Source organism: Haliotis asinina, chromosome 8 (assembly GCF_037392515.1).
Source record: "Haliotis asinina isolate JCU_RB_2024 chromosome 8, JCU_Hal_asi_v2, whole genome shotgun sequence".
NCBI classification, from domain to species: domain Eukaryota; kingdom Metazoa; phylum Mollusca; class Gastropoda; order Lepetellida; family Haliotidae; genus Haliotis; species Haliotis asinina.
The window spans coordinates 6,023,336-6,167,514 of NC_090287.1; the positions used below are offsets into that span (position 1 = coordinate 6,023,336).

Here is a 144,179-nt window from a genome sequence, read left to right on the forward strand (position 1 = left end):
ACCAGGACGCCATAGTAGGAAGTCAAGTAACAATGGCGTTCGTCCATTTAACAATTTCATCATGTTTGGTTGGCGTTTGTACCAGCCACTGTATTAATAGTTCGAAAAGCCAAGGTGACGTTCATCCCTGATGGGTCGCACTAATTAGAGGACGGCATCGTATGTTTATTTATCACACCAGATGGGTTCAAATCAAATATTTTAATGTCGTTTATTGAGTCGTTGGTGTTTGTGTGGATTTCGAATTAAAATGGTAGATCGACGCAGGCACCTATGTTTGTCGAACTTGATGGTTCGCGGGTCTGTCGACTAGTTTGATTTTGTGTCATCAATCAAACCCGGGACGCCGGTCACATCATCAGTCGGCTGGGCGGCGCCGGATGATCATTCTAAGGACGCAAACATCCAGCTGAAATGTTCCTGCCTCTTTAAATAAAATAAACAAACCACCAATCAGGTAAATCTTGGCTTTGTTCAGCGTTGTTCGAGTCACGCGAAGAAAATTTATGGATGTCAACTTCTTGGGTTCCACACGATAAGGAAATTAAAATCGATAAATTTTCATTTTTAACAATCATTTCTTTCATAAAGCAATATAGGAGTGGTATAAACGTATGTGAATGTCCTCGTTGTTGTTTCCACGATAAAATAACATATTCGTTGTTTGAAGAACGCGACCGACTGGTCTTCTCTGGTAATAACCGGCTGCGCAGGGAAGGACTGTAACTGGTCAGAACAGCTGACGGCCAAATGTTGACCTCGCCCTCGTGTCGAGTGTTTTTCATGTTGCATATTTACGAAGGTATTCCGAGACTATTACAAGGGTCTTATATCGCGTTTACAGGGGTGTTATGTAACAGTTTATACTGCCCCCTACCGGACTCAGTGCACGTGCAAGGTGTAGCCTGGCCACATGACGCCGATGAAAGGTTCAGATATCTTGACGTGATATCAGTGGATCGCTGTGTAGAAGTGTAATCAGACGACTGGGTTGCGTCTTCAAAGCTGTGTGATTCCAACACGCGCGATAGTGTGGGGCTTATCAGATACAGTTGTGTCAAATTGTGGGTGTAGGATTAATACTGGCCACATGTCTCCCCGCTTTGTCATCGGATGTTAAAGGTTACACGACTTCATATATACTCGCATGTGTCCTTGAATATATGCTACCTATCAAAAGTTTAGACTGACTGGTGTAAATGTAGTCCCTTACTCAAGTCCAACTGTTCTGTACTAGACGTTTTGATAGGCGTTTAGAAGTTGGTAGGGTAATACAAGACACTTATTGTGAATATGTAACTTCTTTATTACATATATTACACATGTTTGATAAAACTTCACACCAAAACGCAGCTGTTCACATGCATGATATTTGCACGTGCTTTGTAGCAGTTTGATGCATAATCCTCATGCAATTAACGTGCATAACGTTTGCTGGCGGTTTGCCTAACATTTTGTATGACACGCACACGCACACGCACACGCACACGCACACATACATATTGAGAGCATAAAGTGGTATTGAATGTGATATTTTAATTAGGTTTTCTCAAATTCCGGATGGGACTCAACACTATATATGCTCACAAACATAAGTTGTTTTTTTATTTCACCACTTTCTCAATTACATTTTATATTCCTATACGCTGATAACGCAAACTCGGGTTTTGATTTCTTTTAAATATATACAAAATGGCCACCAAGTTGAAAGTAAGATGGGAATTAAAACACGGTGTCACCAATATATCATTGTAGTTGTTCGGGTTCGAATCCCATTATTGTATTTCGAAATCGTCTATGATACGTGAAGATATAATTAATAATTTAATTATGTGCCGGTACATATACAATGTTTAAAGACCGTCTCTGTTGCAGGATTATGTCCAGATATTGAGTGGCTATAGTAGTATGGAACCAATAGATGTTCCTATATTTCTTTTGGGTGCTGTATGTATGTGATTATTGAGTGAGTGAACGGAGTTTAATGAAGCAGCTAAGGTCAAGGACGACGTGTTCGTTAAACGTCCAGTGTCACTATGCTTTCTTCAGTAAATATATTTCCACTTAGTCAATAAGTGGGGGAAAATGCACAGTGCGATACAGTCAAAAATATGTTACTTAACAGTGTCCTTCTAAATACAGCCGTAGGCGATTTAAAGTTAAACTCGATATTTTCCTGTTATGTCATGATTTGAGACATCCCCTCCACACCCCCAACCCCCCAACCCCCCAACCCCCACCGCTCCCTCTCCCCTCCCCACCTAAATATCACGTCACGATGGAAAATACTTATATGTTCCGCGTTCTATTTTTTCCAGTGTGGTGAAAAATACCGTATCGCTCACAGCAAAACTTGTCACACCTCAAACCTGACGCCATAAACAGAGAGGTAGTCGTATTATGAACTGTTGTGTATGAATCATACGGTCTCGCCCTGCGGTAAGGGCACCGCCTAACACTAATGAGCCAATCAAATCGTCTGGGAGTGATGACACGTGCGGTCACAGAATGGCCAGACTTAACAGACTCGCCCAGACTGGACAACTGTAATTACATCGGCGGGTCACGTGATGAATTCACGTGCTGCACGTGCATGGCGATCTCGGAATGTTGATTACATGCATGACTACAACTGAATATTGCACGTGTGTGGTCAGTTCGCAATCGCCAGCATGGGGGGAAAATTCCCTGATGGTCAGAATGCGTGTAATTAGAAAGACATTAGGGAATATTTTTATGAAGGTGTAAAGATTTTATTTGCATGGGTTACTTTAAAGATCAGTGATTCACACGAGGCGTGCAAAGCTGTCATTCAAGTACAGGAGCCACAGCAGATAATATGCCTCACTGTAGCCGCATCTGATCTCCATATTCTAGTGCCAACAGAGGGAACCATTTCCTCTATAGTAGTGATACTATAAATCATCATAAACAAGAAGAAGAAAGTTAGTTGAACTACAGCCCAAAGAATTCCTGCCCTTGAAAATAAATAGATTCATGTCAGTTCCTCTAGTCGGAGTGATGATGTGTTATTTTGTGTACACATCGGTTTCTTCTCATCAACAGCTTATTGTGATTGTTACATATATTATTTACATATAAGATGGCAATGCGTCGTTTTGGCAAAGCCATCTTAACTGAAATGGCTTTGACTACAACAAAGTCCGATAACCCTGGGTGCCAGGCATGTGATCCATTACACTTGGACACCGAACAGATTGTAACGAAAAGGGTATTCTTGTAATTAATGTACAGGAAACACAATGATTAATCGGTGTAAGAGTTAAAACTGAACTCTTTCTACCTGTCAGTTGACCTTGACCTGACCTGAACCACGGTTGTCTTTAAACCGGGGATCTGTGGGTCAGGGGTCATCACACGGGGTGGGCGAGATCTATTTGAATTAATTACATGTCGGAATGTTCAACAGGCTGTGTACCTGGCTGTTGGATCGACCCACCTGTCCACTTACTATATGTTCCATATTACCTGCTTATGTACGCATTCGTTGTACAAAACTGGTTGTCATGAGATGCCTACATTCACTGACGTCAGTTTATCTAAATATCCATACACTTACACATACCTATGGGCCATTTATCATGCTACACACCAACTTCCATATATACCCGTCCATTATATACCCCGTGAATGCATGTATATCCGTTCATTATGTATTACAGGAATGAACGTCTATAGATTATATGCAACAGGAAAGTATGTCCATCCACTTTCATCCACTATTTGCCCGTTTGGTGTACTGTGCCTGGACAGAAGGTCGTTGATTTGCTTACACACGCATGCATTCACCTCTTACCTGAGTCAGGCTTGCTGACATGTCATCCTACGTCAAGTGCAAATGTCTTTGGTGATACTTTCTATCACAGGATTATCTGGTCGAAATTCGATTATATAGAGACCGCTGTCATATATAGACAAACAACGAACTCCATCACCCACTCACTATTTCTGCAGGTCTATCTAACCAGGTACCTGTTGTACCTAAGAATGATCGGTAAACATTCGTGTCAACATAGAATGACTAAAGACTGAACTTGCCTCAGGAAGAAAGAGCGTTGTATATGGGAGTTGTGACACCTACCATCTGTGCTCTGTGATCATATGCTTGCTCATTATGGCTTATACCTGACAATAGTCAGCGTGCTTCTTCAAAGGGTTGTTTGCCGGCTTGCGTTGTTGGTTAGCCACTCCAGGTTTGACAGCTCAACAGGTGGACCAATCTCCAGCCATAACACTGGAAGAATAATTGCTGGATAATCACATGAGACTCGGTGAAATTCTTATGTCAATTTGTCAGTGATAAATACCCCACCTAGCTATCCATTCCATTCACACGTTGTCAGGTTTCTATGGTGGCATACAAAGCCCTCGTCAACCTTCTGTCAGTTTCGGCTCACCTCAGTGAGGGTTCAAGTCCCCGTTACGAGATTTTGGACTTTGACATCGATTTATAAAAGCAGAGCAATTAGTCCGGTTGGATTCGAAGCAAGTTGGCCAGAACAAGAGTCTGCGAGGAATGAATACCCGATTGTTTCGTCAAACACCTGGAAGCGTCACTCAAGAATATTACGTAGTGATTTCAAAATTTATTTGTAGTTAAGAACGTGTCGAAGTAATTACTGTGGGTTCATTATTAATTACACATGAAATCCAATTAGACACATGTTCGAAGATGGATGTAATAGCCTGTTTGGAGGTTGCTAAATCAGCCTCCTGTAAGCTAGCCTGTTTAGAGGTTGCTAAATCAGCCTCCTGTAGGCCATGTTCATGCTATCTGGGGATTCCTGCTTGGAGATGCCAGGTCGGAGTATGTATATATATGTGTGTGTGTGTGTGTGTGTGTGTGTGTGTGTGTGTGTGTGTGTGTGTGTGTGTGTGTGTGTGTGTGTGTGTGTGTGTGTGTGTGTGTGTGTGTGTGTGTGTGTGTGTGTGTGTGTGTGTGTGTGTGACGTACGTCATACATACTTGTCGCGAGAGATTCTGGAAGAGAATAGACCTCTGGTACCTTGGTACACCGTTTGTTGTAGCGTACCCTAGAGAGGGAATAGGTCTCGTGTACTAGTTGTTTTCGGGGAAAATTTCAGGTAGCTGGAACGTGTTGCATCACCCGATAACGTGGATTGTAGCCACTGCTGACGGCACTGCAGAAGCTGGCTGTCCACTGGTCCCGGCGCAGCTGCCGTCTCAATGCCCCAGGTGAAGTTGTCTCTCCTGCAACCAGTGTCGGAGTTACTTGTCCTAAACTCCCCATAAACCGAGACGCATGTCCTAAAGTTCTAACGTTCCAACAGAGGAGCATACCCTCAAGTTCTTAAATGGATGCATATCCTAAAGACCTATACTAGTGTAGTCTGTCTCACACTCCCAGAACCACATATTTTTGCCCTTCTACCAAGCCCTCTCTGCAATACTAAAGTCCTACCTGAAGCAAGTCTAGATTTCCCCAGGTTCAGGTCTGAATCTCTGGCCTCCCCGGGTCTCCTTTGCAATTTATATATTAAGAAACTAAGCATTAGTATACTAACAGTTTTGCATGTCCTAACGCCCTTTACAATGGTGCATGTCCAAATACCTAACAGATATGAGTGATCTAAACTCCTTAAACCCCTAACAGAGATGCGCGTCCTAAAGACCATCACAGTGGTGAATGTCCTAAAGTCTCCAACAGTGGTGCATGTGCCAAACTGCCTAACAAAGTTACACATCGTAAAGTCGCTAACAGTTGTGCATCTTCTAAAATGTCTTACGGCGTTGCATATCGTAAATTCCCTAACAATTGTGCATGTCTTAAGTCCCCAACAATGGTGAATGTCCTAAATCCCCAAAAGAGATGCTTGTCCTAAAGACCCTAACAGTGGTCATAACATGTCCTAACGGTGGTGAATGTTGTCAAGTCCCTACCGAAGCTAGCCAAACATCCATGCTGAATTTAACTGTCTCAGAATCTTAGATGCACATTTATAGATGGTTGGTCTTTAAAGCATGTGACCGGACAAATCACACATCTGTATCGTTCACAAATGTCGTTCCATCTCTCCCTTCGTTCATTTATCAGTTACCCATCTGCCTATCCGTATATCTGTCATGCGTTTTTTCCTGTTCAGTATAAAGTCGCTATACCAGATGGAGCATATACCAACAGCATCGCACGTATCGCCCAGATGTGTTGAGAAGGATGCACATGGATACAAGTGGGTGTTGTACGCGTGACCGGAATTGTCTTAATCTACAGTCAGGTCAAGCTGACCTTCACGAAACTGACCGGGATATCTTTCTGATGATGCTTCGGTCTTGACGTCAGCAGACTTGGATCAGTATCAGGATGCATTTTGATGCTGTGGCGTGGCGTTTGAAATAGCCGTATATGATTTTCATCACTTTCATTTCAAGTTAGCGTACCGTTCCAGGGTCGGAACAGTTTTTTTTAGAAAGGTGGGGTGCACACTCTTGAGAAAATGGGGGGCACGCTTCATTTTCACCCATTTTCATGGGTCACTTCATATTATACATTTCCAGGACAAAAGGGGAGATGCTCATCCGCCTATGCGTTCAACGTCACTACAACAGTTTATCCATAAACGTTCTGTTTTACAGGGCAGATAATCCTGAGATAAAACCAGTATTAGCACATCAGTGGATGACATGCAGAGCTAACGATAACGCTAGATAATCTCGATAGATCTCCGGTATGAAGGCACGGTGTTCGAAGCGTGCTTGACGGCACGAGCATCGTAACTAAGTACAGAAAGTTTACGTTCACTGATCGAAGTACGACGAACACATGGTTGCATGAGTAGGCTGCGCGGACGCTCAGTAGACGGATCTGCCTTTGGGATCTCCCGTGGTCTTGTCATACACGTCTACCTGGAGAGCGCTTTGGTACGTGTTCAATTCTAAGCCAAGCCGTTCCAAAAGACCACACAACCTCGGTTTTTGTTAAATGCAGTGACGGTTCGTACATGCAGATAATGTATGGTGAACAAGAAGTAAGCCTAAATTGAGTACCCTACAACACTAACGCGAATATCGCTGTGGATTGGTCTGTAAATGAGCAACAGGTCTTTTAGTTGTGTGTATCTGCGCCCTCAACTAACTCCATACTATTGTCTGTGTGAAGTGTATGCGTGCGGTATGAAAGGCAGGGATACTAGCTGCTGACATTTAGAGACACCTTCGTCAGAGGAAGTTGTAGTTATACCTACGCAATATAGCATCTGTATCATGTTTGTGTGTGCGTACGTGCGTTCATGTGTGCTTGTGCGTGTATGCTTGGGCGTACGTGCGTGTGCGTGCGTGTGCGTGCGTGTGCGTGTGAAACATGAGGTTTGGACATTTAAACCTCAGTTTCACATGACTTTGCTGCCATCAAGTGTGTATTATGATCATACGTTTATGGGTTCGAATCCCGTATTCTCCCTGATAATGTTTCTAGGTTTGTCAGCACCAAAATAGACTTCCGATGTCACTCTAATCCCGCCGTGCACTGCACTCGCACCTTGAGATTAAAATAAGGCTATCAAAATCGGAATTAATCAAACACACTGTCACCTGTGGGACAGCTTGTTTGTTGTTTAACACCATAGTCAGCAATATTCCAGCTATGCATTGGCAATCTGTAAATAATCTAGTCTAGATCAGAGAACCCATTGGTCAACAGCATAAGCATCGATGTACGCGACTGGGACACGATGGCATGCGTACGTCAGCGAGCCTGGGACCTGCTGAAGCTCAATTCTAACCTGGGCTTTCAACGACAAAGTAGCTTTGAACTCGGAACTGGGGAATCTCTAGGATCCGTGATCATGTCAAACATCAACACCTCTGGTTTAAACCTGCACTGTTACGGGTAGTATACGAATTCTGAATCTCTTATGATGCTGCGAAACATGCATAATTTATAGGACCCTATTCCATCACTTATTTGATGGGCCGGAAGATGAGGTGATGAAGAGTGATGACATTTTTTAAAGATATGCAACTTCTTTATTCAGTGAAAGTCCGCGTTTCAAGATGCCGACTATGTCGATTCTAATGTCGCTGTCAGGCAAGTGATAACCGAGACGTCCCGTAAAGACATTAGAATCTTTGTCGAAAGTTCCCTTTCACATAATGCAGGAGTTGAAATTCCATAAATTATCATCATTCTTCTCTTCCATCAGCTGTGTGCGTTCGTGTGTCCAGCATTTAAAATTAAAACAATCGATATTCCGTGTTTGCTTAACAAACTGCCATACCGATACGTTGCTTAAGTCGATCACTGTCATCTCATGTGAAACTCTGCACAATGAACGTGACGCACTCAGTGCGTGTGCTCATTACAGGCATATATTACTGTCTCATTGCATCATGCCCAGGGTTTCAACGACACAACATCAGACATGTGGACGTCGTGGTGGCTGAACGGGTTAGGCGGCTGGCTGACTGTGTGTCAGGTGCCTGACTCTGAGGGTGCGGGTTCGAATCCCGTAAGAGACTCAACCAAAATGTTCTAGAATTTGTACTTTACTCAAATTTGTGATCCCAAATATGACATAGGTTATATGTCACATTTCCAGAATGCTCATATCGTATTTCAGTCGTTCCTTTCTTGGCCTAACGTAACGTGGCTTACTGATTTGGTGGTTTACGTTGTCACAGAACCGTTCATTCAGGTTATTGTACCTCAGAGTGAGTGAGTTTAGTTTTACGCAATATTTCAGCCATAAGGCGGCTTTCTGTAAATAATCGAGTCTGGACCAGACAACCCAGTGATCAACAGCATAAGCATCGATCTGCGCAATTGGGAACCGATGACATGTGTCAACCAAGTCAGCGACCCGGACCACCAGATCCCGTTAGTCGCCTTTTACGACAAGCAGAATTGTTTTTTTTTTTGGACATGCGTGGGTTGCTGAAGGCATATTCCATCCAGGATCTCCACAAGTTGTACCTTAAACATGTAAACTATTAAGGGTATAGTGAACTTCTTTCGTAGATCAGAGCACAGAACCTTTCAGTCATCCCTCGTATCTGGTATACGAATGTGTATGTGTCATTCTTGGGGTCAGTTCGAAATTTAATGCCATTGGGTTAGGAACGCAATGCCATGCGTTGTAGTTTTTTTTACAGTATTAACAGCTCGGACAATGTTATAGACTGGTGTATCTTGTAAACAGGACGTACGCAACTATGCCACGAAAACACTTTTCCTAAAATGCTCTGAAACCCGGATGCCGCAAATTGTTGGCTCCCAAAGTTGTGTGTCAGGATACACTAATCGAGTTTTCAAATGTGAGATCCGTCCTGGTCATGATCTATGATTTGTTAACATTCTCATGTTTGCAGAATCGACAAAGAGATAAGTATCTAAGACCCAGATCACTTCCAGCCCAATTACCCAGCATCCGTGAAGATCGTGGTTAGAAGTAAACTTCAACAAAACATGCCTGCATGCCCAGAGTCGACTAACGGAATCTGGAAGTCAGGCTCGCTGACTTGGTTGTTGCGTGTCATACTAAACAACAACAACGACGACGACGACGATGACGACGACGAACGTAGAATACACCAGCGTGACTTCATAGAACAGAAATATTGTTCAAAGTATTTTTAACCACAAATGTAAACAACACACACTATAAGAAATTAACGTCTGTGATACATTTCGTACAGTGGGATCGTCATTTCATATCGATATACCGATGGAGGAGCAGTAGTTATAATTAATTGCAGATCAAGTTGCTTTGATTTAGATACATATATGGAAATGTGTCATTTGAAACGAGTATAAGGGATCAAGTATATGACAAACTATGTTGAACACCGAAAGCATCGTGAACTGTGTTCGCAGTGGTATTTTTAAAATCAGTTCTCAAGAGAACTGTCACTATAATTCTCGTACATTGTAATGTACACGCTTTATTGACAAGGGAGATAAGTCAGATGTAACCAGACCTCCACGTACCTGGTCAGGTGGTTATTTGCAAGCTTGCTGCTTGACACTCGTAATTGGAGCTAGAGGGGGACAACACGATTTGTTAGACGAGGGTGTAATTTCCCCGGTCAGTCCTGGCACTTCAGCCTGTGTCTTGATTTACTGTACCCACACAAACGCTCGACAAACTTGTTGAGATGAAATCTTTCCGTATTCACAATAAATTAAGATGTTCATCATGTGTTTAGAATGACGTAGTGGAGGTGTGGAGGTAGTCATGGTAGTAGTAGCAGCAGTAGTAGTAGTAGCAGTAGTAGTGATAGTTTAACTCTTCACTTGAACAGTATTCCAGCTGTATGTTTTATTTCTGGCCGTTAGAAGAAGTAAACGTTCTAGCAGGCAGTGTTGCTGAATATCGGTCGTAGTCTTATGTCTGATACAATATATAATATCTAAATACTACAAAAATGTTTATGTTCTGTCATTCTTGCATTATAACGGTAAACAAGCAGTTCGTTGATAGTTGATGAAAAAACCCCATTAAGGTGTCATTTTGTTCAAACCCTTGTTTTCAGGTTTGAAAAGTAGTGCATAAACAATTCTTATTAATGCATTTACTTCATTTTTGTGATTTGGCACTGCATGAAGAGGTTCCATCGAAACACGCAAATTTACCTGCTTTGATTGCACCTAATGCTAAAAACGAACTGGTGTGTTTTTACAGCCGGGTTCGTATTACCAGTCGAGTATATTTCCGAGACAACTGCGAAATAGCAAGAAAACTGCCACTGCCTGAAAGTATTGGCGTGGTAAACAGCGGGAAATCTCCTCATAGGGAAGGGATTCCTTGGAATGACGTCATTGTGTTGATAAAATGAGTTGGCGTTTTTTTTATTTTTAACACACGCTGTGATTGGTCTACATTTTCCTAGGAATGCCGTGGGATTTCCCTTAGAATATTCGGTGATTTTTCTCCAAATCTGTTGCAGTCTCCAAAACATGTGTATGGTTGTAAAACACAACATACAACTTGGGATACACCAGGTCTTGCGACTAACACCCAAAGTTAGTGCAAAGTTTATGGGTCAAACAAGGTGCGCGTTGCCGTTAATATCAGCCAATCACAATTCACCTTCCAAATCGCTCTTGGCCATTGAATGCAGATTACGCCTTTCCTAATAGGGACATGTCGAATTGAGTCAGCGGAGTTCTACTTTTCGAGGACGAGAGATCGTACTAAGTGTCAACAGTACGTAAATACGCACCTATTACCGCTGTGGATGGGGGAATTGTAGTTTACGGATTTCAACTGGCAGTGAAGCGAAACAGTAGACTGTCGTCTGTTCGGCGGAAGCTGGATGGGATAGTTTGCACTGTGGCCGATCATAAACCTGTGTTGCTTGCCTTATCTGCCTACCTCGAATCTGGAGGTGTTGTGCCCTATCGGTTTGTTGTCATAATTCGACGACTGGTGTCACGTCTGATATTGTCTCTGACAAACACCACTTGTGTGATTTCATTTGGATTCGTTAATCATCAACGAACTACACGAGCGCAAATATTGCCTCGTTTTAGCGCGGCTTTGTGGAACCCTGTGCTCTTGTTCGGACGGATGGTAGATCTACAACCATGGGTGTTCAGCGATTTGTATTCAACCCGCGCTAAAGTTTGAAATCTTTCAAGAACTCAAGATTTATTTGTGTTTCAATATTGGATTGTAGCTAGAAACAATGGCATTTATCGCAGACGCGGGGAGAGTGGACGGATCATGGGAACTCACTATCACCGTGACGGATTTGCAAGTTGAGAAAACGCTCCGTGTTAAAGGAGATCTGCACATCGGAGGGTTGATGCTAGAGCTCGTCGAGGCGCTAGGTAGGTTTTCAGTCTCGTCTAACCCTGTTTCTCTTCCTTTGCCATCGGTAGTCGCTACTCAATAACATGTGTCATATCGACAAATTTCTTACAGATTTCGCGCGTCAGTAGTTTCATTCTGTAAACAAAGAAATACTTTGTTCTGTCATTGCACGTGATGCAATGTTACGACCATTTAACAACAGAAATATTCAAAGTCAAGTTTTGTTCATGTGTACAGTTGAACTAACTAAACTTATATTTGGATAATAATATAATATAATATAATATAATATAATATAATATAATATAATATAATATAATATAATATATCTGTTGGAAGTACAAGACATGTTACAGGTATAGATACAGCAGCCATGTTGATTGACATGTGTACAGTATGAAATGAATGCCACCAGCTCTTCATTAATTGTATATCTGAAATCAACATCTGAGCCTGTGTGGTCAATCAAGCAGAAAACTCCAAAACACCTGATTTCCCTAGTGAAACAGGAGTCGTTTCCAGCTTGCTAATTGACAAGGAAATGACCATTAAATAAACAGTAATAGATCATTTAGGTATGATCAGGTTGCAAATTGCAGTTGACAATAGCCCATTTGTATTTGTAACACCACTGTAATTGGTGTTGTGTCATTCATTGTCCAGTTGTACTATTAGAAGAAGGTTAATTAAGCTTGTTGGAATGTCTGTTATTGTCAATACTGGTGATGAATACATCAGTGGAAGTTGACCCATATTCATGTGTGTTTACCTGCTCATTTATTGATTTCCTTATTATTTCACCTGTTGACCTGGTTTTATTGCTCTTTAGTTGCAAAAGTGTTATTGTGGATAGTGCTGTTTATATAAACCATAAACATCATCTATCTTCTGGGCACATTTATTTGTAGCTATTGAACAGCTTTTGTTCCATTGATAATACAGACTAAGAACACTCATCCTGCCAGAGTGATGTCAGTGTCAGACTTGTCAAATAGACATGCATATTAAATGTCCTTATGAATAATGATTTTGTTTCATGTATGTTTTATTTTCTCTGCACCAATCCTGTACCTTGCATGAACTCCTGGATAATGTGGAGAAATTATTGTCAAAAGAGATTCCAGATGTCCAGCTGTTGAAATTTGTTTTATGTCAGCACAATAAAACATATTATTTTTTATTATTGGGCATATCTTGTAAATATTGTGACAAAATGCATTCTTGACTTGATTCTTGGTCCATCCATCACAAGACCTGTACTTATCTAAAAACTACAGTTATCACTTTATCTGAGAAGCCATGATTTTATGTAAACATTAATTGAGCTGGGAATATCATCCACACAAATGTCACTTGTAATTAGTTATCAGGGTGCCCAGCATTGGCTCAATCTATCACCGTTTATCTAAGCAGGATATAACAGGGTGAAGGAGTGAAATCTTCAAACTGTAACATCGACATTCTTCACATTCCAATGAAAGCCACTTTATAACTGTGACATAATTGTTAGGATGGTATACATTATCTTCTCTCGTAGAAACTGACAGTTGAGATCATGTGACACACCCTTGGGGATTAACACCTGAAATGTACATTGGACACACAAGTCTCTTGTGTCTGCCTAAATGCCTACATTTCATTGCCTCATTATAACATGGGATGGGGCTACATTGTTAATTTTAGCATTTAGGCCTTATGAGTTGTTGCAGTCAGACAGGTAAAGTCACAGCAACCTTTGAAAGATATAGTGCATGAAAGAAACAATCAGGAAAACATATCTTTAAACCTCCTAGCTTTCATGTTTGAAATATGTCACACATTATAAATGTCTCCTTGAAAGTTGTCAGTTCCGATCTAAATTCTTCAGCCGTAGTAGCTGGCAGTGGGAATTTCCTTCCATGATACTTTTTTCTATTTTCTTCTTTTTACTTATGTCTAGTATGTTTTAAACATAAAGTGAATTAAACACAAATTACATTTTTTGTGTTTACTTCCTCGAGTGTGCATATCAAATACGGTGCTAATGATCCAAATAAAAATGTAATTGAAGTAGCAGCAAGTCAGTCCTAGATTGTAGGATATATGATTAGTCATTGACTGCAAATGAAAAGCATTAGAGTGCGAGGACATTATAAGTGTTTTCCTGAAAAGCATTCATGTTTCTTGAAATAACAAGCTGGGCCTAACACTGGTATTGAGGTCTCCAGCACAGTGGGAACCTATTCGGTCTGAATGTGCTGTAGCGAGGATGAAGCCAAATGTCAGATGTATTTGTGGCCAACATTCCTCAAAGGAGTGTATCAGTGCTGTGACATTTTAATCCATAGTGCTTGGACATGTATACAAGCATTTTCGTTGAGAAGGCATTGCACACATTGAAATTTGGGATGTGATCCCACAGACAAAACACAGTGCCCTGAATTCAAGAAAGGGAAGATATCCAGTGTTCAGAATTAAGCATGAAAGTCAAAGGGCCCCTGTCATAACCCTAATGCCCATGTTTGGAATTGACTTTGAGTGAAATACCAGAGGAGAAACCCTCAGGATCCCCAGTATCCTATCATTTTGAACACTATGCCATGGAGAAATGTATACTATATACATCCTGTGGAGTACATATGGGTGTAAATAATATGTCCCATAATACATTTATAAAGACATGTATACTTGTGGAGCTAGGCACTCCTGTTATATATTTTCTCATAAAAGGAAAGTGTTGAGGATATTGTTTTACTTGGATTCACTGATTTGAAGGACAGAATCTTTCTGTAAATGTAAATTTTTGTAATTTTTGTTTCAAAAACAACAGCATCAGCAACTTTGTGAATGGGTGCATTGTCATGGCAAAAGAGGTGCTGAAATGGTGTTGTGAAACTGTGATTCCTAAGGCGAAAGCTCTGAAGAATTGTCAGCTAAAAGTAACAAAGTCTGCTTTACTGGGTTGTGTCATGCAGTGAACTACTACTGGGATAATTAAGGTGTAAACACAACGTGTCTGATCGTGTCAAAATTATGTTCCAGCTCTATGATGTTACAGAGACAGAATCATGCTTTCCTGCTATTTCATTTCATAAGTTTTTTGAGATGTAAATATCCCTCTTTCATGACCAATATGGGAGTTCATTAACGTTGAAGGTTACGTTTTAAATGTAAGGTTACTTATTGAGGTTAGGCCCACAAACCCCCATTAGACATAATACAGGTTTGTGTCAGCAGGCCTCAAATACAAATTTGTGTCAACAGGTTTCTTATACGATCTTCTATTGGGAGTTCATGATGCATGTCAGCAAAAGTGTTCAGCTCCAGATAACCCATGGTTCTGTTTGGGTTGTTTAATGCAAGTATGTGAGACTTGCAGCAGACTCCTAACTCGTGTGATGTAATTTGATCATAGTAAAGTCTTCATAAGTGGAGTGTTGAAAGCATATACCACAGAAGTATACAAATATGCGATTGGAACCTCTTGACTTTTGACACTGACTGCTTGAGAACAGGTAGACATTTGTATGTCTAGGTCACTTGCCTTGTATGTAGAAGTTGCTTTTGGATACATTAATTACTGTAGTTCCCCTAGATATTTGATTCATGATGCACAAGACATGCAACTTAATCAGCTTTATGCACACCCCTTGAAGTTATACCAGCTGCTAGTATTCCCCTTAACATTACACTAGAGTCAGTGCTGTACATAAAGGTATACACAGGAGTCTATGAGGAGTTGTCATTGCCATAAGAGATTTTAAGTCAGCATTTTAATTTCTGACAGTAACCTGGCATAATTTGGTTTGTAAATATTGATTTTAGGAAACTTTGGACCATGTTTATAGCTTGTTCAGTGATTCTGACAGCAGACCATAGTTTAAGCAGTAATGATTTCTGACAGAGACTGTACCAAACGGAAATGAAGGCAAAATGAAGGAGGTGTTGTTTGCCAGAGGATCAGAGAATATCCATGCCATCCTGTCTTGATGACCATAATGAAACCTCTTCCTTTGGATCATAATGAACATGCCTGCATATCTCCTACCCCCTGCTGGCCATTTGATGGACATTTCCAGTTTACCTTACCACAGTCGGCCCAGGAATGGGGGAATTACATTTGTGTGTTTTTCTTTGATGTATGGGACTTGCCTCCTCAGGTCTTCTTGGCAGAGGAATGTGTGTAGGTGAGGCTGCATTTGCCAAATACCTAACGGGCAGTTTGTGGATGACCACTGCTGATGTTGCTGACCATTACGCTTAGGATTTGGGCTGTTATGTCAATCATTTGATTCAATGTGTTGATTTTACCGCAGTTTGTTATTGTCAGGTCACACTGTTGTATTGTTCTAGCGCCAGTACCTCTTACTTTGTCAGGCAGATGTGCTGCTATTTCAGATGAAGCCTTATTAGGCTCTTAGTGTTGCAGATAACCTTTCATCTTAATTTGGCTAGCGGATGGATAGGTTGTAAGATTAGGTTACAACGAGATGCCATTACATCATTATCAGAAGATGTTTAGGGTTCCATTTTACATTTGTCTTGAGTCAAAAGTTGAAAGAGCTGTTATTGTTTATTCAAATCTCATGGCTAGCAGCTTTCCATGGATCTGTGGATTTTATTTCAAACAGATCAATTATGTGAATTGTCTGACACCCCCCATTTGAAACACAATGTTAAGTTTTCAGCTGACAACTGATTTCCCTGTTGCCATCCCTGAAATCTAGGTATGTAACATGAATCCAACTACAGCTTGTAATGAGATCTGTACTAACTGGATTTAGCTCCTGGCATTATGTTTGGTATGTTTATAAACTCTTGAACTTCAAATATGCATTAGCTGTTTTATTCTTCAAAGTATCAAGCTATGTTATTGAGTGTTGATGATGTTATCTTGCTTTTGAAGAGTGATATTCATTTTGTTTGGTTTTTGTAATAGAAATTTCACTTTGCTCAAAGACAAGGTTTATCCTGGGCAACCTTAGTGGGAGATAGATGACAGTTCTTGAGAAACATAACATTTTGTTCAGGCTTCAGCGAAATGCTTGCAGGTTTTGTGTTTCCAAAGCCTGTTATCTGCATTAGATTGTCTTCAGAATATTTTCGTGTATGCAGTATTTTCGTGTGGACGATGAGGGAGCTATTTTGGTCTTTATGAGCAAAGAACGATGTGACTAAGATTGGCGGCAGAGACGTAGGTGCATGCATAGCAGCTGTTTCTGACTCACGAACTGCGTGTGCATGAAACCAGTCCCGATTAGTGATCATATCTCCGTCTCCTGTGTGCAGGAACTACCTGAGGTGTGTAGCACAGTTTACCCATGATGCACTAAGTTTTGGCTCCGTCCCAGCATACATCTTTAGATTGTCCCACTCATCTCCATCCTTGTAATCATCTTCATCAGGATGCTGGCTAAACGCAACAAACAGGAGATGCATTGTATTTGTGTAAATATAAAGACATGAGTTATCTGTCGTCCCAAAGTTCAAGTTACCAAAGTTTCCTCTGGTATGGAATATTTTCACCAGACACAGTTGATATCGGAATGACATTAAGCTAATGGAACCACAGATCCACATGTTAGCTACCAGCTTGTGTTGCTATTTAACTTAGTGCCGCGTTCAAAATTAACTTGGGTCCTGGAATGCTTGATGTTTTTCGGTATGGTAATTCCCTAAAATCAATTATTTATGGCATGAGGGGTATGTCAGTACCTGCCTTTCATGCTTCAGTATAACCATAATCCCCACATGGTCTATTCTGATTCCATACCTCCAAGTCCATTTAAAATTCCTTACTTACAATTTAACATAATATTAAGATAAGAACATAATTTGTTAAAAGCAATGCAGGATTTAAATGACATATTTGTTTCTGGACTGTTTTTGTAGATTCAGTTGTGTACACTATTGTGGGACGACCTAGCCAACATTTGTTGTGAAGTATAGCCTTTATTGTGCCATATCACACTACACTCGAAATCTCTCTAATGGTGTTTAAATACATTAATGAGAAGGGGTACAATGTCCTGTTTCTTGTTTTCCTCTCCTTATCTGATCACGACAAATCAAAGAGGTCGTCTAACAAGCAGCTTTACTCCCCACATAAACTCTTTCGTAGGTGAACTGAAGAAGTCGGTGCAAGTAATTGAATTGTATGCATGGTCACAATAAGAGTGGAAGAAAAAAGGGTGAACATTTATCTTGAACGGTATTTGATTGTCAAGGCTGAACGAAGTGAGCGAGTGTTTCATGGTGCGTGATATAGTGGGAACAGGTTGCTATTGTTTAGGGCAGCCAGTCAGGGCAAGGTGAGTTTAAAGTGTACAAAAGATGTAGACTTCATGTATGTAGGCTGTGTACCTCAACTTAAATGACCCTTTACAGGACCGTACTCATTTACTTAGATATGATGTTGGTATTGCAAACAAGGATCAGAGTTTGTTAGGTTTTATTGAGTCATTAAGTCGACAAAGTGACTTGTATTAATGCCGCTTTAATTATATGCATGTTTGGAAGATGTATCATGATTTTGTTCCAATTGGTATTTAGGAATGCAAGGCTGAATGGTTAAAAGGGGTAAATATGCATATGTAGTACAGTACAAATTTGTGTCTTGTATGTGTGCTTAATGCTCAATATTAGTATAGTATTATTTTCGGGACTCAAGAAAAGTATGTGTCTATAAAAGAACTTGTTGAAAGGTGTTGGTTGTATAAAAGCACTTGGATTATGTCAAGGCTTATTCAGAATCAGGGATCGAAATTATTAGTGCCATTGCACCGATGGCACGACTAAAATTGAAATGGCATGGTTAAATTCCCACCAGCATGCCCTTATGGCACATTGTATTTGTTTGCCAATGTGCATTAAAGTATGTTTTCACCGTTATTATCTTTCATGACTTAATGTGAGTAATGATAACGTGGACAGGTCAGACAGATAATCATCAATTTTGTCTTTTCAATGTCTGAGGTCAGTAAATAAACAAAAATACATACCTAGCATTGTTTTATTACTAATGGTTTATTGGTGAATATTTTAATACAATATCAACTTTAACATTCACTTCAAGATGTGTAATGTTTTGAGGTTCAGCTTAACAGACCATGAATTTATGGCACACAAGAATTTGAAATGGCACACTTAAATTATCATGACAGTGCCCATGAGGCACACTTGAAAAAAAATATATTTCGATCCCTGAGAATATTCCTGTCACAAGGTATTTCCCTGTGAAATGGGAGACTACATTAGCCACAGATCTCATTGTTCTGTGTGTGGTGGATTATCTATATTTGTTTAATTGTCCTCATGTTGAATAACAGTCAAAACAGTACTATTGTTAGACAGTTGACGGAAGAGCTTACTTTCAGAAACATTTGTTGGTTTAAGTGAACATGTTTTAGACTGAGATTTAACTCGTTGGTTTTGAATCTTTGTCCTCTATGTGATTGTGATGTGAATGTTATACAATCTAATGAACACTTTATTTATGTTGGTTCTTAAATGCTTGTAAATGTTTCTTCCTTCAGTACTGAGGGAAATGAATCACAGTTTTAAGTAAGTCGTCATAATGATATTTGGAAATTTCCAACATTCCTTTTGGTGAAGTCATGCAGGTTTACACTCTCCAGAACATTCAGTTAACAGTGTAGGCCCTGTTTGGAGTAGTTTTCAGGAAGGCAGTGTTTCTGCCAAGTGAAGATATGGGTAACTAAGTATGTGGGGAAGATCTCATGTCCGTTATGACGAGAACCGACTGGAATGTTGAGTGATCTGTTGGACAGATGTTACACAACCAATACTATTGTTGAACGCTAACACTGTTATACGTTCAGCATCGATCATGTTACTCAGTCTCATGTATGCCAGTATTTATTTTCACATTACAGCAGTAGACTTGTGTGAGCTTAGATCATGCTACTTTTGTGTGTTTCACCCCATATATGCGAGTGACTCTTCAACTGTTACATTTGGGGTAAAAATATAAATTTCACTAATCTATCTGATCTTGGCCCCATTTTGAAATTTCAAAATGCAAATCAGTCTATTTTTTCTTCGTCTAGGATATTCAGTTCAAAATGATGATCCAATAGAAACAATTATTTTTAAAAGTTATTTTTTTGTAATATGGCAATCTCTCAGAAATATATATCAGTGGATGCAGATTAGGCATTATCTTAGACGTCCTATGGAACAAACATGAACCAGCCATTACTTTATCCTCCCTGTGTAGTGAACATAGACTGGCCATTATCTTGTCTTCCAGAATCGGTGGCTGAACACAAGGTAGTATCTCCAGCATTGCATCAACACCACTAACAGCAACAGCTGCGGAGCTTCTGCCATGTTTTCTCCATTTATTCATATGGGACATATTTGCTATCCGTACGAAAAATATTGCTCAGTATGAACAGATAAAGTAGATTTCATGCAACGGTGCCACTGAAATGAAAGAAAAGATCTAGAGTCTTATGTGGGCAAATGAAGTGGTCAATTATGGAAATTGTTTAATAGTTATCCTGTTTTTCCAAAAGATAGATTCCATAAAGAATTCAGATTCCAGCCTTCTACAAGTCACTGTCCTTTTATCTGAGAACCATTTGCTCCAAGCAATTGATTTATGATGGTCTCGTGTAATGGTTCAGTCTTTTAAATGGCCATTTGACTTTCATAGCCTATTAGGAGAGATGTATTAGAGAGGAGACTCCATGGATGGGATGAGTGCTGTTCAGCTGCCAACTACAACAGTATATGGACAGCTTTGGATATATTCACCATCCACCAGCTTCAGTTTGAATCCAGGGGGTCATAAGATGGCTAGATAGCCCATCAGCCCATATCGGTTCATCAGCAGTGTATCTTGCGGCATTATGGGATTAACATACAATTGTAGGACTTAATACCACATTTGTTCACTGATCCTGCATTGGCAAAGACTGAGACTTGTGATCAATAAATTGTTGTCAATTCTTCGACTGTCTTTGGTTTGACTGGTGGTGACAATTACAGATATTTAAAGTAGAAGAGATTGTTATTGCACCTGCTTGTAGGGCAGTGGACATGTCATTATAAAGAATTTTGTCTGTCAGCACTGACCCTGAAGGATCACCTTGGAACAGAGAATGGTGATTCATTGATCACAAAAGTGAAAAATAATTTCTGTTCTGGTAATTTAATTTCTTTATGAACTAGTCACTGGGGGGTCACGTCTCCTCTATTGATGGGTATTGAGCAAGTGTAAAACTTTAGAGTATGGGCCATGATCAACACAGTGACTGACCAGTAAGTCGGCATTAGCATTAGACGTAGCATGTTTTGGTCAGTAAAACTGACATACTGTCTGTCACATAGATAATCTTGAGTAATGTTTATGTATGTCAATAGACTAATGCTCAGTCTCTGAATAGATATAATTTTGATAGTAACAAACAAACCTATTATATATTGAAAAAGAACCCCAGGGATACCAAAGAACCTAAACTTGCTTCATTTAGAGCTTTAGCATTAGCAGGGAAGGCCAGGCTGTAGTGAAAATAATATGGTTCAGGGATTGTGAGACTGACTACTATGTCAAAAACATTGAGTGTTTTGAAATCAGTTAAACTATTGAACTTTTTAATTTGAAAACCATCATTCTATTAAAGTCAGTGTCATATTGTATGAGTTCAAGAAATCAGTGGGACCTGATTGTCTGCCAGCCAAGCCTGTTGTTGATGGGGAATTTGAGCTTGTACTAACACCACAAAGGTGGAAGGCATGTCTACCAGTATGGTGGCCACTCTGGTCTGAAATCCTGTAGGAGTGGAATCAGGTGTCAAGGTGGCATCCCTACAATGAAGTTTATATGGAGTTAGTTCTTGACTTTATCAGTTTGTCTTTTGATGTCAAGAACTTTTTCAGTTTGTCCTATAATGAGGACACTGATTAGTGTAGTATAGCGTAGCCCTTAAACTCTGTATTTGGATAGAGGAGTCTTGGAACCAAACAGCCCACAGTCAGCTAAATAAATATCTTATATTTATGATATGACTGACTTACCACCTCATGCTTGACCTATGACCTTGAGGATGGGTCATCTTGACATCAATGAAAAATGGTAGTTTTGAATTATCCCAGATAAGTGAGATTATTAAATTTCATCGTCCCACTTGTTGCATCATGCGGACGCCTCTGGAGTGCCATATATGCTTTGTGAGGCTATCGATTCCTCATTTGTTGCTTCAGCTGCTTGGACTTTATTTCCGAGACATTTTTGTTCCCTGAGTAGTTGGGGAAGTTAGGATGGAAACTTGTAGACTGTTACCCTTTCAGTGATTCGGAAAGAGCCAGTGTGTAATGTTGGCATGTCTGGCTCTTTGAAACAAATTAATTACCACCTGATTTTTTAGGATGATTGCATAGCTGCTTGAGGAAATGATGCAGGGCTTTGGACTTAATCATGGAAAAAAACAGGAATCTTTAACTTGGCATGAAATTAGGTTTGATGAAGTCAATCTGAGTCAGCACAGCATTTGAATCATGTTGTACAATTCTGAACTGGATACTTGTAAATGAGAGAGAAATGTTGTTCATTAATTCCAGTACTGACTATCATTGAACTCAGATGATATTTCAAGTAAGGATTTAGCTGGTCTGGATGCAGGAGATTTCTTTCCAGAAGGGAGTGGTGGGGTAGGCTTGTGGTTAAAGCGTTGGCTTGTTACCAGATGCAGTATATGGGTACTGTATGTGAAGCCAATTTCTGGTGTCCACGGCTGTAATATTGTTAAAAATGGCGTGTAGCCAAACCTCACTCACTTGTTCCTGAAGAGGAGATCGAAAGACATGATACCAACAGTGTTCTTACCTCCAAATAAAAGTGACCAAATGAAAACCCTTTCCATAATCACGAAAAGTCTATGTTGAAACAAATCATTTGGTTTAAGCAGAAATTTGTTTTTGTCATTAAATGATATATCTGCTATCACCATACACATACATAACATAGTCTAGACTGGAGACTCAGTACCATCCAGCATGTCAAACAGACACTTAGCGAAGGCTTTTATCTCGCATTCTTGATCATGTTTTTATTCTCTTTTCTAACATAGGGGACTTTATTTGAATATTAACTGTCAATAACTGCAAGGTCCCTCCCCTACTGAAGACTCACAGCTGGTGTAATCAGACAAGGAATGTCAGGGAACAGGGTGTTGTGAAAGGGATGTTCTGGCACAGCCAGGCACTTAAACTTGTTCATTGTTCTAGCCCATTCTTTGATCTGAATCCTATTTCAGCTTCACATTAATTTGGCCCTGGAGTGGGTGGGGTCAAAACATGGGTGGTGGACACCAATAGTTGTGTTATTTGCTTGGCACTTGTTCAGTTTATTTCATTACAGTTAGTTGGCAATTAGCCCCATTCAAGTTGTGCTGCCCCTGCTTTAGTAGGGCTTAAAGGTGGAGATAGTAAGGGGGTAATAGTGTGGATTATTTGAATTGGACTAAAAATGTTTGGGGTGATATAGCAGACCAACCTGTAGTTTGGTGGTTTGACATGGGCACCTGTGTCATCTGACTCTAATTCGCAAATAAATGGATTTTGCTCATTTGTACATCACTGTTTTTCAGATTTCAAGATCTTTTAGATATGTTTGTAAGAGACTAAATGTTCCATCATGTATAAACTTGACACATTGTTATTTACAGTTACCATTGAATTTGATAGTCCTGCTGAAAATTGAACTGAAACCAGTACGGATAGCACATGTATTAATAGGCAAGTCCAGTTAGCCATATTTCTGGAAACAGCAATTGAAAAAACAATTTAAAAGTTTGTTACATTATAAAAGATAACAGAGACCATTTATTAGTCTACAGAGTTGACTTACATGTCTGGAAATGGGTTAGAAAGGGAATGGTGCTGCTATGGAAACAGTAAGCCTGAGTCCAGTAATGGAAGGTGGAAGGTATTGACTGTTGCCTGAATCTGAAACTCTTGACTAGAGCTACTATCGATAATCGTGATACTTTATCGAGTGACAGATATATTGATATATATTTTTTTTAATCATGATACTTATGGTTGACCTAAAAATTGTTAATTGTCACTAGAATTTGACGGTTATGTCAATATTTGCGCTGTTACTTGATATCAAAATATATGTCTCTAAAGAAAATAACTGAAGATAGCATATTGTCATATGTATCGAATCGTATTGCGTTGTTCCAAGATAATGTGAGATGTATTGTATCGTGAATTTTCTGCATTGTCACACCACTGCTCTTGAGTAACAACACCTTTGGAAGACTGTCTCTGTAGTTAATGCTCAGTCCCTGAGGATGAAGAGCACTATTTCATGTATTGTACTAAATATGCAGATGTAAGGAGGGGAGGATGCAGTTCACAGCTGTTGGACCACACCGGGTGGGTGTGCAGACAACAATAGGGGTTGGACAGTGGGCAGGGAGCTCTATTACAGAGGGTCCAGTGACACAAGATTGGCACAGTAGCTCTTGGTGTAACTGTGTGTTATCTGTGATTATATACTTAGATGTGAGTGAGCTTTAGGCAGCTTTTAGCCTTTTGGGCTTTCACATTAAGAAATGCTAGTTTATCAGACCAAGATAAGATCAAACATTGTTGAAGTAAGATGCTAATTGTAACAGTTATTGGAACTAGACCAAGCAGAGATTTATCGCCTGTGGCTTTAGACCAGTGGGTAAAGTCAAAGCCTACATTGATGACCGTGTTGTGTTTTGAGTTGAGAATACTAAGAATGTGAATTTAGAGTAGCATGGTTTATCCAAAATGAATACATTTGAGCTGTAGACTTAGGTCTCACACACAGACAAGTGTTAAGTGTTTCGTTATGTAAATATGACAACTAGCCAACCTTGACGAGTCTGAAATGGTAACCTATTTCCACTTTTTCCATGTGTATAATCTAACAACAATACAGGCTCACACAATTGAGGTCAGATTGACCTTTTGACCTTGCATTCATTGAAGCATAGCAGTCTTGGTGGATGTAACATTTTATTTTAGGTTAAACCTTGAGTTTAAGGTGTCTAGCCATTTTTTGCTATCCAGTGGCCATTATTTGACCTTCACCTTCAGTTTGTAAATGAAACCAATTATCCGAATTGTGTGCCCCAGGAGGATGAGAAGATAAGCTCCCTTTGAACAATATTTGATGGGTCAGCTGAAGGGCTTAGGCTGGTCAGTGGTCTAATCCACTTAGAAATGTAAATACGCTCCTAAAAATTTAACCAGGGAGTGATCTTAAAGAAGCTTGACTGAGAAGCTTCAGTTTGCTTGTATTTGAAACATTCCACAGATGGTGCTTTGTTGTCTTGATAACCCCTGAAACAGATATGGTGGTCTTGTACCATTAGCTTAGTGTTGTGAATAGTATTACAGGATTGATAACTTGGTTGAAAAGAGACAAACAGACATGAACTTTTGTAAAATGGGATTCTGAACATAACTCAGGAAGGTCCTGTCACGTTCAATATGCCCACGTCATTCTCATATTTAAGCTTCAGATCCTGAAAATAGATATTTTTAGATAGATATTTATTTATTGCGTATCATTCCATCAAGAAACAGTAGCAATATTCTATAAACTACAAATATGAACGTTACAGTAGTTACAGACATATAGAAATACATGTACATGAATGGTGTACATTACAACAGTTTATCATATGCAGCATAGTCAAATGGAAGCAAAATGAGGCAATATACAGGATTCATTTGAAATTGTAAATGTCATGACATATTTTAGAAATAGTTTCAGGATTTCTGTTTGAAAAGATTGTTAAAAATTGTTCTTTTCTTGAAAGTGTAGCAAAGTTTTGATTATGAAAAAGCAATGTTTGTAGAAGTGACTCCCTCTCTTTCCTATACTTAGAACAGGATATTATATAATGTTGTTCATCTTCTACAACATTGCATGTTTCACATGGACGATCTTCTAGTGGGATTGGAGGTTTTGTATATCTTCCAGTTTCAATTGAGTTTATGATTACTTAAACGTAGTTTTGAAAAGTATGACCTGTGTTCTTTGTTTTTACTATGAGAGAGTGAGAAAGTAATGGGGTCATTTTGAGGCTCAAAGCTAAAGAGATCTGAATCAAAAGACATCCTTAACATTACAGTTGTAAAGGCAACCCCTCTCTTTCAAAATTCCCCCATCAGTTATTTAGTAGATGTGTAGAAGTTTGTTTCACTGGAGAGAACAAAGGTTCCAGACAAGTACTAGCAAGAAAGTGAATATATGTCAATCTACATCAGTAACAGGCTACCAAAAGTATTCATTTGGTTAAATAACCTGTATAAACTAGTGTCACATGAGCCATATTTATTGGTTATCACCCCCTGCTGTGCCGATGTAAGGCGTGTCACATGACCTGCGCCATCTGTTAGCACCAATGAACAGTAGACTAGAGGAAAGAAAATGCAGCATCAATCACCCTGCTGATATTGATTATTGATGTGAAGGGTATTTGGACCTCTAAAAGGCCCTTTACACCCACTTGCAGCTTGAACTGGTGACACAACTGCCTATTTCATGCCCACTGACTGTACACGCCAAGCTTCTTTCATCATAGTAAAGCCTACAATTGACCTAGACTTCTGATTGATTGAGAGGACTGACAGGCATTTGCCAAATGTTTAATCATGCCAAAACTATTTCATACTTGGTATGTGTTATGTTTTCTGGATGTTTAATAGTTTTTTTGAAATTTAAATGTGTTCTCAGAAGTTAACATCAAATAATGCAAACTCAGCCATTTTGGTTTTTGATTCACAGGCTGATCACTAGTGTCATCATTTGGTCAAACATGTTGTACATTCATGGTCAGCCATCAAAGAAATACCTGGAGTGTTGAAGATCAGTCTGATGAGTAATTGACATGTACAGTGACACATGTCACTTTTTGTATCTCATTGCATTTGAACCCCACTTTACTCCAAAGCCCAGGTATTTTTGATTTACTCATGGTCTTAGAACTAGTAAGTTCAGCAAATAGAAGTCCATGTAATAAACTTAATATCTCCTGCAGCTGATGTCAAGTGACAAGGTCACTCAAGTAGATTCAAGTGTTTACTGACACAGACTGTTGGTGTGTCAGTTTATGAGTTCTGCATTCACATTCATGGCATATGAAATGGGGTTTATCGTGAGAATTTTGTACAGCTATGTTCAGACATATATTTATTCAGTTAATTAGCTTAGCAGTCATACAGTGTTCTGTGATGGACAAGATTTTCCTGTTGCTTTCTTTCTCAACAATAATTATAATGTTACAATGGTGATTCTGTCGATTCACTTTTATAATGCTTCTGTAATGTGATGCTTGTTTGTAATTATTGGTAAAATAGTAATATTGTAATTGTGCTATTGTCATCATTGTTCAAATACTTTGTTCTCCTGAAAAATGTAGGGCACTAAGCAGTCAGTGAAATAACATCACTAATACAGGACAAATGCCTGTTTTTGTAAGGGCATGACATGGTAAGGGCTTAAAGTTGTAAACATTATTCACCATTATCACGTCATTCATGGAAATAAATTTCAGAAAAGTGACTCTCGCTGGAACCAAAAGTTAATCATTTTGAACATGATCTTTTTGGGGCCCTATTGGAATCCTGAATCCTGCTCTGCTAACACATCATCCCAAAGAGAAGTGAATTAAGCGAGTTAAGTTCTACAACTTTGGACACAATGATATTAATAATGCAGTATTCTTTATACAAAGTGTCAGTATTTCTGGGTTATACAGATCACTCGCATCCTATCGTTGGTCAAAGAGGTGGCTTAATGGCATTGGTGGTCAGGTTCAGTGACTTGGTTCATGTCAGGTTGTCATATCCAACACCATGGGTCAGTGCTCTCAATATCAATCACTGGATTGTTTGGTCACTACAAGACTATTCGCAGGTACATATATTGTAGGTGTTATATTGCTGTGTTCAGCATAAAACAATAACATGTACACACACTCAAAGTATGGACAATGACAGAAGTCGTGTTTTCTGTTGTATGAGGTGACACATGCTGCTGGGAATAGGAGGCAGTTTGAGGTTATAGTTAAATCTGGCAGCACCAGCTGCACTTTACAATGACCAGTGGCCAGGGAAGTCATTTGTACCACCTCTTCCTGTTTGGGAGTTGGGCTTATCAAGTCTGCAGGAAACAGGCAAGGTGGATCTCTGTGTTGGAGGATGTGCACTGTAGATTATCACAGTCATAGCTATGGGAGACAGCGTAGTGTGCTTGTTTATGACATACCCAGTGTAAAATAATGATAAAACTATGCATAAATAATTGTGAGAGGTATATTTTTTTTTATTTATGTCTCTTGCAGTAAACGACAAGTATTCAATTTTTCCATGCATACATCATGTGGCTCAGATCATCTAAAGTAAATGTTTAGGAGATTGGTTATCATTGCAGCAGTGAAAGCTAATGTTCTTAGGTTGTACATGATGACAAGAAGAAACTTCAAAACAGCAGTGCTACAGAACAGAACTTTATCATGAAATTATCCAAGATAGGAGATATAGGAAACAGCCAAGGGAAGCTGAAAATGTTTTAACTTTGACATCGCAGGTTTAACATTGTTATTTTTGTGAGTGCCTGAGAGAACTCTTCTAAAGTACAAGTTCTTTAGTTCTGTTGAATAAACTAGTGACCCTTACTTTATTTGTTGACAGTGTCTTAACATCATATCAAATCCTTGAAGGAAAATAAGTTGTTTTGAAAATCAACATGATGTTTTTAGCAAAAAATATTATTCTTGAAACCGCCCATATTCCCCACCTTCCTAGAGAGAACAGAGGTAGCCATTGTGGCTGTTGCAGCCTACAATTTGAAGTGGAAATCCACATGTAATGTTCACATCAGGAGATAGCATGACTGGGAATTTCTGCCTCATAAATGTCCAATTATGAGCTTCTCAGGACGTCTTGGATCATCATAATGCAGTGTGCTTCCGTGCAAGTCATCATTCATCCGTCTCAGTGGAGCTCACCTTCCTTGACAGTGAACCTTTCCTTACTGCAAACTGTTATGAACTCGATTACCATTCTTCATTTCATACAAGGATTTGGAAATTGTAGAATTTGAAGAAACCCTGATTACAGTCCCGGTATACTAATCTCATATCACTTGTGGATTTGTTGACATGGTGGCGATGATTAGCAAAAATAATAACAGTCTTGACAAGGAAGCAATGAACTAACACTAGAGGAGGTTTTTTGGAGGAAAATAATTTGTGACTTTCAAGAACACATCCATGATCTCTTGGAAGTTGTGTGAGGCTGTTTTCAAGTGTTCTTTTAAAGATTTCTATTTCAAACTGATTGTTGTACTGATTGTGTAAAGACAGATTTAAATTATGGCAATATATTAGATGTATCATGTGTTTTACACATCATTATTCAAAGTTATTTTGTGGGATTATATGGTCCAGCTTGTTGACAGCAAGACATTGTTGCCCTATGATGTGGATCATTGCTTGTGATAGATACTGATGACTTGTTTACAGGTGGCTGTCATGTGACAGGGGTATTGTTTGTTTTGGGTATTAGGCAACAGACAGATACAGTTAAGGAAACTGTTTAGTGCTGTGTGCTGTGTGCTGTGTGCTGTGTGCTGTGTGCTCACCCTTTCCTGTACACACACCTGTTGTTCATACTGATGTTCAGCCAACTATTCATAAATTTCTTTAACTACTTTGCTTACAAGATTCATGGAATCTGGTTTTGAAGATAATAAAGACTGTTTGTTCTCTGACTTAAAGTGGAGTATGGCCAGCATGACGACGTAAGAACTGTTTTTAGCAATACGACACCTGATGTTCAGATTAGTTCTACTGCTGACATAAAAGTAAACTGATATTTAATTGTGCAAACTCTTATCTGCATTGTTAGCCATCATCACATCCCAGAACTTCTACATCACAAGTTGAGATGAAATTGGTGGCACTGAATGTAAAGTGGTACTTTCTAAATAACTAATGAGTTTTATCAGTAGTTATCAACCTGAAGAGCCTGCTGTACTGTGCCTATTCCTCCTAAGATGAAATAAAAGGGTCATTTGGCTGTCTGGACTTTGGACACAAAGTTTGGACTCTCCAACTTGCTGTCAGTATCACACACTAATGAGGAATTATGGGGAGAAATTAAGATACAGGGAACACACTCTCATTTGACCCTGTTAATTAGTTCAAGATCAGAGAGAGGTTGTTCAGTTCATATCGTCAATACTTTATGAGATCTAAAGATATTCAGTATTATGTAATCAGTATTCTAAGTGAAGAATCCTCTTTCCTGGGTGACAGCACCATAATATATGTATCTGTCCCTGCGTGCACTTGTTGTTGATGGATGATCGCCAGAGATAGACCTGTTCAGTTATGATTGATTGAAGTATCTCTATATCAATAATAAAATATTTAGGTACTGATCAGCTAAGATCATTTATTTTAGTGAAATAGCTTGTAATGATTAACTGAAAGTGCATTAAACAAGGCTTATAGAGTAACTGTTTTCTTGGGGAATACTTGTCGGAATGTGTAATGTATGACTGAACAAGCTTTGATGTGAAACACTTTTATGTAAGAATGCGCTATTAGCTGATAGCAGAATTACCTCTTAACTTGTTCTGCATGATAAATGCAATGATGGTTTTTGTTGAGTAGTTTAAACATTTGCAATATCAGATTGTTGTAACACACAGGAGGAGTTTTAGATCTGTTGTGAGATAAGGCATGGATAGATTGCTACACCCAGTGATTGTGTGAGTAGCTATGAGGGTACTGTTGTGTTTAATGGGTTAGATTCTCTTAGATATTACACTTCAGTATTCAAGCTTGTGGTTTGTAAATAACAGTTGTGATTAGACAGTGATTGACATATTGAGTATCTCTTAATGCATAGGTTCTACAATTGACTAACGCTTAGTCCCTGAAAATATCATTTTTATTTTAACAAATAAAATCATTTCAATTGAAAAGAAGCCTGAGGTAGACCAGAGATTCAGAACCTGAGAAAATCTCGTCTTGCTTCTTTTAGGGCTTAGGGTTACGGAATGTGCTAGGCAGTAGAGAAAATAATGTGATTCAGCGACTGTAAAACAAACTAGTTCTGCAACTAAAGCTGATTGAATTATTGTATCAGATTAGTAACATGTAATATTTTCTTTGTTGATTAATGAAAAAATGAAAAAGAATCACAAAGAGCCATGATTTATCTGCAAGATGTTGGTTTTGAGAAATATCCAAATGCTGTGTAATGTATGTGTATAACATAACATATGACTGTATACGATATTGGTGTAGATGTTGGTGGCAGATGCTGCCAGAGATAACCAGTGCAATCACAGGCCTGGTTGTGACAGAGTGTAAGATGGGTAGCTGTGTGCAGGATGCTGCCATGTTGTGTAAGGGACCTGATGTCGGGAACATTCCACGGCTGATGAACAACATCTGTGACAGATGGACTCGAAAGTCACGGTAACCCAAGTCAAGCAGTACTGACATTCTCAGCCATCAGGAGCAACTCCAATATGTTGCTGATTCTTTTACACCATGGGTAAGGTTAGGATCATTTTAGGTCATACTGAATGTGGTTAATACTATTTTGTATAGGAACAGCGTGAAAAGAAACGTCATGGACAATGTAAATGATTTTCAGTGATTTGTAACATGGTTTGTTTGTTCTCATTTCTTTTTGTTTATTTTTCAGTTTGCATTGTCTGCCCTTTAGTCCCTGGGCCATATTATTTTCCCTTTTGCATGGATTCCTTTTCAGTTTAAATGTAATAGGTTGTTTCTATATTTACATGTTTCTGATGATTGCTCCTCATTTCTTGAAAAATCTCAAAGGTTACTCAAATAAGTCTTCCCCCAGATGGGAAAGAAACAAGGCCTAACCTCTGATTTGAGCAAACATTGATAGTTGTTCATATCAAAAAGTAGACTTAGGTTACTAAAGGCCTATGTTCTTTATTGGGGAAATATGGTATGTGCTTTTACTGTGAAGCTATGGTGTAATGCTTGGCATGGTCCTGACTCCTAGATCACCTTCATAGTGCAGTCCAGCACAAATCTCTCACAGGAATGTGCAGAATGTCCAACTTGAGAATAGGCAGACAATTTAATGCAGCACATCTGGTTTTATTCACTCTTCCAAAAACAATACAAGTATCGAGTTTGGGATTTTTTGGGTCATATGGTTGTTGCTGTCAGCTGGCGCGGGGTTTACAGCACTGTAAAAATGTTTGTTCCTCATATTTATGGCATCCATTTCATGATTCAGGATATAGGCTCTTGGCTGATGATGCAGGGCACCCAACTGTGGTGAGATGTGTAACTGGGAGAGACAAAACTGTGCACCCTTAGGTATTATTTCCCTGGTACAGATCTAGGTTACAATTGCATCCCATGCTTGTAAGAAACAGCAAGGCTTTTGAGTTGCGAGACTCACTGATTTGGTTGAAACATGTTATCTCATCTCATGTATTGGATCGATGATGATAATGTTTATGTCTAAACTGTCTGGTCCCAATTATTTACAGAATACCATCATATAGATGAATACTGTTGATTGATGTTAAGTCAGAGAAAACATTTGTGTAATTTAAGTTACTGCATAGTGATCTAGAGGTGTCTGTGTTTAACATGACAATATTTGGTGCTCCATTCTGTGATGAAATTGTGAAATTCTGAAGCAGCGAAATTTACTTTGAAACAGATATAACAGTAGAGACTAAGGTTGACATGGGTCACTAAGCTTCTTTCACAAGATTACTGAATGTTTTTCAACATATCACAGCCTCGTTTGGTTCTGTTGGTCCTTGAGTTCTTTTACAGTAGAATTTTAGTCAGAGGACTCTTGGAGTTAAATGTTTGAATTAGCATTACTACCAGGTCCCTTGTGTTTCACCATTATATCTAACAACAAGCAGTGTACTTCTGTTTCTGGGTTATGACTTCATGGAGTCAAGGTCATACATCCAATGGAGTTGTCACAAGGAACATTTTCTTGGAACATGGGTTGATGGTCAGCTTGCTTGATTGCCTGGCATTACAAAATTAAAGGCAGCACCCACCACTCCATACAGTATATACTACACACACACACACTCTAGAAGATACAATGGGCTTGAGATGCAGTGCTGTCTCAGGGAACTTGAACAGAGCTTACTTCTTTGAAGGGCTCTGAGCTGGACAGCCGGCTTGTTATTGATCCTGGATATCTCTTCTGATGAATTATGATCTTATGTTAGATAGTGCTGCTATGTTTATTGAGAACCTTTTGGCGAAAATGTTACTGGACTGGTTCCTATTGCTGCTCACGATCAACTGTTGCTGGTCCTAGTAATTGTTGATGAAGGTTGTCCTGTCTGCTGGGTGATCGATACAGATCGACCGCATATGATTTGATTACTTATATAATCTTGTTACAGTCCCAAGTGGGAAGTCATGTCATTGATTTTGTCCAAAGTTTGTAATCTTATTGTAAATTTGTCTTTCAGTATTTTCTCTGGGAAATTAAGTTATTGTGTGGAATATTTTCATATGGAAATGAAACTATGGGCCAAAATGTAGCTTAGTTTTACATTTTTGTGTAATGCAGTGGAAAAATGACTGTTGATTTAATTTACGAAGTTATGTTTGATACATGGAGCAGATGCTGCTTTGTTAGTTCAGTAAGTAAGATTCAATTAAAATCAACAAAGCATGTTACTTTAGCCTTAAGTCTGAAACCTAGGTCTAGTAAGATGAATTCTGTCAAGGTTTGTTAACCTTTGCTTTGGCTGATGCATGTCCAGGATGTAGATCTTTGTTCATGCTAGTGACCACCGGTATTTAATCCAAGTAATATTTACAGATTGCAGTGATAAAATAGGAGCATATTTGTGTATGCATATCGCCGCCATATAGCTGGAATATTGCTGAGTGAGGCATAAAACTAAAGTCACTCAGTCAGTATATGCATAAAATAACATTCAGTCATTCACTTTCTGTTATGGGTTTGTTTAAGGATAAAGATTTGGGGGTAATAAACCTTTCACAGAAAACAAGAATTGTTTCTATTTTATAGAATATGAATATTGATGGACTGTCATTCTGGAAGTCATGTAAACTGAGCCAGTTAAACTTTGCAGTGATATTTCTATTACCAGTTAACATTTCTTGAAATATTTTAGAAACCATCTGACATTCTTGTTATGTAGCACCCCTTAATCCCTTGTTCCGAGGGAGCAACTGAAAATGAATCTTGTCAAGACATTGAACTCGATAATGACCACAAATGACCTGCAGTTGGTTGGCAGCCATTGATCTATAAGCTAATCAGTGGATCGAACCCGACCGGAATTGCTAATGTCTTTTGATTTAGCATTATTGGCTTAAGTAGCGTCTTACAAATGTCAGTTTATGTGGCCAGGCGTCTCAGTTTGGCAAATTGACGATTATACATGAAGCAAACTGAATTGATTGGTTTTAGTGACTGTGGAGTAAAGTGCTTATTTCCGTGTTGGCATTAGTGTGCTGAAGCTGTTGGTTAGGTAAGGACCAGGTACTTTCGGTACTCCAAGACCATTTGTTAGTCGTCAATTTGTTCCTCAGTTCAGTCTTGTGTCATAATGTGATCATAGTGAGACTCTTGTAATTCTGTGTTAATGTATGTGGCATTTAACAGCTGACCTCGACAATTTCAGAAGATTAATAGTTGCAGAACTTGATTTTGGCCTTTATTCTGGTTCTGGAAGAATTGAAGTTTAAAGAACATTAATCTTAAACTATGATTCATTTTTTTAAAGTTTGTTTGGCTATACGTTAGGTTTGCTGTGATAACATTTAGATATAAACATCATAAGGTGTATTCACCTGAAAAGTAACACCATAATTGTCATCCCCTTGTCAAGAGGAAATGCTTATTTTCAGAATCCTTTATCCTTTGTTGTTGTCATAATGGAGAGCATTAAACTCTGAAAATTAAGATTGCTGTAAGTATTTTATTAGAATGTTTATTCAAATCATATGCCTCATCAAATGAGAAACAAAATGGCCTATTTTATGATGATTTGGACATCTACGCCCAGCTGTATGTCTGATGGACTTCTGCAAATGTTACGCTGCCGTCTGCCTGCTTGTGATTAGAACTGAAACATTAGATGTGTGTTATGTCTGCTTCTGCTTCAACTGGGATTACATGTGCTGCTTCCCTTGTCAGAAAATGGGGAAGTAGAAGTCAGTGTTGGCCAAACTCAGGAACTACATAAAATTAAAAAAGGCTCCAAACAATCAGCTTTGTAGTGAGAAAGTATCTTATGAGATGATTATTTGAACATGTTATTACATATGGCACCAGTTTGTGTGTTGAACACATTAGAACTGAAGGTTTTTTAATGGAGTTTTCTTTGTCATTTGTATAGATTACTTTGAAAATCTTGAATATTGCTGACTTGAACATCATGAAGTTCATCCTTTCTAGTGTTAATGAAGTCAGATTTAGCAGTAGTTCTGTTTGAGTACTCCCTCTGTATTGACAGACGTCAGGGATGGTTACAAGTGTAGCCCAATCAAACTTGCCTGGTCAGGGCAACCTTGTCAGACTCTTGGCAGGCCTACAACTGTACCAGAAAAGATTGAACAAATATACATGTGTACTATCCTCAGAGGATTCAGGGATGGAGTTGGGTAACTTTGGTCCCAGTTTGAGACATTTAGACATTTGTTAATGTTTGGGAACCTTTTGGTCTGCATGTAAACTGGAATGACATTTGATTAGCCGGCATTTGGACATGATGTGGTGTAACATATTTTTCTTACCACATGTTGACAAAGATAACTTTTTACACCAGAATTTTGCTTGATAAACATTAGTTATATATTGCTGTTTGATATACACAAACAGATAAGTAATATATATTACACATTAAATCAATATTTGTTTATAACATGTAGAAAGATATGAAATTTCATGTGAAAAGTATTTTAGAGCATTCCGTAACCCCAAAATAGTTTTGTCTGTATATCCAGATGTTACATTAACCTTTATGAATATACAGGCAGCCTTTGCCATGAACTGTTGAATCTACTAACCCAAAACTGACGTATGGCCTCATTTTATGCATAAATGTGTGGTTTATTGTTATATAATCTTGCAGGAGAGATCTGAATCTTTCTGGACTCCCGCTTTGGACTTTTAACTGAAGTCGCAAACTGTTCTGTCAACCCCAAATGTGTGTATTTATGGTAATAAGGTGGACATCACATTGGAGGCTGAGATGCTATGTATTGCCTTACTGCACAAACATGGGAGTTGGATTAGTGAGAATTACAGTGTCATTAAGATTGATGATGTTGTTGGCATAGGCAGACATTGTTGAGGATAAAGGATGAGACATAAGGGACGATGGTGAAACAGAATACTGTGAATACAGATGATGTTATTACAGAGCCCAGTCACTGGGACCCATGTGGTTTGGATGTCAGGGACGATGTCCTCCAGCTAATCCTCACATGGGCTTAACACACTGTGGAGTTATAGTAGATGTGTTGTTAGGTGTTACTCATCTGCAACTGCTTCTTTATCACTCTTACATTGAATACACACATATAGTCATTGTATTTATGTTATCTGGGACACAGTGTTTTACTTTATCGACACTGATCATGTTTGCACATCTGCTGGTTAAACTTGTGCTGGTCATTCTGTGGTGGCCTACATGTTAAAGTGGGTTCAGGTCCAGGTATATTAAAATAAGCAGTTCTTATCCATCAGTTTGATGCCAGAGGACAATGTTTTTTAGTTTTATGAGAACAGTTGATCATAGTTCATCACTTGCTCATCACTGATGTAAGTAGTACTTCTTGGTATTTCCTTGAAATATTCAGACAGTATTACTATTACGTCAAACAAACCAAAGCACGAGGACTGAGTTCCTCATAGTGACATCTGTTTAAGTGCCATGATTACACTTACATCATTTTCGTACTTACGATTATCATGTAGCTGGGGCTAGTAAGTGCATTTCTAAGTTATTACTTGTAAATGGGCTACTAACTGTTTCTGCTGTATTTGTGCCATTGTCTGACATGCCATTACTTGCATTCTGCATCAGGCATTGATGACTGTCCATACAAGGGCCAGTTGTTGGCAGAGTGTTCAATGTTGACCAAAGGGTCAGTAATGTCCTTGTGATGCCATGTACACAGATGGCCACAGCTGTCTAAGCCTGTTGACCTTTTGTCAAAGTGTGTCAGATCTAGCTTTGATCCAGGGAGGGCAAATAACTGGACATCATGACATTTGACTGGACATGCTGTAGGGATAGCACTGGGGCCAGAGGCTGGAGGTATGGTTTGGAGGATGGTATCAGAGGTGATGATACAGACTGTGGGTTGTGATGGCAACTGATGGCAGTTGATGGTATCTTCACTGAAATGTTATGAAGGGAAGTCAGGTGGTATTTCAGAACAAAAGGTGAAATAAGAAGGAAAATGACAGTGGTCCTGTTGTCTCCAGTTCTTCCAGTTCTTAATCGCAGTGCTATGAAGCAGAATCTAAGGATGTCAGTACAAGTCACTCCTCCTCAGAAGTCCTAGATTTCAATATACCCGCTGTCTGCCTTACACGATATCGCTACTGTATATAGCCCTTGCTGATAGTGCCTTGGAAGTTTAAGAACATCCAAGGGCAAAGTGGGAAGCTTATTGGTATTTTCGATGGTTACTCAGTTCAAGAATTCACTCAGTGAGTGAGTTTAGTAAATGATACAGTTTGGACCAGACAATCTAGTGATCTGCATCATGAGGTTTGATCTATGGAATTCGGATATTATTTCATGTCAACCAATTCAGTGAGCCTTACCACCCAATCCCATAGATTGCTGAAGATCAGTTCTTACCCGGAACTTCACGGGTCAAGAATTCATTTCGCATAAAGTAATGTCAAAAAGATAATGTTATTTTTGCATTCATGTTCTGTTTGCTCTTTGCAAAAATCATTGCTTGCTGAAGACAAAATTCAAATATCTTCATGAAATTCTGAGCACTTCTCAGTGATAGATACTGAGTATGTTGAAAATGGTATAATCATGTGTGATTGCATGTTATGCCAAGGTGCGAGTCTCTAGCTCACATCCATTGCATACTGGAATAAGACATCTCTCACTAGCTTATAAAACATATATATGTTCTGTTTTCTGTGTTTCATCCTGCTTGTGTGACAGAGTAATTAAGAACCAGACTGGCTGTTGGGACAGGTGACGGCCTTGAGGTAGAGACAGGTGTCATACCTTTTGAGGGCTCTCAGGGCAGCCCTGTATCTGCTCTGCTCTTCTCAGAGGAGGCCATGTTGGGATACGTGCTTACAGGTTTCCTTCTAGTGCCCATGGTCATGTCGAGTACACAACAAGAATTCTGTATCTGTGGGGATGCATTGAGGAAGTGTTTAAGGGAGCATTCAATTTTGCCTTACTTACTTGACCGTCCGAATTTGTTCTTCATACATTTTTAATTTGAATTAAGACAATAAACTTAGCATCTAGTTTAGTATGGTATATGATTTGTCTCAAAATACAAAATATATTCACGATGGTTTGTAAATATGTGAAAATGCAGACTAGTTTTTGGTTTATTGTATCATGCCACACATCCTCTGATATTTATATTCATTATTCAGTCAATAGACATCAACTGGCAGCCGTGTTGGTATACATGCATACATGCATACATGCATATAGTTATGTTTGCTCATAACAAGAGGTTCTGTAGGCTTGTCCAACTAGTTTAGGCAGGAAACAAGAGCAAAATTTCAAGTAGTAATACACAAGTGTGACCCAAACTCTCTGTAGATGAGTTGACTACAGCTGCAGAAGCTGCTAAACTCATTATGTTTAGGTCAAGTTTAAACTGACTTTTAATTGTTAACTGCAAGCAAGGGATTGGTCAGCATTTGAACTTGAGAGCATTCTGAATCATTTGAATTATTGTGTTGTTAGACAAAAAAAGGTTCAAATGAAATTTGTAAAATTCAAATGTTTTTTGTAGTTCCTGTGATCTCAAGAGCAAGTGAATATTTTCCTACGGCAAATACTTTTCGGAATGTCTGTAGATGATTGAACTTTTGTGGCAGTTGAACCACTAAATAAAATCTCTTATCAAATGCCAGTTATCATAATTTGATAACGTTCATTCTGAAACTACCAGTTTTTACATAAAAAATGCTATGAGTAGTAATTGAAACAAGACACATCGCAGCAGTCTGTCCTATTATCACCAACACTTTGGCATTTACATATGAGCTAGAAAAACCATTTGAGTCTGCTTATTCTCAGTGTGTTAGGCAATTTGTCATGATGTCCTACCAACATGTGCAAGTGCTTCAGACCTTGATTAGACTCTAGAACCATTTCAATTAAACTACTTTCCATGTAACTACATCTGTTACACTCCAGCACATGATGGAAGACTTCTACTGTTTGATGAAATTGATATAGTAAGATTAACTTTTATCAAACTCAGGCAGAATGTGATCAGTTTTGGCTACAGTGGAGCCCAAATAGGTTTAGAATTTCATGGAACCGTGCAGATTTTGGTATGTAGGTTATTAGGACGTTCTTATTATTAGGTCCATTGAGGTCAGAATTAGGTCCTTGTTGAGAACAGTTGAGTCAAATTTGTGTTAGAATCATGCAGGTTTTGCAAAGTAGGTTAGGAGGACATGCATACACTTATAATTTGTCGATTGAGGTCTGTTTGGCAAACTATGAAGGTGTTGATAGTTGTCAGGAAAACAAAGTGATCTGTGAAGGAAATTAAGGAAATGGGATTGAGATGATTTATGCTGAAGCAAACGCTGTAAATATGATAACAAGTATGAATTTATAAGGCACCAGTTTTGTCCTCTGCAATATTGTTTCTATACAACTCTTCAACCCTTTGACGGAATTTATGCAGGATTATCTTTTATGTACTTTCAGCAAGTGGTTAATGTGTCTGTCACTTTATCACTGGTTAGTTCTCTAACAATGATGTGAAGTTGGCAAGAACAGCATATTGGCTGTTCCAGGAAATGATCTTAGTGCTGTGATCATTGTAGGTCAGTATGGGAGTTAAAAAATCTTATTAGATAAAAAATGATTTTATGTAAATGTCCCTGTCTGGATAAAGTTCAGTTATTCTTGGGGCATTGTTGTGATCATACAGACTAAACTTATGTCAAACTCAGCACACTTGATTGTTTTCCCTTCCACAGTTGGGATTGCCCATGATAACCTGAGACAGTTAAGGTAACACTAATCCTGCATAACATCGCCTCTTAGGAACCGTTGTGTCATATGAAATTAGACCCAGCATCATAAAACCTCAACACAAAAGACCAAATCTGTGTGGAGTGCTAAGAAACTACGTCAGATGAAACAGATATATTGATAGTGCTAGACAACAAGCGTAGACTTTACACCCTATTCTGGTATAGCGTGGACCCACAGTTAACCTAGTTCCACATACTTGAGGTTTGTTTGTATGTTACACAACTGGGCATGTTTTCTGACTCAAGACCACCCATATGAGGGACACACGATGAGGTTAAGGTACATGATGAGACTATAGAAAGTGGTTGGGATGGGCATTCCTGCTGTAACTCTGACCTTGTCGGTATTCACGTTCAGGATGAAACTAGTCACAAAAAGTTGGTCATTGACATGTTTCTGATTTTCAATATTAAAGTTGTTCAGAGTTGAGAGGGTTTGATGTGAATGTAGGTTAAATAATGTCTGTGCAGCATGCTGATCTGGTGTAGAAGTTGAACCATATTACATGCTAGTGACATGGCATAAATCTGCATGTTTTATCTAGCTCACAGTGTCCCACATAGTGATCAAGTAACCCAATTTTTCGCATCATTATCAGCTTGTCAGAAGTCTGGATTTTGATTGTAATTCTTTTTCTTATGTTTCAGAGCATTACATTTGGTTGCATATCTCACCCTAGACTTACACGGGTCACCTTAGACTTACATAAGGTTATCATTATTAGGTGAATCATAATGTCAAGACTATATAGTAAATAAGAACTAGTTGTCCTTATAAACGACTGGATCTTTTCAAACTGCCCCTTATCTAGAATAACTATTTGAATGATAGATTTGATTTACATCCTTGGACTAATCATTTCATGTAGCCTTGGAGCAACACTAATCTCACCTTTGGGCACCATATAATATTGGAATTAGGAACTATTGGTGTTCTTGCATGGCTTCACCTTTAGTTGAGTCCAACGTGGCCTCACGGTGAGTGGTTTATCTGCCATAACTAGATCTGTGGAGAAAGTTTGTATACTGTCCAGATTTGACATGCTTATGGATGTACAGACCAGTCGATGTTTCTGGCACTGTTGACATATTCCAGGGTTTGAGAAACATACCTATGGTGAAATCCTAAAATATGTAAATTACTTTGGTTAACCCCTTGAGGGCCTGGTGCTGACAAACCTTGAAACATACACAATCCAAACCTGATGTAAACCCATAACAATACGGGGCTAGCATGTATAAGGGCTGTCAACTTTGCAGGTAAAATCAGTGAAAGTTGAAAAGACTAGTAAAAAACCCAAAGATGAATAAACTGACAGATGAAATGGTGGACAGTTGAAAATAACATTGTATCATGACTTTTGAGTAACAGCTTGACTCCTATATATGAGTGTAGGTATATATCACTGCTTGTAAGGTAATGTTGCATTAACCTGGTTGGGATAATGGGGTTCTCTGGAGATGCTCCATCCTGACATTCCAGGTGAGTGTATCCAAGTGGGCTGTCGTCGTTAACAAGGTTGGCAAAGGTGAACATGCCTCGTTAGGCCATCCTTGCTTCAGTTAATTATCTTTCTTATGAGATTTGTGAAACTAGGCCATGGACATGGTGGAAGATGATGTCACCGAGTGGCATTTCATACCAGGGACTTACATTTTTTCACAAACTTATCTTGTAAGAGAGTTGCTTACTACTGAAGGTAAAAGTGGCAGTCCACAAGGAAATGTCACTTAGTCCTTCCTTAAGTGTACTGGTGTCAGACTTTAGTTACTTCCAGCCCTGCATACCTCAGTGAGGAAAGTTGTCAGCACCTGTACTTTTGACTTATATGGACAGTTCATTCCTTAAGCAGGTTACAGAGGTAGTCATTACTACTGTGTTTTGTTTTTTCAGCCAAAAGCCTTAAAAAGTCATTTCTTGCATTCTGGTGTTGCAGTATGCTTGTAAGTATGTTTGTGTGTTTGTAATGAGTGGGTGAGTGAGTAAGTGAGTTTTGTTTTACGCTACACTCAGCAATATTCCAGCTATATGACGGTGGTCTGTAAATAATTGAAACTGGACCAGACAATCCTGTGATCAACAGCTTGAGCATCAACGATGGACCGGTGCAATTGGGAACCAATGACATATGTCAACCAAGTCAGCAAGCCTGACCACCTGATCCCGTTAGTTGCCTCTTACGACAAGCAGAGTTGCCTTTTATGGCAAGCATGGGTTGCTAAAGATCCATTATACCCCAGACCTTCAAGGGTCTGTTTGTAATGAGCTGAGAGATGAAACAAACTGTTTTTCAAACCTGGCCTTTATCTTTATATCCAAGTCAATAGCCTTGAATGGACTACAACTGTAATGAACTAAAATCAGTGTTCATCAAAATTGAGACGTCATTATAATTGCTCTCTGTGTAATAAAGAATTTGTTTGTTCATAGACTGTTATCCTTCCTCACTGCTCCAACATCTAAATTCCTCTCAAAGAAGTACAGTATAATATACAGTATACAGTTATATGTATTTAATTGTACATGTAGAAAGCAAGATATATGGCCAATATATATGGCAGTAAGGAATTTTGAAAATGTGTTTGATCAGATTACATACTTTGTCAATCCATGAATTTATTTCTGTTTCTGAAATTTCTGGTTTAAGGAATTTTTAGATCTGACATACTCTCGAGACAATTCATCATAGATTGTTTGAATGCCTAGGGGATTACATAGCTGCTTCCAAACATCTTGGATTGAAAAAAAGTAAAGTCCTGTGTGCAGACAATAGAAACTGGAAAATATATTTCTCTCCATTTGTTAAAGATCGTGGCATCTGTAGGCAAGGTGTTGTCCTCAGCAAATGTCAGGTAGTATAAGTTTTGTGCAGTTGTTGACATAATAGTGATGATTCCATACAGTAACAACCTGTTTGCAAGAGCCATGAACTTGGAAGTTAATTTAGATGATTATTAGACACATCATCTTCAAAGTAAAGACCATAGTTGCTTAATCTTGGTGAGATGGTTATATACATCGTGGTTTGAATCAAAGAGTGAAAGAAGATAAGAGTTGCCAGAGGGCGGATGTGGCTCCCAACAAACCCCTGCTTCCACAGGTTGTCATGAAGATGAAGGCAACAAACAGACAATTTCCTGGCTAAAAATATCCCAGCAAATCTGCTGATTCTGCAGGGAATTCACAGATTCCCCATCTCTATCTCTGTGGGGGATCCAGTTTCCATCACTTGATCATCCCTGACACTGGTGTACCAGGAGGGAGGGAGGGGGTGCATATAGTCCACCATGTTACATCACCAGAGTTTAATGGATTATTGGAAATCTGTGGTAGTGTCAGTTTGATTATTAGTAGAGTTTCAGGCTTTTAGTAAATCTTGCACTGTCCTTGCTGTGACTGGCAGCACGCTCTACTTGAAGTAATATGGGATGGTGATGAGGATGTTGGTGGAATGGATGACTGAGTATCCCATTGTCCTCAATACAACAGGAGTAAAGAGTATATAGGAGCATATTGTTATCCGCTCTGACATTTTAATTGACTGTACTGACTAATTACATCCCTAGTAGGTCCACAGAATCAGGCACATGTATTTCAGAAATAACTGTACTGTTTTCCTGCCAACTTCCTCCAAACAGGAATGTGGTTTTGTCATACACTTGGAATGGCTGCTCTTTTGCCAGAATCACAACTAATTCTTTGTTTCTGCGCAGTAGTTATTCTGTGTGCATAAGAAACAGCAAAGATCCTAAAGTCAAATCCAATGTTCATCAGACTTGTGTAAAAGATGTAGTATGGTTATATGATAACTATGAGTGCCTGCAAGTGCGTCCAGAAAACTATGACACGATAACATGCATGTTTATGTGCCAATTTCATGATGGTTTTGTGAGTCTTGTGCTCTTCCCTGTGACATTGTTTTGTTCATAGAGATTCTGAACAATGATCATGCTTGAGACATCACTAGAATTAGGAACTGACTTCCAATGCTACATTCATGGCAACTGTTTCTAGTCCTGTGTCTTATGTCCACCTCTTTGACTTATTGATCTTAACAAACATCAACGTCAGTTTGTTTCGAGTCAGCATGAAGTGACATTGTGGGTATTATTTAGCAGTTTCATTTGTTTTGTAAATATTTGTGTGAGACAATAATGAGATAAGTATTGTATTGTGAGATACATGGTGCAGTGAACCTGATGAATGGGACTTAAACATACCACTCATAACATGTACTTTCCATTTTTCTCCTCAGGGCCAGTTGTAAAAATAAAACAAGACCCAATACTAACCCATCTTGTAAGTCAGTTAGACAAACAAATCTGAGAAAACTTGCTCATTTAGTGTTGTACATTTTGCAAGTCTTCCAGCCAGAGTAAGTCAATATTGGAGTAACACATTCACTGAATGCCACTGATAGACATAGCTGGCAGGGATTCGTTTAATCCAGTGCCATTATGACTCATATATGGAACAAGAGAGAATGGAGTATTTTATTGACTGATTAGCAGTAGCCTGAAGCTCCTGGTTGATAAAAAGTTGAGTTATTGTTGGATGAACGCTAACCATTTGATCAGGCATGAGTAACACACTGTTTCAGTATGTTGTCATGGGATTCTAGGCAAAATACCTTTGATGTCTAATTCATATTGAATTATGGGATAACAAGTATTTTCAACATTTGGAATAGAGTCTAACTTGTTCAAACAGCTAAGAATACACTCATTTTTGATAACTGCAAATCACTTTTGCTTGATGTAGTATTTATGTATTTGTTTGTTTCTCTCAAAGTCTTCCCAAAACATACCTGCCCAATCTGCCTATTTTTCATTTGCGAGCTATTAATAGTTCAACTTACTAAACATAAAAAACACCAACATTTTCTAGATTCTGCTTTGTGTAGATTCTATGTTAAAGTGGGATGTTACTGTTTACCTTTTGAAAGTGTAGCGCCACCATTAGTTACAGCATATTTGTGATTGTGTGTGATTTCTATGCGAGGTGAAACGAAGTTGTTGACAAAACCACGCCTAATCACGGAAAAATATTTATTGCACACCCAGCCATCGTACAAAACTCTATCTACGCATGGCCTCATGTATTTGAAGTTGTCGATACGACTATTCACCATGTATGTGTTGACTTCTAACTCTGAGGAGAAAGAGATATATGCTATGACTGGAAGGTTTCTTTGTGGAAGGAGATTTTACAACTGACTGGGTCTTAATGATCAGAATGTTTCCTCTGGAATCAAGGAGGCAAATTATAGCCTTTGGCTTATGTATGTTGGAGCCTTGGTGAATGACCTGCGATAACATGTAAGACTTTTACATGTCTGTAAACCTGGGAACTTTTGCCAAACAGCTTGACTGAAGAGGTCCTAACACTTTCTCATTGGTCCAGTGACTGTAGTCCGAGACTAATATCACTTCTACACTATTATTGTGATGTCTAGACCCAGATGACATGATTTCGCTTCAAATTCAAAATGTCAATTGATGAAAATAATAGTTGATTATGGAGGCAATTTTGCCCTTAGGGGTCTACGAACTGCCTGTTAAGAGATGATGTTACAGTTTAATGTCATCTTGACAACTCGGTTAGAAGTGCAGTGATTAGCCCTGTTTCTCAGTGATCGTTAAAAGTAGTTGTTCCTTTGAGATCAATTTGCCAAGTTCTGCCTTGCGGTTATGACTCTCATTTCTCTTGTTGTTACAACATTCCCATTTGCAGCTGACTTGCGGTAGAACCCCTGTCTCTGTTTCATACCACTGTCATTTTTATAGGGTTACCCTCTGTGTCCGTCTGTCAGGACAGGGAATGTACTCTATCCACTTCTTGATAAAAACCGCTCTTTGGAATTCAGTGAACTTATACATTGGCTTTTTGGGACTCTAATGGTGTGCATCTGCCATATAGCTAGTATATTTGGTGTAAAACTAACGCTGTCTCTCACAACATGTTGACCTTTGATGTTTGTTCAGAATACATTTTGTCCCAAAGTAACAGATGATTTGTTACCTCTTGTTCTGGTAGGTATACTTATCAACTTCAACTGTCAGGTCTTATAAGTTCATGAACTACAAAGGTGGAAGATAGGTTAGCCTGGTGTGTTTGTTGTTCATCAAGCCTGTCCATACAGGAAGAGGGAAGAGGTGGTTTAAGTGCTAGACTTGTCCTACAAGGCCTAGCCCTCTGACAAATGAAGAGCCAAGAAATCTAATTTAATTATTCCTTCAGGCAGTGATATGAATGGTTTTACTCCATGTGTCAATCCCTGTAGTTGTGTTGCTTTATTCCCCATGTTATTGCTGTCCAGGAGTCTGCAACTGCATTCACAGAAGTGTTTTTCTTTCTTAATACTCCTACTGCCACAAAGAGGTTCAAGCAGCCTTTGAATGATATGAGCCATTTGCTAGAGGAAACTTTGAAACGTTGGTTGACATAGGGGTAAAGTTGATTGTTGTGTGAGGTGACTGTACTCTGGTGACAGTCAGCTTGTGGATGTGGAGCTGGCAGTGACACTAGCAGCAAGGGAATCTGGGCCACTCCATTGTCAGCGTATCCTGTTGCCCTGTGACAGCGTGAAACTGTACCAGATTTGTCTTCATTCAAAGGGTGACTCAATGGTGCTTGTACCAGGTTAAGGAAACAAACAAATAACACAAATGTTGGGGAAGATGTTGGAGGAACTGCTACAGGAGGCAAATTATAACATTTGCTATGAGAACTCCAAGGGCAGCTACAATTACTACTGTTACAACATCTCCTCTTGTAACTGCAGACCCACAATATCATCATATATGGAAGGACCCCCAAAGTGGTATTCCACTTGTATTCTAGTTAACATGTTACCAAGCACCAAATATTTTGTGCTGCTGATATCATTATTATAACATAACAGTCACTGTGATACAAGTGCCATATCACATAATTCATAAATATTTGTGCATTATCACTATTGATTTTGGTATAATACACTATTGATTTTATTTTTAAGTTCAAACTAGTAACATGTGCACATAACACTCCTCTCCTTGGCAGTCAAAGGAGATGTTGTGTCAAGATGTCATCTGTCAATTAAGATCAATTTGTTGTCATTTCAGGGTGCAACAGCTTTGGACATTTATTTTGTCAACATTAGTGTTGATTCCTAAGCTTAGAGAAAGTTTGCTTTCGTGGATCATCTAAGTATTTATAGGGCTTTTTGGATTTTGGAAACGACAAAAGCAGTGCACCTGTGCTAATCGTAGTTAAAGGCACAATGTCACATTTTCAACAATATATTGGCCTGTAATATACTGGGGCATCTGCACTCACTTTAGCTTCTTATTGATGCAATAAAATAGTTATCATCTCTTACAACTTGCTGTAATTGATACTTTTGGCTTCAAGGAGAACAACTTGAAAAAGAAAAAGGAGAACACTTGCCATATACAGAATGTAAACATTTGCTCCATACATTGAAAACTGTCTTGCTGATAGAAGATAGAAGCAAGCTTAAAGGTCACATGCAACGTAAAACACAACTTTGCAGATTCTGGTACCTTTTGGTATGCAATTACCGAAACAAATCATAAAAAATGCCAATTCAATCTATAAAGTTGAAAAAAAAACGCGATGAAAAAAAAGCCCGCGAAATCGGAGTTCAAACGTTTCACTAAATTCCCCCCAGCGCTGGGGGGAAAACTGGTTTCAACAGCTGTGCTGCGCTGCGTCCATAACGCATGCGCAGTGAATAGATTCGCGGAGCTTGAAACAGTATGCATACTGAGGTCGTGAGCAGTAGTCTAATCTTGGTTGTGTACACAAACAAGTAAATAATCTACTCGTTACGTAAAAAAAACATGTTGATTGTGGTGAGCAGTCTCTGTCACAGAGAAAGCTCAGTGTCTGGTTTATTCACACCTATATGTCTGCCTGACTGTCTGCTAAAGACAACATGCAATACACAGCTTCAATCATTGACCACGTGCGATTTGAACTTAACACCTATCAGACTATACTACATAAAGAAAATAAGCTGATTTATGACTCGTGCACCCGAGTCCCGTGTCTGCCACATTATGTAATTAGGCACGTGTGATACACATGACATGTATTTTATGTCTGTGGGTTGCAAACAAACTACATCCATTTTTTTCGGGTGACTGGATCTGACGGAAACTGGTGCAAACTCTTGTCAGTTTCAAGTCCTGCTTTGTACTTGGACGAATGACAGATTCCAGCCGCGCAGTGGTTTACTATCACTACTGACATGATTTTTTTATTGGATCGAGCGCAAATTCAGAGAATATGTATTTTCCAAACCCAACATCTCTATATACATTCTTCATGGATAACAACTTCTTTTAGTGTATATGATTTTGTTTGACAACAGTATATGAATCCATACTGAAACGACGGATCAAGTACACTAAAAGAAGTTGTTATCCATAAAGAATTTTACTTTCTGGTGACTGGCTATACTTCTAAAATGCCCATCACACAGATCATCTTTCTGTACACACAATGAAACCTAGCATATCAGCAAATGAAACAGCCAATCGAAGCCGTCGTTTCACTTGAGTGCATATCCACCCACTATGACTGGGTTCGGTCTCCCGAGGGCTTCGTTTCGGGGGAAGTAAGCCCAAGTACAAAATATTGCACTTTTGAATCGCGATTGTACGCTTATAATTGTGTTTATTTCTTTTTTTAAAAGCAGCAGTGTATACTATATGTCATGAATATGTGATAAATGTGTTTTAATTATGTTTGATTTTTTGGTTGCATGTGACCTTTAAGGTCTAGACAAGATATTGGCTCCACAGCTATGATGCAAGCAAGCTTAAGAACATGACTAGTTACTGGTGCCAGACCCAGCTAGATCCAAGCCCAAGACCTTGACTACATATTGGCTGCAGACCTAGGACAGTAGTGTTTATGAACACTTGCTTGCTATTTATGAAGTTTACATTTTTAAATAATTTTAGTGCCAAATGTAAAAAAATATTAAATCTGAAATGTCTGTTTAAGTTTTATTCTATGGGTCCTGTGAATTTTCAGTGTGTCAGGCAGACATCTGAAACTTATAAGACCCAATGTCCTGTTACTTTGGAAAACCATTTGTCAAGACTGGGAATATGGCCTGTAGTCTTTGACTGGTTATAGTCCCTAAGCAGTGAAACATGTTTCCCTGCCACTCGTTCATATATGTGTTCATTGTATGATGAACAATGATTTTGTTATGTTATAAACATTACCAGTAATTGTTCTATTATTAGACAAGCCTGGTGTATTGTGATACCATGTTTTGTGCATTGCTAAAGAACATACACACAACTGTTAATAGGTACATCATGTACGGATGGCACTCTGATGTATGTAGATGAAGATATGTGGTTTGAGCTGTATGCATGAGAAACTAGCATCCAAACAACCATTATTACTGAATCTGTTGGACGTAAATGTTGAAAGGTTGTGAAAACACAGGGGAATTCTCAGATGATATGAATTGGAGACATTGATAAAAGTGTGTTGACCTGATCCCAGTTCATAAAACATTGATTGACACTTGTGATATACTAAATGACATCTACATGAAATCGTGTGCCAAGTGCTGGTCTGGTGTGTAACTCTGGAGACAGAGTCAACACCACATCTCCCCAGATGGGGATATTATAGACTGCTTGCCTAGTGATACTCTGTTTGTGTTGGCCACATACCAATCTCTCATGGTGTCATGGAGTGTAACATTCATGTTGTGTGATGTCAAGTGTCTTGGCAATTAATGTCATGACTGTTGGCATGTCAGTTTGCTTTGCAGAGTTGCATCCCTTGGTCTTTTTAGGATCTGCTTCTGAATGGTTCCAGTGTTGTATTTACCATGAATATGACATCTATAGTCATGCAAATGGTTTGTGTCAGAGTTACATCCCTTAGATCTCTAAGGATTTCCTTCCATGGGTTTGAATTCCCAAATTATCCAAATTGTTATCTTTAAAATTGTAGGTTTAAGCAAATCTCCTTGTCACTTTTTGTAGTTTTAGTGACATCTTGTAATAGAAGTGTTGTTCAAATCAAAATACAGTCACTCATCATCTCTGAAGTTGGTAAACAGCCGTAAGGACCAGTGCCTCGGCTACCTGTGATGTAACTGTTGGCACATTATGGTGATCACTGACCTGTTGGGCAGTTATAGTCATGTGGGATTTTGGCTACCCTCTTGTCAGGCTGAAATCCTGTGTGTGAGAATGCTCAGAGTATTAAGGGGTGCTGAGTCAACAAAGGTGATAAGGCCAGGGTATCTAACACCTCGCTGATCTGTTGACTTGGCACCTGATCACACGCAAGACAGTGTTGTCCACATTTAGTAATAAATAGTAGCAACAAGGCAAGATAATACCAGCAAGTGACGGTAGCCCAGCATAGCAGGGTATTACTGTCTGTAGGGTAGGGTGGGAAATGTATGGTGAACCAGTAGTATGACATAGCAAGGTGTTATTGTGGTATAGGAAAAGTATGGAGAAACAGTAGTGTGACAGGGTTGAAGAGCATTATTGTGGGGTGGGAAAGGTATGGTGAACATGTATGGTGTTACAATGTACAATAGGTGTATGACATGAAAGGTATCTTCAAATACAATCCAACCAAACATGAACTTTTTGTGAATCATCCATTTGCATTTGGTCCACAGATGCTTTGAACAGTTATAATGTATTCAGTTGATGCTTCCCACCTCCTGTTTAGAACAATACTGAATAATGAATTAATTGTGGTCTTAGGTAAAATACTTTGCATATGTGACAGTATTGGTATGATATGGTGTTGTGACATGACTTCAGCAGATGTGGCCATGCTGCAACCATTGTGCAACCAGTGTATGCTCAGCAGGGCTGATCATGCATACACAGATGAATGATATCGGAATGTTACATAGCCATGTATTTATGTAATGGTTACCTCAAATGATTCACCATTGTTGTTCAGAATATTGTGTATTATACACACCTTTACATGAACACAGATGGTGATGGTATCTGTTTTAATGTGTATCTAATGTGATATGCAAGGCTAATTTTCATACTTATGCAATAGAATGTAAATATAATTAGAACACAAAATCATTGTATTAAATGTTCATTTTCCTTTTTGAAAATTTGGATCAGTTAAATTCCGGAGTTTTTGCAGTATTAATGATCATACCCACATGTTCAGTATAAATGCTCTTTTCTTCACATAGTATCCAACGTCAACAAGTGCAATGGACACCCACACCCACATGAGTGACACCATGTGTGTGTGCACATGTCATCTGGCAGATTTCATCATGCATTGACACACATTGCATTTGGCCAAGTTATTTATATCTGGACATTTTGTGGACTTAATTTCTCATTTTAAGTTAGGTGCAGAGGTTAAAGTGTTTGCTCAATTTTCTAAAAGTAGAGTTGATTTGTCAAATGACAAGGTGTGTAAAACCATGATTGGTCATCCTTGCTTTGATATGTCTGAAGTATGGCTTGTCGTCATATCCCACTTGCATAGATCGGTGCTCATGCTGATGATTATTGGATTGTCTGGCCCAAAATCAATTATTTAGAGATTGCTGCCATATAGCTGGAATATTGCTGAGAATGGCTTAAAACTAAACTCACTCACTCACCCATTGGAATATGGGTAGACGCTGCATAAAACCAAAACCACTCACTCACTTGCTTCCTAACCCTGATCTTAAAGCAAGGTTAGCAATAACCAGGACAGCCTACTATCCCGAATAGTAAGTACACATAACCATACTGTCCCTTAGCATGTCTTCAACATCAACAAAGCTGGTTGTGGGATACGGCTGGTGATGTCTATTGCTGGCCAAAGTCAAGGAGTTTAGTGTGGGACAGAGATTATAAGGTTCTACCTTATGTTGTTGAGTTTAAACAACATAGCAAGTATTTCATTTCAAAGGTCTCATAAATGTTTTAGTATATTTTAACCACTGGTTCAAGGTTTTGAGGGAGAGCATATTGTAAGCCATCTAAACACAATAAGGTTTAAGTGGTTGTATTTGAAAGTAGTGTGTCCCCTTTTAACCCTGATGAAAGTGTAGGAAGAAACCTATTTGATACAATGGAGGATACACAGTGCATACTGCCTATTAGCATGTGTGAAACAGTAGGTCAGGAAGTATGGCATTGTGGCTAGCGCTGGAACACTGTCATTCAACAGTCTTCAGCATTAAGTGACATACATTTACAGAACTTTCTGTGAGACAATTAGCACGTACAGCTTAAAGATTCTGGCTGACTGATCTTGAAGATCATATTCATAAGAAAACTAACAGGTTATCGACATATCTCTGAGTGCTTATTGTTTGTTAATGTCAAATCCTTCAGCTATTTGATGGTTCTTGGTAGATGATCGATCATGCACGATGAACCATGTCACTGAACCAAGTGGTAGACTGTGTTCACTGAACCAAGTGGTAGACTGTGTGACTTGTGCTGGAGTGTCAACATGTGTCAGTGTCTGGGATCGTTCGTAAAATCAATCAGTCTGATACAGATTCCTTTAAGTGGGGTAGCCTAGTGGATAAGGCACTAGCCTATCACGCCTAAGACCTGAGCTCGATTCCCCAAATGGGTACAGTGTGTGAAGCCTATTTCTGGTCTCCCTGACTGTAATATCAGGACTATTACTAAAAGCAGCATAAAACTGAACACTCTCAATCACTTATCAATTACAGTCTCCTGTCATACAGAAGGAAAATTGCATTCAACAAAGTTCTTAACCTGAGCAGGGGAGAAATTATCTAAAGATATGGGAGACATGTTAACTTTGTCTTACTCTACAGATAGCTGGCCCTGAGATAAACCTGTTTCTCGAGGTCTCTCTTCATAGGCCAGACATGTACAGATTTTCACCTTGAAAAATGCCACGGGCAACATGTAAAAGACATGCACTCATTCCAGTGTTATAAATAAACCAACTCAAGGCAGCAAGCAGTCCGAGCAAACAGGCTGATAGATTACGTAATTGCCTGATCAGAAGGTTTGGATCTCAAAAATAGTTTGAAAGTGCCACCTTACAAGATGGGCAGTCTGATTTGATTTTCATCAGCTCTGTCCCATTTTACTTTCGTAAACTGAAAGATATTTTTCCTTCAGGTAAATAATGAGAACAACTTACCTGAAGAGGTACGTGAGATATTATTTCATAATTCCTATGAATGCTGTCATTAATCTACTGTGCCCATTTATGTAACTCCAGCTATGTTGAGTTCTATCATATATATTATCTGTTCATTCTATATTTTGTTCCCTGACGTCAGAAGTTGTTTTGTACAAAAATGTATCCTGTATCTGCCAGGTCTGTAACATGACCCACCACAACAAAAGGTAGAATTCCAGGTTTCAAGCTTCTGAAGCCGGCTGGCACACTTTGTAAGGAATCAGAAAGTCTGGTTACCATGACAACTCAACTCCTGATGTGAACAAGCAGCAATGCAAACTAGACATTTTCAAGCAGTTACTCCTATAATGAAAACCCAAGAGGAACCTTCCAAATCTTCCATCTTCATGATACTGGCACTATTATTAGAGTTTGATAAACTGAGCTAATTTCTGTTCCTAGACGCCTTTCATCACCACCATAACTTAGAAAGTGTAACCAAACTGACATACAGCTTTCAACTTGGTAATCTAATACTGAAGAATAGCTGCACTGTCATCAGTTTCTCTTTCCCATGATGTTACCACTGTAGGGGGTATATTGCTAAGTAAAGGACCACTGAGACATCTGCACCCAGCATGGTCAGACAATGTTGGTTTGTAAAAACCTGTTGAACATTTTAGCTGAATCCTAACATGCAGTATGTCAGTGAGCTCATGTGTGTTAGTCCTTGAATAGATGCTTTCAACATGTAGTTTGGTAGTTTTTAAAAAAGGTGTTTGTTTATCAAGAGGAAACGTTTCTATCTTTATTCAGTGCAGCTTGGAGTTGACCTCAAGGTGATCAGTGTTAAACATTTACTGATGTCAATAGCAGTGATATATTGTATCAGTTAAACTTAATCTTATCAGTGACATTTCTTCTAATGAATAATTTGTATGAGACAAATGGTGGGCGATGGGTCTTACTGGATCACTGCTGCAGGTGATTGTGATTGATCTGAGACCTGCATCACCGCAGGCTTCATCATTCTTCAGATTGATACAGTGAAGCAATGGAACTACTGCTCAATGCTGCACAAATCCCCACTCATGCATGCACACTCTTTCTCACTCACTCACTTGCTCACTCACTCACTTGCTCACTCTACCAGCATTTGTTCAGGTTTACTGTACTTTGGGCTATCTACTCGTAGGCAACTGGTAAGAAAGTGCTCAAATTTATGAATTTACAGACCTTTACCAAAAGCAAGGTAGTATATGCATATTTTGATATTAGACTTTGCTCTGATGCAGGAAAAGTTTTTTTCAACATATCCAGATGAAAAACATTTGTCCTTAGGGCATAACTCTGCACTGATGTAAATGATGTGTTTTCTCAATGCATCTTGTTACTTAAGCAAGTCAATGTTATGGCCGATGAATACAGTGACTAATGATAAATGTCTGTGAGAAGAATGGCTGCATTACTGATCACATGATAACAACCTTGGAATTGGCATAATTGTCAGTTGGATGTAATTGTCAATCTGTTGCAGCAGACATCTGTTGTCCATTGATAGCAGTTGGTCATCTTCACAGCCAGTGTGTTTATGTCAGGTCAGCTGACAACAGATTTAGCTGAGTCAGCAGATGGGACAGTGTCAGCTTGGTGTTTATCACAACAATCTTCACACACCTACACTGACACATTGATGTCATCAACCTTGATTCCTCTGTAGTCAATACTGATACCTATAGCCATTTGGTGATTCAGAAAGGAATCGTTTACAAGTTATGATTGTTAAAATGATATATGATATTGTAAATATTGACATTTCTTGGCGTGATCAATGTTGATAATAATGAAGTGTGCTGATGTTGTTGTTATTACTTTATTTATGTTTTTTTTTTGTAAATATTTGTAACGACTGATGAATCGTCCCCATTGTTGATACGAGGAACATGCTACTGACCTTTAGACGAGTTGTCGGAGATTGATTTGTCATCTATATTGATATGCATGTATGTTGATTAATATGAAGTGTTGAGGTTCCATTGTTGTACCATGTGTCAATTTTAGAAAATAAATTAGGTTTTTTTTTCAGACTTTTTTTTTAGTATTGTATTTTGCATCAGATAGTATATACTATTTTAGATTTTGATATTTATGTGTACTAGATGATTAGTATTGTTAATTTTTTCTTTACCTTCAAAAGTTCAATATGTTATTTTAAACCTTTCACTTCCTTTTTCTGTATAAACTTTGACATTACAAGGCAGATTTAGCCTTGTCACACAGTGCACGGTAAAATGAGTCTTATTGTAATGTTTGGTCCATTTAAACAGCTTGAAGTAGAACAATGCAACATCTAAACATCAAGTGCAGTCAGCAAGCCATGCAGCACGTTGCAAGTTGTCCAAGCACTCGCCACATAAACATAGAACATATTACGAACTGCAGACACAGGTTACAACAATATCACATAATGGTTTAAACGTGTTCAGGTTTATTGAGCTAAAGACTAGGGGCTGGAAACGGTTCCATATTACATGAGGAATAATATTCAGTGTTTATGTATGAACTGTACTCAGTATGAAGTAGATGGTGCTATTTATGGTCAGATTTTGTTTGTTTCTGTGTGTATAGTAGGAAAGTGGGTGTCACATGAAGTGAAGTGGTGCATTTATTACCCTTCTTCCACTCTCTTAATGTATCAGCATTGGCAGCAGGGTGTCATTTTACTGTGATTGAATCCTGAACACATCATTTTAACAAAGGAATTCTAGAGTTCTTCTGTAGCAAACTTTCCATTCAACCAATCAGCATTGTGAGTTCTTCAAGGCAAAATTAGAAAAGTTTATCAGATCTTTAAAATGAATTAGATACATTTGTGGCATAAATTCATATTTATACAGCATCTAAGTTTGAAAACTGAAAGAAATATTTATGTTATTTGTACAAATCAGAATTTCCAAACTAAAGTGATAACAAAGTAGATAAGGAAATAAAGTGAAACTGTTTTAGAGATAGGAATAGATAGGAATGGAGCAAATGAAATGTTGAGAGCATACTGACTCAGTGCAAGGCAACAAATGTTTGTTATAATGGCCACTGAGAATTGAGAAGGCCTTGTACTTCAGGCACCCTTGGTAGACCTATATACCCTGGGGTCTGTCATATGGAGTCCTTCTGGTGTAGGGTGCTTACACTGTCAGTCACAGGGTGGCCAGGTGACTTAATCATGAAGCATGGTGTACTCTGCAGCTGCAGCCTCAAGTCAGAGAATTAGGTCAAGTTAAAGTTTTTTAATCTCTTACTGACCACATGTCAAGTGTTATATCCATTGAAAATGAAGCTCAGATACATGTTCTGGTGATTAGCCTCAAAAGATTCCGGCACAAATGAGGATGTAGAAGAACAATGGCTGACTAGTATACTGGCATATAAACAGATTGAGTCAGTCAGTATCAGAAGGGTCAGGTCAGGTGCTAAACTGTTCATGTTGGTTATCACACCTCTGCAGTTGGACCTTTTGAAATTTGGCAAGATGTCACAAAATATGATCTTTCATTATTGTCAGAGAGAAAATATATTGGGCAGTATTTAAGGATGTAACAGATTGTCAGCTTGATGTATATGTTTATAGTACTATAAGGAATGTCTGAAGTGATGTTCCACTTGGTGCTTTCATGAAACCAAGAAGAATCAGATTTGATACTCAGTATGACTCTTAGGCATATAATATAACAGGCAATGGACAGGATTTGATATTGTGTAACAACATGCCCTAGTGTTTTAGTTTGCCCAGTTTCTCAACAAAGTGTCTGGTATTGTCATCACCCCCAGCGTTGCGAGACAGTATTCCCAAGGAGGTTTATTAAGTAGGGGCCTGACAGGTAGTGAGAGACAATTCAGCTTCAAATGAGGATTTGAGTGTAAAAAGGTTGTGTGAGTCAGCAGTGTAGGACATGAATGATCCAAGCATGCAGTGGTGAATGGAATGTCGTGACAGCTGCAACGTAAACATCAAGATTTATTAATGTGATTCCTGATAACCTTGGAATGTGCTAACTGATATCAGTTTTGTGTAAATGAATTTTGCTGTGTGGAGACATTTGTACAGACAAATGGATTGAAAAAAAGTAATCTATTTCTTATGCGTTTTATTTTTGTTCATGTTGTGATTTGCAGCTTTTAGCTCTGTGCAAATTTCATTGGTCATTGATTGCTCAATCATCGTTTACTCTCTTTTACTGAATATTTGTGTGTTTTCCTGAACTGTAATTTCCTTGAATACAAAGTGCTATTTTGACAGTGGACAAGTGCTACATATTATATTTGGGATTACACTTCCTTAGTAAAGTACAGATTCTAGTACTTTTGTTTGATTGAGTCCCATCCGGGATTCAAACCCACACCCTCAGTATCAGCCACCTAATCCCAAGCCCACAAAGTCAGCTGCCTATCCCACTTAGCCACCTTTGGATCCCTGATGGAACTAAACTCAACAAAAATACTAGAATCTGTAATTCACGAAGAAAGTGTAGTTACAAATATAACATATGTTACTATGTTTTCCTGTTCCATCAATTCAAGAGCAGAATGGGCCCTAGCAGACCTTAAGGGATGTGTAAACTAACCCCTGGTGACAGTATTATGATTTGTGCTGTCAACTTTGTTAATGTGTACCACAAATACACTGGAGGAATTAAGAGAGTTTTTTGCTTTTGAAGAGAGATAAGTTGTTTTGGGCATTACTCCAGCAGAATCATGACATGGAACCTTGGTCTTCAGCATGACTAGCAAGTGCTTCATCCACAAGGTTCCCCCTTTAAAGGTATAGATATGAAATGGGAGTGCTGCTGGTGACCTAGTCTGTGGAGTTACAACCATAGTTGGGTGTGCGTGGCAGAGTGTTTATAACAAGCTGTAGTAGCCTGCTGAAAGAAATCCTCATTGTTACCAGTAGTACTGGCTGTTGGGCCAGAGGTCACACGTGGCAACAATTGCAACATGCATTGTTTTGTGGCTGCAAAGGTAGCAGGTCATGACCTTGACTGTTGCATGGTGTTAACATTGACACCATTTGACAGCTGACATGTGTAAACAGCTGGTCTGTACCATTATGAGCTTTACCTGTAGACTCAAGGAGACAGGAATTATTGTATGAATTCAGTAGACAGGCCCATTGTAAGAATATTGATTTTCGTTTGTCTGATAGCTCTATCTTACATATATTGAAAGAAGAATAACCATATTATGCCAGTCCAGTTTATGAATAATTACAAAATACTGCAATACCTAAACACATACCAGCTGGTCATCATTTAAATAATGATATATCATATTTGTTTGTGTGTGTGCACGCATGTGTGTGCATGCATGCAAGCGACTTTTCTCTGGCATCACTGTTTAGGCTGGTTACAGTTTCAGATTAATTTCAACCATTGATAGAATGCTTAAAATGACTTATAAGTTTATGTTTTCATTTGTTCTTTTCTGAATTTTTTCTTGAGAATTGGAAGTTAGAAAGTAACCAGTGTAAATGTTCTGTCTGACCGATGTGCACGCATTGACTTTCAAAGTGAAGAACAAGTAGTGACAAATTCCAGCTCCTTGGGGATCACAGGCCCAGTACACCAGCATGTCTCTGCTAGGATATAACAGCAGTTGGTGAAGAATGGCCACTGTGCGCGTGATAGCGGCTTACTAACACTCTTAGCTTCACGTCTTTGTCTGTGATGAATACAAACAAACCACCTCACTGACCTCGACTACCAAAACCTCCACCCAGCAATACTGTACCCATTTTGTGAGCCATGCCATTACATCATTAGTTGACAGTGTTATCTTGAAGGGTCCAATTCTCATTGTATGTTCCCCAAATGGGAGAAAGTCTGTTATGGTATTCAATAAGGTTATCTTTTTGAAAGAAACATATTTTGTAAATTCTATTCATAAGACATAACAAGATTGGGTTCAGAGACCTGCATGTTTACGGCTACTGTGAATTTAAGATGACTGATATGATATTTCGTAAAAACTGTGTATGTGTTCCCTTCTATTTTTCAGGTATGTGAGAATAAGTCATTGAATTTGGTTTTGAGCCTCTTTGAGCACTATTCCATTGACTTACACTAGTAAGAGAAGGAAATAAACAGGATGGTGTGCATTGACACTATTTGACAGGGGATGTGTGTAATTTTCATCAGTTTGAAATGATCTCAAAATGACATCTTGTGATAAACCTATCAACTGTAATTGGTCCAAAGGTTCAGTTACAGATTCAGTTTAAAGGAAATGATTTCATAGTTGTACCTGTCTGATGTACCTGTGTTCTTTTTGCTTACTATTTGGTGTCAGCCGTTAATGTGATAATACGATGTAACCTCTTTAAACTTGATCAAACATCTTTAAATGTCTGGTTTCATGATTCCTGGATTGACGAATTGTGTTTTAGTATATTTAGGTTGTCAAAAGGAGGAGAAATTGGTTCAATCAGGGTGTGGGTCCAAACACTCTTGGTACTGGATTGTAACATTGACTTGAAAAACAGCCTCTGCCAATAACCTTATCTCATGTTGAGATGGTGCCTACAAACTAATCTGGTAATGTCTAAGTGTTAATCTAGTAATGAAGCCCTTGTGGCAGTAAGTCTGAGGCTGTATACCCTATACTTAATATTCAGCAATGTTGTGTCAGTGTACTGGAGATCAGCTATTCAGCAATTCTGTCTTGTTGAAAGATGTAGGTCATTGTACTGCTCATGGCTTTTGTCAGTTGTTGGATTTTAGAATTCTTGCTTTCAGGGAGGTAACGATTTTTTCTACATGGTCCAGTAACTTTCAAAATCTGAACCTCATTATGTCATTCATGTGGAAGAAAATTTATTGCAGAATATTTAGAATTTGACAGGAGTGTATAGGATTTAGGGGTGCCTAGATTCAGATAATATGGGAGTAAAGCTACCTAGTATAGGACCTGGCCTTACAATTTGAGGTTGGCTTCTGACTTAAAATACTTTAGAAAAAAACACCAAGTCTTCCTCCTATGTTGAGACATTAGCTTCAGGATTCCAACAGTTTAGGGATCTATGTTATGACTTCAAGACATATCCTTAAGTGTAGATATTACGTTCTGTGTTCAAATGGTATAGAAGTAACCTCCTAGGACCCCAGCAGCTCTGCTTGATTCAATTTCTGGTTTTGATATATGATTGAGTTTTTGAGATGATTGTAACACTATTGGCAAATTATATAGGATGTACATGTTTTCAGTAGTAATTATTTATCTGTGGCATGGCACCAAATGTGCCACTTAAACCTCAGACTTTTTCAACAGGTGGAGTCTTAACAAGCACAGTCATCGTAAAGTTTCCTTCAAGATGCTCTAGCAGTACAGTTACCAGGCTGTCAACCTTCACCTTGAATAGGGGTCATTTAGCCAACCTGTAGAGTAGCGTTTCTCCCATCTTGATGTGTTTTTTCCATACCAGTGAGATTCTCTGATGCGGCTAAATGCACCAGGAAATGTGTGCATGTAGCTCTTTCAGCATATCTGGGCTGCCTGTAGCTAGCGATTAGATGAAACTCTTTCATCAGCTTGACAGTTGGCACTTCCGGATTTCTTACCAAAATAGCGCTGATCACTAAGAATCATCTGTGGAGACTGAAACATGTGTACATATAGCGGATCTGCTGACTGCATCACCTTCAAGCTGGCTTTTGTAGTTAGGTACTTATCAGTTTGGATATATAACTGGGTTGGATGTTCTTGCTGTGTGAGAATGAGGATGTATAATTTATATCCCATCTGCGTTGCTAGCAGATTGATGTTAAAAGGTGTTAATAGAGTATCCTGTGAATGTCCTTATATTAACACCATGTTGCAAACTTGCTCTGTAAAGATGACTTGGGCTGTGCTTGGATGTAAGGATATGAGATTAAATCATATTTTCACTAATCCGCAAATATGACATATGCTACATAGTTGACATCTGTCTAAAATCCTGCTTGTTCATCCCTAAAGCCATAGCCATACAGCCTTCATCCTCCACACTGACTTATGCCTCCATTCTCATTTCAGTGATTCTTCAAACCAGTGACCCTTAACCCTGTCTTAACCACCAAACACTTCATCTACCCACAAACCCACCTCCCACCCCACCCCTACAACAGCAATGAAATAGTCAAAACATGAAGTACATGTATTCCTTGTATGTTGACCACATACAATTATTCATTGAATATTCAGACACTAAGTGCAGATGTCAAACCAACTGTGACACAAGAGCATCTGACAAGCAGCAAAGACCTCTTGTGTTCATGGTATATTGTTAGAGATATCATTTGGAGAAAGAAACAAAATGAAGATTGACATGAATGTTTATGAAGCTCTTACTCTCAAACAATAAAAGTCATGGTCAAAGAAGTAATTATTTGACCCAAAAAGTTAGAAACGTCCAATTACTGGCCAACCTTTGAGCTGATTTGTGACCTGTCCAAAATGCTGGCATTGTTGTCAAAAACGTGATAAGAAGCACTAATCTAACCTGATAGGTAATTGTTTGGGTCTGATGATGAATCCCCAGGAGATAGTGACCATGGTGCTGAGTCTGTGATCTGTCTGATGGCAGGGACTGTCCCTGTCAACACTTATCTGGCAGCACCCAAACTGATAAGTAGTTGTCAAGACACCTGATGACCTGTTCTTCCAGATATCAGAGTAATATAGCCAATCACTGACCAGTTGCAGTTAGGCATTTCACTCAGTGGCTTTTCATCAGTGGCTACTTGAGTCCCGTTTGCTTCTATCCTGAGATTTTTTTTAGTGAAAAATCTTTTGGTTACTGCGTTCAGAAATTTTTTGATATAAGAAGAACTCCGGAGACATCTGAAAACTATTATTTTGGTTTGTAAATCCTGAATCAGTATTCTGTTATTGAAAAAAAGAATGACAGACATCCTTAGGGACCTTCTGTGGTCATGTCTTCACTTTTGCGATGTACTATCTGTTATGGCTTATGTTAACCTAAATGCAGTCACCATTATGTTCCATGTTTGTCGTATCTGATTCACTAGAGGAGTGGTGTATTGGTTGAAGTCATTGCCGATCATGCTATTGTTCATGTGTCTTATTCCTGGTGTACCTTTAGTGAATATCACTACAATGTTGCTAATAACCAAACTCGCATCAATTGCTGAGTGTTGTCTTGCAGAAGGTGTGTTGTGACTGTCAGGAAAATGGCCAGGTTTTTGGTATCAGGTCGAGACCTGAAATGTGTCTGAAATGATCAGGTTGAATCTCACAATATGGCCATCCTACGCTGACTTCCTCTATTGGAAAAGAAACAGTTTGTCCATGCCAGGTTTGGTAACTGGTTGCCCAAAGTGGATGACAGCTGTTTAGACAATCACCACAAAGTCCCTGGAAAGGAATGTTTTACAAACATGTGTTCTTTAACTACGGACTTGTCATACTAAACTGCAGGATTGATTTCACAAACTTGGGTGATATAGTAATTCTGCAAAACCTGATGAGGCCCCAGACCTATTTTTAGTAGTGACATTAAACCCAGCTCACTTACTCACTCATCCATTCCATGGCTGGTTGAAACCTTGTCAGTGATGCTGTCTAATCTGACAGCTTCATAGTCTAGCAGCTCCTGACAATTGGAAGAATGGTAGGTAGGATTGTTGGCCAGTTTATGTCGGCTCCTGCTGAGGTGTATTGACACACCAGTAAATGATCATATTCTGTATGGAGTGTCACAACATGGGGCTGTGAAACAGGCAGTGTTGTGTGGTCTTGTTGCATGTCAAGGCATGACTACCACATGCTCTACGCTATGTAACAGTGGCCTATCTACAACGGCTGATTATTAACCTCACAGCGTGTCACAAATAAATAAATCCTTCTTCATTCATTTGGAAAATCTGAATAATGAGAATGTTGGTGAAAGATTATCTTCGACCCTGTATGTGATACAGATTATGGTTACTATCATTTGAGGTTTGATGAAATATTAATGATAATAACATTATGAATATAATAATGAACATGATGTTGTGTCAGTCAAATGCCAGTGGCAATCCATCTGATATGAAAATACAGTAATACAAATCAACCGCTAAACTTGGCTTGAAAAACATTCACATTATAAACTTTTTTGAGGGAGTTAAAAATCTGGTATTAACTTTTGAAATGCAATCACTTCTTACACAGACTGTTAGGTAATAACAGCAGTTCATCAAAATGTGCATATGTGGGGAATACAACCATGCAAAATCTTTGTCTCAAATTGTACGTTTTTAAAGACATTTTGTTTATTTTAATCCCCAAAGGCTTTGTTTGACATAATAGTTTAATAATAAATTGTTTGACATAATAGTCTTAATATCTGTACTAGATTTTCTGCCCTGTATTCTCTAAATATAAGGTAATGGATCCTTGAAAAAATATGTATAATTTACAAATTAGCCATTAGTTATTATCATGTTCAGCTTCCATTTTCGATTTATCTTTGCCGAGTGATGCTGCCTTTCATCAGGCAGATAACAATATTGATTGCAGTTAATGTAAAGTAGTTGTAAGGAAATATTACACCGTTAAGATCCGAACTGATATTTTCTATGAAGAGCTGATTCACAACTTCAACACTTAGGACTTAAGAGAAAAGGCTCATGTGGATTTAGCCTTCTGTATTTATTACCTTAATGGAACTTTAATATTTTGATGTGAAGTGTGATGTTTATTTAAAGTGCTCAATTCATCTGATGTTATAACTTCGTCATGGCATTTGTCTAAACAGGATTTAACAGCTAAGGAAATAAGGTCTTTGAAAGGCATTTAGAAGTGAAGCTAAGAAGGAAGGGAGTTTTTGTGGATGTTGACGTCTTTGTTATGAGGAACACAGGGCCATACTCCAAAACTTTGTGTTCCTAATAATGAAGAAGTTGACATCCATAAAAACTCCCTTCCTTAAAGAAAAACATTTTCAGTGTCTGAGTTCGAATGGTGTGTCACGTTTCAGCATCCAGGGATGTAAGGAATCTTGTATAGATAAAATTTTGTTGATTTTGTCAACAAATTTACATCTCGAGTGTTACATGAAGGGTATCTGGCGCCACTCATATCTCCTGTAAATACTTCTGCACCAAGTATGCATCACAATTAGCAGTCGTTGTTAGCCTTTTAGCATAAATATAAACCTTCCTTCCATAAGGAGATCAACAGAGTTGTCAACCTTCCATATTTCTCATTAACTGACACATCAGGGAGATGAGTACGGGCTGGATATGAAAATCATTTTTTGATCAATTTATTTTTCATTTTGCAGTCAAGAGGAGTGGCGCATATGTCATAGGGTGAAAAATGTATCTTGATTTTTTTCTTCTGGATGTATTCATTCTGCTTGAAATAACATTAGAGCAAGATAAGTTATTTGTTTCGATACCATCTAAAATTTCAGTGAATTTTTATATAGGTACAAATAGGATCCTTCTCATTACCATGATCATAAATGTCAGGATTATGGGCTCCCTGACTCATATACTACAGTATGTTCCAGATATGGACACGGTATGTTTCCAGTGAATGCACCAACATGAAAATAGAACCAGGATGTGTTAATAATAAGAAACGGATAATGACTAGTCTGATAAATTTGATATCGATTCTTTTGAGAATGACATATTACAGGTGTTGTTGTTGTTGTTGTGTGTTCATGGATTATAAATGTATGTTAAGAGTAGAAATGTGCTGTATGCTTGCTGTAAAAATTCATTTCAAAACATTGCCTTGTCAGACTAATATATGGAAACCATGAGTTCACAACGTGAAGTTTACAACAGTTTTGTGGTTTGATTTGCTGCACAAGTTTGAAAGATAACATGCATGAAGATTCTCTTTTCTAATGTTTGTGTGACCATGCTGATATTTGTCTTTGTTTCTTTCAGACATTGCCTTGGATTGGTCTGATCATTTACTATGGTGGCCGGAGAAGAACATGTGGCTGGATCGCACACGGTCCACCCTGGATCAGTACAATGTGCAGGCCGATGCACGTCTCCATTTCACACCAATGCACAAAAATCTTCGAGTGCAGTTACCTGACTTGCAAGTTTTGGAACTTCGTGTTGACTTTTCTTCCCGAGTTTTCGCTGCAGTCATCAGCTTGTGCAAGGAGCTAGGTGAGTGTGACGAGGGTTTTATCTCATACTCAGTGGACGATGCGCAATACCACAGTATATAACAGTCTAGGTGTGGCAAGACAATCTGAAACCCAGTCTCAGCAAGGATATGTGTTGGAAGTGTAAGAGTCAACAAAGTGTGACAGCACAGTGACACTCTGTAACTATATAGACCTAAAATGGAGGCTGTTATATTGCCACCAACGGAATGTTTTGTGGCAAATTTGCTACTGATTTATGATAATATTATTCCTTTTTAATCTATGTTAATATAGTATGATAGTGTGTGATTGTCAAACATAAATATCACGAGGTAGAAACCATATGAAAGAGGTAATTATTCAGTTTTGGAAGTAATCGAGATATCATGAGAATCTTTTGATTCTGCTTCTGATATCAACAGATATGAATGATGTCTGTGACTTGAACTATATTATGGTTGATATAGTTTCTCAAATTTTGGCATAGTCACCTAAAAGTCTATTAATTTTACTTGTTTAAGAAGCACTAGGCAATTAATTCCTGGTTCAAAACATCAGTGGTTTATTAATATGGTTTCAGTATTTTCATGTTTTTGTTATCAAGACAAACCCATCAATACACTGCAGAGTTCTTGTCACATTAGTAATTGGTCATTAAGGTTTCTTTTGGATAATGAAACAAAATAACTAGGCCTACCTACCAAACCCAATCGGTTAAGGGTATCTTCCAGTGTAGATTTTGCTGTGTGGACTCCGAAGGGGGAACTGTATTTCATTATGTGTATCACAGTTCCAGATTGTGGCCTTGTCAAAATGCAACCATCACCAAGCTTGTCGAACACCATTTTTAGGTATTAATATGATATCTCAATGGGACTGATATTTCGGTAATGTAGTATTTCTGAACTTATGAATTTGATAAGTGAATATGGTGTTTTGGTAGCAGCTGTCTGAATTATCTGGATACAATACCCTCACGGCTGGGATGAGCATGATGATGACAGCAGGATGGTAAATCAGTGATATCTAGGTCAGGTCTTCAGAGGTCAGCAACTGCATACTTCCTGAACCACAGATGAGGCTTCTGAGGGAGGGGGCATTTGCGAAGTTACGTGTTGTGATTTGTACATTTTTGTGGTGAAATAGATTTAGTGTTATTTTCCAGATTAGATCAATCTTGGTGACGTACATGCATTTGTGCGTGTTTTTGTCCGATGAGACTTCTGCCATATTTTATCTGCTAACATCCTAAGATTCCCTGCACCTATGTCTGACACTGTGTACACACATGGGACCATTCTTCATTTCATGCCTTAAACCTGAGCACAAGCCAGGTCAACATCAGAAAGAATTGCCCATTATATTTTACATTTGGACATGCATGATCAAAAACATTTTACTCAACTGCTCTGTAGGTTTAGTTTTGTAGACAAACTCAAATGACTCTTCAAGTGGAAGCTGATTTAACTAAGAGCTATTGGAGCATGAAATGGTAGCAAGTTTATACAGGCAGGTCATCTTGTCAGATGAATTATTTCCTTGTATAATAGTGTAGTGTATCATGTTGAGTAGAGCCCATCCTAGCAAGACTTGTCATTCACCTCCAGCATGCCTCGTTTAACACGTCTTAGTTTGATGTTGTCTTCCATTCAGATAAGCATGCAGTTCTTGTGTGGTAAAAACAAAATGTTAAAGCTCTTTTCCACATAGAATGCATGTCCTGTGTTGTGTTTTGGAGCAACATGTTGAAAGGATTGGCGAAGTCAGAGATGGATATTTGAACTTGGTTATGTGGTATGTTAGACTCTCATACAGATCCTGAAGCAAGTATAACCAAGAAAGCCCATGCAAGTCTAGAAAATGTGGAAAGTCTAGATTTCCACAGCTTGTCACAGCTGAAAATGAAAAAAAAGTCTCAGGGCTCCTTTTCATTCCATTTTGTTTTCTGTCGCTACAAACTTTTTTCAGCACAATATGTTCATTTCAGAGGCTAGTTGTTAGTCTAGTGATATGTTGGGCAGTGATTTCTTGAAAATGGTTTTAAGAAGTTAAGGAAGGTCTGTGTAACTTTGTAGATGTATAAAGTGTTTCCTGGTCTTGTAGGGCAATGGGGTAGCAAAGTGTTAAAGTGTTCTCTTATCTTACAGATGTCCTGGGTTCAATGCCCTACTGTGTACAAAGCTAACAAAAGGGTATGCTGGATTCTGTGACTTTCGTCTACTGTTTTTTGTAATTATGATTACATGCCCATTGACCTAGAGGTTGATCCGAACACTTACTAAAACATATACAGCATTAACTGTATTGGACATGGCATTGAGGTGTCGGCAACATCTGGAGTTTTCCCTCCAGGAGTAAGCGGCCTCTGTAGGCCTTCAATAAACAACCCCTATATACTAAACCTAATCTGGGAGATGAAGAAGATGGAGATTTGTGTGGAGGGGGAGAGATGGACACAAGGTGTTAAGGTGGAGGATGGTTTGGAGGTCAAGCTCATTTAGCTGCCAGTCCTTATTACTGTGAAGGGGGTTAGAGAGGAAACCATGAACAACCCCAGCTGTGTTAAGGATAACATGCATACTAAGATGGGTAAGTGAGTAAGAATCTACACAGCGTTTAGCAATATTGCAGTTTGGGACATGAGGCTACATGCATCCCACAGAGGGAATTAAACTAAGGTCTTCAGCTGTTTTGATACAGATGTAGCAAGGTTGTGTATCCCAAGTGACCTTTGTTTCACAGTCCAAACGGAATCCAGTGATCATGGTACCAGTGTAGTAATGGTTGCTGTATCTCTGCATTGTATGCAAATGGGTAGAAATGCCTTCCAAATTCTGGTGTCACTACATCAATAACTTATAAGATAGAACATAGATCATAGACATTGTTGGATTCTTCCTGGGTGAACAAATCTAGGTTAGGAGCTGCTTCAATGTCAAATACATTGCATGTTTTGTCTCTATGATGTTTTGCTTGTCACGTTGAAGACCTGGGTCTGATTCCCTACTTTGGTACCTTGTGTGAAGCCCATTTTGGGTGTCCCCCTGCCATGATATCGGAATATTGCTAAAAGTGGCGTTGAAACATATATTTTTGAACCGTTAATTTTTGTTTAAATGATACAGTAAACAGGTTTCCTTGTGTGGTTCTAATGTGTGGTATCTGGTGTCTACTGAATGTAAATGTTAAAACATATTACAGGTGATGTTGCTGCTAAAGAAGGGAGTGGTCTTTGCTCTCATTACTTTTAGGCTTGCATTTCCTTTCTAAATTGTCTGTTGACAAGAGGTAGTGCCTCCCTTGCAGCTTATGTGAATCCAAATAGTTCCCATAGATCTCTATAGTAGTGGAATAACTATTCATTCAATAGCCATTAAATGTACATTTTTGCACAGTCTTTCGTTGCAGATTTTGGCTACCTTGACAAAAAGTTATAGCTGAATTCACCAATAGCATTATTTTAGAGGTGCATTGATTTCAAAATTTACTGTTGATCATAAAATAGAAATCTATCTGTCCCATAGTAAACACAATTGTTTTTGTGATTACACTGCCATGAAATGATAACACCCTGAGAATAATGGACCTATGCCATCCCTTTATCAGTAGCACAACAGATACAAAACAGAATATCATCTTGATAAGACTTAAAGTGCATCATTGCCATTTTTCACAAAACAAGCACACATCACAGTGTGTTTAACCTACTTACACCTCACTTAGAGTGGTTCCTGACCCACAAAAGGAATCTTTAAAATATTGATGTTGCCACAGACATCGGTAGGTTTCTCTCTGATTCTGATAATCCCTCATCCATTACATCTTGGTCAGATCAAAGTGGCCAGTCGCTGGTCAAGGAGTTGGTCAGACTGGATGTAAGGGTTGGCTGGATCATCCAGCATATGTGAATAGATGGAACTGTTCTGTTGAGGGTTGGTATGTGATTCTGATGGAGAGACAGGATTAGAGGTGTGTGCTTCACCGTGATCATGTTGCTGGTTGCACATTTCATCTGCACACATCAAACCCATATCACTCCATCAGTAAACAGAATGAAGTAATCTCCACTAGTAACCTTTTGAATAATTCTGAAGTGTCCTTTGACATTTGTTTGAAGTATATTTGCAGATCGCAGCTCAGGAAGAGATATGGCACATGACGAAACACATTCTTTAGACAAAGTCTTAGGATTGTGTGGAGGTTCTTGTGTTTTTCTTTGTAGTATGTTTGCTTAGATCATATTCATTTTGTGCAAAAAGCAAATAGTATTAAATGTTATTGGCCAGAAAAATGCCAGATGGAAATGTCTTTCTTTATGACTGTTCTGACTTCAAAATGTGAATTTTAAATATTGGAATTATGAGCTGATTAAAAGCAGGGATAGTGGTTTGAGAGTGATATATAATATTGAAAAAGAGGATGAAGGACAAAGCCACTTTGTGTAGACCCAATCTCTGGATCGTCATATGCGACTGTCAGGCAAGTCTTTATCAAGGTGTAAATGTCATGTTATGTAAATATCAACAGGGTAAGAACACAACAGTCACCAGACTAAACTTGATAAATAAATAACTACCATGTCTATCATGCAGACCAATCTGGTGCAGAAGTCACATCCACAACAGCCGTTAAATATCACCAAAACATACTGAATCTTAAAATAACTCCTATAACAAAGCTGTAGTGGTGGTTATGCGAGTCATTTTTTGCAATATTTAGGCCAATTGGCTTTATCATGGAGACACTGTTATAATTTGAGCATATTTATCTTGAAATAGGCAGACTTGTTGGCATAGTTGCAGATGAGAGAAAAGTGAGACCAACTGTGACCTTATGTATGATGTATTTAAGCCTGAAACCTGCAGGTGTACAGTTGTGATAGACTGGTTTGAACATCAAGGTCCTTTTCTCTGTGGCTATTAAATACTGAAACATATATATTTGTATTTTACCTTGGATGTGACAATAGGTAAATAGAGATGGACCAGGAGGCGATGTTGTCATAGTTCTGGGAGTATTTGTGAGGCTCATTGGTTAGATGTGCTGCATTTTGGTTCATGCATGCAACTCCACATTTCTTATGCAAATAAGAAAACTGCAGAACAACATCAGTATATAAGGTTGTGTTGTACTAGACATCTCATGATACATAGTGTCGTGATACAAGCAGTTGAACAAGATGCTCCACAAGCCCCAAATTGCCATTTGGCATCATTTTCTGTGGATATTATTTTGAACATATGGATTAGTGCAAACAGAGTTTATGTGACAGAAAAGAAGTGTTGCTGGATGAGACCAAACTTTCTGACTTTGTGGTTATTATCTTCCATACTGCTTGTCATCCTGTGTCAATGTTTGTCCTGAGGCAGAAAACCTGGGTCTTTGATGCACAAATTTTTCTCAAATATGCAGTGAAATGAAATGCTTGTGTCATTGTTGATGCAATGGGCCCTGTGTTCAGATAATCAAGCTTGTAATGATTTGCTGTTGTTTAAAACTACTTAGTTTGTTGTGTGTCATTTAACTGCTCAGTGCTGATTAAATACCTGACCTGCTTTACCTTGATTTTTTTTATTGTCACTATACAGTTTATGTCTTGATGAAAGTTCCATGGTAAAGTTGACTCCCCAAGACATGTCCATGACTTCCTCTCAAGACACCAGGGAGTCATGATGACTCGTAAATTGTCATGTCTAAGGCAGATATTGCTGTGTGGTTATTGAGGCTATCATTCTTTCACATCATAACACACGAGAAACTGGTGTTTAAGGACATGCTAATTCACACTGCAGTTACTGCCCCAAGTCATGCCTGGATCTGCTGATCGGATTCAAACAGATTATCATCTTTGTGTTGTCAGCACTATGCCTGTGCCTGTGCCTGTGTGATAATGGCTGCAGCAGCTTAAGTTCTTGACTCATTAAACCAGGCTCTGTGCCTATGAAGATGTGGTGTAGATTTTGTCTTCAGCAACCCATGCTTGCCACAAAAGGCGATTCTGCTTGTCGTAAGTGACGACTAACGGGATCGATCAGGCTTGCTGACATGGTTAACACGTGTCATCAGTTCCATATTGCGCAGATCAATGCTCATGCTGTTGATCACTGGATTGTCTGTGCCAGACTCAGTTGTTTACAGGCCGCCATGTAACTTGCATATTGCTGAGTGTGGTGAAAAGCTAAACTTTCACACTCCCTCACTCACCAGGCTCTGAGACAACATTGAAATTATGTTTCAAATCTGTTATATTGAAGTATGATTCTATTCAAAGCCATGAAATTGCGTTCAAGGCACCACTGAATCTATCTCCATATGTGAGTTATTGCTCTCTGGAGGATGAAGATTTGTCGGATGTTCTGATACAGAATCGGGGTGATATATATGTCAAACTTTGTGTGAAATATTACGCAAGTTTCTGACATGGAATATATTAATTACAAAGTCAGCCTGACCTGAAATGTAATAAAGTGTCTTAAAAACAGAATACATTGTATCATGCTCCGTACAGCATGTCAGATATCTTCATACTGCATGCAGTGTTATTAACAGCACCACCAAGTGGTTGAGTAAATACAATGTTGCCGTTACATGCTCCAACTGGTTGTGCAGGGGGACCTGCTGAAGTGATTGGAAAGCAATTACAGATGATGCAGTGAAATTAGCGGACTTCCTGGCTGATGGAAATAGAAATACTGCTGAGTCAGCATGTTGTGGAATTGTCAGGGGATTTGTACAGCTTGTACCGGTGCTTGTAGCTTACTTCTTGTTGGCTGTGGGAAAAGGGTGGATTGTCCTGCTGAAGTTTAACATCAATGAGTCATGTTTTTATCCATTCTGAGAGATTGCTTCTCTCCTGGGACAGGAGATGACTGTATTATTGGATATGTGATCACACATTTATCATGGTTTTGGATCAAGTCTGTGGATGAAGCAAATTTTACAATGTATAGTATACTTTTCAAATCAGTAAGTCAACTGTAGAGTATACTGGGCTCTGGTTAGTGTTGGGAATGGGTTTAAAATCTCGCTGTTGATGATTGGTTCATGACAACCAATCAGTCACTGAAAGAAATTGGTGATCACCATTTATCAAATACTCCTGGTTGTATTTGTTAATGCACAAAAAAATATTCAGTTTTTTTTTTCATTCTTTTTTTTGCAAATTGCACAAAATGCATTCACAAATGTCACAACTTTAAGGATGATTAGTATGTTAGGAACATACATTTCCCAGAGTCAATTATAAATTCAATAATGACAAGGAATGAGCTTGTAGTGCTGTATGAAATGTAACAGACACAACCAACCTTGTAAAAATGTTGTTAATAAAACATGTGTTCAAAAACTGTTTGAGTATGAGAAAGCATGATCAATTGCTTGGTTTTTTAGTCACTGTGACCAGTCTTTGATTATTTCAGTTATTTAGACCACGAGTAGCTCTGGTGGCCAAGTGGTTTCCACAGCTTCACTTCATTGAAGACTACACTCATAGCCTTTCCTCTGTGCCGTAGATGTGTGTGAAACGTGTAGGAAAGACAGTCAGCCAAGCTCTGTCAACGTGTATATGGTGTATTAAACTAATATCAGTCTCACTTTCTTTTTCTCGTTTTCTCTTTCTCTCCTCTCTCTGTCTCTCTCTCCTTTCCTACTATAACCCCCCACCAGACACACATTTACGTCTACCTGTAGGAGTCCCTGCTACAAGCCCCACCACACACACATTTACATCTACCTGTAGGAGTGCCTACTACAAGCCCCACCACACACACCCCTACATCTACCTGTAGGAGCGCCTACTACAAGCCCCACTACACACACATTTACGTCTACCTGTAGGAGTGCCTACTACAAGCTCCTACCACACACATCTACATCTAGCTGTAGGAGTGCCTACTACAAGACTTGCAGTCTCTGACCCAGCAGGTATAGTGACATTAACTAGGTGTGACCCTGTGACTAGGGGGATGGGTTGACAGGTAAACAGACAAGATAAGCTCGTTAACAGGTGAGCCATGGAATGTAGGGAATCTGTGCTGACCTACATTTGGGCTGCTGGGGATGCTGGAGATGAAGAGAAGTCAGGGAGGTCCAAAATAAGTAAAAACTGAATATGACAACCAAGACCTTGCTTACAATGAATGTTTATAGCTGCTGGTCCTGTCATGCCCTTTTTGTTTCCTGCGCCCCGGCTGCTTAAACAATGCATGGACATTCGAATTGTATTCATGACATATTTACAGTAGTTACACATGTCTTATGTAATGTATGTTAACTCTGAGCTGGTGGATTTCTTGCTATGACATGCATTTGTTTGTTCACATGAATATAGTTACTGTTTACTTTAAAATGATGCTGGGTGTTTTCTGAACTTGCTCGCTGGACAATGGATTGATTAATTTTCGGGTTTTTTTTAAGTATGTGTGGTTGAGAAATGTGCTTTGTTTTACCATATTCACTGTCAACCTAGTTACCTATAACCAAATTATCTGTAAGAGAGAGGTACAGGTAGACCTTAGTATCTCTTGGCATGAGATAGCGTGATTTGACAGGTAGAGTTTTGATCAGGGTATTGTTGAATACTTCCATGTAAAGCTATGTTGACAGTAGACAAAAGGCATCATTTCAAGACATTTTGTAGCAAAATCAGTTACCTTTTCTTTCGTCAATGGAGACTCACTTGTCTTTTCCTGGGATAATGCCACATCGTTTCCACTGATTGCTTGTGCAAATAATCCATATTCCTACATGTCGTAAACCCATACATCAATGCATGTCTGCTGGTAAAACAAACATTTGTATTGGACCGTTAGATTGATGTATTGCTCTAACAAGAACACTCACAGCCTGAATCATGTCTATTTCAAGAATAATTCTCTGTTGAATTCTGCAGTTGCACAATCACCAACATCAGAAGTAAACATTAAGGTCTGGTCATGGTTTGAGGTCCTTCATTTCCTTTATTGAAACAACCATAAAAATGTCCCAAGAGCTTGATGCTATTGACAGTGTTCTACAGGCTCTGTGTTTTTGACAGATGAGGAAGTGATTGTTCATTTCTTATTTACCCTGTATGCCTGTTTTTTCTCGAGACTTTAGCTGTCATGGTCTTGGTTTGTAATGTGTCTAATTTGACTGAGGCACAGTAAAGTTTTGACCCTTAAGTCAGTAGAAACCTCCTGTCATTGTGGTTTTAAAACCAAGATTTTCCCAACTTAGGGAGCAGTAGCATAGCCTAATGGCTTAAGCGTTTGCTCGTCATGGTAAAAGCTCAGGTTTGATTCCCCACGTGTGTGAAACCCATTTCTGGTGTCTCCCACCTTGATATTGCTGTAATATATCTAAAAGCAGCTTTAAACTGAACTCACTTTCTGACTCACTCACTCTGTATTCACAATTTTGGGTTTGTCTGTACCCCACACCATGGGTTTCAGGGCAGATTTCTAAAACTTGAATGAAGTTTTATTCACCCACCCACCTGCTCACTCACTCACTCACTCACTCACTCAAGCCCATATGCACTGTCCTGCTTCCATATTTCCTGAATAGGAAGAAGCATTACTCTGTCCTCACTCCTCTTATATTATTTGTCACCACCCCTGTCTTTACTTCCTGTCCCGTTCACAGTATATGGAACAGTGTTAGGTGTTCTCTGCAATGACACTGTTGGAATATTGCTACCCAAACTCCCTCACACACTGCTGTGCCTGACCCTGTCGTTTCCTCAACATGATTGATAACGTTGCTAAACTATCGACAAGACTGCTTAGTCAGTTCATGTCAGATGTGAAACTACCAAGTGGGACTGATTGATATTCCAAGGTAATGGCAGTGTTTCATGTGATGATGATTGACCTGCTTCTACTGATATGTTCCCATGTCTTCTAATGCCTATCCATCAATTCCCTTCAATACTGGCAGGGGCTATGTGGGCTATGTATGTTTATTGTTTCTTGTAATTAAACGAGAGTAAACCAACATCAGCAGCGAGGTGTTTGCAGGGTAAATCTGTAGCCTATTTCCACTGTTTGAGTAGCTCAGATAATGGTTTAGTGTATGTATCCTGTCTATTGATCTGTCACTTCACAAAATAATGATTGTTTTGCTTATTTTCTTTCTATATATAATTTTCTTTCTGTTCTGTGATTTCTGGTGTACACATGCATTTGGATCAATGTCTTTCCACTGCTAACGTTAGTGGTGATCCCATTAATTGAAATAATCAAAGATTGGGCGCAGTGACCAAGCAACCAAGCAATTGATCACATTTTCTCATAATCAAACGCAGATGATTTTGGAACTGCTGTTTCAGTGTTTGAAACACTTGACAGCTGAGCATATAGAAGTTGTCAGGTCAATGTGTTTAAGTCTTAGAAAACTCACTTCACTCACAGAAAAGTTGACTGAATATTTCTTGAAGACTCCAGGAGGTTTATGTTCATGATACATTAGTCACAACTTTAAAGTAGAAAGTTTCATCATTTTCCTTTGGATGGAACATTTGCAAATGCAGTTTGCAAGTTTCTGACTAAAACACTTCTGATGTATCAAGTTGAATCGGTTCAGGTGTGTCAGGTTGAACCACAACAGGTGTATCTGGCTCAGCAAATGCAGGTGTAGCACTCACTCCTCTATCTGTTACAGGTATCCGTCACCCAGAGGAAGTGTCCCTCATGGTCCGGATGGACAAGGATGACCTCAAGCGAGTAGTTAAGGAGGCTGTCCGGAAAAAGAAACATGGAGAATCTAATGTATCTGGAACACTCAGTGCTAATGGAACTCTACAGTCTTCATCAGGAAGCCTGGATGGGAAACTCAGCCCCTACCCCAGTCGGAGTCCCATCGGACCATCACCCTCGGTACACACATTATTAGGGATCTTAGCTTTATTTATTGCAATCTGTAACAATGTCAGCCCCGCCCTTCGATAAACATACATTATTGGGGATATCCTTATATACTGGACAAAAATAGTCAGGGATATTTGTAAATTCTGAAATTATAAATAATGATGTATTTATTCATTGACACACTGATGAAATATCAGTCATAAAAATACCAATATCCCTAACTTATTTTGTCCAGTGTATATTGCGATATACTATCAGTGTTGGACACTGTCTAGTGGCTAGATCTAACTACCCTTACCCCAGGAAGTGATATTATATGTTATTGCATTTGATGTCGCTCACAATATTTGATCTATATGATTATGGCCTGTAAATACCGGACAATCCAGTGACTGATATTGTTTACAAGTGTCTGCACCATGTAGGTATGGCACATATGGTGACGTAATCACTAACCTGGTTCATCTGTGCCAATGAGGAAGGATTGCTGAAGACCTGTAGTAATGTGGATCCACTAGTTGTTGATATGATACGAGTTAGTGTAAGAACGCTGTAAGATTTGGGGTCTATACTTTTTGTCAGTACTATGATTACTTTGAAAGGCAGTTCTTAGTCTAAAATGTGGACTTGCAGATGATGTTGATGATGGTGGTGCTAAGTTGATGATGGTGATTGTGGGGAGCATCCCAGTGATGATTATGACTCTTTTGTCGATGATGATGATGATGATGTTGATGTTGCAGAATACCCTGATCCGCAGCCCCCACAGTATGTCGTCAGTGTCCCCATACAGCACATTTAACGGCACCATGTCCCCGGGGTCCATGTACAGTCTCTCCTTCGAGGGTATGATGGAGTCGTCACTGGCCAACAGTCCACCAGTCGCGGCTAAGGAGGCCTTCCAGTACTTGTACAGACCAAAGAACTTCACAGAAAAAGCGAGGATTAACTGCGCGTAAGATTCCCTCATTTCTGAAAACTCACCAGTAATGTCAAAAAATAAGAATGTGGCAAAATGGTTTCACTAAATGGTATAACACGTTCTGGTAATATACATTCTGTTTATCAAACCTGAAATATTAAGATTCCTTCCTGATATGGAAAGTAAGCTGTTTGTTATGACCACATGTATTATGAACTGACAGATTAAACAAATTGTATTTTTTCTTGTCATGGTTACATGCCGTATGTTTTAGCTGAAATGGTAGAACAAACTATAGTTAAAACAATATCTTTGACTTCATTAGAGACATAATTTCAATTTAACTCTGACAAACTCATTGATATGAAATAGATTTAAAGAGGAGGTAAATTTTTGAAGAGGAAATTCAAGAAAAGACGATTGCCAACGGCTGATACAAATACACAATCCATGAGGAGGGTGCTTAACATATTCCCAATCATTGTTTAATCTACAGTGAAACGCCTGAACACAGATACTCTTGAGGTTATTACTACTGGTTGAATTGTTTGTGTGCATATTTCACAAACAATCCCTGTTCAATTGTTCTCAATTACTGGAATAATGGTTCCACCTCCCATGCAGAGAATTATCAGTAACTGCCCATCTGGAAGTTGTTCCGTCATTAGACACACAAGCATGTGTGTAAAATGAGCAGGTACCTCGCATGGGTGCACTGGGGCATCCACTCAAACATACGGAATAATGTACTGAGGCTTACAGCCCTGGAACTAACTGAGTCAAGTCAGGTGTTTAATGCCAAATCTGAATGAAGTCATTGTTATTGATATGCATAAGTTTACACATTTTTGGAAAATTGAAATCTTAATAATTGAGAATAAACATGTTCCTCCAGACAAAACACAGAAATGAAATGAAAATGCCATGACATGCAGTAGAAGTTGATTAATCATGTTCGTTTCAAATAGAAATCTGTTAATTGCATTCCATTCCTTGAGAGTGCAGGACAACTGTCTGAAATCCAAATTTCCCTGGTCATTCTATGGAAATACCTGAGACAATGCTGGACAGTATAGATAGTATAGCCCTTGTTTTTCATGAGTAGCAGGGGTTCTCATTATTAGGGTCACATTACACTGTGGCTGAAGTTTGGAAAATCTGTCAAACTGATAAGGCTGTTATCTGTAATTTGAATGCAAATATTGTTGAAAGAATGAAATAAACACTGTTTGAGGAGCTGGCTGACTTGGAATTTAAATCTGTGATAACCAGAACCATGAGGCTGATAACTGATAAGCTTGTTTACAGGAATCAAGGGAGGTAAAAGTCATTAAAACTCATTCAAATATACTCCTGCTTTAGACTAACAACTAGTCTCTGAAGTGAACATATTTTACTTAAAAAGTTCATAGTTAAAAAATAATAATATAATGAAATGGAACCCTGAGACTTTCTTCATTTTCAGAAGCTAAGGGAATCTAGACTTGCCACATTTTCTAGACTTGCATGGGCTTTCTTGGATATGTACGACAGACTACTCCTGATTAGCCCTGTAATAATGCCTTAACCAAGTTTACCGTTTCTTATTGTTGTGTGTTACTATTCTTGATGTTCTGGTTACTCGGTCTGTTTCATTTATTTCAGTGTTCATGGTTAATTTCAGGATGTCATTTAGTAACAGAAAAACATTGAACATATTGGGGTTTGTTTGATTGTTGTTTAGTCGGTGCACTCAGCAGTGGTGCACCTGTTTTCATAGACATGAAAATGATTGAATGTGGACTGTAGAAACCAGTGGATGAATGTTGTGAGCAATGACCGATGATGTGAGGCATGATGAAGTACAACCAAGCATCTCCGATCTCGGCAGCTTGATATTTTAGGTCACTTCCTACAAGTAGGGTGACCTCCTAAGAGAAGGTTGATTGTTTAGGACCTGTTGTCATAGCAATGCAACAAAGGTTCCTTGTTTTGATTGGTTTTTAGCATTCATTGTTTGTTTCTGAATTGTCCAAGTTTTTGAATGCTAGTCATGTTGTTTGTGGCCTTGCAGATGGTTAGACTCTTCCCGGTCACTGATGGAGCAGGGTGTGAGGGAGAACGACTACATCCTGTTGAAGTTCAAGTACTACTCATTCTACGACCTCAGTCCTAAGGTAAGAATATCTCTGAGACCTGTCAGCAGCAGACTCCAGAAAGATACTCTAGGCTCCAGACACACTCCCAGTATACATCACAGACACATATGACAGGCACCAGACCTATGTCAGTCATCAGTCAAAGACTTCAAACTCATATGACAGTCACAGGCACCAGAAATATGTCAGTCATAGACTCCAGAGAGAGATGAAAGTCACAGATTCTCGATACAGACACACTCATGTATAAGCTAAAGTCAGCCTGTAGAAAAAAACTCCAGACACAGATAAAGTTTCCAAAAGACACAGACTCTGGTTACATGCTCCAAACATCACTTGCAGAAATTAAACCAGACGTAAACTTCAGACATGGTGAAACAAAAGCAGGTATTTGAGTCTTGCATAAACATACACAGATCAACGAGACATACTGGCTGCAAGTTTCATTGTGTACATTCATCCTTCGAACATGCGACTTCGTACGCTGATGGCAGACATTGTAGCCTACTAGTTATATGACCCCCTAGATGATAATTTAAGTGCATGGTGTTACATTTAGGATCCAGACCTTTCTAAACTATACCTTGCCCAAAGGTGTGTAAGCTGATGTGTCTGGCAACAATAGGAGGCCCATGAAGAAGACTGTAGGTAGTGTCCTCTGTGTGAAGCTAATGGTGTATGTACACTGCCAGCATTACACCTTGTCACAGTGGCGGTGGCCTTAATGGACCGTAGTGTAGGTGTAATGGGCCATAATACTTACCTGAAACTCATAATACTTTCGTTAAGTAAGGTATGGGGATTTCCAAATTGCATAGAAGGAAATCCATGTGTTCAAAAAACATTTTCTGTGAAACCTGACCTGCACACATGAATACAGGAGTGTAATCTTTGTGATGGTAAACAAGGGTGGGAGGTTATAGCTCAGTTACTTGCTACCTGTGCGGGAGAGCTGTAGGGCTATCTGATACAAAGGGTGCCTTCACTAGAAAATGTTACGTCTACTGTATTATGTAGGTATCGCAGAGGAACATAGCATCTGATCAGTGCAGTATGAGAACAGGAAACTACACATAAAAACTTCCAGTCTGCTCTGATAATGATTCAAGGTTCCAGTTGTTACCCCCTGACATGTAATGCGGGGGGATATAGTCATCAAAAGTGAGGGGTGTGTTTCGTTTCCGGAGCAGAACTCAAAAACCGTTCTATATTTGCTGCAAAACTTGGTAGATATATCTGTCAGAACCTGAAGTGGTGCCTTTTGCTATTTACAGGTTTTTGTGATTTATTATTTTCATGATTTTCATGGAAACATTTCGGACTTAGTCTTAAATGGAGGGATGGGCTGTGTTTCCGGAGCACAACTCAAAAACTTCTAAATATCTTTCTGCAAAACTTGGCAAAAGTGGTGCCTTTTGCTATTTACAGATTTTTGTGATTTATCATTTTTCCCAGTTTCAGTGGAAACGATTCTGACTTAGTCTCAAAATGGAGGGATAGGCTTCGTTTCTGGAGCACAACTGGAAAACCATTTGATATCTTTCATATTCTTGGCAGATATTTGAGACAAATCTTGAAGTGGTGCCTTTCACTGTTTACAGATATGTGGCATTCATATTTTTCATGACTTCCATGGAAATGATTTAAAGTTAATCTAAGAAAACATCAAGTAACTGTCAGATGATTTGTCCTTTCAGTAGGAGGAGTGGGGGAGGGGGATATGTCATCTTCAGATGACTCTTTTTCCATATTATCCATTATCCAAGGTTCCAGTTCTGTATTATCAAAGGATCTAGTTCAGGATTATCCATTATCCAAGGTTCCAGTTCTGTATTATCAAAGGATCAAGTTCAGGATTATCCATTATCCAAGGTTCCAGTTCTGTATTATCAAAGGATCTAGTTCAGGATTATCCATTATCCAAGGTTCCAGTTCTGTATTATCAAAGGATCAAGTTCAGGATTATCCATTATCCAAGGTTCCAGTTCTGTATTATCAAAGGATCAAGTTCAGGATTATCCATTATCCAAGGTTCCAGTTCTGTATTATCAAAGGATCTAGTTCAGGATTATCCATTATCCAAGGTTCCAGTTCTGTATTATCAAAGGATCTAGTTCAGGATTATCCATTATCCAAGGTTCCAGTTCTGTATTATCAAAGGATCAAGTTCAGGATTATCCATTATCCAAGGTTCCAGTTCTGTATTATCAAAGGATCTAGTTCAGGATTATCCATTATCCAAGGTTCCAGTTCTGTATTATCAAAGGATCTAGTTCAGGATTATCCATTATCCAAGGTTCCAGTTCTGTATTATTCAGAGGTCTAGTTCAGCATTATCCATTATCCAAGCATTCAGGCTGTGAGTGTTACCTGATCCCTGACTGCCTGTAGCTTGGATACTTGGGCAGTAGTTTGTTGGCTGATTTTGTTTAAACACTCTCACATTCATCTAGCTAGATTTAGTGTACATGAAATGCAAACTTGTTAAACGCTGAATCTGTTTATAAGCACATCACATTCTTTCCATGACACCTCTAAGGATATTGGATCAGGAAAAACATTAAAAAGTTTCCGTAACATTGAGATAAACTGTATCATCCTGAGTAAGGAATATTGACATTTTTTTTAGACTACCAGATAAGATATACCTAGATTTGAAAGGATGAATCACTTACTTTGCAATCTTGAGGAATCTGAAGTAAGGGACAGAGTCAGAAGTAAGAGTATGGGAAGTCAGGAGTGGATACGAGGGCAGTCAGGAGGGGGGTCCAGGGAGAGTCAGTAGCAGAGTGCTGGGGAAGAAGTCAGAAGTAGCAACCTAAGAGAATCAGAAGTGGGGAACTGGTGGCACCAGAAGTAGTGGACTGGGAAAGTGAGTCAGAAGTGGGATCTTGCATGGGGAAGCAGAAGTTGGGATCCGGGGAGGCAAAAGTGGGATCCCAGAATAGTCACAAGTTTTTTAGGGGTAGGGTTGGGATTTAGAAACAAGGAATTTGGGATGGGGGTTGGCAAGAGTCAAATGGGAAGGTGGGGAGACAAGAGTCAGAAGACCTTCTTTATATGCCAGGGGAAGTCACAACTGGATCACCACTGATTTTTAAGATACAGCAGAAAGGAAGCACTTAAAGAAACATGTATCTCAGAATTTTGAGATAGGCGGTTCACAGCAGTGACAAGAAATGTGTTTATGTGTGTTTTGACATGCTTACCCTGCAGATAGCCTATGAAAGATAGCCAAATGTGATTGTAATCCAACCCTCCTGATGCAGCCAGCAGAGAAACAAGCTGGCGACTAGGTAGGGTCTTGTTTCAGGAGGGAGGGGGGTAGGGGAGGTGGAGATATGAAGAATGTTAGTGGGATAGGGAGGAGGAGGATTGGGGGGGGAGGGGGGGGAAGAAGAAAGAGAGAGGTTGGAAAGGGTTTTTGCATGATTAGCTGGTTTGTTAATGTTACTCCAGGTTTGCACGACAAGATTGAAATTTGAAAATGTGCTGTAGCTTTTTACTGTCTTCGCATCAGTTTTAGTTATCAGCTAATCATCTGAATACTTTATGTAAAAAGGTTTTGTTGGATTATGGAATGTAGACTATAAACATTACTTTGAACAGTATATATGTTGTTTTACTTTTGCCTCAGTCTCCATCTCTTACATGTAAGGCTTGATTGTACATGTTTTGAAGATCAATCAAAGTCTTCAATACAATCACAAAGAAACCTACAAAACAAATTCGGAGGTGTTGTTGATTTTGTGAAAATAAAGTGTTGGTCCATGGGGAGGGGTATAACCTCTGATCTCCTTTCCAGTTTGGTCTTTGGTCAAATTGCCAAACTGAGATGGCTGTCGGTGGCAAGTAGTGAGGGTTGTAATGGTAATTTGGGATCCTTTCTGTCATCTGCTGTTGAAGATGCAGCAATGAAAGAGCCAGATGGAATGGAGATGTTCTTCACCATTATAACAGGAATCTGGGACCATGCATAGCGAAAAAAAGAAAGAAATGAGAATTTTTTTTCCTTCTCATGGCCTCTATATGTTTTTCAAATCTATCATATCTGGCAAACACTCAATTTTCTGATCGTCAACGTGGATGCACCGGATGCTGGAATATTGATAAAAGCAGTGTAAAACTATTCTCACTCACCCTCAGCTATTTTAGTCTTAGAGTGACTGTTTCTTTTCTAAGTTACTCACATGATCGAATTTATGTGGTGCTTTTTAAACGTAAGTAGCAATTTTAACATTAAACGTAAGTAGCAATTTTAACATTAAGTTAGAATTCAGAGAACGAAAATGGTTAAATATATGCATGACTGAAAGTATGAAATGAACTGCTGTAACTCCTCAAAAGGGACGAGGGCTGTTCTATTGGAATAAGAATTTTTTATGGTTAATTGAAGTTGGATGTTGTATCGAGTATTTATAACCCACAGATTTTAACTGTTTGTCTTCATTTTATGATAGACACTGTCTTTTTTCTAAAAGAAACCTTTTACTGTAACCATTTAAGGAAATACTAAATATCAAGCGTGTATAATGGGCCATCTGTATGCTTCATTTGTGTAGTGTTGTTTGAACATAATCCGCTTCCCCTACACTCCCACACCATAGTGTCAAGAGCCTCAGCAATGAGAAACACATAGTTGATGAAGTGCACTTAGTGGGAGGTCATTTCCTAGACCTGTGAAAGCTTGATCCGCACTTGGTATCTTTCTTAGCCAGCTCATTAAAATCTGATTAGGCCATGAATACAATTTATCCTGATTGGAAAGACAGTGAAGCCAGCTTTAATGAGTCAGTGGCCACAAGTTTCAGATAAAACTGCGCATGTAGAGTGGACACACATCTCTTATAGACATTGTACAGTTATACTGGACGCAGGTCTGTGAGAAAACGGCTTCATTGAAATGTATTAGTCCAGGACAAATGTGACTTAGGTGTTAATCGATGATATACAGAGAAACTTCTCAATTATTTGTGTAGAATGGATTCAACAGCTCCCTCTCTCCATCCCTCCCTCCCCTTCTCCCTTCCTCACTCACTCACTCGCTGCAGTGACATTTGCCAGCAGTTCAGAGGTCACCTTTCATACACAGCCTGTTTAGTGTGACATTGATCTCTCTGAAATAGGACCCATTTGTGTTGACATTTCAAATTACTGTCATCATAAATGCTGGCCAATCTGTCATATTTAGTATATAACACGCACATATTAAGTGTACCGTTTGCTGCATGGAGGAGGCCATTAGAAGTTGAGTATGGTACTTAAACACTGAGGTAATATGAGAGAACTAGCTGGAAACAACAATGAGTTATAAGAGTGGAATATTGGTATGATGAACTCTGGATATACTTTGTTGTCTTGGTGTCAGTTGGACACACTCAATACTTGTAAAGGTGATAAAGACTGCAATACTTTGACAGGAACTAATGTATGCTTGCCTCACTACACTTTGTCAGGATTTAATATGCTAGTCATTAAGGTAAAGATATGAAACCTGATACTGGATACAACCACACTCCTGCTCTACAACATCCCTAGAAAGGGTCCAGACATGCACTTTGATGTGTTCTTTAATAGATAAGGTCTAAAAAGTTTATGTAAAAACATCACTTTTGCCACATTTTATTGTCTTTGTCGAAAACAGTCTTCGATATTTAATGTCACTGTTGCTAAGGGCATGTATTCTCCACTTGCTAAGTAAATATTAACCTGATCACGCTTTATAGGTATAAAGCGTATGTTATTAGACCTGTTTTGGTAGGTTCACATAGAAGTGTAGTTAATACTGTTTGTGAGTGAGTTAGGAACCACTCTCTCTATTTTTGGTACCTGCTGTTGTCTGGTTCTTCATAATAATGTTATCTGTGTCACCCTGTCAAACAGTTGTGCTTTTGTTTCAGTACGATGCAATCCGTATCAACCAAGTGTATGAGCAGGCCAAATGGGCACTGATGGCCGAGGAGATTGAGTGTACAGAGGAAGAAATGATGATGTTTGCTGCTTTACAGGTAATCCATCTGATTTCTTCATCAACATCCTTCTGTCATGCTTGAAGCGAGGGCATGAGTACAGATAATGCTTGACATGTTTGCGAAATATGAAAGGTAAGACTAAAGCAACACTGAGCCTATGTGTTTGAAATTGTAGAGAACAGATACAATCAAGTGAAAAATTAAAGACAAAGATGTTACCTGTGCTCTCCTGTGTCCATAGTTTCAGATTCAGCGACAGTCAGGTCTGCCTCAGCCGGACATCGAGACGATGAACAATGAGGAGGATGACATTGATGCTGCTCTCAAAGATCTCCAGGAATCTCTGGAGGGGACTTCCGTTTCCAACGCCGGTGATATCACACATATACCAGAACTTGGAGACTATGTCAAGTTCCTAAAGTGAGTACAAACTATGAAGTAATAGCACAGTGAGGAATATTTTTATTTGTCCATTGACAACTCACCTTTTATCACCAAAAACATCACAAAGAGGGGTGCTCAATATACAAGCAATAATTTATTCATATGTTTTCCCCAGTGCATAGTATAGTGACACTGAGCATACCATGCACAATCTGAATTTTAACACAAAAGTAAAGAACATATTTATACTGTCTTAATTCAGCATTTTTTGATGTATAACATTGTCAGCGATAATTATTAGAGTTTTACATTACTTTCTGGTGCATCTACTGCAGGAACAAAGAGAAATATTTTTTCAGATCAGTGCAAATATACATAATATTTCAATGTCAGAAAATTATTTCAGTGAAGCCACTGATCACTGGAATTCAACCAGTGCTGTCCAAGACCATTGAAAATGTTAACTCACTAATTATTTTGCTTCCAGGCCGAAGAGAATAACACTAAAAAGTTACAAGCGATACTGGGCGACATTCAAAGACACACATGTTGTGTTCTACCGTAGCCGAGAAGAAAGCAACGGCCCTCCAGTCATGAGGATAAATGTCAGAGGTGAGCAGTGTCTGCAAACATTCAATGTGCGTTACCTGCGGCAGCCATGTTATGTCAGGATGTGATGTTTATGGAACAAAATGACCACGCCTACTTCATCGACACATTTTTTACGTCAGATCAAGCTGGATAATATTAGCCTGAAGATGTGGGTTAAATGATTACTTACATCAAAGAGCCCACAATTCTGTCTTTGGACTGGCCCATCTGTGTGGTAGGCGTGAGAGACTGTTTATCTGGAGGAACTCGGTAGGGAAATAGTGTTAGTAATATGTTGTCTCCTGAGGCAGAGAGATATGTAAATGTCAGCCATGGAGGAGGAAAGTGGTGGTTGGATAAAGAGAAACAGCTGGAGATGGTGTCATGGAAACATGTATGGAAGCAGATGGATATTGTATGTGGAGACTGTAAAAGCATGAAGTGGGGACTTTTACTGGATAGCTGAAAACAAGTGCACAAGTGATACATGCTTTTGATTCAGTCATAGATTCAACTTGAAACTAACAAGAAAGAGTTGAACCATATTAGACAGACGAAAATAGGAAATGCTTTGTGGAATGACTGGTAAAGGAAATGTTTAAGAGCACTTTTGAAAATATGATCCTATAAACAGATGTTGTCATAGAAAAGGACTTATATGTCCTTTAAGTATGTGATTCATTAAGTATAGAATAAGATTGCTTGGATGAAGTATCAGTCTGGTTTAGAATATATGTTTGCAAATTTTCCTATACTTTTCTTATGCTAATACCAGTAATTGCATATTGAGTCATTGTCAAGTCATGACATGAACTTCCAGTTTCTTTAAAACAGCTCCCTGAAAGTATTCATTGATTTACAACCATAAGGGTAAAGCATCAGGAAGCATGTGGCAGACACATGTATGCCGTCATTGCCACACACCCAGGCAGACTGGCACTGAACACACAAACATACTTGAACAGCTGATACAGACACATCGCTACACTGTGGGATTAACACTACATCATGGACAAGGGGAGGTAACTCTGATTTCATTGTGTTTGATTTGTGGCAGATTTAGCTGCTATAGACAGTTTGGCTCAAAAGCGGACTGATGAATTGCAGTCTAGCTTGAAAACTAATACACATAACATACTCAATGAAACGGTGATCATAGTCAGAACATCATACCAACTCTGTGAGGTTTTTGCAGAATATTTTTCCTCAAAATAAAAAAGTTGTTTAACAATCTATCATTAAAATATTGACATTAGGACGAAAATTCTGCAAAAACGTCATAGTTATGTTATGCTTAATAGTGTTTGAGTGACACTGCAATTCATTGGTTCGCTTTTGAGCCAAACAGATTATAGGTGTTGGTTCAAATTGACATTGATTTGAATTGTTTCAGGGTGTGAATGTAACCCTGATGTCAACCTTACCTCGAAGAAATATGGCATCAAGTTGTTTGTGCCAGAACATGATGGAATGCAGGAAGTATGCCTCAGGTTTGAGTTGGTGAGTTGAATCTGCAGTTATCATTGTTTTTGGTTCTCATGAAAACTTACTGGGAGTCTCTTACAGGAAAATTTATAATCACTGCAAACCATCACTGTATGAAAATATGCAAAGTTGGTTTTGTTTAACAGATTATGAATTGATTTGTGAAACATGTTTAATTGTGATCTTTGCAAAAATGATGAAAGAGGATAGCTACTACAAGAGTATGGATGGATAGTGATGAATTTAAGAAAAGTACCTTTTACTCTGTGCAGTCAGAAAATTCCTCTTCATATGTATATTATGCATGTCATGTGAACAATGATGGCCTTTGGAAAGCTGTGAGCCATACTGGAGGGGAATTCATCATTTGGTCATGTGACTGTCCACAGGAGGAGCAGTACTGTCGGTGGATGGCGGCCTGCAAGTTGGCATCGAAGGGCAAGACGATGATGGACAGCTCATACGAGAGTGAGGTCCAGGCCCTGCAGACCTTTCTCAGCATGCAGCATCCTGCCACGGTCCCCACCATCTCCGCCAATGAGATCAACATCCAGGCGGAAGACTTTGTAGCACCACGATTCTACAAGAAAATCAAATCAAAATCGGTGGGTGTCTGATAGCATTCTTCATTGTTTCTTGGAGGCATGGTGTTTTCAGAGAGTTTGAATGTTGAGTATCCCTTTTGCCCTTTGGTAGACAGGTTTTGATTGCTTTGGGTGCTCTGTCATTGTGAGTATTTCCATGAAGATCACTTTCTGATTAGAACAATTTTAGAAGATTTTAGGTATTGATGCTGCTGTAGGAGATGCTTTAGTTGAAGATGGTGATGATGTAGATAGTGATGTTGATGCTTGCAAGGGAGATGTTGATGAAACATAAGGATATGTGTAGTTGGAGATATTATGAGGATATCTTTACATTGCTATGGTAGATGTTGATCCTCTTTGTCTGGATGTAGATGTGGATTCTGTAGTAGATGTTGATCCTGTAGTAGAAGTTGATGCTATGGTAGATGATGATCCTCTTTGTCTGGATGTAGATGTGGACTCTGTAGTAGATGTTGATGTTGTAGTGGATGTCGATGCTCTTTGTCTGGATGTAGTTGTTGATTCTCTAGTAGATGTTGATGCTTTAGTGGATGTTGGATGCTGTAGCAGATGTTACTAGTACAGTGTATTCCATGTTTTGCAGCTGGTACAGAGGATTATGGAGGCACACACCAATGTCCAAGGCATGACTCTGATCGAGGCCAAGCTGGCGTACATCCGCGCATGGCAGGCACTGCCAGAGTATGGTATCACCTACTTCCTTATCAAGATGTCAAGCAGCAAGAAGGAGGTCAGTATCCCTCCATAAAAAGGACACTTTGTCTCAAACTTCAGAATGGTTCAAAATGTCTTGCAATTTAAATAAACTGGTTTTAAAAACCTATTAGACCAGAAGACCTGACACATTGAATTATTAGATGTATTTTGTACTCGTTAAAAGGGTAATATTTTTAGTTGGATTAAGTCACCAGAACCAACATTTTCTGTTTCTTTTTTAAGTGAGTGAGTATGGTTTTATTGAAATTGGCAAAAAAACCAAATTATTGTTCCTGATACAAGAAACACATTTGAGAAGTGATTTCATGAAACCTTGATCTCAGGATCTGCTTTGTTTCAGGAGTTGATTGGAGTTGCTTCCAACAGGATAATCCGGATGGATCCCAACACAGGGGACTCCATTAAGACATGGCGCTACAACACTCTCCAGTCATGGCACGTCAACTGGGAAAATGAAAACGTCATTCTCAACTTTGAAGAAGAGCGAGTAACATTCTCGTCAATAGGAACTCCATGCAAAGTTATCCACGAGTTCATTGGAGGCTACATATTCCTGTCTATGAGATCGCAGGACAAGAACCAAACATTGAATCAGGAACTATTCCACAAGTTGACAGGTGGCTGGTCTTGAGGCCGTCACAGCCAGTCAGAACTATCCATTCAATAACAGTGCCTCTTTATGGAAGTGGTTGCCATGACAACAGAAATCTGCCTGTTGCCATAGCAACAAGTCCATGTCGGCATGGCAACCGCTCCAGGTTCACTGCTGTCAGTCATAGTTGTTTTGTTTGTTGCTAGGCTGGTCCCAAGCAAGCTTTGGGCCGTGTCTTAGATTATAAGATTATTATCTGTTAAGTGTATCATAGCTAAATAATATGACTCTGTCCTGTGCCACATTTAAACTTGAATTGTTAATAGCGACAGCCATAATGCTTCATGCCATAGTGGTGGTATGATGATGACTTTTATCAATAAAACTGTTTTCCACATTGTGACCTTTCTCCACAAGTAGAAAGGGAATCTGGATTTATTTGACTGAGGTGGAATGGCCCCAGGTTTTGAACACTTAGTAGGACGTGGACAGCTTTTCAACATAGTGCTTGATGATGATGGAACCTAGTTCTGCTGAAGACACACTGTAGTGCTCGTTCTGTAGAACACATCGGACTGAGAACTTGTGACATTCGATGGAATTACCATTTCTAATATGCATAGGTAGTTTTGAGAAGCTGAGGAATGACTTGAAGTGTGTGTTGAGGGCATCTCACTGCCTGGCATGGACATCTATGATGGTCTGGGTCTTGAGGAATCGTCAGAGGTTCATGGGGACTCTTAGGAACTCGCTGTGTGACCAGGATGAAATTGATGAACAAAGGCCTAATTTAGCCCATGTTTAGGCACACTGTATTTTTCAGTTTCCAGATTTTAATAACTGGAACACACACAATAAAACCCAGACACAAAGGGGTAATATGAAAATACTTGAAATACAACAAATCATTGGTGGCTTAAAATAAAAATTGAAATATTTTGTTTTTTACCAACCCAACCTTGGGCTCTTTTGGCCTTCAGATTGTTATGGCATCTTGTTAGGGACGTGATACAGTGTTCTGTTTCATGTGGTTATACAGTCACAGATGCAGGGGAGAGCATCCAGGGAATAAAGACAGCCTCTTGAAGACACAGCCTTTATCTATCACATTACAAAGGGTGATTGTTGGATATATATGTAGGCCAGTGACTCATATGTAACAGGAAACCAGTATCATCTAAAATACCGCTTCCCAATAACCATCTATCACAATTCTCTCTTTTGGCTGTTGTTTTATTTCAGTGTTTGTCAGAGTAATTGTTAATGACATATACTACCAGCATATTCCTGTGATGGAAACTATTGATATGGCATGTTCTATAATAAACTGACACTATTCGACGTATATACTTCCTCAATATTAAGACTGGAACAGTATGTAAAAGCGTTATGTACATAAAGTGCTTAAAAATATATTTTATTGTGGAAATCGGACGTTGAAGTACATCGCAAAATATACTTGGTTTGAAGATGCCAAGATGTTGTTAATGATAAATATTGATAATTGATATGTCTATCAAGGTATTTATTAGTGGTTTGATTTATTAACCAATATGTATTAGTTGTCATGACAACCCCATGTGTTGAGGAATTCATCAGTCACTATGAGGGGTGCAATTACATTGGTGCTGAGTGATGATGTTGATGATGATGATTATGTCGCTGGTAATGTGATTATTATACATGCTGTCATAACCGGTTTGTACAGTCAGTTGAAAGAAATATTTGTAGTAAATATTCATTTGTTGGTTATCCAAATTCTAAGAGTAATTAAATTTCATCTAATGTATTCTTAATTGTGTGAGAAATACTGTAATTTTCAATTATTGAAAGATAGTAATGGGATGGCGCCATCATTAAGTGTGGATTACACCACTGTGTTGAAGTTGATAAATACTCAAATGATGAAATAAAAATAGAATAAGTCTCATTTTCGCATAATAATGGGCTGAACATCTTTTTATCGTCCAATCAGGTTAACAAACTCACAGCATGACTGCTTGTATTGTATAAAACCAAATCATCTGACATTTGCTGTATTTCCTTCGATCTCTTAACGAAGTTCCAATGAAACATACCTCATGATATTAGCTATGGGCTATTCTAGACAAATTACAATAATGTGGATGGTAGCGATCACTAGGGCTGTACTTTAGCCTGTACCTACCTATATCATACACCACCTTTATACTATAATAAATATATCAACGCAATAAACATTGATCATTGTATATGATTCATTATCACGTGGTTATGCCAATGTTTTCCTGCAGTGTTACAGCCTAAAATATGCTGATTCGGCAATCTGTCACTGTCACAACACCATATGGCTTCTGTTTCTATAACAGGACCTTTTGTAAATATTTATTAATATTTGCAACATAATATGAATTGCCTGTGACAATTATGCAGATTACTACCCTACACCGACGTTAACAGACCTATAACCCGTGCCATTTCTTTTTGCTTTCGTCATCTATGAGGATTGCAGTTTTTAGCCTATGTTTTATTCATCATACCTATCTGCATTTAAGTGCCTTTTGTCTTTGTTGGGATATGCATACTTCTGTTATAATTTCAAACTTTATTCCATCTACCTGTGTTCTGGAGAAAGTGGTGAAATGTTATCCCTAGGTCATGCTGACCTATTAAGATCACAATGACAACAAAAATGTAGAGGTCATGTAAGAAATAGGTGAAACATAAGTTATTCTACTCCTCTTTGTTCTTAGTCAACTTGCAATGGGACATTTTCTAGAATTTGCAATAAATATCAAATGATCAATTTTTGGACAAATATTTATAGAACAGACATTCATGTATTGATAATAAACAATGGGAAATAGCCTGAAGCAAGTTATTGAACTGAAAGAGTTACTGAAAACTCTCACAAATCACCTTTCTAGTTGGTCCTCTGATATGTCAGTAACAGATTACCACACAGACAAATGTTTGCCATGACCTTTGTGTTATTTATTTGCACCCTCCCTGTCTGTGTCCATGTTGCATTTGAAGTGCTGATGGAGATGACCCTGTCATTGTCTCTACCTTGATCTGTCTGCCCATCTGTCTGCAGGGGAACATCTACAGAGGATCATGTATATTGTCTTCCTATTAAACAAAAGTCAAAAGCTGCCTTGGCTTCATGTTGTGTTTGCCTGCCTGTTCTGTTATGAAATACCCTAGATGACTTAATTCCCATTTCTTGCACTAGAAAAATGATGGCATGTAATTTGTGGCACCATTTGACTATGGTTGTGCCAGATACAAAATGCAATATAGAAAGATGAAGACAAGTGAACTTTTAACTTTGTAATGTTCCTAAACTGTTGATCAAAGATAACACCTTTTTTCTTAATGATGGTCTGTTCTATCAATTGGATAGAAGCATGCACATTTACATCCTTTCCTCAGTTACCAAAGTGTGCGACATTCCACTGATGGGAAACCATGTTATGTCATAAAACAAGGTTACAATGAAGCCATGTTATAGTTCGAGGAACACTGTCTTGTAAAATTGCATAATAGTGCATAATAGATTGTGTACACGTGATTCAAAGTGTCACAAATATTGGCTGAATCACATGTGACGGCATACACACAGACCTGAAGTATGTGAAACAAAGGTAAAGACACAGCACCTTATCCTTTCTCAAGGAAACTCCAGATACTTTAAGATACATTGTTATTGCTTTTCGTTTTGAAGACTTCACTGCTAGTTGCTGATGTCATCTCTAGTGATCATGACCTCTTTACCATCACATACTTGATCGATATCGGGATGATGTCATGACACTGGGGACTCATGAATACCACTGTGTGTGTAGCCAACTTAATCTGTTGTGACAAGATTTATCCACGACACATTCAGCAGTGTCATCCTCAGCAACACTTGCTTTAAGTCTGTAATGCTCCACATAAGTGACAAGCTTTCATCTAGTTACTATAGCGATACCTGATTACATTAATTTGTGCATTTTGGTTGGAGACAGAGATGGCTCATTTTACAACTACCCCAGCATGCAAGAGGGTGTTTGTTAAAGATGTGTGGATTTTCTGTATGATGTATCCAACATATGTAGAAGATGTAGTAGTTCCCCAAATCTTTCAAGTACACACATGTCTAGTTTACTAAATAATGCCTTGAATTTGATAATGTGGCTGTAGTTTGACTCAGGGCAGGATAGAGTGTACATCAGACATCCTTAGTGCTACTTCGAAAAGTGTTAAACAGTGCATTTGGTATAAGAAATGGTGTCAAGAGCCAACATAGCCAACCTGTGCAGGGCATGGTGTGGGGAAGGGATTCAACTCTGTATTACAAAGTCCACCCTTCCATTAAGGAATTGACAGGCTGATTCAAGATCAGAGAAAATTCAGAAGATTTCATAAGCAGATTTATTTGCAAAAATAGTAAGATGCCATTCAGATCTGAAAACATCACCTTTGTTGACTTGTGGAATTCACACAATATTTATACACTCATTGCCATAAAGAAGCTGACTAACCATAGAACTTGGCTTTCCTGCATCTTTACAGCTCCTAAAAAGCCTCTCAGAATATTGCTGTTTGAAACATACCCAGGCTGACCAACCAATTTAACTTCAATTAATTCTGTGCAAAGTATTTCCTGTCACAGGTGAATATGCAAGTGGTAAAACAACATATGCGTCATAATAACTAAATACACTTTCAATAAGAGCATTTAATAGGTGTACATGCATCGGTGAACATACAAACAGTACATTCACTGGTATCCTATTGAACATATAACATACATTCAGTGAAAATATGAATAATACATCTCACCTGGGTATCTCATCTATGTATAGTTGGTGCGAAATCTGACTAGTGATGAATCTGCTCAGGTCAGTGATCTCAGGCCAGCTAATACATTTATTTGTATTATTTGTCAGCAACTTTCTTCTCATTTCGTAGACTCTGACTAATGATAATAAAATATATCCACCCTAATTATTATTGCAGTATCAAATTAGATTTTACCTGATCACCACCCAAGTTTGGTGTATACATTTATAATTTAGCCATGGATGTGGTTGTCAACCACAACCAGTGCAGTGGTGACAGAAATGAAATGTCAGTACAAAAACAAGGACTCATGATCACCAAATCAAAGAAAGTTCCTTTCCTTCTGTTATAAAACAAACAATATGCACCAAAGTTAAAAGACAATTCCAACAAAATATGGCAGTGGGAGACAAAATGACCTTGACATTGCGTAACCTTGCAGAGCATGCAAATGACACAGACCAGTAAATATTTTTATGTCAAAACTATTTTGTATGTTTCAGATCAATTACTGTCCATCTTTTACTCCCACACAATACCTGAAGATCAGATGACATCTTTGACAAGGGAAATTCCAGGTCAACCTTCGAATGAGACAATCATTGAGGTTTCTTAATTCTTGGTATGAGTGAAGAAACCAGAGCAACAGGTATACACAATGTACTTCTGTATCTCAAACATGATGATCATCAGACAGTTCTGAATGGAAATAATATAGGCCAGGCAAGTTTAATGTGAACATTTGATACATAACTTTTCAGAGTGCAAGTGGATGTACATTGAAAGGGAGAACCATAAAAGGAATATTACAAAATATTAACGGTGGTCAAGAAATGAAGACATTTCGTTTTCTGAACAACCTACACTCCCTTCATACATAGTGGACAGTCAAAGCTTCTTCAACTGACCTCTGGAAGGTTGTCATATCATCATTCTGAGAGATATTGTAATGGAATCAAACAGTGACAAGAAGTATCGCCAAATATTCTTTCACAAAACTGAAGTGTATCTCAATTGTTTTATTCCAAAACATGTATTACCCTTCAAAAATATTTTCCAGACAGGGATAGATATCAGTCTACAAAAGACATTGTGCACAGAGTAAAACCCCCACTAACACATGCCCTGGCATCAAAATGTTATATACAAACTGCCGCTTTGTCCTCCAAATCTACAATTAGCTGTCTTCAAGGATTGATGGGACAGTGCTGAAATCACAACCTCTTGTAGGACAGGAAACTTGTAAGTTATTCCCTTGAGTATAACACAAAATATTCCTAAAGCACTACATTCCAGGAGCAGTATGTAAATTGTCTGTTTACTTAAGGTAGCAGGTACCATCTACTGAAATGTCTTCTCAATGATGGCTGCTGATTCCTGTCTGTGAATCTCTCCGATGCCGGTTGCTGGCACGCCAAGGTTGCATCTGCCAGCGTACTTCAACTACAAGACAGAAATGGAAGTATGTGAGATACAGCAGAATCTATATCTGTGACTTTCCTGCCTGTTCTTGTTAACCAAGGAACCAACAACAACATAATCCACAAGATATCTGACACTCATCTTCTGAGCAGACTATACAGCTCAACATAGCAACGTGTAAACAGTCATGAATTCTGTACCACATCTTTGAGTGTATACAGCTATAAACATTATATTATGTCTACAGGTATAGATTTACTAATACTGCACATTGCTTATCTGTACGTTTATATCACCATTCAAAGACACACTGAAGTAAAGTGCTATAACAAAAATTAAAATGTCACAGCTTTGATTATTTACATAAAAAAACATTTTGATACTAAACCACTGATATCATTCAGAATAATACTGCAATATAAAAGTCATCCTTGTCCAGTGCCAGGTCAGATCTCCGGCTGAGTAGTATACTTGTGTTAACTGCTGTTTCTGTAGTGATCTTAAGACAAAGCTAATGTTGTTACCTGGACTCCGACAATATTCTGGAAACGAGGAGCTACGAAGGTCCAAGGGCCCATGTTACGGTGTTCTTCCTGACTCCACACAAACTCTGCAGAACACAGACAGGTGATTGCACTTTGTGACATCTACAGTTCCTGATATAGAAGTCTACCCCTTTACTGTCTCTCAGCCTGTACAGTCGACCCTAAACATGAGTGAGTGAGTGGGTTTGGTTTGAAGCTGTTTTTAGTAATATCCCAGCAACATCACAGCGGACCTTTCATGTTAGTGCAAGATAACACTGTAGTGTGGGCATATTCTTTTCACCAGGTTGAGGAAGTGAGTGTGTGTGTGTGATTGGAATTTAATGACACTGTGAACTGTATTACAGTTACATCATGGTAGTCCAGTACAAACCTGTTGCTTTTGAGTATTTCTTTATTTCAGTCCTGAGTTCTTCAGCTGGGAATGGACACAGACTCTGAAGAGATTACAGCAAACACATACTTATATAAAGGATATTTACTGGTGGGGCACTTACTAATACCAAACTTGACATGTGAGATTTACTGTCAGTAGTAAACAAAGAGTAAACAAGCTTAGTAAGCTAAGATTAATTTATGATACACATTAATCCTATACACAACCCTTCAAAATTGCTCTTTTCTGCACGAAGATCTGTAATATACACAAAAACATGCCACTCAATAAGACTTTGCTTAGAGGTGATGACTCTTGAACTATAGCGGTAAATGGATCCAGGGTATTTACAAAGACAGACTAGAGATATATTTCCCTGGACAACAGAGGATGCTAAGAAGTCCATGTAGGTTTACTAAACACAACCCACCTCTAGTCTTACTACAGCGACATTATTCAGTCCTCTCATCTCTCGCTCCTTGACCAATGTGTAGTAGTGCTTTCCTGAGACAAATATGACCTTCTTCACCGAGTCAGCCTTCACCTTGGTGTCACCAAGAACAGGCAGGAAACTGGTCCCTGGTGCCATGTCAGAAAGAGATGAAGTTGCTGCTGGGAGTCGAAGGAGAACTTTTGGTGCCACAATGACTAGAGGTTTGCGGAAATTACGGACCATCTGAACATAAATGGAACACAGGCATTACCTGAGCATGAGTCAACACCAAACCTATAACAAATCAATCCCAGTTAGGGGAGGCGAAAAACAGTGACATTAATGGAAACAATAAGAAGACTTAGAGTCGTTTGGAATTTAATATTCTGATATCATCAGAGTAGACTTTTCACTCACTAATCTCATGAAGTGAGTTCTATTGTCCCATTAGGACATCACTGTTGGTGAGCCATCTGCATCTGAATGGAGAATGCATGGTACGACAATCAGGTGTCAACTTCTTAATTTGTTCCCACTCCAGAAACTAATATCAGAAACTAATATAGCATATCATAAAGAAGACAAAGATGAAAAGTCAGTAGTACACCCTTTAGGGTGTAGGTTCCACAAAAAACATGTCTTGGAATTCATTGTTTTCCATTCTGAACTGCCTGCATGTATACTGCTTCTGTGGCTTTCTTGTCAGCATTGAAAGGATGCCCCGATGGTGACTGTCGGATTAAGTTCCACAGTCTTCACACTGTGAAGTACTGTGGTCGAGTTGATCGGCCACCTGTGACACTGTGCTACTGCTAGACTCACCTGTCTGCGGAGGAGGTGGAAGTACTGAGCAGGTGTAGTAGGGTTGGTCACCTGGAAGTTGACATGGTCACCATCAATGCCATCCTCCTGGCTGCTGCACATCTGTCAACCACACAACAAGTGTTGATGATGAGATACCACTCTAGTTGAGCGATCATTATCTTGGTCTCAGTTACATCTTCAGAATGCAGCTGCCTGGCACCACAACTCGACTACTTAACATGTGGATGACACAGGCTCTGACAATATATCATGGGCAGATACATGGTTCTGACAAGTACAATACTGTAATAGTGAATACATTGGTACTGAACTGTTAAACTGATAACCATCATACCCTGGCATACAAAGGTCCACAACTCCCCAAACAACTTTCTCCATTGAAAATTGTGTGATGCCACTCACCTGTAGAAACCTCTCAACGCGGCAGGAGGAGTGTTCAGGGCCGGCGCCGTCCATGCCGTGAGGCAGCAACATCACAAGACCACTCTGCAGTAACCACTTGTCTGTGGAACACATCAACAACCTGAGAGTTTCTGTCTGAATGGATGGATGGATGGAGGAGAGAGAGTGCAGGAAGGTTGCAGAGAAGGCTTATGAGGACAATTACTGGATGGATGGTTTGAAGGATGTTATACTGAAGGAGGGAGCATCAAGGGATAGATGGGTGGAGGGAATAAAAGATGGAGGAAGGGATACAGTCATGTTGAAGAAATAAAGATCAAGTTGATCAGATGGAGGACAGAGGGACTGGATAGAAGGATAAACTGATTGAGGACATAATGATAGTGGAAGATTGGTCACATAGACAGAAAGGTTAGGCTGACAGGTGGTGAATATAGTTTGGTGGATAGGTTGACAGGTGGTGGATAGTTTGGTGGATAGGCTGACAGGTTGATAAACAGACAGGTGGATAGTTTGGTGGATAGGCTGACAGGTTGATAAACAGACAGGTGGATAGTTTGGTGGATAGGATGACAGGTTGATAAACAGACAGGTGGATAGTTTGGTGGATAGGATGACAGGTTGATAAACAGACAGGTGGATAGTTTGGTGGATAGGATGACAGGTTGATAAACAGACTGGTGGATAGTTTGGTGGATAGGCTGACAGTTTGATAAACAGACAGGTGGATAGTTTGGTGGATAGGCTGACAGGTTGATAAACAGACAGGTGGATAGTTTGATAGATAGACTGATAGGTTGATAAACGGGCAGGTGGATAGTTTGGTGGATAGGTTGACAGGTTGATAAACAGGCAGGTGGATAGTTTGGTGGATAGGCTGACAGGTTGATAAACAGATAGGTGGATAGTTTAGTGGATAGGCTGACAGTTTGATAAACAGACAGGTGGATAGTTTGGTGGATAGGATGACAGGCTGATAAACAGACAGGTGGATAGTTTGGTGGACAGGCTGAGAGGTTGCTAAACAGATAGGTGGATAGACAGATGGATAGTTTAGTGGATAGGCTGGCAGGGTGATAAACAGAGGTGGATAGACAGGTGGATAGTTTGGTGGATAGGCTGACAGGTTGATAAACGGGTTGGTGGATAGGATGACAGGTTGATAAACAGACAGGTGGATAGTTTGGTGGATAGGCTGACAGGTTGATAAACAGACAGGTGGATAGTTTGGTGGATAGGCTGACAGGTTGATAAACAGACATGTGGATAGTTTAGTGGATGGGCTGACAGGTTGATAAACGGGCTGGTGGATAGTTTAGTGGATAGGCTGACAGGTTGATAAACAGACAGGTGGATAGTTTAGTAGATTGGCTGACAGGTTGATAAACAGACAGGTGGATAGGCTGACAGGTTGATAAACAGACAGGTGGATAGTTTGGTGGATAGGCTGACAGGTTGATAAAAAGACAGGTGGATAGTTTGGTGGATAGGATGACAGGTTGATAAACAGACTGGTGGATAGTTTGGTGGATAGGCTGACAGGTTGATAAACCGATAGGTGGATAGGCTGATAGGTTGATAAACAGACAGGTGGATAGTTTGGTGGATAGGCTGACAGGTTGATAAACAGACAGGTGGATAGTTTAGTGGATAGACTGACAGTTTGATAAACAGACAGGTGGATAGTTTGGTGGATAGGTTGATAAACAGACAGGTGGATAGTTTGGTGGATAGGATGACAGGTTGATAAACAGACAGGTGGATAGTTTAGTGGATAGGCTGACAGGTTGATAAACAGACAGGTGGATAGTTTGGTGGATAGGCTGATAGGTTGATAAACAGGCAGGTGGATAGTTTGGTGGATAGGATGACAGGTTGTTAAACAGACAGGTGGATAGTTTGGTGGATAGGATGACAGGTTGATAAATAGACAGGTGGATAGTTTGGTGGATAGGATGACAGATTGATAAACAGACATGTGGATAGTTTAGTGGATGGGCTGACAGGTTGATAAACGGGCTGGTGGATAGTTTGGTGGATAGGCTGACAGGTTGATAAATAGACAGGTGGATAGTTTGGTGGATAGGATGACAGATTGATAAACAGACATGTGGATAGTTTAGTGGATGGGCTGACAGGTTGATAAACGGGCTGGTGGATAGTTTGGTGGATAGGCTGACAGGTTGATAAACAGACAGGTGGATAGTTTAGTGGATAGGCTGACAGGTTGATAAACAGACAGGTGGATAGTTTAGTAGATAGGCTGACAGGTTGATAAACAGACAGGTGGATAGTTTGGTGGATAGGCTGACAGGTTGATAAACAGACAGGTGGATAGTTTGGTGGATAGGCTGATAGGTTGATAAACAGACAGGTGGATAGTTTGGTGGATAGGATGACAGGTTGATAAACAGACTGGTGGATAGTTTAGTGGATAGGCTGACAGTTTGATGAACAGACAGGTGGAGAGTTTGGTGGATAGGATGACAGGTTGATAAACAGACAGGTGGATAGGCTGACAGGCTGATAAACAGACAGGTGGATAGTTTGGTGGACAGGCTGAGAGGTTGCTAAACAGACAGGTGGATAGTTTGGTGGATAGGCTGACAGGTTGATAAACAGACAGGTGGATAGTTTGGTGGATAGGCTGATAGGTTGATAAACAGACAGGTGGATAGAAAGGTGGATAGGTTGACAGGTTGATAAACAAACAGGTGGATAGTTTGGTGGATAGGCTGACAGGTTGATAAACAGACAGGTGGATAGTTTGGTGGATAGGCTGACAGGTTGATAAACGGACAGGTGGATAGTTTGGTGGATAGGCTGACAGGTTGATAAACAGACAGGTGGATAGGCAGATGAGGAGATAATATGGATAAAAGCTTGATCAAAGACATGATATTGGATCATTAACAAACACATGCATAAAGTGATTGGACAGATAAACATAGATTGTAGGAAAATTAGAAAGTTCATTTTGAAAAAGAAGGCAATCAGGCAGATTAATATTCACCAGAATGAAATTTTTTTAACGTAACACAAATTATTCATAAACTTCTCACAAGACAACCTAAAGTATTTAATCATTTATAAACCTTCTCCACTGGATACGTAGGTGTCAATGATTGCCTGGGCTCCATTAAAGAAGTCCCCGAACTGGGCCTCCCAGATGGTGAGTGTATTGGGGTTCTCTATACTAAAGCCATACTCGAAGCCGAGGACTGCCTCCTCTGTGAGAGCACTGTTAGCAACCTGGGAGAAAGTTAATGTATGTGTACTGAAATGGTGGGTGAACATCTACAGTCATTTTTAATGTCTTATCACTTCATTAACACATTCATTATCACTTCATTAACACTGACCCTAGGCCTTTTAGTCAAGAATAGGGTTATCGTTACAGCTAAAAGAATATTTAATATTCACGGGCCTGATCCACAAAACATACCTAGAACAATGTCAGTGATAAAGTATTGAGATATAGTAGGTTGCAACATTACAAACACTTTGTGGATTAGGACCCTGAATAGGAGATATAGCGTGAGAGTGCTGAAGTTTATCCTGGCATGTTTTATACAAATGACAAATAGAAACTTGAACTAATGCATCACATCAAAGTCACTTACACAAAAAATCAAAACAAGAAGGCTCTGTTTCCATTTTCATGCAATGCCCATCACCGACCCAAAGAGTGGAATAAAACACCTTATTACATGTTGTGATGCTATTACATGAACAAATGTTATTTTATTCTAAATAATAATTGATACAAATTTAAAACATGTGAAAGTTCCAACATTTTTCTCTGGGACAAGAAGAAAAGAGAATTCTCTCAACTTCCTACTGTAACAAGTTACACAACAATACCTGCCATTGTACTCTAGTTTAGTACAAGCATTTACAAACTTCAAATCTACAAGCTTCTAACACATATGTTACTTTTATATACATGTATCAAGAAATCAAACTAAAAGGTTAACCAAATCAAGTCAAGTCAAAAAGATATTTCGAGCTTCAATAATGTTTTTTTTCACCAATCCAAGCTAAAATTATTCCTAAACGTATATTCAGCTACATAGTGTGTCCTTCTGACAAATATTCCACTGTACCTCTAGGTGAGCTGACTGACTGTCCGTCATGTGGTTCAGGGGGATGTAAATGCTGTCATTCTCCTGGTCAACGATCATGGCATGACGGTGACTAAATGTTCCCCGGCCGACATCTTGACCACTAATTCGAACATTGTAACCTGTTGACAAAGTATTCAGAACTCACATGAAACTGCAGTTGTTTGGAGTCTGGCACTGCAGTCTCATTGGACAAGTAAATGGAACCTGAACAGTTTTTTTTTTGCTTTGTGAACACATTTACTGAAAAATACTTAAATATTTGTTCGAATTTCCAAATTTATGAAATACTTTCTTGCAGTTTGGCACTTGACAATATATCATGTTGTCTTTTTCTGTGTAACATCGACAACAGTCACACTGAACATATCTGAATGAATTCTGATACAAAGTAATGACTGCAGTATTGCTAGAAACTATCACTGTGGACACCCAGGATACTAACAAGTGGAACCACGGTACATACCAATGAACAAATAAAGGCATGTGATATTTCCTTTTTGATATTATCCAACCACAAGTCTGACCTTGATAGATGAGTGAGCCCATGGCGAGGGCCTCGGCCGCTGACCAGTCCAGGTCTGCTCCATCCACCATCTTCTGTCGTCGCCGCTCAATGTGGCTTTTCTGGATGGTTGGGTGCACATTCTGAAGTTGGTGCAAATTGTCACTTAATCAACTTATCGGAGAAGAAAAACAACTTCAAAGCACTTTGCAGTCAGATGAACAAATATTTCTCGACAATTTGGTGACAAATATATCTGAGGCATTTCCAGATGACCATGTCTGCACCAGGTAGTGATTGAGGCTCAAGGACACAGAATCATCACCCAGATTCATCCTCCTGTATCCTTCTCCTACATCCCCCCACCCGTCTTCCCTACCCCACCTGGTAAGCTGAGTCATATTTTTCTGGGTTATATAAGAATGATTCACTAAAAGTAATTTCAGCACTATTACAATATATATTGCTAATTTCAAACCAGATCTTCAAGCATAGATCCTTATTAACCTCCACGTTGATGTCTACCTACCACATCCGCAGGAATGTGTACAGACATGGCTCCAACAAACTTGAGGACATCACCACGTACTCCTGAGTCCCAGTTCGTGATGGAGTCTGACGCCTGTACAAGATGGGACCACTGCTTCTGCAGATGCTTTGGCTGGGAAAATAATAACATTTATGAATATATATTCACTCCAATAAAACTAAGGTACCAAGAAGGTATTTAAAGACGGCGCTGTTTATTCCGATACCTCTCGATACAAATATCAGACCTACTCATTGTAGGTCATATGACATCAACTCACACCAATTTTAAATGATTCAAACAGTATACCGGGTAATGTGGATTTTTTGTAGCCACTCAGATGTCAGTTTTCTCCTACCACCTTGATTAACAAATTTTGACCACAACAAAATGAGTGTGGCGTAAAACTAAACTCACTCACTCTGGGGAGAGAGGGGGAGACGAGGGACTATATTTTAAAGGATAGATCCTCTACATCATGCCTTCTAAATGTCACTTAAAGGAGTGGAGTTTTATGTACTGATGGGAATATTAGGGATATCGAATAAAAAACCAAATTCTACTTTTCCAAAACTCCAACTGACAAACAGTGGAAGTTCCAATAAATAATTATCATGAGTGCTCCATTCCACAATACCAAACATCACAATACTTCCTTACTGGTTACAAATACCACCTACCTGTACAACATATGAGTCAACCTTGGCCAGATCAGCTGATAATGTTGAGTTCCATTTCTGTACAACTGTGTCTAGATCTTCAGTCCTACAGACACCCTCAGACTAATATAAACAAAACGCAACAACATACAAACAGGTTATTTTTATTAACCACATGCAATATAAGACAACATACTCTGGATTCATGAAGAAATATCTAGAAAAAAAGTTTTGTCATGAAATCCAGATGCTCCTGAAATAACTGTCCGGTTTTATGAGAAAATGTTTTATGCACACCCACTCCTTTACATGAATATACATCCTACACTAGATAAAAAATATATTTCAATTTCATGCAACCATCATTATCTTATCACATACATAGCTCATCAAGAGAAGTAACTCTGCATGTGTCTGTCCACCCAACCTGACTGTTCACCCATCCAACCATCCACCTGACTGCCTGCCTATCTACCCAACCACCCACCTGACTGTCCATCCATCCACGTGCCTGACTCTCCACCCACCTGCCTGACTGTCCACCCATCCACTCACCTGCCTGACTGTCCACCCACCCACTCACCCATTAACTCATGGGATTAAGGAAACACATAGAAATAAATATTGCCAGTAGCTCCTATCTTACCACCAGCTGTTTAGCATAGAGGTCTGGAACGCTGCTCCGAGAGTTGATGGCATGATACATGATTGGCTGGGTGAAGGTCGGGTCGTCTAGCTCATTGTGACCCCATTTGCGGAAACAAATGAGATCGATGACGACATCTTTATGGAACCTCTGTCGATATTCCATGGCTATTGAAGTAGCTGTTATAACATCCTGGTAAACAAAACTATTGTGAGTGCAAACAAAACAAACATGATAGCTCATGATTAGAACAGACTGGATTTTCATATTTTTAATCAGTGTTCAGTAACCAGCTTGTGTCACATTTGTTTGGAAATTATCTTGCATATTCATTACTATTTAAGACAAGTATGATTTTCAGGCAGTTATCTGGTGTATTACCAACACTTCAGTACATCACAACAATGGAGATCTGTGGCCTGTACCCACAATATTAGGTTAGCAAGTGCCAAAGTGTCACACCTCTGGGGAATCACCATTAACATGCAGAACTGGGTAGCCATTGATCTTGGCCTGGTCACCAGCATACCTGGATGACCTGCAAACAGGGACATTACACTCACAGAAAAATTTACATCAGATTTTCTTTCCTGCTTCAAGTAATTCCCCTTCTCATGTTCCTAACTAGGTCTGCCATTTTGCTGACTCCACACATTAGTCACATAGTGTAACACTGTTTTGTGCCTACAGAGGAGGAAAATGGTGGTCACTTTTTTCAATTTGATCTGAAACCAATACATATGTCGACCTAATCAATGGTTAAGGTAAATTAGATCCATCAACTATTACTGTACATAGGTGCCTTAAGAGTTTGTGTCAGAAAATAAATATTAAAAGTAAAATGCCTTGCATTGATTAAACATTTTACAACTGTTTAAGTAATATGTTGGGCTAATTACAGCCTGTTGAAGATACATTTGTTTGAATGGCATTATCAGAAGTTGATGAGTAATAAGAATGTAAGATTCTTTATGGGTAAAAACTTCTTTATTACGTTGTCAAGCAACGGTATAAGGATCAATACTGAAACGTCGCATCATATGTAATAAAGAAGTTGTTACCCATAAAGAATCTGACTTTGTCATGTTGAAGATACAGCCACATGGTGCGAGTCTGACAGTCTATGTCTGTACCTGCCCAGGAAGGACTCGGTGGTGAAGCCAATCTGGTTGTTGACGATGAGGTGAATGCTGCCACCAACACGGTAGTGGGGGCACTCAGCTATACAAAATGTTTCTGCTACTATTCCCTGCAATACAACATATACACAACATATGTTTTGAAGATTGAACAGTTTAGCTACCGTTGACCAAGGGCATAAGACAGGTACAACATATATATGAAGAATATGTACAATACCTTATCTTAAATAAACTTCATGAATAACAAACTCAACATAGTGGATCACCAGAGAATCAGATAATGATGCATTGATCCCCTTCATTCCATACAGACATGAATAGTCCAGGAATCCAAAGTGGCCAGTTATGAACCATGGAGGTAAATGTTTTTTTCGTTTGTGGAATTCCTGTTGCATTATAGAAAAACAATATTTTTTATTATTAATTTTACTGAAGGACAACTGTTGACATTAGGTGAAGGTTTTGTACAGAAGATGTGGTAGCTGGTTTCTCCTGTAATGTGCCCAAGTTATGTGGATACACTCATGGTCATGTAATAACAGTTGTATACTATCATGATCACATGACCCGTGAAGGTCCCGGGGTAGATTAGGTCTTCAGCAACCCATGCTTGCCATAAAAGGCGACTATGCTTGTCGTAAGAGGCGACTAACGGGATCAGGTGGTCAGGTTTGCTGACTTGGTTGACACATGTCATCGGTTTCCAATTGCGCAGATTGATGCTCATGTTGTTGATCACTGGATGGTCTGGTCCAGACTCAATTATTTACAGACCACAGCCATATAGCTGGAATATTGTTGAGTGCGGTGTAAAACTAAACTCACTCACTCACTCATGATCACATGGCTATCAATAGAAGTACTTGCAATGATAAAAGTAATAAAATTGTCCTTTTTCATGCACAATCTCACATAAACCAACAGAGCATTTTGTATGACAGTATTTTATTATATTAGATTAAGGCACCAGCATAATCTTGAATAAATTTGCTGAGTAAATTTCAAAATTCATTGCATGATAACATTATGTTATAAAGTCTTAAAAGCCACATAACTTATCAATTTCTCAATGTTCTGACACCATCACATGTGACTCACCTGAGCAGTAAACGAGGCGTCTCCATGCACCTGTACACAGAGAACTTTCTCCCCAACCTGCCCCTCATCCCCTTGAGCATAGTCCCCCTCCCCTGCATACAACTGCTTGGCCCTCGTCTTCCCCACAGCCACAGGGTTGTTGGCCTGGAAAACATCAAATGTTAACATTTGGTTCAAAGCTCATTAACTCATATTCCCACATATATCATGAGACTAAAAGCGACATACAATCATGGTGCAAAGGCCTTGTAGCTCACCTAAACATGTACTCAACAGTTGTATTCAAAATTTTGTTTTCCTGCTTGAAATAATGAGAAATTTATGAAAAAAACAATCAAAATATAATGTCATTTAAACATAAAATGATTACTGTTTTTTATATGGCTGCCTTTGCAGTGTAATTACAAATTTGATTTGAATATCCTTTTGACATTTCAAAATTATGACTTGAAGAGAATCTGGCAGCAGATTTCCATCGAGTTTCGCTACTAACAAGTGGTATAATTGTTGAGAAGATGTTGAAAATGTCCAAAAGTATGTCCAATTGTAGTTGGTCGTAACATTACCTAAAAGAGCTGATCAGAATGAACCCAATCCTGTCAATTATACAAGTCACGTATTATAAACATGTTTTTATGAAAACATTAAAAATCATTAAAAGCTAAAATTGGTACATAAACCCATTCTATGACGTACCTCCAGATGTGATGGGTTGGGTATGAGAGACACATGAAGAGACTTGCCGCCATACTCCAGGTCCACGGATGTATCTGTGATGACCAAAATACCATGGCAGGAGATGAGGCATCTTCAGTCACCCATGGTAGCGTATCACCATTATGTTATAAAAAATACCTAGTCCTACCTGTCCCAGCTGCTACACTGAGAAGGAGATGGCACTGTCATCATTTTATCTATCACCAATTTCAAGTCACCTTAAATCAATCACCAGAAAATATTCCTTTTCTGCAGGATAATTTATCAGCATTTCAATTTAATATCACAGTCTCTCATCTGCAAACACATTGTCTATCATACACATTGTTCACAGTTGTCTTGGAGATGTTGAGCCACAAAGTACTTAAGAACTGGTGTTCTGTATTGTACATTAACAAAGGTCTGTGTGAGTGAGTGAATGAGTGAGTAAGTACTCAAGAACTGCACATTTCAATCAATGACTGGAAAGCTATTGTAGTGTATTGTAACATTAAACAAGGTCAGTGTGAGTAAGTGAATGAGTGAGCATGGTTTTACGCCACTTTTACCAGTAGTAAAGAAATATCATAGTTGGGGACACTACAGATGGGCTTTGTACATTCTACACTTGAGGAGAATCAAATCAGGGTCTTCAGCATGGCAATGCTTTAACCCCCGGGCTACCCTACCATCCCAGGTTCAGTGTAAAGCTACATAGGTGACATTGGGCTACAGAACGTTTTGTCAGACGACAGAGACATGATAAACAAAGATGCCTGAACGTATGGACACGACAATAAAGTAAATCATTTTTATTTTACATGTTCCACTCACATGAATGTGACAAGACATCTCCAGTTCCCTTAGCACCTTCTGGAAGTTCAGTCTTCCCCTGCATCTGTAACATACAACATTGTTACACAGTTCAGTCTTCTCCTGCATCTGTAACATACAACATTGTTACACAGTTCAGTCTTCCCCTGCATCTGCAACATACAACATTGTTACACAGTTCAGTCTTCCCCTGCATCTGTAACATACATCATTGTTACACAGTTCAGTCTACTCCTGCATCTGCAACATACAACATTGTTACATAGTTCAGTCTACTCCTGCATCTGTAACATACAACACTGTTACATAGTTCGGTCTTCCCCTGCATCTGCAACATACAACATTGTTACACAGTTCGGTCTTCCCCTGCATCTGCAACATACATCATTGTTACATAGTTCAGTCTACTCCTGCATCTGCAACATACAACATTGTTACACAGTTTGGTCTTCCCCTGCATCTGCAACATACAACATTGTTACACAGTTCAGTCTTCCCCTGCATCTGCAACATACATCATTGTTACATAGTTCAGTCTACTCCTGCATCTGCAACATACAACATTGTTACACAGTTCGGTCTTCCCCTGCATCTGCAACATACAACATTGTTACACAGTTCGGTCTTCCCCTGCATCTGCAACATACATCATTGTTACATAGTTCAGTCTACTCCTGCATCTGCAACATACAACATTGTTACACAGTTCGGTCTTCCCCTGCATCTGTAACATACATCATTGTTACACAGTTCAGTTTACTCCTGCATCTGCAACATACAACATTGTTACATAGTTCAGTCTACTCCTGCATCTGCAACATACAACATTGTTACACAGTTCAGTCTTCCCCTGCATCTGCAACATACATCATTGTTACACAGTTCAGTCTTCCCCTGCATCTGCAACATACAACATTGTTACATAGTTCAGTCTACTCCTGCATCTGCAACATACAACATTGTTACATAGTTCAGTCTACTCCTGCATCTGTAACATACAGCATTGTTACACAGTTCAGTCTACTCCTGCATCTGCAACATACAACATTGTTACACAGTTCAGTCTACTCCTGCATCTGCAACATACATCATTGTTACACAGTTCAGTTTACTCCTGCATCTGTAACATACATCATTGTTACACAGTTCAGTTCAAATATTGTGACATTGCTTCACTGTTCAGTAGTCCTTTTTTAACATCCATGTGATTTTTATATAGATTTACATGTGAATTATGATACATTTGTGATTTGTTCAAACACCTCTGGGGTAAATCAGATATGAAGATGAATACATACCTTCCTGAACAGAACAACTGGCGGGAAGTCTAGCATACACGTGAGAAAGTTGAGGCGTCCTCTATGAGGCATGCACAGCACAATGTCTGAAATGTTATCTGAAACAAACAGAGGTGAGTCAATGTCCTATTCTGTGTGTGTCTATCCTGACTACTGGAGGTTTTATAGTGTCTGGCCATAGACACATGTTCACATGCATTACCAACTCAGACACAGTATCTTGGCTCCTCAGTCTACCATTTCACCCCAGAATTACCAGGAACTAGGCAAATGAACCAGTCAGCTCCCAAACTCAGGGCCAGCACTGTATCCACTCAACTATGGAGGCAGTCCAAGTCAAGCCGAAACTCAACATGATACATTAGATTTTCAGTTATACACTAACAGTGGATGAGAAGCCTAATGTGATCATTTTGGTTGATAAATAGAAATTTGAACTCATGTCTTTGAATAAACAACTCTTGTTCCTATAACATGAGTTTTTCTTGACATAAAATAGAATGAAAATGAAATTCTTGATTTAAAAATCAAATGAATTTTAAACTGAAATGTATACATTAACTACATACTTGAAGCACTCTTTCTGAACACCTCATCAAAAACTCCCATCATGCTCTCACCACCCTCTCCTCCATAGCGCTTCACTGTGGTGAACTTGTTGGCCAAAAAATGGTCAAAAGCCTGAGGAAACAACATAATTACACAGTTGTGACAAGTATTCTATGAAATTCAAACATATTTATTGAAATGGAAAACATAATCTAGTGGATATTTTCTAGTTCCACATACTGCGCAAGAGAGAGGTAATCAAGGTATTTCACAGCAGACAGTTAACAGTCTAGCGCAGACACACAATACATTTAGTACTGAAATCTAAACATTAACCTTCATACCTGTCATTATTTTGTAACACGGTACAGCTGCCTCACCTGACATCTAAGCATCAGTTTGGCAAGGTCAACTCGCCTCTCTGACTGGAGGGAATCTTGACCTTTGGTTTCCATGGCAGCAGCAAACCAGGATCTCTCCTCTTCAGTCTGGAGAAGTTAGAAGACATAACTGTAGAATACTTTGTTTAGTTTTGTTTGTTTGGTTTTACCTAGCTGCTTTCAGCAATAATCCACAATACATATCACATCAGCCTGTAAATAATGTCTGGATCAGATAATCCAGTGATAAAGCTACCTGTGTTATTACATTCCATAAAATACTCACACAGCTTGTCCCTCACACAACAAACGTCATTCTTATAGAAATATTCCTAGATGTTACCTATCTTTACCTGCAGATGTGAAAATTCAGCGGCAACATGGCTGCAGTAGATGTGTTCAAGTTGTGTGATGAGATCTGACACGGTTATCTGCCCCTGACTGTTGTTGTATATCCCGTCAAGACTGGCCACAGTTTGGTTTGGAGTCAACCCAAACCTGCTGAGCGAGAGTTCTGGGGGATCTCTGGAAACACATGTTTCTGTTATGGTCCTATACTTTTGAAAAGGTCAAAAATATTACTCTGAAATTATCTGAAGCTATTGTAGTCCAATTATTACTTCCTGAAACTACCTAAGATAGGCCTGCAATAATGTACATGTTTTGTATGCAAATATGTACCTCCAGTATGATGTCCATTGTCTCATATTAGCAGCCTTGGGGTTGAGGTGAGCATAGCAGTGTGTGGAGCCATCTCAAGATGACAGTTTGATAATGGGGTTAACCTCATTAGTCATGTGGACAATGTCAAAATCTGGATCAGAAGGTCAGTAGTTTGAATCCCAGCATGGGAACTAGAAATAGTATGAGTGCTACACTGGCATCCAAAGTTGGGCTAAGATGTTCAAATCAAAATAAAGAACAATAAGTCTCAGTACTGTCCAGAGAAGCAGTATTAGTAAGTATTTGGGTGTAGGTCATTGCAAGATGACATCCTTACCTTGACTGTTTCTTGTGTTAGCTATGTGTTGGTAGAACAAGTATGTACTTGCAGTATGTAACTGTGCTTGATATAATGTACTGTAATTATGTCAGTAAACATAAAATTTGGTAAAAAATGAAATCAATGTTTAATGGGAGATATTTTCATACAATGAAACACGCAAAGCAAAACACTACTTTGCAGATTCTGATACCTTTTCGAATGGACTTTCACAAACAAATTATCAAAATAGAAAAATAATGCGATGAAAAAACTCTGCGAAATCAGAGTTTTAAAAATTCACTAATTTCCCCCCAGGGGTGGGGTAAAACATCGGTTTCAACAGCTGTGCTGGGCTGCACCCATAGTGCATGCACAGAGATTAGGTTCATGCAGCTTGAACAGTGAAGGCGACTCGTAAAAACACAGCGAGTGATGCATGCAAGGATTATCACTGTGGTCAAAGTTTGTTGTTACAAGCATCTTCGGTCTGCAGAAATAAAAATATACTTGCAGATTACAAGAAAGTGTAGCATTAGAAATACTAATTTCATTACTAGAAATTGCTCAGATTGAAAACTGAAATGTTTTAATACGTGTCTCATTTTCTGCAAACCTACCCTTAGATCTGTGAAATATGTAGTCATAAAGTGGAATGTTTGAAAATTCTTCTCTCCTTCTTGGTCTTCCACTTAGAAATAGGCTTCCTGAATTCACACTTGAGACTTTGCGCTTTGACAATTTTATTGTGGAGCTGCTCTTGAAGCATGATTGTGTTTTCAACAACGTTTCGGAAAATGGTTCATAACTTGAATTATGCCTATAATATGAGATCAATTGCAATGTAATGTTTCCAGACAATGTGAAAAGTGTTAATTTGAAATATGAATGAGGTAGTCAGATAGGTTCCTAAAATTATATCTCATTTTGACTTTTGACTACTCTATGGCCGATTAGACAGCGTCCGCTGTTGGGGACTCCGCTGTTTTGGCCAATTAGTTGGCCTGCAGTGTTGAATGGGTTAATATATACACGTGGTATATAAGTGATTTTTCAGTTCTGTTTATACTATGATGAATTAATTTGTAAACTTGTGTATGAAAATAAAAACATAAATCAGATATGCAAATACGTGCTCTCGATACAACAGTGCAATAGGCAATATAAATCTTCAATCATTGACCACATTCACTAGGCAGGTGTGATACTTGTACACATGACATCTAAACTGAATCTGGTACAGCTTTGTTATTGGATGAACGACAGTTTCCAGCCTGGTGCTGTAGTTCACCATCTCATTATTTGTTGACTGGATCAAACCCACAGAAAGCATGTATTTACAAGCCCCAACATCTGTATATACATTCTTTATGGATAACAACTTCTTCTATTGTATATGATGCAAGGTTTTGCTAAGGATTCTTATGCCGTTATCAGTCTTGCTTGACAACAGTATATGATCCATACCGAAATTTCGCATCAGATACATAGAGATTATTGACGAGTGTGTTTCCGTATCCCTAATGATATGATATTAATGATACGGAAACACAAGAGGTCAATAATCTCTTTATCATATAATGTGATGCTTAAAAATAGTTTAAAAGTAGAGCAAAATATGTTTGAAAAGAATGTATTGTTTGCATATGAATACATAGCATTGAAGCGAGGTCAAGGTCAGTGACATTTCGCAAAGGCCGCATATAGTTATGACCAGTCTCAAACCTGAATATGAACCTAGAATGACATTTTTGCCCTGGAAGAACAACAAAGCCTCACATTGTACTGGGTTTTCTTTGTAGTGTTTTCATTTTCATTGCTTGTGATCCCCTAATCAATATCTGACACCTGGCGAAATCGATTCGCCTTCTGCTTCGATTGATCAAACTCTCTGACTGATACTTTTCTCAGACAATTGGCGTTCATCCGAGCCTCATATTCTGTACCTTCTATATGAACAAAGTATTCAGGTTCACCTTCTCCAAAATTAATCAATGCAGTAAGAACTCCAGCACCTCTATCGTCAACTCTGACAGAATCGCCAATATTCAACTTGGGGGCAGTCATATTTGTTTACGAACACGGCCAAGCAATGGAAAACCCCTCAAAAACTCCCGACGACATCATCATTCAACGTTTATGTTGTGGGATTTGCATGATGTCGTATGGAGTTTTGTGAAAGCAGTTCTGTTTTTTTACCTAATTTGCATATTTATTAGATTTGGACACCAAGTTTATTAGATGGGTTTATTGCATCGATAACACTCTCCATTATATGATAAAATAAAATAAGTTGATATCCATAAAGAAATCTTAGTTTAGCATTACTCACCATACTTCTAAAATGCCAATCAAACAGATTATCTCCATATACACACAATAAGCCCTCAGCGTATTGGTAAGTGAACCAGTCAATGAAAAGTCTATGTTAGACGTGGGTGCACACCCACTCGCTCTGACCGGGTTCTGTCTCCTGGGTGCTTTGTTTCCATGGTTTTCACCAAAGGCACAATGTGCCATTCAAAAATTCTGTTTATTATATGTTTTTAATACCACCAGTCGTGTACACAAATCAGACAAATGAGATGTGTGGGTTGAGAAAAACATGTGACAAAATCACAGCTGAGTTTAACATGCAAGACACGAAACTTGCAACATCGCATGAAATACTCATGAAACATATGCATATTTCATTCAGACAATGAAAAAAGCATAATTCTCTCCCGTGATAGTTTTTCAAAAATGTTTTGGAATTAACGTTTCATTTTATATGAAGCACAGAAGCACAGCTACTTTTTTCCATTGTTTGCACTACAAATATCAGAATAATAACAATCATTTTAAATAACGAGATGTTTTGATGCAATGGGCCCAGTTCCTCACCCGATCTGTGTAATCCCCAAGGGGTCGAGTCTGGCCTTCTTGTGTCCAAACTGCCGGTAGGCCTCCACGAGACGAAACACACTGGCATTCTCAGTCTGGTTCTGCAGCTGCTCACATGCTGAAGAAGAAGGAACTCATGTTGAAGAAATGAACTGAATGAGTTCTGCCATTCAGTTGACATTAGAAGTTATGATTCTGCACATCATAATTGTTACACGAAAGTTGGAAAGACAACTGAAACAGAGCATTGTGGATCAGTGGGTGAGTAGCTGGAGATTCAGTGACTGACTGAGTTTGGTTTAGCTCCACTTTGAACAGTGTCGAAGGACTCCCCACATCCCCACACACTAAAATCAAGTCTTTAGCATTTATCACACTATAGAACCCCATAATCATGTGGTGCACACAAACCAAGGGTAATAAGGGATCTGAACACATGATGACAGGTTTCAGGCATGCCTAAGTGATGCAGATTTGTACAGAAAGGGGCAGTATCCTACCCCTAGTTCACACTAACCAATCTGATGCTCAGGAGAAATTTACCTTCACAATCACCACTGGCAATGCAATTGCAATTTTCAGTGATAAACATTTTGCTCGTGTGGGCCTTCTGACCTAACTTAAGATGTTGAACAAATTCAAATAGTTTTGGGGTATACACACTGCCCCAAGAAGTAAATGTGTCATGAAAATGCACTTTATGCAGTTTTGCTATGTTTTCACATCACATTTGGCATCCCAGGAAACAGTGAATCTAACAACAGATTTTATTTAAAAACATTTATGTGAGTCAGTTTACATTTATACAGTGTCAATGTCATGATGACCCTGGTATTCTGGTAAAGACTTAATGATCAAAGTTTCTCATTAGCGAGTCACTGTATTATATGTGCAAGCACAACTTGATAGTGGATCCCAGCTGATAGTTATTTATACTGGACTGTCTCAGACTACTTCTGCTTCTGACATGCAACTTAACCTCATTGTTCTCATATTCCAAACATGGCTTCAGCACCTGTGGGATGGATTGAACAGTCAAGCTACATTCCGGGCACAAGTAAATAAAAAATGACTGGAAACTTTCATGGGCACTGTAAAAGCAAACTTTTTAACAGTCCCTGGACCATTATATCCTTCTGGCTTTCAGTAATGATGAAAATGAAACTGCCATTTGTCATACATGAAGTACATCTAAACCCATTGTTAAAAAACCACCTGTTGCTAAAATACTTGTATACATGAGTCGTAAAATTTGATATTAAAGTCATTCAAATGAGTAATGTGTGGGGTTCTCATTCTTCAGGAAACAGAGTGTATTCAACAACAGAGACATTACATTCAACTAAGCCATCCATGCAACTTATAGATGTACCTGCAGATAATAATACAGGACTACAATTCATTTGACTCAAAGTGGACTGATGAACTGCAATCTAATAAACGAATAAACATATATTACTCAATGAAACACTGATCATAATCAAAACTTTAGACCAATTCTGTTAGGTTTTAGCAGAATTTTAAGATCCTAAAATTTAAAAAAAGCTGTTTAACACACAGAGACTTGTAAACCTAAAAACTGCCATCAAGGTATGTACTGTCACTACCGGGGCCTCAGAACTATATAAAAGACCCTGTTTATGACACTACATTCCTTGAAGGCAGTTTGTAGAATCACAAGCCTTGTGGTTTAACAAACATAGGTCACTATTTATTATCTGTGAGAAGCTGCATCTGAGCTGTCAAACATCCTATAGGACATTGGAGTATGTCATGATCTACTAGCTGGACTGTTTGTGATGTAATTGTGTCATGTGACCTTGGCACCTTTGGTCCACTCTGACTGAGACTGATGTGCTGACAGGAAAGAGGTCAAGTCCTCAGTCCACTTGCTGACCTTGCACAGGCTGGGGCTGCACATAATGATTGCATGTATGAAGCCCTGTTCTCAAAATCCTCATGCTGGAGCACGAATGAGTTTTTCAGTGACTCAGGTCAGGTGGGTTGGGTTCCCACAGGTGTACTAAGAATGGGGCTCAGTCTTGTGACATAACCCTCTTTGTATGTATGATCAGATCATTCCATTTGCATACTTAGATATTTGTCAGGTATTTGTTTAGTTTTTACCTGGCTCAGGTAAACCAATTTCCAATCAGACATTTTAGAGTGTACCTGGGTTGGGTAGTCTCAGGTATTGTACCAGGACAGGGTTGAGTAGTATGGGGTTATGTACCCGGATTGGGTTGGATAGTCTGGAATTGGGTAGTCTAGGGTAAGATTAGGTATATAATGGGGTTGGTAGTCTTAGGTTAGGGTTGGGAAGTTAGTATGGGGTTGGGTACCAAGGGTAGGGTCAGGTAGTGTGGGGTTGGGTACCATGGATAGGGTCAGGTAATGAGGAGTTGGGTACCAAGGGTAGGGTCAGACGATGGGGCTGGGTGCCGTGGATAGGGTCAGGCAGTGAGGGGCTGGATATCAAGTATAGTGTGGGGTTGGGTACATTGGATAGGATCAGATAGTGTGAGTTGGGTACCATGGGTAGGGTCAGGTAGTGTGGGGTAAGGTACCAAGGGTAGGGTCAGGTAGTGTGGGGTTGGGTACCAAGGGTAGGGTCAGGTAGTGTGGGATTGGGTACCAACATGTTTGGGTAATATGGGGTAGCTGTTATCAGATCGGTACTAAGGGTTTAGATGGGAGTGATCACCACATTTTCAACAATATTTTGGCCTATATCAAAATATGTTTTGGGGGTAATAAGTTAGCTTCCCTTAGGGCTGACAGTATTATTGAGGATATTGCAATATGTTTTTCTTAGAGAAGTGTGGTGTGGCATTGTGCCTTTAAGATTGTTCAGGTCCACACTATTCATTTTATTCTGCATAAGATATCATTTGTTCTTTTGATATTCAGCCAATTGCTGATTTGGAAATCTATGATTAATTAATGAACACTATGATATAAAATATTTACATCACGCAATTACGGGTTCATTATTTCGCGTGGAGGTGTGGTTGAATACAATCACCTGATTGGACAAAACTGGGTGTCGACTCCCAATATTCTTTGATACAGTAACAGCCGTTTGTAAGTTATTAAGTTAATAACAGTTTTCACATAAAGCGTACGCTAAATCTATGTAGATAATAACAACATGATGTGACGAATAAAGTAAATGAGCAGTGCAATGAAAACATGCCGTGCCATATCTCAATGTCAAGGACATCGCGTGTTGGGCATTCGGAAGGAACTTACATAAACAATCGTTGTTTTCCCTTGATTGTCTCAGCTTAAATCCGAATACTCCCGATCGTGCATGGTAGAATAGTGCTTGAAATAAGCAGGTTGCATCCTTTCGTCTACGGAGAGTCCTAGGAATCTTCAGCATTATGAAATAAACTCCACACGTTTACACTGACAAGTAACTCTGCCGCTCATTCGTGTCACACATGCCAGATCATCCGTAGATCTGCTTTGCGCCTGCGATTTATAACGTTACCAATCTCTGCTTGTCATGTGGCATTCTTGAGTCTGTTTGGCTGGGGAATAAGCAATGTGGGTTGACCAACGCTTAGTCTCTGAATATAGAATTTTGCGTGTAACAAATAAACTCATTTAAATTGGAAGTGAGCCCCCTGGGAGGATTCAGTAGGGATGGAGGGTGGGCGAGTCGGCTTTCAGGGGGTTCGGCGGGAACTTTGAAAATGACTTGACACCACTCTCAAGTTTTTTAAAGTGCGTTTGCGGAGCCAAGGACAGAGATTCAGAACCTGGGGAAACACTGGGTTGTTTTGGGGCTTTAGCACTGCAGGAGGGAACAGGCTGTAGGGAAAATGTGGTTTAGGGACTGTGTGACAAACGACAAATTCATTGTGAATGAAGTACGAAAATACTCTTAGCAATTATCGAATTTCAGTTTTCAGTATTTAAGTTATTTCGATTTCAGTGAAGTCACATTTTTGGATTCTGGTGTACACAGTGTGAGTGAAGAATTAAACAGTTATCGGGATTTAGGTTTATCATCCCACTCTGTGTTCCACAGGAGATATCGCTAGTGTAAGATCAGACAGTATCTCCTAGGAGATATCGTTTGGACAGATTTTGTACAGTGTCCTGACAAAGCTATGACGTCATGAAGTGACGTCCCAGTGCTATGACATCGTTGCACTGCAAATCTAGTGACAGTACTGTGTACAGAGATGTACATTTTTCATTGAAAATTAATGAAGAATGATTCTGGATGATAAATAGAGAATAATCTCACCGAAGTGTCTAGTGACATCAAATATATCAACACGAGTTGAAAAAGTAACAAATATCCGAGGCTTGTCTTTGATATCAGCAGACACTTGAGTGTGATCCTGTATGTATCCAATGGCAGTGAAGAATGAGACGGTTTAATATCGGGATTTAGGTGTACATAATGGGAGTGACGAATGAGACGGTTTTCGGGATTCAGTTGTGTGCAATCGGAGTGAAGCGTTTGACTATTTTGGCATTCAGGTGTACACAATGGGAATGAAGCATTAGACGATTTTCTTCATTCGGGTGTACCCAATGAGAGTGAAGAATTAGACGATTTTCATCATCCAAGAGAACACAATGGGAGTGAAGAATTAGACTATTTTCGTCATTCAGGTGTACACAATGGGAGTGCAGAATTAGACTTATCCAGAAAATTAACAACATGAGCATCTATCTACGCAACCGGGATACGATGAAGTGTCAACCAAGTGAGCTAGCTTGACCCACCCGATCCCTTTAGTCGCTTTTTACGACAAACATGGGTTACTGAAGATCATTTCCAAGCGGATCTTCGTGGACCCAACACTCACACAGGTGACAGGTGTAGTACAGAACTGTATTGATATGACACATATCGGCACTGTTTACTAGCCCTTTTGTGAGATATTTGGTAATTAATTGGGCACCTTTATGTTATGAACGCATGCTAAACTTTAGATCTAGGTATTATACATTAGGTATTAAATACCCAGCGCTAACGTTTATCAAGTGCCAATAACGTTTAAAGTACATATATCCGTTAGTTGTTTTCCGTGGGACTCCGTCAGCCACATTCCAGCTATACCCAAAAGCAACAGTTATTGGGATTTACTTGTAGTTAGATATGTGAATAGGCAACTGATATTTTTATGATGAGACTTTTTAACATAGCAAGAAGAACAAGCATGATGGGGGGGATTTGGCCAAAGTCTCCGTCTTCTCCCCATTTTGCCCCAGACATGTTTGATATGGGACAGACCTGGTGATTTAACGGGACAGGGAAGGACGTCTACAACGTTAACATTGTGCTGTGCAAAGAACTGCTGTACAACCTTGGCGGCATGAAGTTTGGCGTTGTCGTGGAAGATCTGAAATGGTCGAAGATCATATCTGGACCATTCTGTTAGAGAAGCGGTATGACGAAGGGATTAACCATTTCGTCTCTGTGTTTGAGACTGTACAAACTGACAACGCGCTTGGAGAACAGGCCTAGGGAAGCAGGTATATGTCAATGATCTCTTGATGTCGGACTGAGCTAAATGATTCGGAGTTAGCGTTTAACTGTTCCCGGGAGTATAGGATATTAATTAATTGAAAAAATATTCTAGGATTCTAGAGTTTGTGAAAGAACTAAAGTGAAATTGTAAATAGTTTTGTGTGCACTCCAACATGTTATGGTTCAGTGCTATGTCGGTGAATCTGCTTCAGTAAGCCAGTTACTCTCGGAGAGACGAGTGGGTGAGGCTGGTTATACTTCAGTTATATCGCTGCATGTAAGCACGGGTGTGGAGGGAAGCCTAATGTAACGTAGGTATTAGACTTTTTCTTTTCCACGAAACTTTACGGATACCAATTTCTTTATTTCGTCTATATTGTTCTTCCCAGCAAATGCCACTCAAAGTCACGGATGTGGTCCCGACAAGCCATGAAATATAACCAGGACGATTTGGGGAGCTACCCAGCTAACACACAACGTTTTCATAACGTTGTGAGAATGTTGTAGATTGTTGATGCCATGAGACAACGTTTGTATTATGTTATTTATATAGTTACGTTGAGGAAACATTTCATGTCAAAACATTGATTACAGAAACGTCTCGTTTCCTGTTTACTGGGTTCCGTCGCATTACCAAAGTTAGTGCGATAACCAGTCCAGAATATTTAGACTATGCCATTTACGTGGATGTATAAATACAGTATATAAATATTAATCAGTATGATTTGATAAGTCCAAGCACTTGTATATTGCGACACTACGCTCCTTCTAATACTAGCAAACACATCGTACAGCATGCTCTGTCGTACAGCGAGCTCTGACAAACGGAAACCAGGAAATAGTGGAAAACTCAAAACTACAAACGTTTAGCGGTCTGGTACGGAACTGATATTACACCAACATCACCGTGCGTTACAGAACTAAGCTGAATACGCGCTAAAAAACACATAATAGGTTCAACCAGTTGTGAATCATTTTACGACCTCATCAAACAGGGGCAGTCAGTGATTCCAAAGTTAAGGTATGCCACCTGAACCTCGACATAAAGTACAGAAAGGCGGTGTTATTAAAGTTTAATACAATGTATTAAAATTCATTTGTAAATACCATTTTCTTATGAAACAAGGAATTGGAATTCAGTTTAACCAGCGCTGTATGTAGTGTCTATTTTCACTTTCACTCGAGAAAATTCGGATCTGCTGCAAAGAGGGTCATTATCTGAATGGGGTAAAGAGATTTCCGTCATGTATGCTCCGGGCTCTTCACAATGTTATAACAACGTTTCTTATAACTTGGTGTCACGATAAACTTTTCTGTAAAACATTTCACTTTGAGATTCTTTATTCACTATTCAGCTACAGCCTCAGAAAACACGTGATGAAAACAATATGAAAATTGACGAATAAACATTGGAGTTTCTGCTTTGCTTCTTATGTACTGTTCAGTACAGTACTTACCTATTGAACTATTGACGTTACGCAGAACGTTAAGACAACGCATAAAATGCGTTAGCGTCCAATAACATTACCTTGTGGCGACGTTAAATGGCGTATCACAACGTCAGGCCACAGAATATCCTTGTAACAACGAAAGTATAACTTTGTGACAACCTTGTGACAACGTTGTGACAACGTAAGATTGTCAGCTGGGTAGACCCTCAGGAAGGGATCTGCATGCAAATGACATCTTCCATTGAAAAGTGAACACATCTGTTACTGATAACAGTTTTAAAGGGACAAAAAAACAAAATATTTGCGATATGTTTTAATTGGCTGTGGTTACTTAATGCTCAAATTATGAAAAAAAACCCAGCTCCCATTCTTTATGATCTTTAAAAAATTACAACATGATGTTAATGTCAGAACTTGACATACATTAGCAGAATTTAGGCTCGCTATAAATGTTCCATTAGCAACAATACAGTACATTTAATCTTGGCTGTATTAGCTGGAACTGCGTGAAATTATCAGTGTGGTAGATATGTTTGTAATCCAATGCACATATGTTTATATAATAAATTTCTATTATTCCTTTTTAATTAGTATATAATTATTGTTGATGTCACATTGTGACACCCTTAATGTTGCTTATGTTATCTACTGTTGGGCATAAATGAAATTAGCACTCTCAATAAAATGTGACATTTTCTAAAATAGACATTGAAGTTTTTATTTGTTTGTAATTTAGAGGTACGTATTTACAGTAACAATTTTAAATCAAAACAAAGTAACAGTGTTAAATTGTCACTATAGTTGTAAACATCAGGTTGGACAAACTGTGTGGAGTTTTCAGTGGAAAATGATTGGTTTCATTCCTCTACCATCAAGGTTCCTGAATTTCTATTTTAAGAGAAAAACACCAAACTGCCACTAGTGCTTTTCTGTGTGTAGATGCCGTAGGGCTCAGAAACAAAAGGGTGTACTTGACATTCTCCAAATGTACAGGGTTGCCCCTATTATCCTCTATTTGGAACAGCTAGCTAAGGTTCGTTTTTGAGATACAGAAAGTTTTGCATCTCTGAAAGTTTCACACGCGTCATGAAGAATCTGCAGATTCTGTTGTGACTGACTTATCGTTCCCCCAATACGTCTTCAAGTAAGAGGTCACCACGGACAGCGGTATCATTATGAGTGAAATATCCAGTTGCAATAAGGTCCTTGTTTAAGATGACAAAATTGTACAATGCTATTGTAATGATGCTATTCTGTGTTAGGGACAATGATCTGATTTTACGTTTATCTGGAACAATGAAGTGATTCTGTGGTAGTCTGAGACAATGATGTTATTCTATGTTTGGCAGGGCAATGGTGTGATTATGATTTTGTCAGGGACATTTATGTTATATTGCGTTTGTCTGTACAATGGTGTAATTCTGTGGTTGTCTGGGACAATGGTTTGATTCTGTGTTTGTCAGGGACAGTGATGTGATTCTGTGTTTGTCAGGGACAATGGTGTAAGTCTGTTTCTCTTGGGCAATGATGTCAGTTTGCGTTTGTTCGGGACACTGATGTCATTCTGTGTTTGTCTGAGACTGTGATGTTATTCTGTGTTTGTCTGGGACAATGATGTGATTTTGTGTTGGTCTGAGACAACGGTGTACGTCTCTGTTTGTCTTGGGCAATGGTGTGATTCTGTTTGTCTGAGACAATGGTGTGATCCTGAGCTTGTCAGGGACAATGATGTGATTTTGTGTTTGACTGGGACAATAATGTGTTTTTGTGTTTGTCTGAGACAACGGTGTACGTCTCTGTTTGACTTGGGCAATGGTGTGATTCTGTTTGTCTGAGACAATGGTGTGATCCTGAGCTTGTCAGGGACAATGATGTGATTTTGTGTTTGACTGGGACAATAATGTGTTTTTGTGTTTGTCTGAGACAACGGTGTACGTCTCTGTTTGACTTGGGCAATGGTGTGATTATGTTTGTCTGAGACAATGGTGTGATCCTGAGCTTGTAAGGGACAATGATGTGATTCTGTGTTTCACTGGGACAATAATGTGATTTTGTGTTTCCCAGGGACATTGATGTGATTTTGTGTTTGTCTGGGACAATGGTGTTAGAGAATGTTTGTCTGAGACTATGGTGCAAGTCTCTGTTTGTCTTGGACAGTGGTGTGACTTTGCGTTTGTCCGGGATGTGAGCATGCCATTGTCTGGGACAATGATGTGATTCTGTGATTTTGCCTTTATCTAGGACAATGGTGTGATTCTGTGTTTCTCAAGGATATTGATATGATTTTGTGTTTGTCTTGGACAGTGATGTGATTCTGTGTTTGTCTGAGACTATGGTGCAAGTCTCTGTTTGTCTTGGACAGTGGTGTGATTTTGCGTTTGTCCGGGGATATTATGCAACTCGATGTTTGTCAGGAATATGGTGTGATTCTGTGTTCGTCTGGGATAAGGAAATGATTCTCTGATTGTCAGAGACAATGGTGTGATTTTGCGTTTGTCAGGGACATAATTATCATTTCTCTGATTGTCAGAGACAATGGCGTAACTTCGCGTTTGTCAAGGACATTGATGTCATTTTGTGTTTGTCAGGGACAATGGTGTGATTCTGCGTTCGTCAGGGACAATGATGTGAGTTTGTGTTTGTCAGGAAAATGGTGTGATTCTGTGGTTGACAGGGACAATGTTGTGATTCTGCGTTCGTCAGGGACAATGATGTGACTCTTCGTGAGTCAGGGTCAGTGATGTGAGTTTGTGTTTTTTCTGGGACAATGTTGTGTTTAAACATTTAGGATCCACCTGTCTGGCTGTCATATTACGGAACGTGGACGACAAATAGATCCCTGTGTACAGTACTATAGAGATCAAATATTCATTTTCTTCGGGTGGAATTAAATACATAGTATGGCTAAACCATCGTGGGAAACCAGACCTTCACAACACCAGGTGTTTTGTGTATAAATATGGGAAAGGAAATGTGTAATTTTCATAATACAGTTGATATTTTATACTTATCCCGACTCGTGCTTATCATGCTTGTTTCCTCTCTCTATGCAAATGATAGTGGAACACTTGAAATCCCTTGAATTTCCCTTGCTTGAAGTGGACGTAAAATTACACTCAAACACCAGTAACCTCCCTTTATTTTTAGTCACCGTTCTGGTCACATGACCGGTCATGCTTGTCACGCTCTCCGAATATAGCCTGACACGTGAACCTACAGGAAATCAAACGTATCATAAGTGCAGAGGTTCGGAGGGCTTGACGTCATAAGTCAGGATAAGTATAAATTATCAATTTTATTCAGAAAATTACATATTTTCCCTATCCTGACTCATATCTAGTGCAACTCTACGTCAAGATATTCCTATCAAGAAGAGTTGCAACCCCTCATCATGTACAAGTACCTTGGTTGTCCGTGGTTGTTGACCTGAAGACGACGACACCACTTGGCAGCACCCTGAGCGACCAGCCAGCCCTGTTTAAGGACAGCACTGCCGGCTCCACATTTATTCGCCTAAATAAAGCTTGCCTCCTCTACACCCATTTGGCTGTGGTCACCGGGCATCATCAGAGTGGTCGAATGAACATGGAAACGAAATCAAAGAAAACTAAGCAGGATCTGAAAGTTGCCTACTGGAATGTCATGACCATGCATGACAAGGCTGACAGCCACCCGGAACGTCGTTAAGCTCTCATTGCACATGAACTCTCCTGCCTCAACAATGACATAGCAGCTCTCAGCGAGGTCTGCCTCAAGAACACGGCGCTGGCTACACCCTTTTCTGGTCCTGGAAACCATCAACTGAAAGACGCCTGTCAGCTGTAGGACTCATCGTGAGGAATTCCATCGCCTCCAAATTGGAAGTATTACCCAAAGACCACTCTGACCGCATCGTATCCATGTGCCTACCACTGGAAAGCAAACGCAGATAAAGACTCTTGAACAACACCCCTGCAAGAATTGAAAGGGACTCCGAGGCCAGGAAAGGAGTTGTAAGACATGGCGTTGGTAACTGTAACAACAACGGGCGTCTCCTGCTCGAGTTCTGCGCAAAGCACCAGCTCACCATTACCAACACCATCTTCCAACAGAAAGACCATCTGTAAACAACTTGGATGCATCCTCGGTCCATTACCATCTACATGATTACGTGCTTGTGCAACCTGAAAGACCTTCTATATACAAGAGTGATGCCCGGTGCTCAGTGCCACAGTGACAGTGACTATCGTCTTGACTGGTGCAAGCTCAAACTGCAGTTCAAACTCAAACCCAAAAAGAAACGTTTTCTGGTAAAGAAACATCGGGAGCCTGTGCTGGGAGGAGGTGAAAGCCAAGTTCTACGAAGATATGCAGTAAAGACTACAAGAATCCCTTGCACTAATGACCCCACCCCACACACCTTGTGGCAGAACCTGAAATCAGCCTTAAGACATCTGAAGAAGTGCACACAAAAAAAGAAAATCAAGGACTGGTTCAATGAAAATGATATCCAGGATTTACAAGCAAGGAAGAGGGCAGCTCATCAGGCCTGCCTCGCACAACCAACCTGTCCTATAAATGCTGTTACCTTCCGACGTGCATGCAGCACTCTACAGCATGAATTCAGAGAAATGCAGAACGAGTGGTGGGACCATCTGGCATGGACAACCCAGCTGTGAGCTAACCTCAGAGCCTATGGAGGTTTCTGTGAGGCTCTGAAAGCACCAGGTCCAGAGTCTCCTGTGGATAGGACCTCTTCATTGACAACATCTCCATATTCGTTTGCTGTTCCGAGCACAGCCTCTTCATTGCAAACTCCACCATACAGGACACTGTCATCAATTGCATTCCTCAATTCCCACTCACAGAGGAGCTCAACAAACCACTCACTCTTTGAATCATATTCCCCCAAATTGTTTCTATTACAACTCCGACGTCAGTAAGTCCTCACTGTATGAGTAGTCTGATGGTAAAATGAACTGAACTGTTCTTGCTTCTGACGAGGATATAGATCGATGTCCAACTGAAGAAGATCTGTATCTTGATCTGTAGGATCCTGGAGAATGACTTGCATGCTGCGAATCCCTCATGTTGGACTGCTGTAAGTGTGTGAATGCTCCTTCGTGGACTGCTTCAGCTGAGCCAGCGGTCATAGATTCCTCCAGAGTGCTTGCTTGACCTCCATTCCTCCACACAGGGTGACAGACGTTGAAGGAATCTTCTGAGTAGCTCTAGCTGGAGTGAAGCAGCACTCCATCAAGGTCATCATTTGTTCTGTGAATTTCTTCATAAACAGCCGCGTGCTGAAGTTCTGCGGATGCTGAAACTACTGCAGAGTTGATGACTACTGTCTGAGAACGTTGGGGCCTCCTCTGATCTTCAAAATGTCTGTGAAGAGTTGTTGTAGTTACCATCTCTTCTACCAGATGTCTGCGTAGATGCACTGATCCCATTGTCGCAGCTGTAGATCTCAGTGTTGCTGTCTGCTGTGATGTCGTGCTGACGGTTGTAACCTGAGGTAGTAGTATCCGTGGCTCACCAAAGACGTCCACTTCAGCCTGTAGTACAATATCCTTGTTGAAAGATCTCGAGGTAGAGGTAAAATGTGGCCCAGATTCTGGGCATTGGTGCCCTCTTTTCTGGGTGACAAAGTTCTCTGTTTCTTTGTCTGCGATGAGGTTAACTCCGAGGATTTGGAGGATTCCCCGCTAAACCAGAGATCTGCCCCCATGATATGCTCTGCGATTCACAGGAAATACAGACATCAGCAACAGTTACTAAGACACTGTTACTAGCACAATCACCAGTTTGACAAGGTATGATTTGAGAGTACTTTCTAACCCTGTCCTGCGCACATCTACAAACAGCAAATGGTCTGTCTCACAGTTCCTGGACCACATTATTTTGCTGATTGCTCAGGTTCTGAATCTCTTATATCCCTGGGTGTCCTTTTCAATTAAAATGGGTTTGTTTGTTACAATCAAAATTATGTGTATTCAGAAACTTCCCATTAGCCTAAACAAATGAATAGATTAAATTCTGTGTCAGATACGTAAACAACGTTTACAGCAAGTACTGGAAGAAAAAAAATGTAAAAAAAATGTAATCCCCCCCACCTCCCCTCAACCTCCCCCCAAGCTTAAACCATAACTATGTAAATGTCTGTTCTGTAACATTTGACAGAATAATAAAAAAAATTGCAAAACCAAAAAAACAAACAGTAGTGCATAAAGGACATACTATATGTTGGTAAACCCAAGACAGCCACACAATTTCATCAAATGTAACACAAGTTCACTAGATGAAATACATATCCAACAAAGTAAAAAATAAGTACTTTTTAGCAAGAAATTTAAAGCAAGTTAGAGAATAGGTGCCGTATAGGGACTTCATTTGTCTCCCAAACTGTGACCAAAAAGGGTGCCAAACCATCAAGACAGGCTACTCGTGGGTGACTGTGATTTTACTTCCTCTTCAAGGAAGGGGATTTCAAGTGTTCCACTATCAATCGCATAGAGGGAGGAGACAAGGGTAGTAAGCATGAGTCAGGATAAGGAAAAATTTACAATGTTGGATGAACCATTCAGAATAAGAGTGGAGTAAAATAAGGTGTGAGTTGCGCAAAAATAGACAAGATCAGACTAGGTGAAAAATAGTAACATTCTAATGCTGCACTATATTTTTGCCCAAAAAATAAAATACTTAGGTATACAAAAGGCTACGGATAGATTTTAAATTTTGCTTCATTATTTCCAAAGTTAATAAATATATGCAAGTTCAGAGCAAAACACAGCAGGTCAACAATATCTGTAAAGAAACATGCAAGTTAGTCCTTTTATTACACTTCCTTATTACAAGGAGTTCCCAATCTATCTTTGGCTTGGTGACTTTTATGTACTTCAATATATTACTTTTAAAGTTCATTCAATTCTATGTACATTGATTTAGGTGAAATGAATGTAAAAGTTGACAAAAGAAACAAATACAAAATTTTGGTCGCAATTTTGATATAAACAGTTTGTTGAGCTTGTTTACTTGAAGTGATAATTGCATTACTTTCATATATATATAAAACAGTATAGTAATATTTCCCTGTACATGAATAAGGCAAATCTATTTTACTGTAATGTAATGGTGTACAGGGTCACACTGACCCAGCAATAATGATAACATTAACTCTATTTACAGGTACAGAATGAGTTCAGTAGCTAAGATGAGGCCATATTTCCAGGAATTGTGGTGCCAGCTCATGCATATTTCTAGAGATAACTAACCTATTATTGCAAAGATGTACTGTCCATTTTCATGAAATATATCAAACACAATATTCATAATAAATATATAGAAGAACATTTGTTTCTCACTAATCTGATTAAAATCAGATCTGATTTGGTACACTCTGGACAGAAGACATTTCTAATCAGAAATCAGTGTGGGTTCTACACTTTGAGGAAAATCGTGTCAACAAAAAGTTGGAATTTCTGTATATTTCAGGGTACATATAGTATTCCCAGAAATTATTGAGAATCATGTTGCGTCATGTAACTCATTACGTTTATTAACTTCTGGCGTTTTACTTACATAAACATGTTAAAACATCATCCTTTTACAGTCTCGGTCTTGTTTAAGTATTTTGTTAGACCTCCTCGCTCAGCAATGCATGCCTGAATACGCCTAGGCACACTACCCATCAAAGTTTGTAGGTAATCGTGTGACAGGGTATCCCAATATTGGACCACCTCGGCCTTCATATCTTCAATATTTCTCAGTCCCTTTTGGTTTATTCTGTCCTTCATGACTCCCCACACATTCTCAATTGGGTTTAGGTCTGGGCTGTAACTGGGCCAGTCTAAAACTTGAACATTTTCGCCCGACAACCACTGTTTTGTGTAGCGCGCAGTGTGTTTTGGGTCATTATCATGCTGGAAAATCCAATCATCTTCATACAATGTTTGTGCTGTCGGAAGAAGGTGACCATTTAGAATGTCAACGTATCTTTCTTTTGTCAAGTTTCCCGTGAAAACACACAATGGCGTCACTCCGCGAGCCGATATGCCACCCCACATGTGAAACTTCGGGCTATGTTTTGGTCGCTGGTAGATAGGTTTGACAGTATCTTTGGTCCAAATTTTCACACAATTAGGGAAAAGCCAAACAGAACTTTCATCCGAAAAGAAAACATTATCCCAATCTTGATTTTCATGAGCCCAACACCAGTTTAAACGTTTTTCCTTTTGTGCATCTTTCATCAACGGCAGGGAATTCCACGTTTTTTCACCCAATTAAGTCTCTGTAATTCCTGCATAACTGTTTCATTGCATACCTGAGGACTTCCTCTGCTAATCATTTCATTTCTGATGTTCTCAACACTTTTCAATTTGCCCCTACTCACAATCTGCCCAAGTCTTCGGCGATCCACAACACTGAATTTCCTAGGCCGACCTGCCCCTGCTTTGTGCTCTATCCCGGTTCCTGTTTGAGTATTCTTCAAAGTTCTGTATACTGTAGACAGAGGAATACCATGTCTACAAGCTAACACTTTAGCATCAGCCTCACCCCTTTCAAAATCATCTAGAATGAGCTTTCTTTTCTCTCTTGCTGTAAGTTTTGCCATGTCAACACAGGAAGCCGTCTGCTCAGACAAGGGAGATAACTCTTGACGTAATGAGCTGCCTTCAAGAGTTGTCTCCCTTATTTAGTATGCTTAGTGCATAGTGAAAGCCCTTTTTCCAATCTTAGCATCATTAGAAAAAAACAAAGATTTTCTCAATAATTTCTGGGAACACTGTACATGTATATGTTCTAAAATACAGAGCTATTACATTTCAAAACTCACCACTGCTCCAAGTCACAAAAAACACAAGCTGGCTACTATCCTTAGACAGTAGACATATATACTGAGTGAAACAAATAAGGGAACGCCACTTCATGTATTCAAGATTTATTACCACTGTACTATTCAAAGCTGGTGATGAACACTGGACAATATCAAAGGAACGCTTGAGTTTTCCTTTGTTCCTTTATGTTTTTCTCGTAATATATACTTTTCTCACAACTCACACAATCATCACAGAAATTGTACTGACGAATTAGAAAAAAACATTACATACATGTACATGATGTATGTCATAAGTGGGTAACAAGCTAAATGTACTTTCACAACTTGCATGAATAATGTTGACACATGTTGTACATACAAAATCTAAAGAGGTAATTTCTACTTTGCAAAAGAATACCATCAACACGTGATGCATTCCTATGTAGTTTTGTTTATATCTGAGCAGCTTTTATGTACTGTAAATCATGAAAGTAATGTCAAAAATGTGAGTCACATTTTTCTAGATAACATGGTCATGCTGGCATGTGCTGAAATTACGCTTTATTACTTGCCCATAGAAGATACTGCAGTGCAGTATTTTCATGGCAATATTACACTAGTGTAATACCGCTAGACGTATGACGTCATAAGTGTTCAGAGTTATGACGTTACAATGCTAATGCCGCTGTCGCAGTGGTATAAGACATTGTACAACCCATGTAAAGCTGAGAGTCATCATACTGAAAGCCGAGAGCCACAGTTTCTATGAATTTAGGTTGGAGAGTAATAAACAGAATACTAAACTTGCTTCCATAAAATACCATTTTCACTAAACTTTAAGATTTAGTACCAAACATATTTTCACTTATTTGATACCTAATCAGTTACTTGTTTTAATAAAAATGGTATTACAAGGAAGGTCGTTTACTATCCTCTATGTATATATCAAAGCTTACAATAAACAAAGATACTAACTGATTATACAATTTATGAAATAACCCTCAACTAGGTTCTCATCAAGTATAGCAAAGATGAGGACATAAGACCCATGACATAAGCTTAGAGCACTCATTCACAACACACCTCATTGTCTGTTAACCTCATGCTTGTTTTCATTTCAATAACTGATTTAATATCTGAATAAATATCATCGTGCTCTACTAAATATACTGTATTGTTACATGCTGCGTCTGTGCATGGTGCTCTTCTAGGCCACAACTTTCTGTCTGAAGACGTCCAGCATCTGGACAGCTTTGCACTTAACATGGACATTTTCCCCATTACCGACCATGAGAGGCAAGCCAAAGGATAACTCATCCAGCTGCTTGACATTGGGGGCACACAGGAACACATGCACCTGAAATAAATATCTTTCAAGCTAAAGGTTGTCAAAAGTGAATAATAAACGTGAATTGAATTGATTGTATTTTCAAGGTGTTCTTCTACATGAGATTCAATATCATCTAGTGAGCAGTCTTTGTGACTATTTTCAACATTTTGAAGGCATGTTATGAGTGAATGACTTTCAAGGTGAACTTAAGGTAAATTTTGAAATTTGAATGCTGGCCCTAATAAATCAAACCAAAAAAAGAGACCTGAAAGTCAGTCTCCCTTTCCGTCAGTTTCATCAGAGTGCAAAGATAAACAACCAGCCAACCAAAACCAACCTCCAGGCATGCCCGCTTCCTTCACAATCAGTTCCAAATCTATATCCAAGCATATTCACATCCATCACAGTTGGTTTAAAGTCTAAATCCAAGCAAACCCGCATGCCTCGCAATCAGTTCGGGGTGTACATCCAGACATACTCACCTTCCTCTCAAACACCACTTTGTAGAGAGCCACAGGCAGGCCAGCAGCTCTGGAACTCATAACTCTTTCAGCTTCCTTCCTCCAGATTTCCATAAACTGCTCCAGGGTTCTACCTGGAACATGATCATAAGTCTTGAACATGCCTTCTCCTCTTCAGTTTTACAGTATTTGTGATCGACCACTCAGATATGAGTGAGTGAGTGAGTGAGTGAGTTTAGTTTTACGCCGCACTCAGCTATATGGTGGCGGTCTGTAAATAATCGAGTCTGGATCACACAATCCAGAGACCAACAACATGAGCATCGATCTGTGCAACTGGGAACCAATGACATGTGTCAACCAAGTCAGCGAGTCTGACCACCCGATCCCGTTAGTCACCTCTTACGACAAGCATAGTCGCCTTTTACGGCAAGCATGGGTTGCTGAAGGCCTATTCTAACCCGGGACCTTCACGGGTACTCAGATATGACTCCTCTGTGCATGTATATTTCTAATGACACTTATATGTAGGCTGCAAGAGAGATTAGACTTCTACAAGCATTGAATGAGTGAGTGAACCACTGAAAACAGAGAGTCTCATTTCTGTAGCCTATAAAGAAACAACAAAGAGCTGTTCCACTTGAGACATAATAAAGGCTGTATAAAAATATATTGTGGACACTTCATACACTCTGTGGTTTAAGTGTAAACAAGTGTTTGACACTAACGTGGCAATGTCCCCCATTGCTAAAGAAGACTGTACTATACGTAACATATTTATGACTTTTTACAGCTTGGTCACACACAAGATGCGTGAAATGACTGGTATCTGCATAATCACCCAATGCAGGCTGTCAACAAAACTGAAGAGATTGGTTACATTGCTTTATGAGATATCGCATTAACTTAAGTTGAAAAGTGAACAAAGTGTTGTGGTCACACTGGAAATAAGATCATGGTCATCACAATCGACTGATGTCTGTGTAATCCCCGAATGTAAGCTGTCACAAATTTGAAGACAGTGGATACAACAGTTCAGAGATATTGTGTTAACAAGGGTCATAGTGACCTGGAAAATAAGATCAAGGTCACCAAAACGAACTGGTTTCTGTGCGATCCCCCACTGTAAGCTGTCACCAAATTTGAAGATTTGAAGGGTATAACAGTTCATGAGATACCACTTGAACAAGAGTTTGAAAAGTGGTCATAGAATCGGGGTGACCTTGAAAATAAGGTCAAGGTCACCAAAATTAATTAGTGCTTGCATAATCCCACAAGAGTTGTGGTGACCTTGAAAATAAGGTCAATGGCATCCAAATCAACTGGTGTCTGTGTAATCCCCTAATGTTAGCTGTCACCAAATTTGAAGACATTGGGTACAACAGTTCCTGAGATATCATGTTAACAAGAGTTTCAGACTAAGTAAACTCAGTCTCAGTGTATTTTGTTACACTCCACCCCTAAGTCTAACAAAACATAGTAGAAGGTCGCGTCAGGTAATCTTTGAGAGACCAATGACCATCCAATCAAACGTGAGACGGTTAAATAGATTTAACCAATCAGACAACGCCTACTATTTAGGGATTGGAGGGCCTTTCAAAATATTCAGGTCACTGACAAAAATCTCTCCACAAACAAAAATCCGCATATATCACAATTATTTGACCTGCAGTATATACGCTTTGGGGCTTCTGTTGACATGGTTACCATTAGCTAATATTTCTGCAAGATGACATCCTTGAATATTGCCAAAAACACTTTTTTCAGCGACTGTTTACTCACCGTTGTCATGGTTGTATGTACGCCGTGTGCACCACCCGGAATCATTCGGGTATGAACCTTTTTGAGATAAAAAGTTCAAAAGGTATGTGCCAAAGTCCACTTTCACGATTTGGTAAGCTGTGTTCTGATTGGTCAAAGGATACCTGACGCGACCTCCCATAAGGCTTTGTTAGACTCAGTAGTGGAGTGTAACGAAAAGTACTGAGGATAAGTTTACTTAGACTGACAAGAGTTTGAAAAGTGGTCAAAGAAACTTGGTGAGATTGAAAATAAGGTTAAGGTCAACCAAATCAACTGGTGTCTTTGTCATCACCCAATGTAGGCTGTCACCAAATTCAAAGACATTGGGTACAACAGTTCATGAGATATCGTGGTAACAAGAATCAGGACATGCATGTGTACGAACATACAAATACAGGTGATGGTAGTGTTTTGTGTGTTCTGTTTTCTTCCCCTAAAATATAACTTTATGAGCAGTGGTCACTAAGACGTAAATCCAAATCATTTAATATGGCTCGAGAATACATGGATCCCTCCTTGAGACTGGGCTTTTGAAATCTGCCAATGTTCACCTGATTTGACCTTCAACATAGGTTTCCTCTTTGCACAGTTATAGAATATTGAAGCAAAAGATCTAATTGTAATGAGATTGAATAACACAGTCCAGTCTGTTGAACTGAACACAAATTTTAAGTTTGTTTTAACACAAACTATACTATATCATATGCTAACAATGCTGTTAAGTTTTAAGCTCAGCATATACATTTTGCTATGTGAAATAGGTTTCAGTGGAAACCATTTATGAACCTAATATAATTTTGATTTCTGTTGTCATGTGTGTGTGTGTGTGTGTGTGTGTGTGTGTGTGTGTGTGTGTGTGTGTGTGTGTGTGAGTGAGTGAGTGAGTGAGTGAGTGAGTGAGTGAGTGAGGTTTTAAGCCGCTTTTACAATATTCCAACAATACCACGGAGGGGGACACCAGAAATGGGATTCGCACAATATACACTCCTACCTGTATATTCCAAGTCAAACTCAAGCCAATAGAGGTCACTGTCTGGCAATGGGCATGGGGGTGAGACATTACTGACTCCCAGGAAGTTGGCAAAGTCCTCATAATTGTAGAGAGGGCTGCACGTCACACACACGTTGCCAAGGCGATACAACCCTGCAATTGTCCTTTCTAGTCCAACAACATCAGCAACCTCAATGACTGAAACAACACCATGATGAGCAGACGTCAATATGACGGAACAGACACAGAGTTCTTAATACTTATCAGAAATAACTGAAATTTGCATTCAAAAATATGTACATGTATACTGATCACAATTTCATGAAAATCCTATTTACATTTCTGTTCAAATCTCAGTATAATATATATGATGTATTTGTTATACATTCTGTTCATTCTATCATTTGCAATCTCATGGGTACAACCTTCACATGATTTACGTCTGTCTTCTGTCTTTCATAGAAATGGCTTATGGTTTCAAACAACATGTAAATAATGACATGTGGATTTATACAACACATCTATAAATAAACTTGTTGGTTCACGACTGAAGCTTTAACTAACCCAACATCAGACAAAGCCATAAAATACACAGGTCATTTCATGCTCTATCAATACAAAGAGCAGTCAAGATATTGTTTGTTTGCCTGATGTTGATTTGTCCTGCTTGATACTAGGATGCTAAGACACTATAGAAAGCAGTATTCCACCTGCAAGACAGCAAGCAGCCTGTGTACATCCTTAATATACCCTGGATGCATCTATGGCCTCTTTATTACCTCCCTTTGCTGTTATTTTTTTTCCAATTAGATGTTTATGTTGGGAAGTTGAGTGTAGTAATCATAATTCATTTTCGCTTTTAAAATTATCTAACTGATTCAACTTGGCAAAAAAAAACATGCACAAGTTCTCTAAAAGAGGTAGGAGTTTTATATAATTTTAAAGTTTCGGGCCTATCAATTTGTCTGTATGATTTCCCCCAAATCTGAGTCACACTGCGAACAAACCTTTGCAGCTGCGACTGCTATCTTTGTTGACATTGGCAAGTTCGGTTGTAATGCTGGAATAGCTGATCGGCTACTGTGAGAATGTGGAGCCAGCAAAGGGAGGTAACAAAATTATCACATCAACCTGTAGATGCCTCCAGGGTATAATGGAAATTCATGAGAACATATACCCGGGAGATATCGAGGATGGCCTACATAATAGTATGATAATATCACACAGTACAGCAATTGATAATCACACTGAATTTGTTCTGCAAATGAATTACTTATTTTCATAAAGCAGTTACTGGTGTATGTTTGTTAAAGACAACAATACAGAAAGATGTGGACTGTTACCATGAAATCTTTACTCAAAAACAAGCTATAACGATATATAGAATTTTTCATCATGATCACTGATACTAGTAATAAAGCACATATCTCCTGTTTATCCGAAGTGTTAGGTATAGCTTTGGTTTGTTAACAGTATCGACTAAATCTCACAAAGACTGCTTTTAATGTGCCAAAAAGACTCCACTGATCTACACTGACTGAGGTGAAATTAGTTAGGAATTAAAAGCTTGTAAGACTGTTTCACACAGTGAACATATTATGATCTTGTTTAGAAATGAGTGAGTGAGTGTGTAAGCGTGTGAGTGAGTGAGTTTTACATGGCTTGTAGCAATATTCCAGCATTTTCATAGAACCAAACTCAGGTCTTTGGCGTGACAAGCTAACGCTGTAACAACTGAGCTACCCATCTCCCCTTAATGAGGTTAAGACACTGATGACTATCTCATTCAGAACCATTCATGGAGAATGTTTAGCTATATGATCGATTGTACACAGACATTATCAAATGTTGCTAAAGTAGTTGGTACTAAAATATCCATAACATACCATATTTGTATTAAATGGAATAAAGTAAATATCAACTATAATATAAATAATCAATAAATGGAATAACTACATAATATTGTGAGTAATACATATAAACTCACTAGCTACTATCTGGGGCTCTCCAGTTACCTGTGTAGGCACAAAAGAAAAGTAATAAGATAAATACAAACAACAAATAAATAAAAGCAAAAAATGTAAATAATAATGTATATAAATACACATAACACAAAAGTAGTGAATTCGTGCCCAAAAGAAATTCAAATTTGAAAATTTATCCTTCTGCTGGTCTTCTACAGAGATGGATTTCTAGGTGTTCTTGAAAGGCATTTTGAAGCTGGACAAACGTGAATGCATGACAGACTTTTATGGATAATAATTTCGTTTTGAGCTTTATATGACATTTCAGAGCCTAATTCTTCCCTCTTCATCCGTGTTTTTATGGATAACAACTTTTTATGATGATTCAGACCCAATTCTTCATCCTTCATCAGATGAATACTAATGAAGAGACAAGAATTCTCTCTGAAACAGTGTATAAAGAACAAAATAAAGTTGTCATTCATACAAACGTGCCACGCATTGATAGATATCTTGTTTCTCAATATGTGCCCACCCTAACAATTGCCCTTTGTTCTTTTTAAACATTGTCAAATAAATGCCATTTGCAGCTAAGATTTTGCAAATGCTATCCATGGCAGGCAGCCTTAAACATTCATTTTCTGTGAGTCTTGTGCACTACAGGACACAGCAGACATGGGGAAGGCTACCAGTGAAGGTACCACATGGTCAGTATTGAGACAGGGACAGATTCATGACGTACAAGATTTCCCCCACTAAATGCAAAAGGAATTAACCTGATATCTTTTAAACTGGCAATGTAGTGCCTAGTTAAATGATGGTGGGTTTAGAATTTGATAGAATGCTGAAGTGAGAAAACACGAGCCATAAAACAATTATAAGTATGAAGTTACCATGTGCTCATTTGAATATGTCTTGTTAAGGTGTGATTGTGCAAAAACGCATTTTATTTTCATCTTCACAAATAGTGTGCTCATGCATAAAGGTCCAGCCAGTCATTTTTAGCTTAAGTTTTTATGGTAGGTAATGCATGAATATTTATTTATCCAATACACCTGGGAAATAACAAATCATAGAACGTGGAGTTATTTAAGACGAACAACTGGATAGATGGGCATATAAAACAAAGTTACATTAATTTGATTTCGTTGATTGCATGCATTCTGAAATATTGCTGAGTGTGGCGTAAAACTAAATTCACTCATCCACTGAATTAATAGTTGTTGCCATGAGGTACCGTCAAAATGCTGTGAAACCAACTCTCTCCCACTGGCTAATCACAACTGAAATGGTGCTTGAATTTCAGGTACTTTTATATATTGAACCTTAATGACAAACCAAGACCCTGAAATGCCATTCATACTGGATCTTGATACCTGAAAGAAAAAATCAATCTATTAAATTTCACTCATAATTTTTTTTCAATAGCTAATTCACTTCATAATAGTTGTTTACTGAAGAGGATCCTTATAGATTAGATTCAATTTTCACTACAACAATCACACCAAGAATAACCAAAACACATTTATAAATAAGAGGACCAGGTGGGTGTAATAAGCACGTTGATTTTAGATAAACAATAAGTCTACGAAAAAAACACAATTAAGAAATCTTGGACAATAATTAAGTAGTCATACCTTCCTTGTATAATTACCAATGTAAAATAAAACTTTGCAAACTATGTAGCTATAAATCATATTGTATTATCAATGTTAAAACAGCCGACTTGTGTAAACTTACCTCCACCGGAAGCAGGGTTGGATCAAATATCAGGCAATTCAGTTGCGATCATGAACCCAGTTATGCTGTAAGATGTGATGAAAGGTGTCCAAAGAAATGCATGTAAAAGTGGAGCCTTCCTCTGTCTCATTTGAAGTTTTTAAGCTGCATAAAAGGCTGCGCCGACCATATGGTACCTTTACTGAGCCTCTTAATATTTTCAATTTTGAGGCTTTTATCTTAACAATCTGTAAATAAGGGTTTTACAACCATTACGACATAAAAACAAAAATCATGAAATTCAAGCCTTCTACTCATCTGTTCAAATTTCTGTCAGTATCTCTGAATCTGTGATTGACCATGTGGTCCCTTCAACGGTAGCCTTCCCAATATTATGTAAAGCTAGCTAATAGCATTTTGTACACATATAACAATGTTTCAGTATAGGTCCTTCGTTACAATGTTGTCAAGCAAAACTGTAGAAGGATCTATATTGAAATGCAGCTATAGTGGTATGTATAAAAGGTGTTATCCATAAATTGTGTACACTTTGTGTATATCATTTGTTGATTTTATACTTTTTGTAGCAAAACTGAAGCAATGACAAATGGTTCGAAATTTTATCTTTACACAGCTGTAGTCATCATTAAGGACTTTCATCAACAGATGTTTACTGGTCTTCATCAGGGTTTTGTTGTCTCAGGCTAGTGCACTAGCATGAGTTTTGAAAGCAGAACATATCAGGAATGTAGCCCTCGGACATGTCCCTTGACACTTCAAGATACACAGAGGTCAAAGTCCCATGCCAGTATAGGTCAACCTCTACATAACTGGGTGTACTTTCATAGATTTGGGCCCTACTGTTGAGCCACAAAAAAATCATGACATCAAGAGCCAAGGATTTGTTTGTAAATGGCCTAAAACACATACGGGTACCATCCTCTGCTCAAACAAATCTACTTTGGGACACAAATCACACAATATATATCCTTTCTGGTTTGAATTTAAATTAAAGTTGTTTCATGTCCTTTTCTGAAAACATAACAGTAGCGCACAATCTTGCTGTGACGTTAACACATGAATCTAGTCTTACCATCTTGTTTGTCACAATATATTTACATGTTCAAATCTTTTATCTAAATGTTTATTATATGGTGACACATACCGTATAAAGATAGCTGCCAATGCATTATTCTTACTATATTATGCTTGGACATTCATCTCAAATTGACAAACGTGAATTTTAATCACAGTGAACACTGAAGGCAGAGCTAGAAACATTTAACAGACAATCGCTACACGTAGCATAAACACAAACGGCCAGGCCTACTTTGAACTTGTGAAGTATCTTGGTGTGGCTGGAGTAATTTTGCACCAGCCCTGCGAGTTTTGACACAAACAGGACCATGTCCATCCCTTCCTTGTGAGGAATCACATTGATGTTCACAAAGTAGATCTTAGACATAATGCATGGGTGGAAGGGACTGTAAAACAAAGCAAGTTCTTCGTATCTCCGCGAACGTCGCCTCTGTACATTGCCTTGCAGTTGTGAGAGTTACTTCCCATGAATAGTCTAACACTGTTTACCAATGGGAAAGACATTAAATCTGGATCCCATTGTGAATATTACGCCGCATTAATGCCTAACGACAATAGCTGCAATGTAACATTGGTTCGATTACAGAGTACGTTCGCCACTTCATTATGTTGCTATTTTACCACCATGTTTATCTTATTCCACCAATATTTTTTCCCTCTGATTAAAATCAAAGCGTTACGGTTAAGGTTAGGTTAGGGTGGCGAACGTATTTTATAGTGACTCCATGACATTTTCATTAATCTTTCCACCCCGTTGGATTTTAGCAGGGCGCCTATATAGAGCACAGGCGATCGATGCATAGGGTATGCCCCTACAGTATTATACAACATTATACAACAGCACACCCTATGCATCGATCGCCTGTGATATAGAGAGGGAGAAGCAACTCCTCGAAAAGCCGTTGAACATATGCCTCGCCTCGTTACGTGAACAGTGTAGACAATAAGGCGGCAACTTAGTATGTAAGACTGAGCCCTGTTTATTTTCAACAGCTGATTAAATTCACTGAGTGTTGTGACAACTGAAAACCTATATGTAGAAGTTAAGTTAACTGTTTGTCACTTCAGTTAAAGTCAAATAATTGTTTTCGTGTCAGTATTGCGATAGTAGATTTGTAGTTAAATTTCAAGTCGGTATGTTATAACTCACTGGATCCCTTTCTCGATTCACTCATATATCATATATCGGTATATGGTCTCTGATTCACTAAATTAAGTCGATAAAGAGTTCTTTCACACATTCGTTTAATTTTTAAAAGGGAAAGTTTTATGACTTTAAAAAATGGTTACGGTATATTTGAGGTGTGTGAAAAATATGACATATCGCCGATCTGTTCTGATCGGTCATTGAAATACTACCCGAAGTTTTTTTTAGTGTCCCTAGTTATTGCTTCAAAAACATCTTTCACATCCACCTTTCATTCTTATGAGGGGAATATACTACCGGGTGAAATGTGTTTGCATGTAATAGTGATAGTTTCATCATCTAAAAAATATATGTTAGGGTGTATCTGAGGTGTGTGAAAAATGTGACATATCGCCGATCTGTTCTGATTAGTCATGGAAATACTACACTGCGTTGCTATTGTGTTTCTAGTTATTATTCTAAAACATCTTTCACATACACCTTCAATTTTTATAAATGGACTATAACATCAGGGGAAAGTATTTTGCAAGTAATAGTGATAGTTTTATGATTTTAGAAAAAATCTTTCTTTCTTGTTGATCTTAATATTTTTTGTTGATCCTATTTGACAAAACTGGAAAGGTGTTTATAACGCTTTGTGATAATTTTAAACTTTCTGTTTTTGAGTGGTGTGTGACAGTGTCAGTTAACATTTTGTTTATGTCCTTGCCATTCCCCACATGCAGTAAGATATCTGAATTAACTATTAATTTTAATAAAAATGCTCCAAAGTAGATTTTTTTTAAAAGGACAGCTGATGTTAATACATGTGTTACTTCTGCGATACTTCAGCGTTCTTAAACATGTTTTGGGAGGGATGGCCGTGCGCTGGGAAGGAACGCAGTCACTGTGTGCGTGGAGACACACGTTAATTAGTACAAATGGTAAAGAAAGCAAGAGAGTGACCTATCCCTGTTGTAGATTATCCCTGGTTTAATGTAACGAAAGACAGTGAAATTATAATAGCAGGGATCATCAACAGCATTCTGTATATAATCTCCCTGATAACTGATGTTGGATCAAGACCCACAGCCGGGGTCTCAGAAACGACGAATGGATCGGTGTGATGTTTGTACGTTTGTTGAGCCCTTATATACGTTATACCAGGGAGTCTATATAGAGGTAGGTATATTTTGTAGAGTATCCCTGGTTATACCTGCATGTGTGGAATGTCAAAGCTGTTGGATCAGATGGAGCGGAGAGCATATGGTAATGTATCATAGCGTCTCTAGTTGAAGCAATATTCTGTGTTGTTGAGTACAGGGGTTATTTAGTCTGAGGCGTGACAGGTAACTTATGTTTGGAGGATAACCAAACGAGGGATAAACCGGTATCGACCCGGGAGCGCGACATTTGGAATTTTACAATTCAAATCCAAAGCGAGTCAGAATGCAAAGTCCCGTTACCCCGACATTTGTTAATTGATAAAACAGCAAGCCGTTACGATTACACAATGCCATATAGAAAGTGGTCAAATGTAGCATGTGTTATATCTGGGCTTACAATGTCTTGGTAAAGTACAATTTCTAGTACTTTTTTGAGTTGAGTCCCATCCGGGATTCGACCCCACACAATGAGAATGAGGCACCTAATCGCCAGCACACAATGCCAGCCGTCTAACCCTTCCAGAAGTCGTGGTGGCTGTGTCAATATTTTAATGATTGTTTGTGAAACAACTTCTAAATTCTTACGACAAAAATTCTGTAAATGCCTCACAGAGTTGGTAGGATGTTATGATTATGATCAGCATTTCATTGAGTATTTTATGTTTATTAGCTTTCGAGTTGGATTGCAATTCATCAATATGCTTTTGAGCCAAACGGACTATACGGTAATGAAACTGGGGAAATACATGGCGTACGATTCCGATTTACAAATAGTATCCAGTCATGTCGATCTGCGTGTGGTCATGCCACCTGTATGTTTGGAGACGTTTAATACGATGCTTTTCTATGTATTAGGTATCATACGCTTTTACATATCAACGTAAACGTAATGAAAGAAAGACACTTAAGATGTTAATCAATAGATGAGTCATGTTTAACACACATGAAAAAGCACAAAGTATAATTGAGATGACCCCTTGCGCCAGTCGGCAGCAGCGCATGCATTTCGTGCCAGGTGAGTCGACTTTCCGTTGTCATACCTGACTGCTCTTTTTAACTGACATCTATAACAGGAGCTAGTCGTATTTTTGCCCGATTTTACGAGTAAACATGCTTTCCTGGACATCCTCTGACGCAACCCACAGAATGCCCAGTTAGGCCGAAGTGAGTTATTTCGAACAGGGAAAATCTCTGTATGGTTCCCATGTTTGGACACAACCTATTTGCTGTTGTGAAAAGAACCGAAAACAGGCTTTTTCTCTTTCCAACAGTACTTTAGTAATTACAGTATGTGCCCCCCCCCCACCCCCCCTCCCCCGAAAGGCCGCAAAACAACCCGCTGTTTTAAATGCTCATTTTCAATAATTATTAAGATAGGTTTGATGTCTGCACAGTTTCCATTCACTTATATCACCAAAGTGATTAAATACTGGTGTCGCCTATTATATATGCCTTATAATAGGCTGCCAAAACATTGTTATATCATGCCCAAGTCCTTAGATGATGCTGGCCGAAATACTTGGGCAACTTGTGTCAGACATATTTTATTTAAGTACGGTTTTGACTATGCATGGATCAATCAGGATGTTGGCAATGTTGATTACTTCATATTCTTGTTTAAGCAGAGACTTTAAGATAATCTTAAACAATGTTGGTTCACTTCAGTCCAAAACTCTAATAAATGTTTTTATTACTCCCAATTCAAGACACTCTTAAATGTGGAAAGATATTTAAATTCTGATATTCCTTTACATCTGCATTGATCTGCATTGTCGAGATTTAGATGTGGTAATTTTAATTTGACAGTTGAAACTGGAAGATACAATAAAGTTAAATACAATGGGAGATTATGGTTTTTTTTTTTTAAATTGAATGACAAAAATGACGTTGAAGATGAATTTCATCTCCTCCTGAAGTGTGAACGCTTTTCGGATTTAAGATTAATATATATTCAGAAATATTTGACTGATTTTTATTCCAAATGC

General features: G+C 38.9%; 3 protein-coding genes across 3 annotated transcripts; 1 reads left to right on the forward strand and 2 right to left on the reverse strand.

The window, feature by feature from the left end:
* Positions 1 to 11,095: 11,095 nt before the first annotated feature.
* On the forward strand, positions 11,096 to 92,788 carry LOC137295451 (fermitin family homolog 2-like). The gene is made up of 12 exons (XM_067826830.1): positions 11,096 to 11,809; positions 65,184 to 65,417; positions 76,040 to 76,254; positions 76,989 to 77,200; positions 79,221 to 79,323; positions 85,206 to 85,313; positions 85,519 to 85,697; positions 86,149 to 86,273; positions 87,646 to 87,752; positions 88,127 to 88,342; positions 88,929 to 89,075; positions 89,403 to 92,788. Exons 1-12 carry the CDS (start codon positions 11,665 to 11,667, stop codon positions 89,691 to 89,693), a joined length of 2,082 nt encoding a protein of 693 aa, XP_067682931.1. The 5' UTR covers positions 11,096 to 11,664; the 3' UTR covers positions 89,694 to 92,788.
* A 1,245-nt stretch (positions 92,789 to 94,033) lies between these two features.
* On the reverse strand, positions 94,034 to 118,239 carry LOC137294622 (2-oxoadipate dehydrogenase complex component E1-like). The gene is made up of 23 exons (XM_067825679.1): positions 118,044 to 118,239; positions 114,792 to 114,909; positions 111,280 to 111,451; positions 110,927 to 111,034; positions 110,567 to 110,678; positions 109,998 to 110,095; positions 108,700 to 108,763; positions 107,866 to 107,939; positions 107,170 to 107,313; positions 106,063 to 106,178; positions 105,392 to 105,467; positions 104,930 to 105,121; positions 104,305 to 104,406; positions 103,625 to 103,756; positions 103,118 to 103,238; positions 102,573 to 102,712; positions 101,562 to 101,718; positions 98,467 to 98,567; positions 98,062 to 98,163; positions 97,237 to 97,482; positions 96,804 to 96,867; positions 96,410 to 96,495; positions 94,034 to 95,906 (listed from the first exon to the last, which is right to left on the reverse strand). The coding sequence occupies exons 1-23, from the start codon at positions 118,174 to 118,176 to the stop codon at positions 95,805 to 95,807; spliced, it is 2,760 nt and encodes a 919-aa protein (XP_067681780.1). The 5' UTR covers positions 118,177 to 118,239; the 3' UTR covers positions 94,034 to 95,804.
* Positions 118,240 to 130,643: 12,404 nt separating this feature from the next.
* Positions 130,644 to 140,355, reverse strand: LOC137294457 (uncharacterized). The gene is made up of 5 exons (XM_067825478.1): positions 140,135 to 140,355; positions 137,109 to 137,136; positions 135,122 to 135,319; positions 132,349 to 132,461; positions 130,644 to 131,893 (listed from the first exon to the last, which is right to left on the reverse strand). The coding sequence occupies exons 1-5, from the start codon at positions 140,267 to 140,269 to the stop codon at positions 131,744 to 131,746; spliced, it is 624 nt and encodes a 207-aa protein (XP_067681579.1). The 5' UTR covers positions 140,270 to 140,355; the 3' UTR covers positions 130,644 to 131,743.
* Between the last annotated feature and the right edge of the window lie 3,824 nt (positions 140,356 to 144,179).

Coding starts and splice junctions, on each gene's coding strand:
- LOC137295451 (XM_067826830.1), top strand. CDS start 11,665: ATGGCATTTATCGCAGACGCGGGGAGAGTGGACGGATCATGGGAACTC. Junction 86,274..87,645: donor CATGAGGATAAATGTCAGAG/GTGAGCAGTGTC, acceptor GAATTGTTTCAG/GGTGTGAATGTAACCCTGAT. Junction 89,076..89,402: donor TGTCAAGCAGCAAGAAGGAG/GTCAGTATCCCT, acceptor GCTTTGTTTCAG/GAGTTGATTGGAGTTGCTTC.
- LOC137294622 (XM_067825679.1), bottom strand. CDS start 118,176: ATGCTGAAGATTCCTAGGACTCTCCGTAGACGAAAGGATGCAACCTGC. Junction 114,910..118,043: donor GGAAAACAACGATTGTTTAT/GTAAGTTCCTTC, acceptor CTTCTTCTTCAG/CATGTGAGCAGCTGCAGAAC. Junction 110,096..110,566: donor GTTCAGAAAGAGTGCTTCAA/GTATGTAGTTAA, acceptor TGTTTGTTTCAG/ATAACATTTCAGACATTGTG.
- LOC137294457 (XM_067825478.1), bottom strand. CDS start 140,269: ATGTCTAAGATCTACTTTGTGAACATCAATGTGATTCCTCACAAGGAA. Junction 135,320..137,108: donor AGAGCCCCAGATAGTAGCTA/GTGAGTTTATAT, acceptor GTGTTGTTTCAG/TCATTGAGGTTGCTGATGTT. Junction 132,462..135,121: donor GTTTGACTTGGAATATACAG/GTAGGAGTGTAT, acceptor ATCATGTTCCAG/GTAGAACCCTGGAGCAGTTT.